The 132383-nt window shown below is 49.3% G+C and overlaps 2 protein-coding genes across 2 annotated transcripts in view; one reads left to right on the forward strand and one right to left on the reverse strand.

Annotated features, from left to right (window-relative positions):
• Positions 1-5586, reverse strand: part of LOC137437481 (protein Smaug homolog 1) — a 101645-nt gene extending 96059 nt beyond the window's left edge. Inside the window, exon 1 of the mRNA XM_068131840.2 lies at positions 5180-5586. The gene's annotated coding sequence lies outside the window, so the exon portion shown is untranslated. The remainder of the gene's footprint in view (positions 1-5179) is intronic.
• A 54564-nt stretch (positions 5587-60150) lies between these two features.
• LOC144888545 (putative transcription factor p65 homolog) lies at positions 60151-121502 on the forward strand. The gene is made up of 9 exons (XM_078766900.1): positions 60151-60243; positions 76398-76534; positions 86226-86380; positions 88437-88528; positions 90552-90683; positions 91905-92009; positions 96839-97054; positions 99199-99333; positions 112144-121502. The coding sequence occupies exons 1-9, from the start codon at positions 60237-60239 to the stop codon at positions 112632-112634; spliced, it is 1470 nt and encodes a 489-aa protein (XP_078623026.1). The 5' UTR covers positions 60151-60236; the 3' UTR covers positions 112635-121502.
• The last annotated feature ends 10881 nt before the right edge of the window (positions 121503-132383 follow it).

Raw genomic sequence — 132383 nt, forward strand, 5'->3', positions numbered from 1 at the left:
GAAGACAACAACAATCATCTCATCCTCATGATCAGGACAAATTTAGAGCCAAAGTACTGCTAAACTGCAGGTTCGTGCTCAAAATATAACATTCAATTTAAATAAGGTTGCTCCTCAATCATAAACAGACATTTGTAGACAGAGACAGACACACAGACAAAGTGAACGAATCGTCTAACCCCGCTTTTCACTTTGCGTGTGGTGCGGGGTAGCAACAACAATACAACACCATGGGTTCCAACTATAATAGCACAGCAACAAACCAACTTGGGAAAACCTGGAGCACGAGATATTCACCCTATTTAGACACATCCTTGGGAACAGTGGACTTCAGGCGAGAGTGAGAACGAGAACGACAACGAAAACAAAAAACAAACATCCATTGTTATTCCCTGTGATCTCTTCCAAAACGAAGGAAAATTTGAAGAAAGCTTTCACGTTTACCAGTGCCTACATTCATTTGCATATTCACCTGGATATCCCAGCATTCATTTACATATTCACCTGGATGTCCCAGCATTCATTTATATATTCACCTGGATGTCCCAGCATTCAATTATATATTCACCTGGATGTCCCAGCATTCATTTACATATTCACCTGGATGTCCCAGCATTCATGTACGTTTTCCTGCATGTCTCAGCATTCCTTTACATGTACACCTGCCACCTGGATCTCTCAGCGTTCCTTCACATGTACACCTGGGTCTCTCAGCATTCCTTTACATGTACACCTGGATCTCTCAGCATTACTTTACATGTACACCTGGATCTCTCAGCATTCCTTTACATGTATACCTGGATCTCTCAGCATTAGTTTAAATGTACACCTGCATGTCTCAATTCCTTTACATGTACACCTGCATGTATCAGAATTCCTTTGCATGTACACCTGCATGTCTCAGAATTACTTTACATGTACACCTGCATTTCTCAGAATTACTTTACATGTACACCTGCATTTCTCAGAATTCCTTTACATGTACACCTGCATGTCTCAGCATTAATTTACATGTACACCTGGCTGTCTCAGCATTTACATGTACACCTGGCTGTCTCAGCATTTACATGTACACCTGGCTGTCTCAGCATTTACATGTACACCTGGCTGTCTCAGCATTTACATGTACACCTGGCTGTCTCAGCATTTACATGTACACCTGGCTGTCTCAGCATTTACATGTACACCTGGCTGTCTCAGCATTTACATGTGCACCTCAATGTCTCAGCATTTACATGCACACCTGGCTGTCTCAGCATTTACATGTACACCTGGCTGTCTCAGCATTTACATGTACACCTGGCTGTCTCAGCATTTATATGTACACCTGGCTGTCTCAGCATTTACATGTACACCTGGCTGTCTCAGCATTTACATGTACACCTGGCTGTCTCAGCATTTACATGTACACCTGGCTGTCTCAGCATTTACAAGTACACCTGGCTGTCTCAACATTTACTGACATGTACATACACCTGGATGTCTCCACATTCATTTCCATGTATACCTGTATGTCCCAGGATTCATTGGAATAGACAACCAGAAGGGGAATTAAAATACACCTCTAATTAAACACCTTAGTAAAGCAGAATTGGGGCGCCAGCAGTAAAATGAACCAATCCATGAGCGGACTCGAGTAAGGCATGAATGACTTCAAAACCCACTCTGGTAAGCAATGAATGACTTTTAACCCACTCTGGTAAGCAATGAATGACTTTTCACCCACTCTGGTAAGCCAAGAATGACTTCAAAACCCACTCTGGTAAGCAATGAATGACTTTTAACCCACTCTGCTAAGCAATGAATGACTTTTAACCCACTCTGGTAAGCCATGAACGACTTCAAAACCCACTCTGGTAAGCCATGAACGACTTCAAAACCCACTCTAGTAAGCCATGAATGACTTCAAACCCACTCTAGTAAGCCATGAATGATTTCAAACCCACTCGAGCAGGCCATGAATGACTTCAAACCCACTCTGGTAAGCAATGAATGACTTTTAACCCACTCTGGTAAGCCATGAATGACTTCAAAACCCACTCTGGTAAGCAATGAATGACTTTTAACCCACTCTGGTAAGCAATGAATGACTTTTCACCCACTCTGGTAAGCCAAGAATGACTTCAAAACCCACTCTGGTAAGCAATGAATGACTTCAAAACCCACTCTGGTAAGCCATGAATGACTTTTAACCCACTCTGGTAAGCCATGAATGACTTCAAAACCCACTCTGGTAAGCCATGAATGACTTCAAACCCACTCTAGTAAGCCATGAATGACTTCAAACCCACTCTAGTAAGCCATGAATGATTTCAAACCCACTCTAGCAAGCCATGAATGACTTCAAACCCACTCTAGTAAGCCATGAATGACTTCAAACCCACGAGTAAGCCATGAATGACTTCAAACCCACTCGAGCAGGCCATGAATGACTTCAAACCCACTCTAGCAAGCCATGAATGACTTCAAACCCACTCAAGTAAGCAATGAATGACTTCAAACCCACTCAAGTAAGCAATGAATGACTTCAAACCTACTCTAGTAAGCCATGAATGATTTCAAACCCACTCTAGTAAGCCATGAATGATTTCAAACCCACTCTAGCAAGCCATGAATGACTTCAAAACCCACTCTAGCAAGCCATAAATTACTTCAAACCCACTCTAGTAAGCCATGAATGACTTCAAACCCCCTCTAGTAAGCCATGAATGACTTCAAACCCACTCTAGTAAGCCATGAATGACTTCAAACCCACTCTAGCAAGCCATGAATGACTTCAAACCCACTCTAGTAAGCAATGAATGACTTCAAACCCCCTCTAGTAGGCAATGAATGACTTCAAACCCACTCTAGTAAGCAATGAATGACTTCAAACCCCCTCTAGTAGGCAATTAATGATTTCAAACCCACTCTAGTAAGCCATGATGTTGGGTGAAGCCTGGTGTTGGGCTAGCGGCTAGGGTGCCAGCTTAGGATCCTAGGATCCTGGGTTCGAATCCCGGTCGATCGCTGAATTAACGCCAGGGGGGTTGACTCAGCCTGTCATCCTTCCGAGGTCGGCAAATTGAGTACCAGTTCACTGGTAATTCTCTGTTTGTCGTAAAAAGGCGACAAAAAGGGTTGGCGGCAGGAAGGGCATCCGGCCGTAAAACATTGCTTCAAAAAGGGGACCAACAAAAACAACAACCACGGTGCCCGAAAAAGGCCAACCCCCGCTTGCGGGGAAAAATGGCCTCTAAAGGTTTTTTTTCTTTTTTTTTCCTAGTAAGCCATGAATGATTTCAAACCCACTCTAGTAAGCCATGAATGATTTTAAACCCACTCTCGTAAGCCATGAATGATTTCAAACCCACTCTAGTAAGCCATGAATGATTTCAAACCCACTCTAGTAAGCCATGAATGATTTCAAACCCACTCTAGTAAGCCATGAATGATTTCAAACCCACTCTAGTAAGCCATGAATGATTTCAAACCCACTCTAGTAAGCCATTAATGATTTCAAACCCACTCTAGTAGGCAATGGATGATTTCAAACCCACTCTAGTAAGCCATGAATGATTTCAAAACCACTCTAGTAAGCCATGAATGATTTCAAAACCACTCTAGTAAGCCATTATTTCAAACCCACTCGAGTAAGCCATGAATGATTTGAAACCCACTCTAGTAGGCAATGAATGATTTCAAACCCACTCTAGTAAGCCATGAATGATTTCAAAACCACTCTAGTAAGCCATGAATGATTTCAAACCCACTCTAGTAAGCCATGAATGATTTCAAAACCACTCTAGTAGGCAATGAATGATTTCAAACCCACTCTAGTAAGCCATGAATGATTTCAAAACCACTCTAGTAAGCCATGAATGATTTCAAAACCACTCTAGTAAGCCATGAATGATTTCAAACCCACTCTAGTAGGCAATGAATGATTTCAAACCCACTCTAGTAAGCCATGAATGATTTCAAACCCACTCTAGTAAGCCATGAATGATTTCAAAACCACTAGTAAGCCATGAATGATTTCAAACCCACTCTAGTAAGCCATGAATGATTTCAAACCCACTCTAGTAAGCCATGAATGATTTCAAAACCACTCTAGTAAGCCATGAATGATTTCAAACCCACTCTAGTAGGCAATGAATGATTTCAAACCCACTCTAGTAAGCCATGAATGATTTCAAAACCACTCTAGTAAGCCATGAATGATTTCAAAACCACTCTAGTAAGCCATGAATGATTTCAAAACCACTAGTAAGCCACGAATGATTTCAAACCCACTGTAGGAAGCAATGAATGATTTCAAACCCACTCTAGTAGGCAATGAATGATTTCAAACCCACTCTAGTAGGCAATGAATGATTTCAAAACCACTCTAGTAGGCAATGAATGATTTCAAACCCACTCTAGCAAGCCATGAATGATTTCAAAACCACTCTAGTAAGCCATGAATTATTTCAAAACCACTCTAGTAAGCCATGAATGATTTCAAAACCACTCTAGTAAGCCATGAATGATTTCAAACCCACTCTAGTAAGCCATGAATGATTTCAAAACCACTCTAGTAGGCAATGAATGATTTCAAACCCACTCTAGTAAGCCATGAATGATTTCAAAACCACTCTAGTAAGCCATGAATTATTTCAAAACCACTCTAGTAAGCCATGAATGATTTCAAAACCACTCTAGTAAGCCATGAATGATTTCAAACCCACTCTAGTAAGCAATGAATGATTTCAAAACCACTCTAGTAAGCAATGAATGATTTCAAAACCACTCTAGTAAGCAATGAATGATTTCAAACCCCCCCCCATACGAAGCTCAAATACATCGAACCGCTTGTGCAAGGAAGGAATGAGGAAAATCGTCACAATAAGCAATCTCCAGTCACGAATAACGTGACTACGTTACATGATACACGATGCGTTCACAATAAGCAAGCTACAGTCACGAATAACGTGACTACGATACATTACACACGACGGGTTGGACAAGGGGACAGTCCGGCCAGGACAGGGCGGGGCGCGTAGGCCCGAGGCTTTTCCCGGCTTTCCTAGCACAGGCGTCCGTACCGCCCGCACCACGGCCCGTCCCAGTGTACGTCACCAACTCTATCCCCTTCCGACCCAAGGCGAACGAAGCGCCGTTCACAAATCCCTCATCCGCCGCTCCCACTAATATTTACCGAGGCCGAAGAGCCGCCTGGCGATGGAGGTTATCCAGGAAATGGATCATAACCGCGAACAGGAGAGACGCGGGGCAGACAGAGACACGGCCTCGTCGTCTTGAAGCTCGGCTGCAAGAGGCCACGCCCCTAACCACCTCCTGGTCACGCCCACAAAATATCCTCGGCAGACGTTTGAAGAAAAGCTCGAGAATAGGTTTGCGAGTCGGTCTATCGATCTTGTCTTTGTTGTCGTCGGTATCCAATAACCATTTGATCCTTGGAGTCATATGTAGACAGTTATCGATTACTTGTACTTTACACTGTGCATCCTGCACGACTGAAACTGAAAGTGAAATACCTCGAATTAAATAGGAATCCAGGTGAATACCAAATAGTTTCTGTCATTTTTAATGCTCTAATTATGGTTCCAGCCCTTAACGCGTGATGTCACCACCTCAAAGCGCTCGTTTTACAATAATAGCGACATACTTGGTGGAGGCGTTTTCAAAACTCGCCAACGAGCAATACAACAGCCACGTGGCATTAATAACGTCGCATAACACAAATTTCGAATCGCTTTCAGTCCTCCTCCTCCTCTACCTCCACATAATCCCCTTCCTCTTCCTCTTCCTCTTCCACTCCCACTCCCTCTTCCTACTCCTCTTCTTTCACTTCTTCCTCTTCCACTCCCTCTTCCTCCTCCTCCTCCTCTTCCTCTTCCTCCTCCTCCTTCCTCTTCCGCTTCCTCTTCCTCTTCCTCCTCTTCCTCTTCCTCTGCCTCCTCCTCTTCCACTCCCTCTTCCTACTCCTCCTCTTTCACTTCCTCCTCCTCTTCATATTTATCTTCCTCCTCATCCTCTTCCACTTCCTCTTCCTCCTCCTCCTCCCCCGCCTCTTTCACTTCCTCCTCCTCTTCTACTTTCTCTTCATCTTCCTCTTCCCCCTCCTCTACCACTTCCTCCTCCTCTTCCTCTTACACTTCCACTTCTTCCTCCTCCTCCTCTTCCACTTCCACCTCCTCTTCATATTCACTTCCTCCTCTTCCACTTCCTCCTCTTCATATTCTCTTCCACCTCTTCCTCTACCACTCCCTCTTCCTCCTTCTCCTCCTCTTCCCCTTCCTGCTCCTCTTCATATTCTCTTCCTCCTCTTCCTCTTCCACTCCCTCTTCCGCCTCCTCTTCCACTCCCTCCTCCTCTTCATATTCTCTTCCTCCTCTTCCTCTTCCACGTCCTCTTCATCCTCCTCCTCCTCTTCCACTTCCTCCTCTTCATATTCTCTTCCACCTCTTCCTCTACCACTCCCTCTTCCTCCTTCTCCTCCTCTTCCCCTTCCTGCTCCTCTTCATATTCTCTTCCTCCTCTTCCTCTTCCACTCCCTCTTCCTCCTCCTCTTCCACTCCCTCCTCCTCTTCATATTCTCTTCCTCCTCCTCCTCTTCCTCTTACACTCCCTCTTCCTCCTCCTCTTCATATTATCTTCCTCTTCCACTCCCTCTTCCTCCTCTTCCTCTTCATAATTCATCTTCCACCTCTTCCTCTTACACTTCCTCTCCTCTTCCTTTTACTCCTCGTCTTCTTCCTCCTCTGTGTTGGTGTGTGTGTGTGTGTGTGTGTGTGTGTGTGTGTGTGTGTGTGTGTGTGTGTGTGTGTGTGTTTGTGTCTGTATGCCTCCTCTCCTCTTCTTCCTCCTCTTTTTCCTCTTCCACCTCCTCAATATCCACTCATTATAATACACCAACACTCCCAACAGCATTGGAAAAGCCGTGCAACACGACGAGGTTATGAAGTGCGAGACGTAGTTATAAAAGAGGGAAGCTCCATTCATAAAAATCCATGAGATTTCATCCCACCGTATTCTCCATTCATAAAATCAATCCTTCGCTCCGATGGAACGCATATCGTACCGCGTGTCAAATGTCAGTTTGGCTTCCTGGTTGCATCACTTCAGGTATGCGATCACATTGCTGATGCAGTGCCCCCTATAGGTTAGAACAATCACTTGTCATTTGTTCAGTGCCGGCGATAATTCGCCGACTCTTCAGCAAGGACACCACAGGATGATTAACATCCACAAACAAATGCTGGCAGACGGGACGCCGTGTGTAACGCCCTGTGTAACGCCCTGTGTAACGCCCTGTGTAACGCCCTGTGTAACGCCCTGTGCAACGCCCTGTGTAACGCGGTGTGTAACACCCTGTGTAACGCCGTGTGTACCGCCCTGTGAAACGCCCTGTGTAACGCCGTGTGTAATGCCGTGTAACGTCCATCCGATGATCCCAGGGACTGTATACTCCGATACATCGCTGAGATTGCGAAGCACACACCAATCGGAAAGTTTATCGAACCGAGCCAGACACGAATGAGCCAGACACGAACCGAGCCATACACGAACCGAGCCATACACAAACCGAGCCAAACACGAACCGAGCCATACACGACCCCAGCCAGACACGAACTAAGCCAGACACAAACCGAGTCATACACGAACCGAGCCATACACGAACCGAGCCATACACGAACCGTGCCATACACTAACCGAGCCAAACACGAACCGAGCCATACACGAACCGTGCCATACACTAACCGAGCCAAACACTAACCGAGCCAAACACGAACCGAGCCAGACACGAACCGTGCCATACACTAACCGAGCCAAACACGAACCGAGCCATACACGAACCGAGCCAGACACGAACCGCGCCAAACACGAACCGAGCCATACACAAACCGAGCCAAACACGAACCGAGCCAGACACGAACCGAGCCAGACACGAACCGAGTCAGACACGAACCGAGCCATACACGAACCGAGCCAGACACGAACCGCGCCAAACACGAACCGAGCCAAACACAAACCGAGCCAAACACGAACCGAGCCAGACACGAACCGAGCCAGAGACGAAACGAGTCAGACACGAACCGAGCCAAACACGAACCGAGCCAGACACGAACCGAGTCAGACACGAACCGAGCCATACACGAACCGAGCCAGACACGAACCGAGCCAGACACGAACCGAGCCAGACACGAACCGAGCCAGACACGAACCGACCCATACTCGAACCGAGCCATACACGAACCGAGCCATAATCGAACCAAGTCAGACACGAAATGAGAACGACTCGAACCGAGTGAGACACGATCCGATCCAGATTCGAACCGAGCCAGATTCAAACCGAGCTAGACTTGACAGCTCAACAGTAAATGTACTCAATACCTCTGCATCACACTGTCAGAACAATAACACAATCATGAATATAATTAACATACAGACTAAGACAGCTGCAGAAAGATGTCATGCACACATAAGAGCAAACAAAGTAAACATGATAACATGCAGTTGTTTGGTTTAGAAAAATGAGCTTTTAAACGCAAGTTTAACCACAACATCGGTAATCGGTTGAAATTTTAATGGGTTTAAGAACAACGTGGGTGCCAATATATTGTAATTATGTGAAGTATGATTTAATATTCTGTACCGTCCCAATTTGTCATGATTATGACTGCTTATGTACTGAATTACACAAGTCCAATAAAATGAATGAATCACACCAGTCGTATCAATCACCAGAACTTGGGTGAAATTATATTTAAAATTAAGTTATTGTGCTGAAACACATCTTTGCTTGACGTTTTCAAAGTTTGATATACAACTAGCTGGTGTACCAGGCATTGCACAGGTGAAAAAGAACATTAACAAATATATGTCAACTAACTTTTCCCAGGTGTAGGAGTTGAGAACTACATAAAAAGAAACATCATGAAAATTAAAAGTCCAATAAATCTCAAAAGTTGCAAAAATGTGAAGGATAGCAGCGACTCGCGGAACATCCGGGAAATTTAAAATGTGACTTCAAAAAGTCCTCAACCCCCCCCCCCCCCCACCCTCCCTCCCCACCCCTCCTCTGACTATGAAAAATATGGCGGCACACAGACAAACATGTCTCTTAGTTTGGACTTATAAATGTCTACAGCTGAAAAGAAACTCAGGAAGAGTTTCAAGAGGCAAACTATCTGGTGTTGCTCAGGAAAATTCAAGGAAAAATATGTATTCAAGTATTTCCGACGTGACAATCATAAAACATATTACTTGATCGCTCCTGGGAAAAAAAAACCCACACAGTGTATAAGCAACATACCCACACGAGGCCTGAACACAGAGGTGTTATAATAAACCTCTTTAAAGCAATCTTTTTAATAACAGGAGCATGTGTAAAAAGAAGACCATGTGGTGGGCACAAAGATCAATAATTCCGTGCACCAGTGGGTGGCGCGAGCGTCCGGGCGTGGAACTGAGATACATGCCCCGCCTTTCGGCCGATCGGCCACGCCCGGGGGCAAGGCGTGGCCTTGGGACATATATGCGGGCCCAGTGCTGATGTGCGAGCTTGTAATAAAGTGCTTTCGTTTGTATCCACGCGTTGTGGCCTACCTTTTTGGCAATCGAGTCGTGTGTGCACAGCACCACACTGGTGACCCCGACTGGTTCACCGTTGCTGACCCCCGAACGCGCCATGGCTATCAACGCCGTCGCCATCAAACTCCCGGATTTCTGGGAAGCGCAAGCCGACGTTTGGTTTGTGCAGGCCGAAGCTCAATTCCAACTCCGGGGCATCACGGCGGACGAGACCAGGTACTGCCACGTGGTCGCCGCCCTCGGGCCCGGCACTGCCGCCCGCGTCGTGTCCATCCTTCGGCGCCCGCCGGGCGACCACAAGTACGCGGCACTCAAACGTCTCCTCCGCGCCACGTTCGGGCTCACGGAGGTCGAACGCGCCGACCGCCTCCTGGACCTTCCCGCCCTCGGCGACACACGACCGTCCGTCCGGATGGATTTTATGCTGTCCCTTCTCGGAGACCAGCGCCCGGATTTCCTCTTCCGAACACTTTTCCTCCGCCAGCTACCTGTACAGGTGCGCCTCGCACTGGCCGGTTCCAAAATACAGGAACCCCGTGCCCTGGCCGGAGAGGCCGACAAATTTTTCGCGGCCTGCGACACGCGGTCGGTGTACGGTGCTGCCGTAGTGGATACCGGTGCGGAGGCTCCAGCGCCCCCTGCTTCCCTCGTGGCCGCTGCTACGCCCCGCCCATTACCGCCGCCGCCACCACCACCGCCGCCGGCATGGCCGACGCGGCCGCCACCGCCGCAAACCTGATGCTACTACCGTGCCAGGTTCGGCCGCAAGGCTAGAACGTGCCGCCCGCCGTGCTCTTTTGACGGGTCGGGATACGACCGGGCCGGCGCTCACTTGCGGCCATGAGCGTCGGCCATTCTGGCAGCCTCCTGTTCATCACGGACACCTCGTCTGGTCGTCGTTTTCTGTGCGACACGGGAGCGCAGGTAAGCGTCCTCCCTGCCTTCGCTTCCGACAAGCAAGCCGCGGGCCGGGGCCCCGCTTTGCTTGCCGCCAACGGAACACCCATCCGCACATTCGGGAAGCGTTGCCTCTCACTGCGGTTCGGAGGGCAGCATTTCCAATGGTCGTTCGTCACCGCCAGCATGCCAATGGCCCTGCTCGGTGCGGACTTCCTTTGTGTGAATGGGCTGTTAGTGGACGTTAAGCGTCGACGTCTCATCCAGGCCGAAACCTTCAGCTCGCTCCCTTGTTCACTGAGTGGCTCGTTGAGCAGCTCGCTGAGTGGCTCACCGAGCGGCTTGTCAAGCGGCTTGCTGAGTGGTTCCGTCCCGGCGAGATTAGTTTGTACGCTTCCGGCAGCGGACGAGTTTACCCGCCTCCTCGCCAGTTTCCCGGCACTCACGCGGCCCACCTTTTCAGCGGTGGCTGTCAAGCACGGGGTGGAGCACCGTATCCCCACCGTCAGCCCACCGGTCTACGCCAGGGCACGCCGCCTCGACCCCACGAAGCTCGCCGTGGCGAAAGCGGAGTTCACCACACTGGAACGGCTGGGCATCGTACGGCGCTCCAACAGTGCTTGGGCCTCTCCTCTGCACATTGTGCCAAAGCCCGGCGGTGAATGGCGGCCGTGCGGTAACTACCGCTGGCTCAACGATGCCACCACCCCCGACCGCTACCCGGTCCCGCATATTCAAGACTTTTCCGCCCGGTTGGCAAACACGACTGTTTTCTCCAAGGTGGACCTCATCCGGGACTACCACCAGGTCCCCGTACAACCGGACGATGTCCCAAAGACGGCCGTCATCACCCCTTTCGGCCTCTTTGAGTTCCTGCGGATGCCTTTTGGGTTGAAGAATGCGGCCCAGGCATTCCAGCGGCTCATGGACAGCGTCTTGCGCGACCTACCTTTCATCTACGTCTACCTGGATGACATCCTAGTCGCGAGCGGCTGAGCGCGTCCCGGGAGGAGCACCTGCTCCACCTCCGCACGCTCTTCGAACGCCTGGGCCAGCATGGCCTGATCATCAACCCCGCGAAGTGCCGTTTCGGCATCACCGCCATCGACTTCTTGGGGCACCGCATCACCAGGCACAGGGCCATCCCTTTACCGGCCAAGGTGGAGGCCGTCAAGAGTTTCCCGCGCCCCCGCACGATCAAGGGGCTCCAGGAATTCCTGGGCATGGTCATTGTTTACCACCACTTCGTGCCCCGCGTCGCCCAGCTCCTGCGCCCCCTGCACAAGGCCATCCGAGGGAAGCCGGGCAAAGGTGACATCGCCTGGTCGGAGCCGATGGCCGTGGCGTTTGTGGTCGCAAAGCTGGCCTTGGCCAATGCCACCATGCTGGCGCACCCGGCGCCCGATGCACCAATCGCCCTCACCACCGACGCGTCGGACTATGCGGTGGGCACGGTGCACGAGCAGTGGGTGCGTGGTGCTTGGCAGCCACTGGCGTTTTTTAGCTGGCAGCTCCGCCCGCACGAACGCCGCTACAGCACCTTCGACCGCGAGCTGCTCGGACTCCATCTGGCGGTCCGACACTTCCGCCATCTGCTCGAGGGCCGCCCGTTCACGGCTTTCGTCGATCACAAGCCCCTTGTGTTCACGATGGCCAAGGTCGCCGAGCCATGGTCGGCCCGGTAGCAACGTCACCTCTCTGCCCTGTCCAAGTACACGACGGACATCCGTCACGTCGCGGGTAAAGCCAACCCGGTGGCGGATTGCCTTTCCCGGTCCGTTGCACACGTGGTCCACCTCGGGATCGACTATGCCCGGATGGCGGAAGACCAGACCGCCGACCCCGGCGTCCAGGCCTTGCGGACTGCCGTCATGGGCCTCCGCGTCACCGAGATGCCGTTCGACGTCGCGGGCACGGCCCTCTTGTGCGACGTCTCCCTCGGCCGGCCTCGCCTCATCGTGCCCGCTGGCTGGCAGCGCCCGGTTTTCGACGCCATCCACGGCCTGTCCCACCCGGGCACGAAGGCCTCCCAGAAGCCCGTCGTGGCGAAGTTCGTCTGGCATGGCCTCAGGAAGAACGTCCGCGACTGGGCCAGGACGTGCCTCGCGTGCCAGCGCGCAAAGGTCCACCGCCACACCCAGGCCCCGTTGGCCCCGTTTACGGTGCCCGAGCGTCGGTTCGACCACGTCCACGTCGACTTGGTGGGACCTCTGCCCCCCTCGCGGGGGTTCACCCACCTCCTCACCATGGTGGACCGCACCACCCGGTGGCCGGAGGCCATGCCATTGGTGGCGACGGTTGCGGCTGACGTCGCGCAAGCCTTCATCGCCATGTGGGTTGCCCGGTTCAGTGCCCCCTCGGATATCTCGTCCGACCGCGGCCCCCAGTTCACCTCGGAGCTCTGGGGAGTGGTGGCGCAAGGGCTCGGCGTCAAACTGCACCGCACCACGGCCTACCACCCCCAGGCCAATGGCCTGTGCGAGCGCTTTCATCGCTCCATGAAGGCCGCGCCCCGGGCCAGCCTCCGCGACGGCAGCCGGGCCGACAGGTTCCCCATGGTCCTGCTGGGCCTCAGGACAACGCCCAAGGACGACCTGTGCGCGTCCTCGACGGAGCTGGTCTTCGGACAACCGCTGCGGGTGCCGGGCGAATTTATCCCCGACTCCACAGCTCCTTGGTCCGCGGCGCAACAGCGCTCCACCCTGCAGGAGACCGCCAGGCGGTTCGCCCCTGTGCCGACGGCACACCACGGTTGCCCGTCCTCCCACGTCGCCCCGGAGCTTCGCACGGCAGAGTACGTTTTCGTCCGGCACGACGCCCACCGGGCACCGCTGTGGCCCCCGTACGACGGGCCCTTCCGTGTGCTGGAGACCGGGGACAAACATTTCATCGTGAACATCGGCGGCGCTCCGGATCGTATCTCTGTGGACAGTCTCAAGCCGGCCCACCTCGATCTGGACCACCCCCCTCAAGCCGCTCTGCCTCCGCGTCAAGGCCGCCCCCTGGCGGTCATACCCCCGGCACCCCCCAGCCCTTCCGTCCCGCTACCCCCCAGGCCTGCACGCATCGCCAGAGGGCGTTTCGGCCGGGTCATCCGGCTTCCCCGCAAGCTCACCCTTCAGGTGCGCGGGAATTCTGGGGGGGGGCGCGTGTGGCGGGCACAAGGATCAATAATTCCGCGCACCAGTGGGTGGCGCGAGCGTCCAGGCGTGGAACTGAGATACATGCCCCGCCTTTCGGCCGATCGGCCACGCCCAGGGGCAAGGTGTGGCCTCGGGACATATATGCGGGCTCGAAGGTCGAGCCCGCCCAGTGCTGATGTGCGAGCTTGTAATAAAGTGCTTTCGTTTGTATCCACGTGTTGTGGCCTACCTTTTTGGCAATCGAGTCGTGTGTGCACAGCACCACAACCACTCCTTTTTCTTCACTTCTCCACTTCATCAGATACATCAGAAGACCACATACATTCATCAGAAGACCACTCCACTTCATCAGATACATAGGGCAGCCGAAGCAGTTTTAGAGGCTTTGGACACAACACTAGGCAGGTTGCTCCGACGCAGGGTACTCGATTGGCTCATTCTTCCAGGTAAGCTCGTACTGTAGGAGCTGTTCTCCCACGTAATCGGAAGAATGGACGCGACAAAAAGCTGGAATTCGTCCGAGTTTCTTTATTGAAACAAAACAACTCGGGTACTCTGAAAAGCCCGTTTATCGGGCAGCAATATATATACACATTATCCCGGAGCGTTTGCCCGGGAAAGGCGAGGGGGGGCATGCCCGGGCGTCCCGGACGAGGCCTGGAAAGTTGAGAGCGGGCCTGCCCGGGCGTCCTGGACGAGCCCGGCATGGTGATCGCTCCGCGTCCTTGGTAGGTGCAAGGCGATTGTGTAAACCCAGCGGTAGCCGCTACACACGTCCCCCCAGAATCGACTTGCACCGGCAGGGTCAATTTAAGGGGGGTCCTGATGACCCGGCCGAAGCGACCCCTGGTGGGTCGTGGGGGGGGGGGTGCGGTGTGGTGGTGGGCGGTCGAGTGGGGGGCACCGTAGACGGGGGGCGGCCTCGCCGTGGCAGAAGGGCCAACCGTGGCGGTTGGTCGATGTCCACGTGCGCCGGCTTGAGGCGGTCCACCGCAATCCGGTCCGACCTGCCGCCGATGTCGATGACGAACGACTTGTCGTCCCGTCACAGGACCCGGAAGGGCCCGTCGTACGGCGGCCGGAGTGGCCCCCAATGTGCGTCATGACGCACAAAAACGTACTCCGCTGTGCGAAGCGCTGGGGGGACGTAGGACTGGGGGTCACCGTGGTGGGACGTTGGCACGGGGGCAAACCGTCGGGCGGCCTCCTGGAGGTCCGAGCGCTGGTGAGCTGCGGACCAGGGCCTGGTAGCGTCGGGCACGAATTCGCCCGGGATGCGTAGCGCCTGGCCGTAGACAAGCTCGGCGGTGGATGCCCGGAGGTCCTCCTTGGGGGCCGTGCGGAGGCCCAAAAGGACCCACGGCAGCCGGTCGGCCCAACCGCCGTCCTGAAGGCCGGCCATGAGCGCGGCCTTCATGGAGCGGTGGAATCGCTCGCACAACACGTTGGCTTGGGGGTGGTAGGCCGTAGTACGCTGGAGCTTGACCCCCAGGTTGCGGGCGACCGCGCCCCACAGCTCGGTGGTGAACTGCGGTCCGCAGTCCGACGAGATGTCCGCCGGTGCCCCGAAGCGGGCGACCCAGGTGGCGATGAAAGCCTGCGCCACGTCGGCGGTGGTGGTGGAGACGAGGGGGATGGCCTCCGGCCACCTGGTGGTCCTGTCCACCATGGTGAGCAGGTGTGTGAACCCCCGTGATGGGGGGAGGGGGCCCACCAGGTCCACGTTGACGTGGTCGAAACGTCGTTCGGGCACGGTGAAAGGTGCCAGCGGGGCCTAGGGTGTGTCGGTGGACCTTGGCCTGTTGGCAGGCTGTGCAGGTGCTGGTCCAATCGCGGACGTCCCGTCGAAGGCCGTGCCAGACGAATCGCGCCGACACCAGCTTCTGGGAAGCTTTCCGGCCCGGGTGGGAAAGGCCGTGGAGGGAGGCGAAGATGTGGCGTTGCCAGGTAATGGGCACGATGGGGTGAGGCTGGCCTTGGGAGACGTCGCAGAGCAGGACAGTGTCCGCGAAGGGGATGTCGGCCAGGCGGAGGCCCGTGTCCGCCACCCGGAGGGCTTGCACCGTGGTGTCGGTGGTTTGGTCCGCCGCCATAAGCGTGAAGTCCACGCCGAGGTGGACCGCGTTCGCGCTGGCCCGAGAAAGACAGTCGGCCACGGCGTTGTCTTTGCCGGCGACGTGCCGGATGTCCGTGGTAAACTCCGACACGGCGGAGAGGTGGCGCTGTTGGCGGGCCGACCACGGCTCCGTGACCTTGGCCATTGCGTAAACCAAGGGCTTGTGGTCGACGAACGCCGTGAAGGGTCGGCCCTCCAGGAGGTGGCGGAAATGGCGAATGGCCAGGTGTAGACCGAGGAGCTCACGATCAAACGTGCTATATTTGAGCTCGTTCGGCCGTAGCTGCCGGCTGAAAAAAGCGAGTGGCTGCCAAACCCCGTTCACCCATTGCTCATGTACGGCACCCACCGCGTAGTCGGAGGCATCCGTGGTGAGGGCGATGGGAGCGTTGAGCACCGGGTGAGCGAGCAGTGTTGTGTCGGCGAGGGCCCGCTTTGAGCTTTTGAAGGCCGCGTCCATTGCTGCGGACCAGACGATGTCGTGCTTGGCCGGCTTGCCCCGGAGGGCTTCGTAGAGGGGCCGCATGAGTTGAGCAGCACGGGGCACAAAGCGGTGATAGAAATTCACCATGCCCAGGAATTCCTGCAGGGCCTTTATGGAGCGGGGACGCGGAAACGTGGTGATGGCCTCGACCTTGGTTGGCAGCAGCACGGTCCCGTTCTTGGTGATGTGGTGGCCCAAAAAATCAACGGCCGTCGTGCCGAAGTGGCATTTGGCCGGGTTGACGATGAGGCCGTGCTCGCTGAGGCGTCCGAACAGTGTTCGGAGGTGGAGGAGGTGCTCGGCCCGGGACGTGCTGGCGACGAGGATGTCGTCCAGGCAAACGAAGAGGAACGGCAGGTCACGCAGCACGCCGTCCATCAAGCGCTGGAACGCCTGAGCCGTGTTCTTGAGGCCAAACGGCATCTGCAGGAATTCGAACAAGCCGAACGGCGTGATGACGGCCGTTTTAGGGATGTCGGCCGCCCTGACAGGTACCTGGTGATATCCCCGTATGAGATCGATTTTTGAAAAAATGACCCGTCCTGCCAGACGGGCGGAGAAGTCTTGGATGTGCGGGATTGGATACCTGTCGGGGATGGTAGCGTCATTAAGGCGGCTGTAGTCGCCACATGGGCGCCAGCCGCCCCCTGGTTTTGGGACGATGTGTAGTGGCGAAGCCCACGCGCTATCGGAGCGCCGCACGATGCCGAGGTGTTCCAAAGCGTCGAACTCGGCTTTGGCCACGGCGAGCTTGGCTGGGTCGAGGCGGCGGGCTCTGGCGTAGACCGGTGGGCCCGTGGTTGGTATGTGGTGCTCGATCCCATGTCGTACTGCGACGGCCGAAAACGTTGGCCGCGTGAGGGCCGGGAACTCCGTGAGCAGGCGAGCAAACTCGTTCGCCGCCGGGAGGGCGCATGCCAGCTCGGTCGGAGCGGAGCTGCTCAATGTGCATACCAGGGAGCTGAAGGTCTCGGCGTTGATGAGGCGACGCCGTTGGACGTCCACCAGCAGTCCGTGTGCGCAGAGGAAGTCGGCGCCTAGCAGAGCCATGGGCACGCTTGCGGTTACAAAAGTCCAAGTAAAGCGTTGGCCGCCGAAGCAGAGGGTGACGTTGCGCGGGCCGAAGGTGCAGATGGCCGATCCGTTGGCCGCAACCAAGGAGGGGCCGCAAACCGCGGACTGCCTGTCCTGATTGGAGGCGGGTATGACGCTCAGTTGGGCGCCGGTGTCGCACAGGAAGCGCCGTCCGGACGCTTTGTCCGTGATGAAAAGTAAGTTGCCCGTGTGACCGGCGCTCATGGCTGGTAATGAACGCCGGCCCGGCCGTTTCCCGGCCTGCCGAAGGTGCACGGGGGTCGGCATGTCCGGGCCTTCTGTCCGAACCTAGCATGATAGTAACACCACGCTTGGTCAGGTGGAGGCCCCGGTCGTCGTGCTGGAGGTGGTCGGCTCGGCGTAGCGGCCGCCAATTGCGTCGGCAGTTCGGTTGTCGACCGTGCCGGGTGCTCGGGCGCCATGGGCGTTGCGTCGGACGGCGGTGGGCCCCAGGTCGCTGCTGCAATGCGTTGGCCTGCCGCGGAGATCTTGTCGGCTTCCCTGGCGAGGGCGCGGGGATCCGTGATCGTCGTGCTCGCCAGGGCGAGGCGTACCGGGCTAGGCAGCTGACGGAGGAACAGCTCCCGGAACAGGAATGCCGGAGAGTGCTCGCCGAGCAGCGAAAGCATGTAGTCCATTCGCTCGGACGGGCGTGTGTCGCCGAGCTCGGGCAGGTCGAGCAGGCGCCGTGTGCGTTCCACCGATGAGAGGGCGAAAGCGTCGAGGAGGAGCATTTTAATCGCGCCGTATTTGTCAGTGGCTGGCGGGCTCTCGAGGAGGCTCAGGGCGCGGGCCGCGGTGGCTGAGCCGAGCGCTGCTACCACATGGTGGAAGCGGGTGTCGTCGGCCGTGATGCCTCGCAGGGCGAACAGGGAGTCCGCCTGGGCGAACCAAACCGCTGCGTGAGCCTCCCAGAAGGTAGGCAGTTTGAGGGCCACTGCCGTGTCCATGTCGGTAGGTCACCAATGTAGGAGCTGTGCTCCCACGTAATCGGAAGAATGGACGCGACAAAAAGCTGGAATTCGTCCGAGTTTCTTTATTGAAACAAAACAACTCGGGTACTCTGAAAAGCCCGTTTATCGGGCAGCAATATATATACACATTATCCCGGAGCGTTTGCCCGGGAAAGGCGAGAGGGGGCGTGGCCGGGCGTCCCGGACGCAGCCTGGCAAGTCGAGAGCGGGCATGGCCGGGCGTGCCCGGGCATGCCCGGGCATCCCGGACGAGGCCTGGCAAGTTGAGAGCGGGCCTGCCCGGGCGTCCTGGACGAGCCCGGCATGGTGATCACTCCGCGTCCTTGGTAGGTGCAAGGCGATTGTGTAAACCCAGCGGTAGCCGCTACAGTACTTATTTTTGAAGGATGACAGGCTGAGTCAACCCACCTGGTATGAATTCAACGGCATGACAGGGGCTTGAACTCAAGACCCTGATTTCTCAAGCCAGCCACCTTAACCGAGGTGGGAAAAATCCAGGCAGTGTACACGAGCGAGGCCTGAAGGACAATTATCTGGTTTTATCTGCGGTAATTTGTTTTATCAAAAAATGGCCCAACCGTCCTCTGGATGAAAGAGAAGGCCATGCAAAGTTTGGCTGCACTGGTTCCTGCAAGGTGAGAATGCATGAATTTATTTATATATACGTAAGACATCGGCCATTATAAAGCTCGCAGTGTTAGTGTGAGAAATCTCTGAGGATATCCCAGAGACTCAATAGCTCAGTGGGCTGTCACCGCATAAGTGATGAGGTTCCTGGGTTTGAGGCCCGGGTTGAGTTAGAATTCTTTTCACACTAGCCCCATGCAGGAATTTACTTCCTGTTTCTTAAATTGTTAGATGAGTTCATCTTCAATGCACTTACATACACATACAAACACTCGCAACCGGGGTCTTCCTAGCAGGCATGCAAGACATCGGCCATTATAAAGCTTGCAGTGTTGGTGTGACAAATCTCTGTGGATATCCCGGAGACTCAATAGCTCAGTGGGCTGTCACCGCTTAAGTGATGAGGTTCCTGGGTTCAGGTCCCAGGTTGAGTCAGAATTTTTTCACACTAGGAATTTACTTCCTGTTTCTTAAAAAAAAAAAAAAAAAAATATTGTTGGGGTTTTGAGAACCCTGCACTGTGTAAATTGTGTAAATATGCCCTTTGTAGATAATTCTTTTTGTAAATACCTCCATTCATTGTAAAGGTCAAAGGTCGTCCCCTAGTTAGTCCACATTGCAACACGTAGCGAACCATAGGCCCTCTTCATAGTTATTTCATTATTATGTGTTTCAGGTAAGGCTGTGTTTCCAATAGTTTGACTATACGTTGCATTAATCAAATAAGATAGGTCCCCTTTCAATTTCCCCAATCATCTCCGCTCACCAAAGTTCCCTTCAAAAGCGGTGCGAGTGGTTTTCTATCCCGCAAGCCGCCATTACCCATGTGCTCACCTCGGAGAAGAAGGGGGGAGGAGCCGCCAAATCACGGGCGTGGCACCAACTCGTCATCAAAGGTGGAGTCAGCCAGCCCGAACCAGCCAACCAGCGCCGAGGTGAGCCAACTGGTAGGCGTGTCATCGGAGCTGGCGGCTTGATTTGGGAGAGGGCAATAAAAGACGAGTGAGGGACTGCTTATGCAGATGAGTGAGGGAGCACGAACAGAGTTGGTGAGAAGGCACGAGAGGGAGAGGAGTGAGGGAGCACGAACCGAGAAGTTGAGTGGAGTTGGAGGAGAGTCGGTGAGAAGGCAGAGAGAGACCAAGCTGCGCAGAGCTCTGACAAGCTGCTTCAAACAGCCCCACCGCGTGAAACGGATACGTGTACCTGCCGCCGGCTGCTCGCTTCCAGCGTGGATTTGCAGCGGACCTCCTCGCGGTGCCTTTTCCTACAAACCTTCCTCCAGCCATTCCTGCCTGCAATTTCCCCTTTGTCGTGTAAGTCCATGGTCTGTCCTCTGTGTTGTCTGGGATTCCATAATTAAGCTTGTTTTAAGGTTTGCTCTGTGTCTTCTTCTTCTTCTGTATATTACTTTCGTTCCTACTCTTCCTTTGGTTTGTTGTAAATAATTAATAAATACCTGTTCCTCCTTACTTTGGTTTCCCTTGTCCGATTGTCTTCGTGTTTTCCCTATTGAATACCTGTGGCACGATTTGGCCAACGCTTTATAATCGGGTTTAGTCTGCTGATAACGGCTCGAACCGCGGATTGCTAAACCGCTCGGCAAATACAATCTTGTCCGTGGTTCGAGCGGTACTTGTCTCCCTGTTCTGCGGAGGGATTGATAAAGGTATTCGGGATAAACCCTGGACCAATAACCCTGATCAATCCCACCCCGCAAAAGAGCGTTACAGGTACCAGGACCGGTCGGACGGCCAGCTTAACAGGACAAGGGGATTAACCCTCCCCCCCCCCCCCCTTGCTAACAGGAGTGCCGTCACCGGATCCGCAACATTATATATATGTATATATTATATATATATATATATATATATATATATATATATATATATATATATATATATATATATATACAGACTTGGCATTTAATATGGAATTATTTTTTTTCTTGACTTGGGTTTACTTTCTGAATTCAGTATATCAATCTGGTGAGTTTCTTTTACCCTTCGGTGATCTATATATATATATATATATATATATATATATATACAGACTTGGCATTTAATATGGAATATTTTTTTTTTTCTTGACTTGGGTTTACTTTCTGAACTCAGTATATCAATCTGGTGAGTTTCTTTTACCCTTCGGTGATGTCTTTGTTGAAAGAACCATGTCACTGATTGTCTTTCGCAGCAAAAAGTCAATAACAGGATTATATCACAGGTGGCGTGACAAAATGTAAGGACATGTACATTTGACGATTGGCTTCACAATCGGGTATATAAGGGTTGTTGCATTCTGTATTACTGGAAAACAACTGCTGCACGTCTACAAAAGTTATTGCCGCTTCCTCTGGAGATGGTCCGTCAACTTGACAATGCTGTTTGTCATGGAGTGGTGGCTTTACGAAATTCTGGCATGAAACAGCGTGCTATTGCTCGGCAGTATGGCATCACTCAAGGTCAGGTGTCAAAGATCCTGAAACAAAATGCTCAGAGGGGTGTCCCTACTCCAATACCGAGGCCAGGACGTCCACGCAGAACCACAAGGAGAGATGATCGCCAGCTGCACCGGTTAGTCTGCAATGGCCGTACCAAGTCAGCTAATCGGCTTAGGGCTGAGTGGCAGCAACTGACAAATGTGCCTGTATCCAGAAGGCTAGTCAACCAACGACTGGTTCAAGCAGGCTATCGTGCCAGGCATCCCCTGAGAAAGCCACCCCTGACCAGACAACACAGCCAGCGCCAATTGCAGTGGGCCAGAGAGCACCGTCAATGGCAGCCAGGACACTGGAATCACGTGACCTTCAGTGACGAGTCTAGATTTCTGGTCTATCGTCAAGATGGCCGCGTCCGAGTGCGCAGACAAGTGCATGAAGCCCACAACGAAGATTGTATAGTGCCAAGAGTCCAAGCTGGAGGTGGTGGGGTGACCGTTTGGGCTGCTTTTCATGCAGGGGGCAAAACTGACCTGGTTGTTCTGAATGGAAACCTGAACCAGTTCAAGTACAGGGTCATTCTGGAAGAAACATTGCTTCCATTTGCTCGTGCAGCCTTTCGAGGAACCTTTGTCTTCCAAGATGACAATGCACGGCCTCATCGTGCTCACATGATCCAACACTTTCTTGCTGACCGTGGTGTAGAGCATATGGAGTGGCCTGCCATGTCCCCGGATATGAATCCGATAGAGAACTTGTGGGCAGAATTAACGCGTCAAATCGACAACTTGGACCAGCAGCCTACCTCTGTGCGTGAATTGCAGCAGACTATTGTCACCATGGCAAGCGATTCCTGTCCAAACCTTGGCAAATCTCGTGAACAGCATGCCTCGACGTGTACGTGCTCTCCTGAATGCTCGTGGGGGTTACACGAAATACTGAACTGTCATTTTACTGTCCGTAATCCCAGTCATAATTTAGCTTTTGTCTTTGTTGAAATTTTTTTTGGCTAATGTGAAAAATAAAGAGATACTTCTGGAAAACGTACAGAAGTTTAACACAGTACTGTCCGTGAATTGAGTTCGATATCTGTTTACATCACTTTCAAGGATCAATTTATTTGCTTCGAAATGTCAAATGAGGTTTTTGTTTCTTTTAATGGTCACACTAACAAAATCTAGAATAATTTCAACATAATTCCAATGAACTTTTGCTTCTAAGTCATCTTGAAAAGTAAGTTCACCCCCACGAAAAAAATATTCCATATTAAATGCCAAGTCTGTATATACTGTGATTTTGTAAATAAAGGCAACCCCCCTATAATTAGTTGCACCACAACATGTAGCCTCGCTTCGTCAGTTATTTCTTATTAAATGTGAAGTATAGTCTCCTTAGTTGAGCTTAGTGGTTGTTAAGAAAAAGGGTGTGCATAGTTTAAAGGGACGACGAGGGATGCACGAGCTTTAGGGGAAATTAGTGAGGTAGATGATGCTGTGTGAGTGAGAATAAATGGAATTGTGTAATGGTGTGTGAAAGTAGTGGAGTGAGAATAAAAGGTGTGAGAATAAAAGGTGTGGAATGCATGGTGTGGAATAATTGGTGTGGAATGCATAATGCGAAGGATTGAATGGGGGGAGTGGAACCCATTCATGAAAGCCCGGTGGGGGGGGGGGGGGGGGTTTAAAGCCAGGTAGAGGGCATAGGTAAATTGCTTGGATATTGACACCTGTGGTGCTGATGGTAGAAATAAGTGTTTTGTGAGGTGCAGGAGACAGTGAAATGGCTGGGCGTGTAGCTTAATTGGTGATTATGGTTATTGAGGCACTCCGTCGCTGGTAGCTTGTCGGCCAGTTAAGGCCGCAGGTAGGCTCTGGGAGCCGGTTAGGTTAGCGAGTGAGTGGGGACCGAGGATCCAAAGGAAGGACCCAGGTTGCCCAATGCCGAGGTGGGCATCGAGGGGGTAAGTGCCAGGGAAGGCCTTCCCTAGTTAGGGTAGTTGTGAGGAGCAGGCAAGCTCGGGAGGTGGCTTCAGTGATGGAGGAGTGCAGGTAGGTAGATCTGCTGGTAGAGCCACACGACCCAGCCCCGAAATTGTGCGAGGGCACAGGGAGAAAATTTGCTGGGTGAGACCAAAATTCAGGAGGGCACCACAGTGTGGGCAATGGGAATTCGGGTTCTTAAAACCACATAGTTTTAAAAAGGCCGATTGGCAGGGTACGACCCCGGATAGTTTAGATGTGTAATGCTATTAGTATAGTTAGGATGTGAGATCCCTTCGCACCATCCACAACCATTCACTGAGGAGGACGAACTTCACACCGTAAGGCTCTGTAAGCTGTTTGGAAGTAAGATGCATCATGGCGTGAGTGAGACATTGTTTTGTTCCATCCCTTCCTTCCTGGGAGAACCTGGGAGGGATTTGGGGACGAATTTGGCGTTAGAGGGGGATATGGGAGACAAGACGTAGAGACGAATTGTAAATACAAGGGACCACGTGACGAGTTGCCCTGCTTGCGAATAAAAAAAAAAGTGTATGCAATTGTGAAGATGTGAAGATGTGAAGATTTAGATGGCCCTGATGTTCAAATGGCCTGTATGCCGGTCAGGGCCAGCCGGTGTTTGTTAGCCCGCAAACAAGACAAGAAGATGATGCAAGATACAAGCAGCAAGTGCCTTCATTTCCCTTCCTCCATTTCTTTCCCCAAGTGCAGGTCCTGGGTTGTTGTATTGTAAATAAAGGTTAAGTTCTGTGCTTGTACATATAAGAATGTGCCCACCGGCTATGTGTTTAGTTTAAAAATTCCGGAAATGCGCGGATAGTTGTGGGTGTGAGTCTGTTAGATTAGCTGCTCAATGCATTAGGAGGGACATATCTAGTGCAAAGAATGTTTCACACATGGGTTAGAATAAATGTTAGGGGGATTACATCAATGCGTCACATTAATGGTAAATGTAAATTGCATGCCAGACTCTACCGGTCGTTCCGACAGAGGTCGACTCAGGCCGAGTCTGGTCAGAGAGGGGGGTTGTATTGTGGTTTTGTAAATAAAGGCAACCCCCCTATAGTTAGTTGCACCACAACATGTAGCCTCGCTTCGTCAGTTATTTCTTATTAAATGTGAAGTATAGTCTCCTTCCCAGTGTTAGTATGCATTGAGGCAGGTAGAGAAAGGGTAGGCCTCGTTGAAGCCTGGAATGCCATGTCATGGGCCAAGGGCAAGTCTAACAGGCCCGAGGGAGGAGCTGGAGGGTGTGGCAGGTAAGCAGCAAACAGCCAATGGGAGCTAAAGGGAGTGGCCAGGAAATAACAGCCAATGGGAACTAAAAGGGAGTGGCCAATAACGGCGGCCAATGAGAGCTATGGGGAGTGAATGGTGAGTGGCTGTCGCGACAGGTGGCCCCCGGCGGCCAGTGGTGGCCCGTGGAACAATCTAGTGGGGGCTCCGGGAGTTATAAAACCCGGCCCGGACCCCCGGACACTCTCTCTGTCCCGGGATTCTGAACGCGCTCTCTGCCCTGACGACCACTGCCTGGACTCCCTGCATGTGCGCTTTGCCTCGCTGACTTTGGGACGCGCTCCGTGGATTCCCGTTACGTGCACGACTGAGATCGACGTCCCTGCCGCAAACATCCTCGGGGGGAAACGCCAAACGAGCCGTCCAGGCGAACTGCACCAAGCGGCCGCGCTTTGTGCGAGTCCCCCTCTTCCTCCCCTTTCCGGAACGGGTCTGAGGGCCCTTGTCTGGGAAATGTAAGTAAGGCTGTTAAGGTTCTCCTCTGTGTCCCTTTCCTATCACCATTGTAAATTTGTGAATAAATCCTGTGGTTTGTTTCCAACTTGGCCGTTTTCGTCCCTTCACTATTGGCCTCGCATTGCACGAGTTAAAACCGCTCGATCGGGTTCATAGTGATTAACGCCTCGAGTCACACGACGCACAAACCGCTCGGGCGTACCATTACCAGCGTGACTCGTGTGAGGTTCAGCCCCCGTTCTCGCAGCTGCGTGTGTCGAAGGTACTCGGGTTGTGACCGTTAACCCTTCCACTCGTTAGCTGTGGGTTTGGCGGCTGGAATTGCCGAGCAATCCGCCCCCACGAGTGTAGAGTGGGTAGTGGCCTCGTGGACTCGAAGCTCGAGGGGGAGCAGGGCTTAACCCCCCACTCTGCCCCCCCCCCCCAGTACATCGACGAGCTCGAGATCCGCAACAATGTATATATCTATATATATATACAGACTTGGCATTTAATATGGAATATTTTTTTTTTCTTGACTTGGGTTTACTTTCTTAACTCAGTATATCAATCTAGTGAGTTTCTGTTACACTTTGGTGATTTATTTGTTAAAAGAACCATGTCACTGATTGTCTGTCACAGCAAGAAGTCAACAACAGGATTATATCACAGGTGGCGTGGCAAAATGTACGGACAGGTGCATTTGATGATTGGCTTCACAGTCGTAGTCAGGGCCCTGAGGGATATTTTGGTTCAAATTCTTCCAAAAGCATCAAATTTGGCGCAGATGTTGCCCATGCCATACTCTTTCGATTTTTGACGGGCGCCAAGGGCGGTATGATCCGGGGACCATACCGGTCCATCCCGCCATGTGACCTGACCTATGACGTCATAATTAGGATATGCATCCAATCACATGGCGTACTATAAGTGGTCAAAGTTCAAAATGAATCGATCGAAAAATGAAGGCAGGGATCCATTTTTAAGGTTTTCATAAAATCCAATATGGCCGCCAGGTCACATGACCTATGACGTCATATTTATGACATGTATACAATCATGTATACATGAACCCGGATCATGATCGCACAAAAATTAAACACAAGGATATGGCATGCAGTTCATAAAACATCAAAATCCGTACCTTTGTAATTAGACTGATGAACTGCATATGCGTGAAAATTAGGAAATAGACATGTAAATATTTCCTCTAATTGTCAAAAAAAAGGTCAGAGTTCGATTACCCAACCCAGAAACATAAAATGGTGAACCTCGCGTAAATCTTGACAAAAAACTCAAAAACCGACATGTTTGACTCAAAAATGACTTTTAGGATGACCTTGAGGGTTGACCTTGACCTCGAATCATCAAAATAACATCATAATTGGATTCCTCGACCTCGAAAACCCCTGAAAAGTGGTATCATACATGATTCCAACCCTTTTGGTTATTTAACTGATTTTCCTCTAATCCGGGTGGCGGCCATTTAGTATTTCGCCAATATGGGGCCCGCGGGGGGGGGGGGGGGGGCGCCCGTCAAAAATCGAAAGAGTATGGCATGGGCAACATCTGGGCCAAATTTGGTGCTTTTGGAAGAATTTGAACCAAACGGCCCCAAAATATCCCTAGGGGGCCCTGACTATCGGGTATACAAGGGTTGTTGCGTTCTGTATTCGTGGAAAACAACTGCTGCACGTCTCCAAAAGTTATTGCCGCTTCCTCTGGAGATGGTCCGTCAACTCGACAATGCTGTTTGTCATGGAGTGGTGGCTTTACGAAATTACGGCATGAAACAGCATGCTATTGCTCGGCAGTATGGCATCACTCAAGGTCAGGTGTCAAAGATCCTGAAACGAAATGCTCAGAGGGGTGTCCCTACTCCAATACCGAGGCCAGGACGTCCCCGCAGAACCACAAGGAGGGATGATCGCCAGCTGCACTGGTTAGTCCGCAATGGCCATACCAAGTCAGCTAATCGGCTTAGGGCTGAGTGGCAGCAACTGACAAATGTGCCTGTATCCAGAAGGCTATCCAGAAGGCCAGAAGGCAACCAACGACTGGTTCAAGCAGGCTATAGTGCCAGGCGTCCCCTGAGAAAGCCACGCCTGACCAGACAACACCGCCAGCGCCGATTGCAGTGGGCCAGAGAGCACCGTCAATGGCAGCCAGGACACTGGAATCACGTGATCTTCAGTGACGAGTCTAGATTTCTGGTCTATCGTCAAGATGGCCGCGTCCGAGTGTGCAGACAAGTGCAGGATGCCTACAACAAAGATTGTATAGTGCCAAGAGTCGAAGCTGGAGGTGGTGGGGTGACCGTTTGGGCTGCTTTTCATGCAGGGGGCAAAACTGACCTGGTTGTTCTGAATGGAAACCTGAACCAGTTCAATTACAGGGCCATTCTGAAAGAAACATTGCTTCCATTTGCTCGTTCAGCCTTTCGAGGAAACTTTGTCTTCCAAGATGACAATGCACGGCCTCATCGTGCTCGCCTGATCCAACACTTTTTTGCTGACCATGGTGTAGAGCATATGGAGTGGCCTGCCATGTCCCCAGATATGAATCCGATAGAGAACTTGTGGGCAGAATTAACGCGTCAAATCGACCACTTGGACCAGCAGCCGACCTCTGTGCGTGAATTGCAGCAGGCTATTGTCACTGCATGGCAAGCGATTCCTGTCCAAACCTTGGCAAATCTCGTGATCAGCATGCCTCAACGTGTACCTGCTCTCCTGAATGCTCGTGGGGGTTACACGAAGTACTGAACTGTAATTTCACTGTCCGTAATCCCAGTCGTAATTTAACTTTTGTTTTTGTTAAAAAAATTTTTGGCTAATGTGCAAAATAAAGAGATACTTCTGGAAAACGTACAGAAGTTTAATATAGTACTGTCCATGAATTTAGTTCGTTATCAGTTTACATCACTTTCAAGGATCAATTTATTTGTTTCGAAATGTCAAATGTGGTTTTTGTTTCTTTTAAAGGTCACATTAACAAAATCTAGAATAATTTCAACATAATTCCAATGAACTTTTGGTTCTAAGACATCTTGAAAAGTAGGTTCACCCCCACAAAAAAAATATTCCATATTAAATGCCAAGTCTGTATATATATTGTTACGTGTTCCTCCCCAACCACGGTCACGGTGTACCTCCGAGCCCCGAGAGGAGTCACGGCAGAAAGTTGTGTTATTCTGTGTCAAAGATCAATAGTGAAACCACACCAATTGTTACCAACAAACAAATATTGTATTAAGGTCACTCAAGAATAATAACACAAAAACAATGGTAATCAATTGTGCAACCAATATATATTTCCTATGATGGTACCATCAGTTTCGTAATCGATAACTCACTGTGCTCCAAGTGAGCGAAAAGAACATCCCCAATGTCTCTCTCCCGGCTTCAAGCCAAAGTTGACTCCGGCTTCAAGCCAAAGTCGATCCACTCCAGTGATCGTCCGTACGATGTCGTATCGAGACCAGAATCCCATTGAGTTGGCAGTTACCCTGCCAAAGATGGGCGAAGGTGTCCTCGAGAAGCGACGGGGAAATCACACCTTCAGGTATGGACGCCCGACGGCTGCAAATTGGCGAACCGCAGACCTCCCACTCAAAAGCCACGTTACACACACACACCAGATCCACGTCTGAATGCGGTGACAATGATTAAAGCGAGACGAAAAACCTTGAGCGACACGCAAAGCGCGCGAGTCAAAATGGCCGATGGCCCGTTCTCGAGGAGTAACGGCACTACGATAATTCTCCTTGGAATCAACCGCAAAACCTGACACGCAGGTTGATCTGTCACAGAGATAACAACTCTGTCACAGGAATCCCTTTCCTGGGAAACCCAAAGTTCACTCATGACTTTCGTTCGCCAATCGTTCGCTCCAGACCTCAAAGCAACTAGGCTTCTTGTCTGACTCACTCGCTCCGCCTTCTCCTCCTCCTCTTCCTCTTCATCGTCGTCCGGTTCCGGTTTCATTAAAATCATTAACTTTTTTAACTTTTGAAAATAGTAACCTCTATTTCCCTCAAATGACAACAATAATAGTACATGGAATCAAAAATGTTTACAGTTGATGAAAACCACAACAATGGAAGTGACAAATCCGTAACACTTCCCCGCCTCAAGAAAGAAAGTTTGAACATCGTGAAAACTTTCTTTGCAGGCAAAAAACTCTTTTAACAAACGAAAGTAAAACTCACACCCAAATTATCAATTCACGTGAGCAACAATAATTAATATTCCCAAAAATAAAGCAACAAAACTTCCAAACCACCTACAGGAATTTCCAACGTTAGTTCACTCTGGACAAAGCATCGGCAACGACATTGTCCCTGCCCTTTACCTGCTCAATTTCCAAGTTGAACTCCTGCAAAGCCAAACTCCATCTCATCAACCTCTGATTTTTATTTTTATTTTTGGGGATCAAAAATCCAAAGCAAAGCAAATCTATAGCACTTTTTGAAGGAGGCCGAGCTGAAGGCCAGGTTTCATGGTGGTTGGGTGGTGAGGCCTGGAAGTATTCACTGCATGGACGCATTTAGGAACGTGGAGTTCACGGGTTAATCCATGTAGGAATCTTGGCTCGGCTGCTCCTGAGCACTCAGTGCTTCCATCTCTTCTCTTGATCATAAAAATCATAATCACGGTTGTAGAGTCGGGTGCTGTAGTCACGTAAGTAGCGGTCCCCATCTCGGCTACCACCGTAATAGTCATCCCGTCGAGAGTTGCCAAAACTGCGCTGCTGCTGCTGGGAGCCTCCATAGTAATCACGACTGCGGCCGCCACCAAAACTACTACTCCCACCCCGGGAGCCATAGCCACCCCTGAAACTACCTCCACGTTTTCCTCCTCTGTAGCCTCCTCGACGCCCATGGCCTGCCTTCTCTGCTGTTATGGTCCGACCATCCAAATCCTTGCCATTCAAATCCTGTTTTGCATCTTTGGCATCCTTTGTGTTTTCAAACGTGACAAAGCCAAACCCTCTCGACTTTTGCGTTTTCCTGTCTTTTATCAGCAGCACTTCCAAGAGTGGTCCATATTTGCCAAAGATAGAGTCCAGAACATCTTCACTTGTGTCAAAGTTCAGTCCACCTACAAAGAGCTTGCCAACATTGCCTCCATCCATGATTTGTGTGTGCTGACACTTAGTTTCAGGGTACTCGACAAGAAGTGCCTGTGCAAAGCGTGACGTCAGTACCTTCTCCTTCTCTTCAGAGCGCTTCCTACCCATAGCACGAGTCGCAGCACATGATGGAAAGATACCCGGAATCTCCTGCTCTAACTGTGCGGTGTTATTTTCCATACTAGGCTTTTCAACAAACATCGGATTACCAGAAACTCGACCACTGGCCAAATCATTCCCGATAACAAAAGAGATTCCCTTTGCAGGAAGAGAGGCTTGTAAACCTACGGTGACCGGTCCTGACACCAAATCAGACTTCAAATGGATGACATGAAGAGGAGCTTTAACATAGCCACCAACCCCCTGTAAAAGAACACTAACACCAGTTGCCGTTTTCTCTGACAATGGCAAAATGCCCTCAATCATCAAAGATTGATGTGCTCCTGTGTCCCTCAATACCCTAACAGGTCTCTGGTTCGTTAAGACTCCATCCAGTGACACAAACCCCTCTGAAATAAAAGGTTTGTAACCCTCTTGAACAAGGTCGTTCTGTGATGCCGTAACTTTGGCATGGGAACCTTCACAAGGCACTGTCCTCCAAGGACGATTTCTCGCATTTGCCAATGCATTCGGAGTTGTACTAGTCTGACTCCGCTCCTGATTTTTCCTTTTCAGGGCGTAACATTGGGACATCAAATGCCCAGGTTTCTTGCAAAAAGCGCAAGTAGGCCCGGAGGAAAAACTCGAGGTCTGCCTCGGGCCCCCCGGAAGATAAGTCTGTCTTGGAACTGTAGTCTTCTGATCCCTAAAAGTCGTGGTATCAGATTTGTCCCCATAGTCATCTCTCGGCTGCCTCCAGCCGTGCAAAGGAAATCTGCAGGTGGCGTGACAAAATGTAAGGACAGGCACATTTGACGATTGGCTTCACAATCAGGTATATAAGGGTTGTTGCGTTCTGTATTAGTGGAAAACAACTGCTGCACATCTACAAAAGTTATTGCCGCTTCCTCTGGAGATGGTCTGTCAACTTGACAATGCTGTTTGTCATGGAGTGGTGGCTTTACGAAATTCTGGCATGAAACAGCATGCTATTGCTCGGCAGTATGGCATCACTCAAGGACGATTTCTCGCATTTGCCAATGCATTCGGAGTTGTACTAGTCTGACTCCGCTCCTGATTTTTCTTTTTCAGGGCGTAACATTGGGACATCAAATGCCCAGGTTTCTTGCAAAAAGCGCAAGTAGGCCCGGAGGAAAAACTCGAGGTCTGCCTCGGGCCCCCCGGAAGATAAGTCTGTCTTGGAACTGTAGTCTTCTGATCCCTAAAAGTCGTGGTATCAGATTTGTCCCCATAGTCATCTCTCGGCTGCCTCCATGAATATTTGTTCTCTGCCCCTGATTTACCATAACTCCCCTGGCTAACTCTAGGCGGGAAGTTAGGTTTGTGGAACCCCAACCTGTGTGTCAAGGCATAGTCATCTGCCACGGTTGCTGCCTCATACAACTCTGGTACTTTCTTTTCATCCAGATGTACTTTAATGTCCGCGTGGACACACTGTTTGAATTCCTCCACCAAGATCAATTGTCGCAACAGGTTGAAGTCTTTCCCAATCCCCTTCGAGTCACACCACCGATCAAACATGGTTTCCTTCATTCTGGCAAACTCCACATGGGTCTCACTCTCCCTCTTCCTGGCATTCCTGAATTTTTGCCGGTAAGCTTCAGGGACCAATTCATAGGCTTTGAGAATGGTTTTCTTCACTATCTCATAATCTGCACATTGGTCAATCGGTAAAGCCGAATAGATATCTTGAGCTTTACCCACCAGACCACTTTGCACTAACATAGTCCAGGACCCCACAGGCCATTTTAGCATTTGAGCCACTTTCTCAAAGTGTAAAAAAAACTTGGCTACCTCCTTTTCATTGAAGGGTGGAACCAGCCTCACATGCCTACCAACATCCCAAGTGTTCTGACTAGTTGTCGAACAAGCCGGCATGGATGCTACTTCTCTCCGTTCTCCCATTAATTCCAGCTCCTTGAGTTTAAGTTCCTTCTGATACTCCATGTCACGTTCCTTTAACTCCCTTTCGTCTCTCCTTTCCTCTGCTCTTCTTTCTTCTTCAGCTCTCCTTTCCTCTGCTCTTCTTTCCTCGAGTTCTCGTTCCTGTTCTGCTCTTCTTTCCTCGAGTTCTCATTCCTGTTCTGCTCTTTCCTTTTCTGCTTTCCTTTCCTCTGCTTTTAACCTTTCCTGGCTCTGCAGTTGCATCTCTATTTTCCGGAGCTCCACATTTTCTTTTTCCTCGGGTAACCAATCCAAGGCTACCTCTTTCCATGTTTCTTGTCCCACCAGAGATTCTACCACCAATGTCTGCATCTCTGCTTTCTTCATATTAACTCGGACCTCCAAGTTAAAATATTTAGCCAATATCAAGAGTTCCGATCTTTTCAACGCTTGGAACTATGCCTCATTAGGGGACGCCACAAACCTTTCTGCGTCAAACACCATGGTGGCTATTAGTTAGCACCTATTAACCTTCACACAAAAATTTCCAATTTTTTTTTTTGAAAAATTTGGGAATGTTAGAAAAATTCCAAATTTGGGAATTTTGGGAATGTTCAGGAATTATATCCCAGACGAGCGTTAGGGAATTTAATCCCGGACAAGGATGTTAGGGAATTCTATCCCGGATGAGGATGTTAGGGTATTTAATCAGCAAAGACGAGCCCCCAATTTCAATTTGGGCTAATTTTGGACGAGCCCCCAATTTCTGTTATGTGCTCCTCCCCAAACCCCGGTCACGGTGTACCTCCGAGCCCCGAGAGGGGTCACGGCAGAAAGTTGTGTTATTCTGTGTCAAAGATCAATGGATCAACATCCCCAATGTCTCTCTTCCGGCTTCAGGCCAAAGTTGATTCCGGCTTCAATCCAAAGTCGATCCACTCCAGTGATCGTCCGTACGATGTCGTATCGAGACCAGAATCCCGTTGAGTTGGCAGTTACCCTGCCAAAGATGGGCGAAGGTGTCCTCGAGAAGCGACGGGGAAATCACACCTTCAGGTATGGATGCCCGACGGCTCCCAATCGGCGAACCGCAGACCTCCCACTCAAAAGCCACGTTACACACACACACACCAGATCCACGTCTGAATGCGGTGACAATGATTAAAGCGAGGTGAAAAACCTTGAGCGACGTGCAAAGCGCGTGAGTCAAGATGGATGATCGCCCGTTCTCGAGGCGTAACAGCACTATGATGATTCTCCTCGGAATCAACCGCAAAACCTGACACGCAGGTTGATCTGTCACAGCGATAACAACTCTGTCGCAGGAATCCCTTTCCTCGGAAACCCAAAGTTCACTCGTGACTCTCATTCGCCAATCGTTCGCTCCAGACCTCAAAGCAACTAGGCTTCTTGTCCGATTCACTCGCTCCGCATTCTCCTCCTCCTCTTCCTCTTCGTCGTCGTCCGGTTCTGGTTTCATTTAAAACATTAACTTTTTTACCTTTTGAAAATAGTAACCTCTATTTCCCTCAAATGACAACAACAACAATATATATATATATATATATATATATATATATATATATATATATATATATATATATATATATATATATATATATATATACAAATAAATAATTATATATATATATACAGACTTGGCATTTAATATGGAATTTTTTTTTTTTCTTGACTTGGGTTTACTTTCTGAACTCAGTATATCAATCTGGTGAGTTTCTTTTACCCTTCTGTGATGTCTTTGCTGAAAGAACCATGTCACTGATTGTCTTTCGCAGCAAGAAGTCAATAACAGGATTATATCACAGGTGGCGTGACAAAATGTAAGGACAGGCACATTTGACGATTGGCTTCACAATCGGGTATATAAGGGTTGTTGCGTTCTGTATTAGTGGAAAACAACTGCTGCACATCTACAAAAGTTATTGCCGCTTCCTCTGGAGATGGTCTGTCAACTTGACAATGCTGTTTGTCATGGAGTGGTGGCTTTACGAAATTCTGGCATGAAACAGCATGCTATTGCTCGGCAGTATGGCATCACTCAAGGACAGGTGTCAAAGATCCTGAAACGAAATGCTCAGAGGGGTGTCCCTACTCCAATACCGAGGCCAGGACGTCCATGCAGAACCACAAGGAGAGATGATCGCCAGCTGCACCGGTTAGTCTGCAATGGCCATACAAAGTCAGCTAATCGGCTTCGGGCTGAGTGGCGGAAACTGACAAATGTGCCTGTATCCAGAAGGCTATTCAACCAACGACTGGTTCAAGCAGGCTATCGGGCCAGGCGTCCCCTGAGAAAGCCACGCCTGACCAGACAACACAGCCAGTGCTGATTGCAGTGCGCCAGAGAGCGCCGTCAATGGCAGCCAGGACACTGGAATCACGTGACCTTCAGTGACGAGTCTAGATTTCTGGTCTATCGTCAAGATGGCCGCGTCCGAGTGCGCAGACAAGTGCATGAAGCCCACAACGAAGATTGTATAGTGCCAAGAGTCCAAGCTGGAGGTGGTGGGGTGACCGTTTGGGCTGCTTTTCATGCAGGGGGCAAAACTGACCTGGTTGTTCTGAATGGAACCCTGAACCAGTTCAAGTACAGGGTCATTCTGGAAGAAACATTGCTTCCATTTGCTCGTGCAGCCTTTCGAGGAAACTTTGTCTTCCAAGATGACAATGCACGGCCTCATCTTGCTCACATGATCCAACACTTTCTTGCTGACCATGGTGTAGAGCATATGGAGTGGACTGCCATGTCCCCGGATATGAATCCGATAGAGAACTTGTGGGCAGAATTAACCCGTCAAATCGACAACTTGGACCAGCAGCCTACCTCTGTGCGTGAATTGCAGCAGACTATTGTCACTGCATGGCAAGCGATTTCTGTCCAAACCTTGGGAAATCTCGTGAACAGCATGCCTCGACGTGTACGTGCTCTCCTGAATGCTCGTGGGGGTTACACGAAGTACTGAACTGTAATTTTAGTGTCCGTAATCCCAGTCATAATTTAGCTTTTGTTTTTGTTGAAATTTTTTTTGGCTAATGTGCAAAATAAAGAGATACTTCTGGAAAACGGACAGAAGTTTAACACAGTACTGTCCGTGAATTGAGTTCGATATAAGTTTACATCACTTTCAAGGATCAATTTATTTGCTTCAAAATGTCAAATGTGGTTTTTGTTTCTTTTAAAGGTCACATTAACAAAATCTAGAAGAATTTCAACATAATTCTAATGAACTTTTGGTTCTAAGTCATCTTGAAAAGTAAGTTCACCCCCACAAAAAAAAAATTCCATATTAAATGCCAAGTCTGTATATATTGTTACGTTTGTAGGGGGTAATGATACCCCAGTGCATGTAGAATGTATAGGTAGGTGCTGCGAATGTCGTGTAGAAACCTTGATGTAAATAAGTCAGCTCCGTGTGTTCAGATTAAGTGTATCTTCGTCCCCATCGGAGGAGTGGGGTATGTTAATTAGCTCAGGGATTATGGATAATTTATCCCCTGTATGTCGTTACCTCTGTACTTTATTCCTATGTCCCTTTTGGCACCACACCATAGACACATAACCAAGCCACGCAATCGACTCCCCATTAAGCTTACTAATTAAAAAGCAACCGGAAACCCAGATGAAGCACTCTTGCTGATTACTCCGACTGGAAAGAGACACAAAACAGGACGAAATATCCGTGAGGCCACGCCCCGAGGAGCCGTGTTTGGGCGGGATTTAATTGGCACAGGCCCGGGGTGGGATGGGGCTTGCTGATGGGAGCAGAGATGGACTGCAGGGGGGTGGCGCATGCTGATTGGTGAAGCACGACAGATGACGTCAGAGCGGAATGTACAAAATAGTTTGAGCGGCGGACATTTTCCCTCTCGTGCTGGAGACCATCATGAATGGTCATGAGTCTCTCTTGCTTCTTGCTCATTCTGGTTGCCATAGCCAATGGTTGTGCACTGACACTTCTCTGCTTTCTTCCCGTTCTGGACCTCGTTATGAACGGCAGTGTTCCTAGACCTTGCTGGTGGTTGGGAGGCGGAAGAGCTGCGAACAGAGAGCTGCGGTTTTCCAAGCGAGAACAACGAGTGCTGCTTGCTCGCTGCAGTGTGACGAGGCCAGGAGTGAACGGACGTGCGGTGAGGCCTAGCAGCGTGCGAGCGAGCACATTCCCCGCCAATACCAGAGCCACGTCCGGACTGCACGCTCGGGTGGGGGGCCTGGACGATCCTGACAAGATTTCGGACACCATCAGAGTTAGGTGCATATAGACACGTATTTATTTTCAGTTATCCTTCCCTTTCGTGTGTCTTTGCGTCTGTTTGTGGGGACGTCCCATTTAGGAATTTAGTTAACATCGCATTTTCTTTGTACCGGCATTTTATAAAATAAAGCTGTTATTTTTGTACATTTTAAACCCGTTTTCGTTTTCGTTTATTTATTACAGGTTTGAGGGTTCCAGTTTTGTGAAGGTAACCTCTGGTTTCCCACCTCCCTCTTGCTCCCCCACGTGTATTCTCCGCTGTATTTTTGGTTGAATGCCTCAAAGTAACAGCTTATTTGGCTATCCATTCCTTGGAAAGATTTTAATTACCAGGAACGCGGCAACTGGTGTCAGGAGTGGGATTCGAACCTAGCGGCCACTCTGTGTTCGGGGGTTGCGAGTTCAACGCCCGCTGGGTGCAAATTGCGCCCAGCATTCAGATGAAAAAATTTTCATAGTATTGGAGTGTCCAAATTCTAGAGTAAATTGGTCTACGAAGTGCAACATCGCGTTCTCGAGAAATTTAAATTGATTTTTTTCCTCTGAGGTAAAAATACGTGCGCAGGAGAACTGCTTTCTCACTGCAGATGGCGGAAGCGAGTGAGATGGCTGAGCGGGTTGGGAAGCACAGAGAATGGAAGTGAGCCGGAGATTGGGGGATTAGAGGTTAGGAGTGAAACCTCCCCCGTCCCGAGTATTGGCCCACCCTCCTCCCCCTTGGGCGAGCCGGGAACGTTGGGAACAGCCACGATGCCTGACCAGGTCTGGGTTCAAATATTAAAGGACATGTTAAGGGGAGAAATGAAGGGAATGAGTGATAATATGGATGCCCGGAGTGGACAAATGAGTGAACGATTGGAAAACAAAATTGATGGGTTGAAGGGAGAATTCAAGGGACAAATTAAGGAAATGGAAAATAAAATTGATGGATTGGAATGAAAGACAGAAGGAATGAATGAACGAATGAGTAAACAGGGGAATAAAATAAGAGAGATGAATGAACAATTGGAAGAAAAAATTGAGGGAAAAATAAAAGACATTACTGATCAAATGAACAAAATTAAGGAGGGAATAACCCAGGAGCTGGGGGAACTAATTGATAACATCGAGGGGAGAGTACAGAATCAAATTACGGACAGACTGGGCGAATTTGAGGTCAAATTGGAGACTAAATACAGGGCACAGGAGAAGCCATGGGTGGCAGAATTTGAATCAAAATGGGGGGGAATTAACATTGCGAATGGGAGAGTGTGCAGCTCAAGCCGATACACTTGGGGCACAGGAGGGGTGTTTTGGCTCTGAGCTGGATTTGGCACTGAGAGTTCTGGAGGCATATACCACCGGTTCTTTGGATCCATCTTCTAGTTGGTGACTTAATATCGCCCCCAACCCCTGGGAACTAGCATCGACACTTAACACCAGTGCTTTCTTAGGGTCATAATGTAGCAAAAGTTTTTCACCTGTGGGAATGTTTTTCGTGTCCACAAACACCTCCTCACACTTTGCAGACCACGCACACTTTGTGTGCTGGTTCAATAGGTCAGAGAGAGGGTGCAGCTTGGAAGACAAGTTTGGGATAAACATTCCATAATAATTCAGCATTCCCAAAAATTACTTTAGTTCTGAAACATTTTCATGTCTGGGGGTTTTCTGGATAGCTTACACTTTGGTTTGCAAGGGGCAGATGCCATCTGCACTCAACAAATTATCTAAATACTCAAGTTCAACTTCAAAAAATTTGCATTTTCCCCCATTTAGACGGACATTGTGTTTGTTAAATTTACCAAACACTTTCTCAAGAACTCTATGTTCTTCTAGTGTCTCGGTAGCTACGATGATATCATCATTGTAACAAAGTACATGATCTATCCCTGCCAAATCTTGAAACCGAGATGGTGCAGTTGTCACACCAAAACACAAACGTTTAGTTACCAATAAACACTTCTGTGTGTTCAACACCATCAACTTTGCGGAATCTTCATCCAGAAATAACTGGTTAAATGCACCTGTTAAATCTTATTTAGAGAATACCTTGGGATATGTACAATTCTGTGTCTTTGGCAAACATATCCTATATGTTGGGGAGTTTGTACCCATCATCCTCAATAGCCTCATGAACCACTTTATAATCACCACAAATCCTCACCTTATCTTTGGTGTGGGTACATAACTACTGGTGATGTCCAATCACCACGGTCTAGAGCAGGAGTTCCAAACTTTTTTTGTGTTATGGCCCCCTTGGCTCCCAGAGCACATCCCCAGCACTCCCCTCCCTTTCGCGAGGGTCGAGCGGTGGAGCGCGTGTAAGCAGGTTCTGGAGGCATGCCCCCCAGAAAAATTTTGATTTCTAGATGCTCTGTGGTGCATTCTGAGAGGTGTTTTATCCTTTAATTGGCTATTTTGTTTGTATGAGAATTGGTAAATTATTACACAGAAAATGAGGAATTCCAAGTAGCCAACATGAACATTTACTTCCATAGTTTTTTTCTGTTCCTTACTGGCTCCCACCTACATCGTTTTTTGAAGAAGCAAACAAAGCAACGTCGCTCGAATGATGCATGCTTGATATGAGATTTTAATATCATCAGCAACACTCAACATTTTAAATATTATCAGCAACACTATGGACAGCGTAAAATAGAACTGTCACACAAGAAAACAGTATGAAAAGGTTCCAAGTCAAGAATATGTGAAAACTAAAAACCTCTGTTGTGTCTGTATTTAACGCAGTGTTATAATCTCACAAAAATAAACTCAATTCGACAACAACTCAGGTAATCAAAACTAGGGACGCGTGGTGCATGCGCCGTAAAAGTGAATTAAAAACTCAGTGGGATGGCTGAAATTGCATTTCAGCTACCAATTGGGGTATCTGTGGTTGAGTCACAGTCAGGGCACAGCGGAGGTCATCTTCCACGTGGAGCCGATTACGCTGTTTTGATTTGATATTCAACAGCGTGGAAAACCCCGCTTTGCAGAGATAGGTAGACGAGAATGGCAGAAGCATGTTGGGGAGTCGGGTGATATTAGTCGGGAGATAGCTATCTGGCTGATATTAGGGTAGTGACCCATTCCCACCCAAAACTCCGTCAAGCTCTTCTATTCGAATGTGTCTTTGTCAAATGAATCGTTTCGGAGATCCAGGAATTCATCTTGCATTGCCTCCGGCATGCTCTCCACGGAAAGATCCACCTTTAGAGGCTATTTTTCCCCGCAGAGCAGGGGTTGGCCTTTTTCGGGCACCTTGGTCCCCTTTTTGAAGCAATGTTTTATGGCCAGATGCCCTTCCTGCCGCCAACCCTGTTAGTCGCCTCTTGCGACACACAGGGAATTACCAGTGAACTGGCTCTCCACGCAAAGGTTGATGGAAAAAGGATTCCTCACAATTTTTGCCTCATTGCCATCTAAATCAGGAAAATACTTATGAAATTCTAGCTCCAGTGACTGCAGATGCTCAAGAATGTCATTTTTCAGTACGGGATCAAGCTCTTTTCCCATGCTGTCTTGCAATTCAGACATTCTTTCGAACATAGCAATGTTTCCTGTGTTCACTTTCCTGTGCCAGTTTTGAAGATTGGCAACAAATCCTCTGAGATGATCGTGGAAAAGAATAATATTAGTCGCTCTTCCATAGTGTGGAGGTTCAAAGAGGTGACAGCAAGGGTGGCATTAAAAGAGAGGCTGAGTAGGGTAGAGGATGATGTGGTTGAGCTTGAAAGTGGTTGGATGTCAATGAAAGATGGTCTGTTGGGAGCCGTTGGTGAGGTATGTGGATGGACAAAAGGACCACAGAGGCACTCGGAAACATGGTGGTGGGATGATGAAGTTGGAAAGAGGATTGACGAGAAGAGGAAGAAGTTCAAGGAGTGCCAGAAGGCGAAGGGTACGGGAGCAGAAAAAGCAGAGCATGAAAGTTATAAGGCAGCCAAGAAGGCTGCAAAGAAAGAGGAAGCAAAGGCGCAGGAGGCATGTAGGAAAATGTTCGGAGAACGCTTGGATTTGGCAGAGGGTCAGAGAGCAGTATTCAGGATTGCAAAGCAGATAGCGAAAGAGAGGTGTGATGTGATGGGGGTGAGTTGCTTGAAGGATGAAGTGGGACAAATCGTTGTGGACCCAGATGGAATTAAAGGAAGATGGAAAGGATATATGGAAATGCTGTTGAATACAGAGAATGAATGGGATGGAAACATAGAGAGTAACCCAGTTTTAGGTCCGGCAGAGAAGATAACTGAGAAGGAAGTTGAGGAAGCGATAAATGCAATGAAAAACCCCTCGCGGTCCCCATGTACTGTCTTTGTCTTTCCCTCATGGTCCCCCTGTACTGTCTTTGTCTTTCCCTCGCGGTCCCCCTGTACTGTCTTTGTCTTTCCCTCGTGGTCCCCCTGTACTGTCTTTGTCTTTCCCTCGTGGTCCCCATGTGCTGTCTTTGTCTTTCCCTCGTGGTCCCCATGTGCTGTCTTTCCCTCGCGGTCCCCATGTGCTGTCTTTGTCTTTCCCTCGTGGTCCCCATGTGCTGTCTTTCCCTCGCGGTCCCCATGTGCTGTCTTTGTCTTTCCCTCGTGGTCCCCATGTGCTGTCTTTCCCTCGCGGTCCCCATGTGCTGTCTTTGACTTTCCCTCGTGGTCCCCCTGTACTGTCTTTCCCTCGCGGTCCCCATGTGCTGTCTTTGTCTTTCCCTCGCGGTCCCCATGTGCTGTCTTTGTCTTTCCCTCGCGGGCCCCATGTGCTGTCTTTTTCTTTCCCTCGTGGTCCCCCTGTGCTGTCTTTGTCTTTCCCTCGCGGGCCCCATGTGCTGTCTTTGTCTTTCCCTCGTGGTCCCCATGTGCTGTCTTTGTCTTTCCCTCGTGGTCCCCCTGTGCTGTCTTTGTCTTTCCCTCGCGGGCCCCATGTGCTGTCTTTGTCTTTCCCTCGTGGTCCCCCTGTGCTGTCTTTCCCTCGCGGTTGTCAGCTCTTTCACGAGCCTCGATTCAGTATAGAAAAAAGAAAAAAAAGAAAAAAATGGGAGGGCCGACGGGAGTTGTGGGAGATATGTTGAAGGCAGCAGGAAGTTGGGGTGTGAAGAGAATGACAGAGATCTGTAATCTGGTGGTGAAAGAAGGCCGCATTCCAGTGAATTGGGAGCTGAGTACCCTCGCCCCTCTATACAAGTGGAAAGGTGACCCTCTGGAGTGTGGCTCGTACCGAGCGATAAAGTTATTGGAGCATGGAATGAAGGTATTGAAGGAACTGCGCTCCAACGCGAGTCGAAAGAATTGACGCGACCAAAGACGGAATTCGTCCGAGTTGCTTTATTGAAACAAAACAGCTCAGGTATTCTGACAAGCCCGTTTATCGGGCAGCAATATATATACACATTTATGTCGGGAAGTTTGCCCGGCAAAAGCTATACCGGGCATGCCCGGGTGTCAAGGGCGAGCCTTGGAAAGGCGAGTCTGGACCTGCCCGGGCGTGTTTGGCTGCGGCCTGGCAAGTCGAGGCTGGGCGTGCCCGGGCGCTCTGGGCGAGCCCTGGAAAGGCGATAGCGGGCATGCCCGGACGCTCTGGGCGAGCCCTGGAAAGGCGATAGCGGGCATGCCCGGACGCTCTGGGCGAGCCCTGAAAAGGCGATAGCGGGCATGCCCGGATGCTCTGGGCGAGCCCTGGAAAGGCGAGAGCGGGCATGCCCGGGAAAGACGAGACCGGGCGTGCCCGGGAGGTTCGGGCGTGCCCGGGAACAGTGAGTCCGGGCATGCCCGGGAGAGGCGCACCTGGCCGTGTTCTGGCCGGTGCAAGGCGATTGTGTGCATCCAGCGGTAACCGCTACACACGCCCCTCCAGAATCGACCTGCACTGGCAGGGTCAATTTAAGGGGGGTCCGGATGACCCGGCCGAAGCGACCCCTGGAGGGTCGTGGGGAGGGGTCCGACATGGTGGTGGGTGGTCGAGCGGGGGGAACTGTGTACGGGGGGCGGCCTCGCCGCGGAGGAAGGGCCAACCGTGGTGGTCGGTCGATGTCCATGTGCGCCGGTTTGAGGCGGTCCACAGAAATCCGGTCCGGCCGGCCGCCGAAGTCGACGATGAAAGACTTGTCGCCCCGTCGCAGGACCCGGAAGGGCCCGTCGTACGGCGGCCGGAGTGGCCCCCGGTGCGCGTCATGACGCACAAAGACGTACTCCGCTGTGCGAAGCGCCGGGGGGACGTAGGACTGGGGGCCACCGTGGCGGGACGTCGGCACGGGGGCAAATCGTCGGGCGGCCTCCTGGAGGTCCGAGCGCTGGCGAGCGGCGGTCCAGGGACTGGTAGCGTCGGGCACGAATTCGCCCGGGACGCGGAGCGGCTGGCCGTAGACGAGCTCGGCGGCGGACGCCTGGAGGTCTTCCTTGGGGGCCGTGCGAAGGCCCAAAAGGACCCACGGCAGCCGGTCGGCCCAACCATCGTCCTGAAGGCCGGCCATGAGTGCGGCCTTCATGGAGCGGTGAAACCGCTCGCACAACCCGTTGGCTTGGGGGTGGTATGCCGTGGTGCGGTGCAGCGTGACCCCCAACGAACGGGCGACCGCGCCCCAAAGCTCAGACGTGAACTGTGGGCCGCGGTCGGACGAGATGTCCGCTGGTGCGCCGAAGCGCGCGACCCAGGTGGCGATGAACGCCTGCGCCACGTCGGCGGTGGTGGTGGAGGCGAGGGGCACAGCCTCCGGCCACCCGGTGGTCCTGTCCACCATGGTGAGCAGGTGGGTGAACCCCCGCGAGGGGGGCAGGGGACCCACCAGGTCCACGTGGACGTGGTCGAAACGCCGTTCAGGCACGGCGCAAGGTGCCAGCGGGGTCTGGGTGTGGCGGTGGACCTTGACCCGCTGGCAGGCCGTGCAGGCGTTGGCCCAGTCGCGGATGTTTCGTCGAAGGCCGTGCCAGACGAAATGCGCCGACACCAGCTTCTGAGAAGCTTTCCGGCCCGGGTGAGAAAGGCCGTGGATGGAGGCGAAGATGCGGCGCTGCCAGGAAACGGGCACGATGGGGCGAGGCTGGCCCTGGGAGACGTCGCAGAGCAGGACGGTGCCCGCGAAGGGAATGTCGGCCAGGCGGAGGCCCGTGTCCACCGCACGGAGTGCCTGCACCGAGGCGTCGGTGGTCTGGTCGGCCGCCATGAGCGCGAAGTCCACGCCGAGGTGGACCGCGTTCGCGCTGGCCCGAGAAAGACAGTCGGCCACGGCGTTGTCTTTGCCGGCGACGTGCCGGATGTCCGTGGTGAACTCCGACACGGCGGAGAGGTGGCGCTGCTGGCGGGCCGACCACGGCTCCGTGACCTTAGCCATTGCGTAGACCAACGGCTTGTGGTCGACGAAAGCCGTGAACGGGCGGCCCTCCAGGAGGTGTCGGAAATGGCGAACGGCCAGGAATAGCCCGAGCAGCCCGCGGTCGAACGTGCTGTAGTTTAACTCGTTCGGCCGGAGTTGCCGGCTGAAAAAAGCGAGTGGCTGCCAAACCCCGTCCACCCATTGCTCATGGACGGCGCCCACCGCGTAGTTGGAGGCGTCCGTAGTGAGGGCGATGGGCGCGTTGAGCACCGGGTGAGCCAGCAGCGTTGCGTCGGCGAGGGCCCGTTTGGCGCTGGTGAAGGCCGCGTCCATGGCCACGGACCAAACAATGTCATGCTTGGCCGGCTTGCCCCGGAGGGCCTCGTAAAGGGGCCGCATGAGCTGAGCAGCGCGGGGCACGAATCGGTGATAAAAATTCACCATGCCGAGGAACTCTTGGAGGGCCTTGATGGAACGGGGACGCGGGAACGTGGTGATGGCCTCGACCTTGGTCGGCAGCAGCACGGCCCCGGTCTTGGTGATGCGGTGGCCCAAAAAGTCAATGGTCGTCGCGCCGAAGTGGCATTTGACCGGGTTGACAATTAAGCCGTACTCGCTGAGGCGACCGAACAGTGTTCGGAGGTGGAGGAGGTGCTCGGCGCGGGACGTGCTGGTGACGAGGATATCGTCCAGATAGACGAAAAGAAACGGCAGGTCGCGCAGCACGCCGTCCATCAAGCGCTGGAACGCCTGGGCCGCGTTCTTGAGGCCAAACGGCATCCGCAAAAATTCGAACAGGCCGTACGGCGTGATGACGGCCGTCTTCGGGACGTCGGCCGCCCAGACAGGTACCTGGTGGTAGCCCTGTATCAGGTCAATTTTCGAAAAGATGACCCGTCCCGCCAAATGGGCGGAAAAGTCCTGAATATGCGGGATCGGGTACCTGTCGGGGGTGGTAGCGTCGTTGAGACGGCGGTAGTCACCACACGGGCGCCATCCACCCCCCGGCTTTGGCACGATGTGCAGTGGCGAGGCCCACGCGCTATCGGAGCGCCGCACGATGCCGAGGTGCTCCAACGCGTCGAACTCGGCCTTCGCCACGGCGAGCTTGGCCGGGTCGAGGCGGCGGGCCCTGGCGTAGACCGGCGGGCCCATAGTGGGTATGTGGTGCTCGATCCCGTGCCGCACCGCGACGGCCGAAAACGTCGGCCGCGTGAGGGCCGGGAATTCCGCGAGCAGGCGAGCGAACTCGTTCGCTGCCGGGAGGGCGCACGCCAGTTCGGTCGGCACGGAGCTGCTCATTGTGCACGCCAGGGAGCTGAAGGTCTCGGCGTTGACAAGGCGACGACGTTTGACGTCGACCAGCAGCCCGTGCGCGCAGAGGAAGTCGGCGCCCAGCAAAGCCATGGGGACGCAGGCGGTCACAAAAGTCCATTGAAAACGCTGGCTGCCGAAGCAGAGGGTGACGACGCGTGGGCCGAAAGTGCGTATGGCCGAGCCATTAGCAGCGACCAAAGAGGGGCCGCAAACGGCGTCCCGCCTGTCCTGCTCGGAGGCGGGTATGACGCTCAGTTGGGCGCCGGTGTCACACAGGAAATGCCACCCAGACGCTTTGTCCCGAATAAACAGCAAGTTGCCCGAGTGGCCGGCGCTCATGGCTGGGAATGAACGCCGGCCCGGCCGTTTCCCGACCTGCCGAAAGTGCATGGGGGCCGGCACGTCCGAGCCTTGTGTCCGAACCTGGCGTGGTAATAACACCACACCCGGTCAGGTGGAGGCCCCGGCCGTCGTGTCGGAAGCGGGCGGTGTGGCGTGGCGGCCGCCAGTTGCACCGGCAGTTCGGCCTCCAACCGCGCAGGGCGCTCGGGCGTCGTGGGCGTCGCCTCGGACGGCGGCGGGCTCCAGGTAACCGCGCCGATGTGCTGGCCCGCCGAGGAGATCTTATCGGCTTCCCTGGCGAGGGCGCGGGAATCCGTGATCAACGTGCCAGCCAGGGCGAGGCGTACCGGGTGAGGCAGCTGACGAAGGAACAGCTCGCGGAACAGAAAATCCGGAGAGTGCTCACCGAGCAACGAGAGCATATAGTCCATGCGCTCTGACGGGCGCGTGTCGCCGAGCTCGGGCAGAGCGAGCAGGCGCCGTGCGCGTGCTGCCGATGAGAGGGTGAAAGCGTCGAGGAGGAGTGTCTTCAGCGTGTCGTATTTGTCAGCAGCCGGCGGGTGCTCGAGGAGGCTCAAGGCGCGGGCCGCAGTGGCGGAACCGAGCGCCGCCACAACATGGTGGAAGCGGGTGTCGTCCGCGGTGATGCCTCGCAGGGCGAACTGAGAGTCCGCCTGAGCGAACCAAACAGCCGTGTGAGCCTCCCAGAAGGTAGGCAGTTTAAGCGTCACTGCCGTATCCATGTCGGTAGGTCACCAATGAAGGAACTGCGCTCCAACGCGAGTCGAAAGAATTGACGCGACCAAAGACGGAATTCGTCCGAGTTGCTTTATTGAAACAAAACAGCTCAGGTATTCTGACAAGCCCGTTTATCGGGCAGCAATATATATACACATTCATGTCGGGAAGTTTGCCCGGCAAAAGCTATACCGGGCATGCCCGGGTGTCAAGGGCGAGCCTTGGAAAGGCGAGTCTGGACCTGCCCGGGCGTGTTTGGCTGCGGCCTGGCAAGTCGAGGCTGGGCGTGCCCGGGCGCTCTGGGCGAGCCCTGGAAAGGCGATAGCGGGCATGCCCGGACGCTCTGGGCGAGCCCTGGAAAGGCGATAGCGGGCATGCCCGGACGCTCTGGGCGAGCCCTGAAAAGGCGATAGCGGGCATGCCCGGACGCTCTGGGCGAGCCCTGGAAAGGCGAGAGCGGGCATGCCCGGGAAAGACGAGACCGGGCGTGCCCGGGAGGTTCGGGCGTGCCCGGGAACAGTGAGTCCGGGCATGCCCGGGAGAGGCGCGTCTGGCCGTGTTCTGGCCGGTGCAAGGCGATTGTGTGCATCCAGCGGTAACCGCTACAGTATTGGAAAGGGTGTTGGAGAGGAGGATAAGGAAGAATGTTAAGATCGACGAAATGCAGTTTGGATTTATGCCAGGAAGAGGAACGACAGATGCGCTTTTCATTGTGAGGCAGTTGCAGGAGAAGTACATGGAGAAGAGGAAGAAGTTGTTTCTTGGGTTTGTTGATGTGGAGAAAGCATTCGATAGGGTTCCACGCAAAGTATTGACATGGGCATTGAGGAAGTTAGGAGTGGAGGAATGGTTGATCAGGGTAGTGATGGCAATGTACAAAAGAGCGCACACATCTGTAAGGACGAAGGACGGGAACAGTGGTGAGTTTGAGGTGAAGGTGGGAGTGCATCAGGGGTCGGTACTAAGTCCACTACTATTTGTAGCTGTGATGGAGGTGCTGGCTCAGAACGTAAAGGAGGGTTTTCCGTGGGAGTTGTTGTTTGCAGATGATCTGGTGTTGATTGCGGAAAGTATGGATGGACTGAAGGAAAAGATGAACAAGTGGAAGGAATGTATGGAGACAAAAGGTCTGAATGTGAATATAGGAAAGACGAAGGTGATGGCAAGTGGTAAAGCATGTGGTGAGGTGGAAAGAACTGGGAAGTGGCCTTGTGCTGTTTGCAGGAAGGGTGTCGGAGTGAACTCCATTCAATGTACAATGTGCACTGAGTGGGTTCATCAAAAATGTAGTGGTCACAGAGGGTCATTAACCAGTGTGGCAGCTACATTCAAATGTAAGGTGTGCACAGAGGGAGCTGCAGATGGAGGAAATGTTGAGTTGGATCTTGTAGACGGCGTGAAGCTGGAAGGTGTGAAAACATTTTGCTACCTCGGAGACATGCTGAATGGAGAAGGTGGATCAGACTCGGCAACGGTTGCTCAAGTGAGATGTGCATGGAAGAAGTTTCGGGAACTGAGTGGCGTGCTGATGAGGAGGGGAGTGTCGTTGAAGCTGAAGGGAAAGGTGTATGCTGCATGTGTGAGAAGTGTTATGATTTTTGGGAGCGAGACATGGGTAATGAACGTAGAGCAGCAACGAAGGCTGGAAAGGGTGGAAATGCGAATGGTTCCGTCGATGTGTGGAGTATCGTTGAGAGAGAGGAAGACAAATGATGAATTGCGAAAGATGATGGGAATAGAGCCTGTGATCGATGCTGTGAAGAGGAACAGGTTGAGATGGTTTGGTCATGTGTTGAGGAAGGATGAAAGTGACTGGTTGAGAAGAGCAATGGAAATGAATGTAGAAGGAAGTAGAGGACGGGGAAGACCGAGAAAGACTTGGCTAAAGATGGTGGAAGAAGAAATGCGGGCAAGGGGGTTAACAAGGAGAGATGCAGAAAATAGGGCAAAATGGAGAAGATTGTCATGGGGACCGCAAGGCTAACCCCCGCTCTAGCAAGGAAAATGGCCTTAAAATGCATGTTGTTGTTGTTGTTGTTGCTCTTCCTTGGAGCTTGAGGTTCAGCTGGTTCTGCTGCTCGAAAATGTCAGCAAGATAAGCAAGTCGTTCATTCCACAATTCTTTGTCATAATGCTGTAGGAGGTCATGCTTCCCTTGAAGATTCAAGAAATGTTTGACTTCTGCACGAAGTTCAAAGACTCGGTTCAGAACATTCCCTTTCGAAAGGCAGCGTACAGCAGTATAGTACAGCAACGTTTCATGGTCCGCGTTCATGTCTTTGCACAGCTCCTTGAACATTCGGGTGTTGAGAGCCCCTGCCTTCATGTAGTTAACAATCTTGATTACGACTTCAAAAACTTTCTTCAATGAGAGAGGGAGAGTCTTACAAGGCAGGGCATAGCGATGAATCATACAGTGGGTTCCTTTCGTTTGTGGTGCCAGCATCTTCACTTTTGCTTGGAATCCAGATTTGGAACCAAGCATGGCAGGAGCACCGTCAGTACAGACACCGCATACATTCTCCCACTGAATTTTTTTTGCATCCCACTGAACATTCTCCCACTGAATTCCTCCCGCATCAAAGAACAACTTCATTTTTTCCATGACGTCATTAGCTTTTGTCGTTGTTTCCAGGGCACTGCAGAACAAGAATTCTTCCTTGATATCATCTCCCTTGACATAGCGAACGTATGCCAGTAGCTTGGAGCAGGAACTAACATCGGTCGATTTATCAAGTTGAAAAGAAAACAAGCCGAAAGGCGCCGCCTTAATCTCATTGATGATCTGTTGTTTGACATCTTCCTACATGTCACGGATACGAAGCTGTACTGTGTTATTGGATAAAGACACCTGTCCAACTTTGCGGGCCTCTGTCTTGCCGAGAACCCGTTCGACAATGAGGAGGGTACAAGGCTTGATGAGTGTCTCCCCAATCGAGTGGGGTTTTCTCTTCTTTGCAATTTCAAGAGAAACTTCATAAGAAGCCTGGACAGTTGCTACATCTTGTTGTTGAAAAGCTCCTCCCTCATCCAACTTCTGTCGCTTTACATTTCTTTCATGCCGCTTGAAAAATTCGGGATCCTGCTTTGCATGTTGTGCGTCATTCGTCTCAAGGTGCAACTTCAACTTGAATAGCCACATGGATTCAGTACTCAAAACCTTGTGACACAGCACACATTGTGGTTTCTCTTGGCCAGACACGGTAATGGACATGAATCCAAGCTTTATGTATTCGTCAAGATACTTTCTTTTTTTACTCCCAGAAGCCATAACGTCAAATCTGCAATAGGAAAAAAACAAAACACTATCAAAGTCAAAAAAAAAAAAAAAAAAAACTTTTTATTTATTTTTAGTATGGTTCTAATTACCCCATGGCCCCCCGAGAAATACACCATGGTTCCCCAGGGGGCCATGGCCCCCAGGTTGGGAACCATGGGTCTAGAGGGTACAAAATATCTTCCTTAATTAGCCTGTCGTACTCATTCTTTTAGGGTTTCTACAATTGAATATCTATGGTATTGGTCTAGCTTCCTGAAATACTGGCTTTGACGTTTTAGCCCTGAGAGATGCAGTAAACCATTTTATGCCCACACCTTCACTCGGGAAGAATGAGCTATCCCGATTTAAGAGCTTGTCAAACTCTGGTGGGAATTGACTTGATTGAGGGGCAGAAACATTGGGCTTCACAACCCTTGTAACCGAGAAGATACTTTCCCAATCTAACTATCTTACTCAGCCAAATCCTCCCAAACAAGGATGGACGATTCTCTTTCACAACAACAAGTTCTATCATGAACTCTTGGTTATCCCCATACCTTACCGGTACCTTGGTACATCCAACAATAGGAACCAATTTCCTCGTATAGCTACATAAAGTGATGTTGTTGGACAATGGAAACTCAGACAAATTATAATATAGTCTCTGAAACAGTTGAGCAAGACGCACGCGTATCAAGGTCCATAACAATGTCTGTTCTGGCTTCACCTTACCGGTTGTTGCACTGAAACCGTACAGACCCAATGCTTCATGGTCGTTTTCCTGAACACTGTCCAAATTGGTGTCGTTCACCGACAAATTCACATATCTGGTGAAACTGTTCATGGGCACATTTTCTGTCCGTGTCCCATTTTATGGCACGCGTACCAGGTCACATCTCAAAACAGACACTTCTTAGGGCAATGAATCTCTCCACGGCACTTGCACAGACATCCCGACGATCCACAGCTCCTGCATGTAGGTCCAGACGATCCATAAAATGGCTTGGCCACCATTCTCCCTACTGTCATGCAAAATGGCGCTCTCGCTGCTCGCTCGGCTGGCGAAGATCTCCTCCCCCACTGAAGTCGGTTCGCCACTTCCAGAGCCATAGAATAAGAGAGTATGGCAACCTTAACGATAGGCGCCATGTTGTTACTCAACTGTTCACGTACAGGAAGCGTTAATTACATGCTATTGGAATGTAACTTTTAGACCTTTAAGATCTCTTAGACCTTTATACAGACCTTTAACATTAGACCCTCAGACCTTAAACATTTTAGACCCTTCCTGAAAGACCCCTTTCGACCCATTAACCCCTCAATTACACAGTTAGACACTTTACACCATTTAACTATCACGAACCTAAAGACACTTTAGACACTCAAGACCCCATTAGACCCTGACGACACTTTAGACCCTTTGCTATGAGCATAGCCTTTTAATAACTTCAGGAGAACTTTCATGCATGTAATGTTTGATCCACTCATGATTATGTGTGGTCCCATATATGTAATTTCAGCATAAAATTACCGAACTGTTTGGATGGGAAGTCTGGCTAGGCAAGCCTGTCAAGGCTTGACAACTCTCCCTCCCTCACTCCCTCAAACTCCCTCACTCTCTTCAATCCCACTCCTCCATCCTAGTCTTTAAAACAGCTGTTCACCACCATCTCTTGTCTTCCCCCATCCAAAACCTTGATATTTTCTAACCCCGTTAATTCACCCTAGATCCACTTTTTTGAAATACCGACTCTTTTCCTGGAAATGCTAGCAGTGTCCATGTGTTTTATACCTCCCCACCCCCACCCCCCATTCCCATGCCCCTCCCCAAGCACTCTACCTCCCACAGATCTCCCGATGTCCCTGTTCTCTGCTGTTGTACTTGTGTGCTTCCCTCTCTCTCCCCATATTGTCTCCCACTCCCTTTATTATATGTTTTATGTCTCCGTTTATGGTTTTTGTGATGAATGTTGGCTCTTACATGAGCCTCGATCCTTTATCCAATTTTTTTTTTGTTAAATAAAAGGAGAACCCTGGGGTTGGAGGTCGCCTTGGAATATAAAAGGAAAAGGGCATATTCCCAATGGGTCATCAAGCGACCCAAAATGGCTTTGCTCTTCTATTAATCCAGATACCCCTCTAAAGGTTATATGGAAAAGGGTCAAAAGTATGTAGGGAATCAAATCTACGTGGAAGTCGATTCCGGCTCTCGTTTTCCAGAACAAAACTCTTTGCTCAAATGGGCACAAGGCGGAGGCCTTAGGCCAGCATTTCTCTGGAAGTACTGGTGAAAATAACAGGGAGTTGAAAGGGCAAATGATCCAAATTGCAGAGCATCATCTGGACATCATCAATGCCAAGTGGCCTCCAAATTCCTCTCTTGACCTGGATTTTACTCTTTGGGAGCTGAAGCAGGTTGTGCAGAAGGCTAAGAATAGTGCACCTGGTCCAGATCGTTTGACATACCTTATGGTGAAGCATTTGGATGATAGGGATTTGAGAGTCCTCCTTTCGCTATTTAATAAGAGTTGGGAGTTAGAGAAACTTCCCTGTGATCGGAAGCACTCTATTGTAGTTCCTATTCTTAAAGATGGGAAAGATCGTGCAGCCCCATCCTCATACCATCCGATCTCCTTCACTTCGGTTGTGTCCAAATTAATGGAGAAAATGGTACATATTCGCTTGGTTTACCTCTTCGAAAAGAACAACCTCTTCTACAAAGGTCAGTGTGGGTTTAGAAAGGGATGGTCAGCTCTTGACCACATCACTACACTAGCTAATGAGGCCAGGACATCTTTGAATAATCAGGAGTCACTTCTGGCGGTTTTTCTTGATATCCACAAGGCTTATGACTTCGTTGGGAAAGATGGCCTCCTCCATAATATTCATAACCTTGGGGTTAACGGCAGAATGTTTAGGTGGATTAGGGATTTTCTGTCTCATAGATCCTTCCAGGTTAGAGTCGGTCTTAGCCTCTCCTCAGGTTTTCACACGGATAAGCGGATTCCCTGGGGCAGCAGCCTGAGCCCAACACTCTTTAATATCATGATTAATGATGTAGCTTCCCATCCTAGGCCCCATCGCAAGATCCGTTTGTTTGTGGACGACTTTGCCATGTGGACCCATGGGAAGAATGTGGCCCATGCCGGGAAAAAACTTCAGACTGATATTGGTTTGGTGGAGCAATGGGCCCAAGTCTGGGGGTTCAAGCTGTCTGGAGATAAGTCCAAATTTATCATTTTTTCCCATAAAAGAAGGTTGGGGGACATATTGATGGTAGTGAACGGCATTTCCCTTAAAGCGTCGTCTGAGGTGTCCTTTTTAGGAATTGATTTCAATAAGGGATTAACATGGACCCCTCTTGTTAAGAAGTTGGTTGTTAAATATGCCAAGGGCCTAAACTTATTGCGGTGCATATCCGGTACTGACGGGGAAGTGCACAGGGAGAGCCTTCTCCTTTTATATAAGGCTTTTATTCGCTCCCATCTGGATTATGGCCGTCAGACTTTTGGAGATATGTCCATGACCAACCGCCTTGAACTGGAGAGCATCCAGTCTGAAGCTCTCCGGGTCTGTTTAGGGGCTTTCATAAGCTCCCCAGTGACAGTGCTTCGGGTGGAGGCAGGAGAGATGCCCTTGGCCCTTCGTTGGGAATTGGCCAGAATGAAATACTGGGGTAGAACCATTTCATCTGGAGATAATCATCCTGGTAAAGCCATATTTTCAGATTGTTGGGAATATCAATGGCCTAGTAAGAACTCCACTTCTCCTCGCCTAGGGCTAGCCTATATGAAGGTTGCCAAGGACATGGGGCTGGACTCTCCTTCTATTAACCCCCTTCATAAAATTCCAATCTGGCCTCCCTCTGGGGGAAAATGGCCAGGATTAATCCCGTGGCATCTTGCAACCAGGCCATTGAATTTATGAATCGGAATTGGAGTCAATCCCTGCATGTTTATATGGATGGGTCTAAAGAACCTTCTCTAGGAAGAACAGCCCCTGCAGTATGTATCCCTGACCTGAGGGTAGTCAGATCAGTTCGGTTAACCGACCACCTCTCAGTGTTCGCAACTGAACGTTTAGCCATAGTTATGGCCCTCGAATGGGTAATTGACCTCTCAGTGCGGTCATCCTCTCTGATTCGCTTTGTGCGCTAAAGGCTTTGGAATCCTTGCAGAATGGTGGCAGATATGACCTGGTCCTTGAAGTGCTTCACTTGGTGAACATTGCGAGGTGGAGGGGGTCAGTGATCGACCTGTGTTGGATCCCGGCTCATGTGGGCATTGGTGGGAATGAGGCTTGTGATCGGGCTGCCAAGCAAGGCCTTGGGAGTGATAAAGTTACTGTAATCCTTCAGGGCCCATCGGAAATTGTCAGTCTAGTTAAGGACCAGGTCGTGCGAACATGGCAAGTCCAGTGGGACTCAGGCACGAAGGTGAGATTTTGTCACAAGGTGCACCCGGATGTGATGCCTCCAGTAGCTCCCCCGGCTTGTCCGAAGAGATCAGGTGGCTTTGAAGGAGCTGCGCTCCAACGCGAGTCGAAAGAATTGACGCGACCAAAGACGGAATTCGTCCGAATTGCTTTATTAAAACAAAACAGCTCAGGTATTCTGACAAGCCCGTTTATCGGGCAGCAATATATATACACATTTATGCCGGGGCGTTTGCCCGGGAAAACCGAGACCGGGCATGCCCGGGTGTCAAGGGCGAGTCCTGGAAAGGCGAGTCTGGACATGCCCGGGCGTCCTGGACGCGGCCTGGCAAGTCGAGGCTGGGCGTGCCCGAGCGCTCTGGGCGAGCCCTGGAAAGGCGAGAGCGGGCATGCCCGGACGCTCTGGGCGAGCCCTGGAAAGGCGAGTCTGGACATGCCCGGGCGTCCTGGACGCGGCCTGGCAAGTCGAGGCTGGGCGTGCCCGGGCGCTCTGGGCGAGCCCTGGAAAGGCGAGAGCGGGCATGCCCGGGAAAGACGAGACCGGGCGTGCCCGGGAGGTTCGGGCGTGCCCGGGAACAGCGAGTCCGGGCATGCCCAGGAGAGGCGCGTCTGGGCCCGTCCGGACGAGCCCGGCATGGCGATCGCGCCCTGGCCGCGTCCTGGCAGGTGCAAGGCGATTGTGTACATTCAGCGGGAACCGCTACACACGCCCCTCCAGAATCGACCTGGCACCGGCAGGGTCAATTTAAGGGGGGTCTGGATGACCCGGCCGAAGCGACCCCTGGAGGGTCGTGGGGGGGGGGGGGGTCCGATCTGGTGGTGGGTGGTCGAGCGGGGGGAACTGTGGACGGGGGGGCGGCCTCGCCGCGGAGGAGGGGCCAGCCATGGTGGTCGGTCGACGTCCACGTGCGCCGGTTTGAGGCGGTCCACAGAGATCCGGTCCGACCGGCCGCCGACGTCGACGACGACGGACTTGTCGCCCCGTCGCAGGACCCGGAAGGGCCCGTCGTACGGCGGCCGGAGTGGCCCCCGGTGCGCGTCATGACGCACAAAGACGTACTCCGCTGTGCGAACGCCGGGGGGACGTAGGACTGGGGGCCACCGTGGCGGGACGTTGGCACGGGGGCAAATCATCGGGCGGCCTCCTGGAGGTCCGAGCGCTGGTGTGCGGCGGACCAGGGACTGGTAGCGTCGGGCACGAACTCGCCCGGGACGCGGAGCGGCTGGCCGTAGACGAGCTCGGCGGCGGACGCCCGGAGGTCCTCCTTGGGGGCCATGCGGAGGCCCAAAAGGACCCACGGCAGCCGGTCGGTCCAACCGTCGTCCTGAAGGCCGGCCATGAGTGCGGCTTTCATGGAGCGGTGAAACCGCTCGCACAACCCGTTGGCTTTGGGGTGGTAGGCCGTGGTGCGGTGCAGCGTGACCCCCAACGAGCGGGCGACCGCGCCCCAAAGTTCGGACGTGAACTGTGGGCCGCGGTCGGACGAGATGTCCGCCGGTGCGCCGAAGCGCGCGACCCAGGTGGCGATGAACGCCTGCGCCACGTCGGCGGTGGTGGTGGAGGTGAGGGGCACGGCCTCCGGCCACCTGGTGGTCCTGTCCACCATGGTGAGCAGGTGGGTGAACCCCCGCGATGGGAGCAGGGGACCCACCAAGTCCACGTGGACATGGTCGAAACGCCGTGCAGGCACGGTGAAAGGTGCCAGCGGGGCCTGGGTGTGGCGGTGGACGTTGGCCCGCTGGCAGGCCGTGCAGGCGTTGGCCCAGTCATGGACGTTCCGTCGAAGGCCGTGCCAGACGAAACGCGCCGACACCAGCTTCTGAGAAGCTTTCCGGCCCGGGTGAGAAAGGCCGTGGATGGAGGCGAAGATGCGGCGCTGCCAGGAAACGGGCACGATGGGGCGAGGCTGGCCCTGGGAGACGTCGCAGAGCAGGACGGTGCCCGCGAAGGGGATGCGGCCAGGCGGAGGCCCGTGTCCACTGCCCGGAGGGCCTGCACCGAGGTGTCGGTGGTCTGGTCGGCCGCCATGAGCGCGAAGTCCACGCCGAGGTGGACCGCGTTCGCGCTGGCCCGAGAAAGACAGTCGGCCACGGCGTTGTCTTTGCCGGCGATGTGCCGGATGTCCGTGGTGAATTCCGACACGGCGGAGAGGTGGCGCTGCTGGCGGGCCGACCACGGCTCCGTGACTTTGGCCATTGCGTAGACCAACGGCTTGTGGTCGACGAAAGCCGTGAACGGGCGGCCCTCCAGGAGGTGTCGGAAATGGCGAACGGCCAGGAATAGACCAAGCAGCTCGCGGTCGAACGTGCTGTATTTTAACTCGTTCGGCCGGAGTTGCCGGCTGAAAAAAGCGAGTGGCTGCCAAACCCCGTCCACCCATTGTTCATGGACGGCGCCCACCGCGTAGTTGGAGGCGTCCGTAGTGAGGGCGATGGGCGCGTTGAGCACCGGGTGAGCCAGCAGCGTTGCGTCGGCGAGGGCCCGTTTTGCGCTCGCAAAGGCCGCGTCCATGGCCGCGGACCAAACGATGTCATGCTTGGCCGGCTTGCCCCGGAGGGCCTCGTAAAGGGGCCGCATGAGCTGAGCAGCGCGGGGCACGAATCGGTGATAAAAATTCACCATGCCGAGGAACTCTTGTAGGGCCTTGATGGAACGGGGACGCGGGAACGTGGTGATGGCCTCGACCTTGGTCGGCAGCGGCATGGCCCCGGTCTTGGTGATGCGGTGGCCCAAAAAGTCAACGGTCGTCGTGCCGAAGTGGCATTTGGCCGGGTTGACAATTAAGCCGTGCTCGCTGAGGCGACCGAACAGTGTTCGGAGGTGGAGGAGGTGCTCGGCGCTGGACGTGCTGGCGACGAGGATGTCGTCCAGATAGAGGAAAAGAAATGGCAGGTCGCGCAGCACGCCGTCCATTAAGCGCTGGAACGTCTGGGCCGCGTTCTTGAGGCCAAACGGCATCCTCAAAAATTCGAACAGGCCGAACGGCGTGATGACGGCCGTCTTCGGGACGTCGGCCGCCCGGACAGGTACCTGGTGGTATCCCCGTATCAGGTCAATTTTGGAAAATATGACCCGTCCCGCCAAACGGGCGGAAAAGTCCTGGATGTGCGGGATCGGGTACCTGTCGGGGGTGGTAGCGTCGTTGAGGCGGCGGTAGTCGCCACACGGGCGCCATCCGCCCCCCGGCTTTGGCACGATGTGCAGTGGTGAGGCCCACGCGCTATTGGAGCGCCGCACGATGCCGAGGTGCTCCAACGCGTCGAACTCGGCCTTTGCCACGGCGAGCTTGGCCGGGTCGAGGTGGCGGGCCCTGGCGTAGACCGGCGGGCCCGTAGTGGGTATGTGGTGCTCGATCCCATGCCGCACTGCGACGGCCGAAAACGTCGGCCGCGTGAGGGCCGGGAATTCCGCGAGCAGGCGAGCGAACTCGTTCGCCGTCGGGAGGGCGCACGCCAGTTCGGTCGGCGCGGAGCTGCTCATCGTGCACGCCAGGGAGCTGAAGGTCTCGGCGTTGACAAGGCGACGTCGTTTGACGTCGACCAGCAGCCCGTGCGCGCAGAGGAAGTCGGCGCCCAGCAAAGCCATGGGGACGCAGGCGGTCACAAAGGTCCACTGAACGCGCTGGCTGCCGAAGCAGAGGGTGACGTCGCGCGGGCCGAAAGTGCGTATGGCCGAGCCATTAGCAGCGACCAAAGAGGGGCCGCAAACGGCGTCCCGCCTGTCCTGCTCGGAGGCGGGTATGACGCTCAGTTGGGCGCCGGTGTCACAAAGGAAACGCCGCCCGGACGCTTTGTCCCGAATAAAAAGCAAGTTGCCCGAGTGGCCGGCGCTCATGGCTGGGAATGAACGCCGGCCCGGCCGTTTCCCGACTTGCCGAAAGTGCACGGGGGTCGGCACGTCCGAGCCTTGTGTCCGAACCTGGCGTGGTAATAACACCACGCCTGGTCAGGTGGAGGCCCCGGCCGTCGTGTCGGAAGCGGTCGCCGCGGCGTGGCGGCCGCCAGTTGCACCGGCAGTTCGGCCTCCAACCGCGCAGGGCGCTCGGGTGTCGCCTCGGACGGCGGCAGGCTCCAGGTAGCCGCGCCGATGTGTTGGCCCGCCGAGGAGATCTTTTCGGCTTCCCTGGCGAGGGCGCGGGGATCGGTGATCGACGTGCCAGCCAGGGCGAGGCGTACCGGGTGAGGCAGCTGGCGAAGGAACAGCTGGCGGAACAGAAATCCGGAGAGTGCTCACCGAGCAACGAGAGCATATAGTCCATGCGCTCGGACGGGCGCGTGTCGCCGAGCTCGGGCAGGTCGAGCAGGCGCCGTGCGCGTGCCGCCGGTGAGAGGGCGAAAGCGTCGAGGAGGAGTGTCTTCAGCGCGTCATACTTGTCAGCAGCCGGCGGGTGCTCGAGGAGGCTCAGGGCGCGGGCCGCGGTGGCGGAACCGAGCGCTGCCACGACGTGGTGGAAGCGGGTGTTGTCCGCGGTGATGCCTCGCAGGGCAAACTGGGAGTCCGCTTGGGCGAACCAAACAGCCGCGTGAGCCTCCCAGAAGGTAGGCAGTTTAAGAGTCACTGCCGTGTCCATGTCGGTAGGTCACCAGTGAAGGAGCTGCGCTCCAACGCGAGTCGAAAGAATTGACGCGACCAAAGACGGAATTCGTCCGAGTTGCTTTATTAAAACAAAACAGCTCAGGTATTCTGACAAGCCCGTTTATCGGGCAGCAATATATATACACATTTATGCCGGGGCGTTTGCCCGGGAAAACCGAGACCGGGCATGCCCAAGTGTCAAGGGCGAGTCCTGGAAAGGCGAGTCTGGACATGCCCGGGCGTCCTGGACGCGGCGTGGCAAGTCGAGGCTGGGCGTGCCCGAGCGCTCTGGGCGAGCCCTGGAAAGGCGAGAGCGGGCATGCCGGACGCTCTGGGCGAGCCCTGGAAAGGCGAGTCTGGACATGCCCGGGCGTCCTGGACGCGGCCTGGCAAGTGGAGGCTGGGCGCGCCCGAGCGCTCTGGGCGAGCCCTGGAAAGGCGAGAGTGGGCATGCCGGGACGCTCTGGGCGAGCCCTGGAAAGGCGAGTCTGGACATGCCCGGGCGTCCTGGACGCGGCCTGGCAAGTCGAGGCTGGGCGTGCCCGGGCGCTCTGGGCGAGCCCTGGAAAGGCGAGAGTGGGCATGCCGGGACGCTCTGGGCGAGCCCTGGAAAGGCGAGTCTGGACATGCCCGGGCGTCCTGGACGCGGCCTGGCAAGTGGAGGCTGGGCGCGCCCGAGCGCTCTGGGCGAGCCCTGGAAAGGCGAGAGTGGGCATGCCGGGACGCTCTGGGCGAGCCCTGGAAAGGCGAGTCTGGACATGCCCGGGCGTCCTGGACGCGGCCTGGCAAGTCGAGGCTGGGCGTGCCCGGGCGCTCTGGGCGAGCCCTGGAAAGGCGAGAGCGGGCATGCCCGGGAAAGACGAGACCGGGCGTGCCCGGGAGGTTCGGGCGTGCCCGGGAACAGCGAGTCCGGGCATGCCCAGGAGAGGCGCGTCTGGGCCCGTCCGGACGAGCCCGGCATGGCGATCGCGCCCTGGCCGCGTCCTGGCAGGTGCAAGGCGATTGTGTACATTCAGCGGGAACCGCTACAGCTTTATGTAGGTTGAGAATCGGACACTAAATTCTTACCTTCATAGAATAGGATGTCATTGCACAGGGCATTGTGAGAATTGTAGGAAACTTGAAGGTTTGGTGGACCTATTTGTTAAATTCCTACTTTATGAGGAAGGTAGACAGCGGTTTATCCACAAAATCACGATTAGAGAGATGGAGGTCAAAGTGTCAGAACTGCCGGAAATGATAGGCATGTTGAACCAGAAGCACCCTCGACTCTGTAAAGCCGTGCTACGATTTGTAAAGGAGAGTGGGAAAGCCCTATACATTTTAGGGGAATTTTACAGCTTCTCTCTTGATTAGGACGTCAAAGTTTTGATGCGTGGCGTATTTAGAGCCTCGCAGGTCTGAAAGCGTCGTAAACCAAAAAAAATGAAGAAGAAGAAGAATTTAGAGCGGTGTATGGTCTTGATAAAAAATTATGTACTGGTTGGTGGGCATGCGCTTTACCTCAGTTTTTAAATAAATAGGGTTGAAATGTTTTTAATTAAAACGTAAAGCATATTGTGTGAAGTTAAAGCCAAATGATAGCCGCCTGCATGAGGGAACAGCATAGACCATTGGCATTAATAACATTAGAACCACGACTTGGGGGATCTCCGCCAGTTTAGGAAATGACGTAAGGGAATTTCTGCGCTTCAGTCGGTATTTATGTGCGTTGTGTGCAGACAGCGGTCTTAGCCTGGCTGTCCCATACCATAGGTACGCCGGTGTCGGACTCGGAGCCATCGTCGTGTTCAAACGGCGGCCATGAACGGTAAGACTGCCCGGCCTGGTGGTCATCGATAAGCTCGGACCTCATTTCCGGGTTGTGCTGCGACTCTCACCATATGATGGTTCAGGGCGTTCGAAAAACAATTTGTCTTCTCCAGATACATTTAATTTAAACGACGTAAACGTACAATGACGCCGGCTTTTTGTTCTTTTATTCACAATAATTTTCCGAGTTTTGATGAAGCTTCGATATGGAACAAAAGTCACACTGTACACGTAGCCGGACGACGTTTGGGTTCCGTTGCCTTTTGGCCACTCTGCTGCATCGACTTACAGTTACAGTTACACTAGGCCGACATGTAACACCAACAGAGATTCTGTCCGTCCTTAGTATTATGTGGACATTCACATTGCGATTGTTTGTCCCGGGAAGCTCAAGAGTGTGGAAAGAAAATAGGCTATGCGCCAAAGGGGGTTGGTCGGTACCATACAGATGGAGTAAGGCTCATTGTGATTTTTAGCAAGATATATGTCCCTAGATATGAAAAAGAAGTGATAGCGGTGTATAACTCTCGGCCATCTCTGTGTTATCACCCGAAATATTATTATACGCCCGCTTCGCTTCGCCAAAAAATGTGATATTTGCTAACATTGGAATAAATATGTTTTTAAGGACCACAGAGTGCCGATAATTTGCATACTGGATGCCAACTAATATAGTAATAGAAATATAGAACATTTGTGGGGGTTATTTATCAAAATATTGATATAATGACAAAACATATGTTAAATTTAGTGAAAAAGTGGTCGAAATCGCTTCGAGTTCAGAATCCACATTGTACATTTTTGTCAATATTTCAAAAATGAAAACTCCCAGAGTAACATTTGACCCCTCAATCTTCGCAAGGAACCACTGCATTGGAATATATCATTACTTTGTAATATGGTGGTTGTTTGGGGCACATATTTTGGCAAAGTTCAAAATATGTTCAACCATAGCCCCTAATTTTGATATTGTGGAACGAAACAGCTTTTGAACATTTTAGGTTTATTCGTCTCCTACTTTTGGTATCTGTGTAATTTTTGGTATTAGCTAGTATCCTAAAGTGGGTTTGTAACATCAGCTACATTATATTTCACAATGCATGCAAACTTGCTCCACACTCTGGGTTTATCATTATCTCTCGAACAAATACGATCTCGATCTCGATCTCGGCACTCTGTGGTCCTTAAAAACATATTTATTCCAATTTTAGCAAATATCACATTTTTTGGCGAAGCGAAGCGGGCGTATAATAATATTTCGGGTGATAACACAGAGATGGCCGAGAGTTATACACCGCTATCACTTCTTTTTCATATCTAGGGACATATATCTTGCTAAAAATCACAATGAGCCTCACTCCATCTGTATGGTACCGACCGGTCAATTTGGGGGGTCTGGCTCATAGCCTAGAATGCATCATTCATGGTGTCGTGGAGAATCCTTAAACAAAATGCCGACATCGCAGTTTCACAATGTGAGCCGTTTTTAAAGTGAAATACTTGTTGATAATGAGACTGACTAGCCAGTATAGACAAGTATAGACAAGGCAATATAGACAGGCCAGTATAGACAAGCCAATATAGACAGGCCAGTATAGACAAGTATAGACAAGCCAGTATAGACAAGCCAATATAGACAAGCCAATATAGACAGGCCAATATAGACAAGCCATATAGACAAGCCATATAGACAATCCATATAGACACGGCAATATAGACAAGCCAATATAGACAGGCCAATATAGACAAGCCAATATAGACAAGTATAGACAGGCCAATATAGACAAAGTATAGACAAATATAGACAAGTATAGACAAGCCAATATAGACAAGCCATATAGATAAGCCAATATAGACAAGCCAATATAGACAAGGCAATATAGACAGGCCAGTATAGACAAGCCAATATAGACAAGCCAGTATAAACAAGTATAGACAAGCCAATATAGACAAGCCAATATAGACAAGTATAAACAAGCCAATATAGACAAGCCAGTATAAACAAGTATAGACAAGCCAATATAGACAAGCCAATATAGACAAGTATAGACAAGCCAATATAGACAAGCCAATATAGACAAGTATAGACAAGCCAATATAGACAAGCCAATATAGACAAGCCAATATAGACAAGTATAGACAAGCCAATATAGACAAGCCAATATAGACAAGTATAGACAAGCCAGTATAGACAAGCCAGTATAGACAAGCCATATAGACAAGCCAATATAGACAAGTATAAACAAGCCAATATAGACAAGGCAGTATAGACAAGCCAATATAGACCAGCCATATCGACCAGTGTATAGACATGCCATATAGACGTGACGTATAGACGAGCCATATCAACGAATCATATCGACCACCCATATACACGTGCCGTACAGACCAGCTATATCGACCAGCCATATACACGTGCCATATAGACCAGCTATATCGACCAGCCATATACACGTGCCATACAGACCAGCTATATCGACCACCCATATACACGTGCCGTACAGACCAGCTATATCGACCAGCCATATACACGTGCCATATAGACCAGCTATATCGACCACCCATATACACGTGCCGTACAGACCAGCTATATCGACCAGCCATATACACGTGCCGTACAGACCAGCTATATCGACCACCCATATACACGTGCCATACAGACCAGCTATGTCGACCAGCCATATACACGTGCCGTACAGACCAGCTATATCGACCACCCATATACACGTGCCGTACAGACCAGCTATATCGACCAGCCATATACACGTGCCGTACAGACCAGCTATATCGACCAGCCATATACACGTGCCGTACAGACCAGCTATATCGACCACCCATATACACGTGCCGTACAGACCAGCTATATCGACCAGCCGTATCGACGAGCCGTATAGATGAGCCGTATCGACGAGCCGTATCGACGAGCCATATGAACAGGCCATATCGACTATATACAAGCACCTGATTGCAAAGATATATATATATATCGTAGTTGAATTTTCCAGATGTCTTGCTTGTGGAATGGACTGAAAATTTGTGGGATCGGAGGACAGCGAAGTTATAAAAGACCGATTGGTTGACTGATGGTGCATTAAAGGGTTGATGTTTGTGACGATGTGACCTGTAATTGAAGTGATGTCTCAATTGTCACATTTTGAGCTGGCTAGGCAAGTCTGGGAAACGATTGGCTTATTATTGGCGAGGCCAATTCTTCTCCTGCTGATGATTACTTCAATTCTTATGTTTTTCTATTTGATGTCAAATTAGTGATTTGTTTATATATTTATAACTTTAGTTTATATTCACACAAGTGGATAAATTTTCATTAAAACTTGGATTCTCACCTTTTCAATCAATCAATCAATGAATTCGGTTTTATTGGAAAAAAAAGAAAAAATGTACATGACTGTAGTCCAAGGACTAATAATGTCAAGTTTACAATATCAATAATTTCACACAGTAACAAATATATTATACAGACAGGAAAAGAAATCAATTATCTATTTGCATTGGTGAATCAATCAAAACAGAAGAAATTCTTCTTTTTTTCTTCTTTTTTTTCTTTTTTTTTGTATACAAGGTCGAGGCTCGTGAAAGAGCGAACATTAATCACACACGAAGACAAACCGACACATAAAACATACAACATCGGGAGCGGTAGACAAGATGGGGAGAGAGGGGGAAGGACACAAACACAACATTTGAGAGCAGGGACCGAGAGACATGGAGACATCGAGAGATCTGTGAGAGGGAGAGGGCTTTGGGGGGGGCATGGGAAGGGGGGGGGGGGGGGTTTAGAAGGTTGAAATGCTTCGGTCAATATATGGATGTCGATAATTACATTCAAAATATCTAAATATTTGTATTAAATGGTCTACCTGACTTTAAAATAGTATAATATATTGTTGCGAATATGGAATTTGGCCTCCATATCCGCTTGTAAATATTCCCCTATTTTCTCCAATACTCCCCAACTTTCCCCAATCCCCCATTCCCTAGTCCCATTGCATGTAAATAACAATCAGTAGAGCCGACCTTCCCCTTATTCCCCCATTAAATGTCGTGCCCAGGTCCACCGCACCACACGTAGACAACTTTCGGACATCTTCCTAGTTATTCTTAATCTATGTCAGTTAAGGCCTCGTTTCCATTAATTATGACTCTTCGTTGCACCAGAATGTGATTATATGGCATCAGTAGTGAGTTTAGGACCTTTCCCATACCTCCTCCCATCCTCTTCCCCAAACAACAACTACAACAACAATTACAACTACAACTACGACTACAACAACAGAGGGGCGGGGAGTGTGCGTCCTCACACCGGCTCGGTTACCCGCCATGACCATGCGCTCCACGGCGTTACCCCGAAGGGGCTGGCTGTCAGCTCCTCGTCAGGGGCGGAGCCAGTAACCCCCCCACGCACCCAATGAGAAGCAACGTGCCGATTCCATCTGGGGAGGAGCTAACGAGCCGAGGGCGTGTCACTCCCCGCCGGATATACGCGGCCCCGCGCCGGATGTGACGTCAGATGCGCCTCAGCTTGGAGAGAGAAGCCACCGCCACCCCCAGCGCGACGATACCTCCCCGCATCTTTGGACCGGACCGGACCGTACTGTACCCTGCCCCGAGCCCAGGAGGACCTGGAGCCATCGATACCCGCTTTCCTGTCATCAACCCCCGTGTGAGTCAGCCGTTGTCCCGTTTGTCTGTCGTCTGTCCGGGGTTAATATAAGAGTGTGTCTAAGTGCCTGTCTTTCTGTGATTATACCTCTAGCCCCTGTAATCTGACCTTTCCGTACGAATATAATCTCCTCCGGAGGTCTTGAGAATTGAAACATTGGTGTCGTATTGTGTTATTGTAATCCAGCCGGGTGTCTTCTTTTTCTTATTGAGCCAGCATCGCGCGACTAGTCAACGTTCGGGCACAATCGGGTAACTTGTGCAGACGTGGTCATACCATAAAACCGCTCGGTAAATAACATCCAAGCCACGTCTGTAACAATTGGTGTCAGGAGTGTGATTCGAGGCCCGACCAAATTTTGAAAAAAAAAAAAAACGAATAGAGGAAAAAAAAAATTTGGTCAAAATTTGGAGCGGCCGAAATTTGTTTTGTTTTACAAAACCCGAATTTTGAAAGTCGCGCTATGGCGGATCAAGACGGCTGGGGTCCGGTAGGGGAGAGTGAAGCAGGGTCGGTCCAGGACCAAATTGAGACACGTGAGGAGAGCGAAACAGCGGGGGTAGCAAACGCACAAAATGGCGCCTCGCTGGTCACCGCGCCCGCGACCGTAGCAGCGCCGCCGATGGATTGGGGCCTATTTATGGAACAAATAAAGGCGCTCATGGTCCAGACAAGTGAAGACCTGAGGAATGACTTGGGAAACCAAATGGGGGTAATGGGGAACCGGATGGATGCTCAGAGTGAGCAAATGGGGGTAATGAGGGACGAAGCGAGGGGTACCAGTGGGAAGTTAGACAATAATTTTGAGGGGTTAGACAACGGGATAAAAGAGGTGAAACATGGGTTAACGGGGGTAGAAAACAGAATGGCCGCTCAAGAGAATCAAATGGAAGGGATGCAAAAGGGGTTAGAGGGGGTAGAAAATAGAATGGCTGCCCAGGAGAATCAGATAGAGGGAGTGAAAAATGGGTTAGAGGGGTTAGAAAACAGTATGGAAGGCAAATTGAGGGACATGAGGGACCAAGCGGAAAGGGAAGTTAAACAAATGGAGCAGCAGATAGAGGGGGTCAGAATGGGGGTAGAAACCAAACTGGATGCTCACAGGGAGGAAATGGAGCAGATGAGGGTGGCATCTGGGCAGGAGATGCAAGTGATGGGAGAGGAGATCAGAAGAGGAGTGAGTGAGGAGGTCGGAGGAGTGCGCGAGGAGGTGAGACACTGTAAGGAGCGCATGGAGAAAGAGGTGAGAAAGGGGACTGTAAAATTGCAAGGTGGTATAGAGGAGTTGACGCTGGGAGTAGAACAACTGACAGTGGGACAAAAGGAGTTGGGGGACCAGGTAAAGAAGAACACAGCGGTAATAGAGGGTTTAAAATCGACACAGAAGGAGATGAAAAAGGACGTAGGGGTAATTAAAAAAGAGTGTCAGACGGTACATGAGGACCTGACGAGGAAAATGGACAAGGTGGTAGAGGTAATGGAGGTTAAAGAGCGGGAGGTGCGGGAGCACATAGAAAAAAATAAAGTGGAGTTAGAGGAAGAACTTAAAGGGGCGCACGAAGAGATGAAGGAAATGAAGCAAAAATTAGAAGAAGTGGAAGAAGGGGTGAGCGAAATTAAAAAGCGACGGAGAGAGGATAAGAAAGAGATAAAAGAGGAGGTAAAAGAATTGGTCCAGAGTCTGTGTTCGGATCGTGATGATGTGCTCATTAACCGGATGAGGGATTCGCAGGTGATGGAGGAGAAGCGAAGAGAAAGAGGACCCGGTGTAAGTGGTGACCAATATGGTCGTGCGTATGATGCGCCAGGTGATTTAATAAGCTTGGGGGTCGAGATAGACCCGGATGTTCGTGAGAGGCCAAGAGTGAGGTGTATGGCTGGTCCGGAGGGTATGGAACGAGAGGTGCGAGGTGTGGGTGAGCAAGGTTGTGGTGGTGGTGGTATGGAATGGGTAGCGGGTTGCGGAGGTGTGACCCATGCATCGACACCAACAGGGGTAGTTGTTGGAGGGACCGGGGAGGCACGAGAGCCCCTTGGGGGTAGTGTACTGTGGGGGCCCGGCCGGTTCGGCCCCGCGCTGACCCCGCAAGGGGCGACGCACGGGGTCCGGCAGGCGGGCAACGACTCACATACGAGGTGGTCCCACAAGGTCCCACTCGCGCCGTATGACGGCAAGAGTGATCTACGCGCGTACCTGGCGCAGTTCGACTGTGTGTGTAAGGGCAACGGTTGGGGTGAGGACGAAGGTGGAGTACACCTGGTGGCCGCATTGCGCGGCGCGGCGGCGGAGGTGCTGACGGCATTACCAGCAGGTGCTCTCACCCTGCCAGCCCTCCGCGACGCCCTAATTAATCGATTCGGCATAGAACAGCAGAGCGAGCTTGTTAAAGCTCAGCTCGCGCTGCGAAAACGCAAGCCCCAGGAAGCCATCGGGGAACTTGCCCACGACATTCGCCGCGCAGTGGGGATCGCACATGCTAGCATGGCAGCGGATTCCCGGGAAAGCCTGGCGCTGGACCATTTTATCCAGGCCCTCCCGGATATTGAGCTCCGGCAACAGCTCGCCATGTGGCGCCCGCAGACTCTGAGCCAGGCGGCTGACGCTGCGGCCCGTTGGGAAGCAGCGAGGCCCCTAGCCCGAGGGGGCGAGCGTCTCGCAATGGCGGTCCGCCAGGTGGGACCCCCGATGGAGGGTGGACCCCTTAGGGGACCCGCCCCCGACGTGGGTCCTGACCTGGCGGGCATGGTCCGGAGGCTGGTGGACCAGCGCCTGGCGGGACCTGGACCATGGCAGGCGGCCCCGGAGGTGGCCCGCGGTGGACCACGAGCGGGTAATCCAATTCGGACCTACAGGGGGGGGAATTTGGAATTCCGGAGGCAAGCACCTTATCAGGTGAGGTGCTATACCTGCAACCGCCTGGGTCACCTGGCGCGGCACTGTCGAAGCGCGCGCCGGGATGATCTCCGGCAGTTGAGGTCCTCAACTCCGCCCAGGGGGGAGCGGGTTAGCCGACCCCAGACACCCCCCCCGCCAGACCCCGGGAAACTAGAAGGTGTCGGGCACGTAGGGCGGTGTTCGGCAGCAGAGGATGGAGGAGAGCCCTCATTGACGCGACAGGTCATTTATTGTGGCCAAATTGGAACCGGTAGCCTGACAATTAGATGCAAAATTGCCGGCGTGGGGGTAGACGCCGTAGTGGACACAGGAGCTAGCGCCACGATCATCAGCCCTGTGGTCCTTGATTCGAGCGCAGGTGGCTGGGATAAGATCCAGCGCCTGCAAAATTATAGTTTGCAGCTTGCTACCGGGGTAACGGCCCCGATCATAGGGCGTGGTTCTGTGACCCTCAAGTTAGGGTCGGTAAGGAGGGAGATAGATGTTTGGGTGGCGGAGGTGTGCGACCCATGTTTAATAGGGTTGGACCTGTTGACTGCCAGCGGTTGTAAAATCGACTTGTGCCGGGGGATCCTGCAGGTGGGAGTAGAAGAGCTGCCGTTAGGGGGAGTGAGCACGGCCGAGAGAGCGGAGCTGGAGGCTTCCGAGGCCGTGACCATCCCCCCAAGGGCCGAGGCGATAGTGCCGGCCCGGTGGGCAGCTCGCCCAACATGGCAGGAGTCCTGCGGCCTGGTCGAACCGGTGGCAGCGCAGTCCATACCGGGTTTAATCGTGGGCCGCACCCTTGTAAAAACGGACGGACCGGTAGTGGCCGTCCGAGTAGTAAATGTGAGTACAGAACCACGCACAATAGTAAGGGGCACGAGGGTAGCTGGCTGCACCCCAGTTGAGGAAGTCGCGACAGTGAGGGGCGAGAACGTCCAGCCGAGCCGACCCCGGGGGGAGCCTTCAATAACAAGTAGGAATTGGCCCGATCCCATTTGCGAGATGGTAAATCGTAGTAGCGTAGAGTTGGGAGGTACCCAGAGGGAGGCCTTACACAAACTGGTTGGGTCCCATTTGGACCTCTTCTCCCTGTCCACCGAGGATATTGGACGTACGGGCCTGGTGAAACATCAGATCCACACCGGTGAGGCCCGGCCTATTCGTCAGGCCGCCCGACGGCTCCCTTGGAGCAAGAGGGCGGAAGCTGACGAGCAGGTTGCAAAAATGCTCGACGCAGGTGTGATCGAGCCCTCGGGAAGTCCTTGGATGTCACCTGTTGTGCTGGTCAAAAAGAAGGATGGGACCACGCGGTTCTGCGTGGACTATCGCCAGCTAAACAACGTGACACTCAAGGACTCATATCCCCTGCCAAGGATTGATGACACCCTCGATGCCGTTGCAGGCTCAAATTGGTTCACAACTTTGGACCTCAAGAGTGGGTATTGGCAGGTGGAGATGGATAGGGCAGGGAAGGAGAAAACGGCATTTTCCACAGGTAAGGGGCTGTATCAGTTTACTGTGATGCCGTTTGGTTTGTGTAACGCCCCCGCCACCTTTGAGAGATTGATGGAGCATGTACTAGGCGGCATGCCATGGCAATCATGCCTGGTGTACCTGGATGACGTCCTGGTACATGCCCAAACGTTCCCCCAGGCACTAGCTAATTTGGACCAGGTGTTCGGGTGCCTCAGACAGGCGGGGTTGAAGCTGAACCCGAGTAAGTGCACTTTGTTTGCAAGAGAGGTGGCCTATCTAGGTCACGTGATCGGCCGCGAGGGGGTAAAAACGGACCCAGACAAAATTAAAGCGGTAGAGGAGTGGCCCGCACCACGTACCATCAAAGAGGTGCGGGGATTTTTGGGACTCTGCTCCTACTACCGGCGCTTTGTGGCGAAATTTGCGGAGTTGGCCCGTCCCCTCCACCGGCTTACGGAGAAGGGGACGCGATTTAATTGGACACGGGAGTGCCACGAGGCCTTCCAAAAATTGAAGGGGTGTCTGACATCCGCACCCCTTCTAGCTTACCCCACTAGCGATGGGGCATTTACCCTGGACACGGATGCGAGCCAGGAAGGATTGGGCGCAGTTTTGTCTCAGACACAGGAGGGCGTGGAGAGAGTGATTGGTTACTATAGTCGGGCCTTAAGTAGGCCCGAGCGAAATTATTGTGTCACTCGCAAAGAGTTATTGGCGATGCTGGCTGCCATGAACCATTTCCACCCGTACTTGTACGGGCGGAAATTTTTGGTTAGAACTGACCATTCCTCCTTGCAATGGCTCCTTCGGTTCAAGGAACCGGAGGGCCAAATTGCAAGGTGGTTGGAAAAGTTGCAACAGTACGATTTTGATGTGGCCCATAGGGCCGGGAAGGCCCATGGTAATGCGGACGCACTCTCTCGGCGTCCTTGTCTGGGGGAAAACTGTAAATTTTGTGCGAGACACGAGGAGAGGGAGCAATTGGGCGATTCCGCCCCGATTCTCGTCGTCCGGGCAACCCGGGTGAGAGGGCCAATTTTGCCACTAACCGCAGATGAGGAATTCGGAACTTTGGCCTGGAGCACGGCCCAGCAGGAGGATCCTGTCCTGGGGCCAGTGTTCAATTGGGTCAAATTGGGGCAAAGACCAAAGGGGGAAGAGGTCACCCCCCTCGGGGCGCAGACAAAGGCATATTGGGCTCAGTGGCAGACCCTGGAATTGAAAGGCAACATCTTGTATCGCAAGTGGGTGGAGGTTCCCTCTGATAGAACTTCCTGGCTGGTGATAGTCCCTGACAAATTCAAGAACGTCATATTGCAACAGGTGCATGGTACCCGCTCCGGCGGCCATTTGGGCAGGACAAAGACAATATCTCGGGTCCGCCGGAGGTTCTATTGGGTGAATATGGGGCGCGACATACAGGACTGGTGTCGGAGATGCGACGCCTGTTCTGCCAAAAAGGGACCAGCACGGAGGATGAGGGCCCCCCTTCAATTACATCAGGTGGGGGCCCCCCTTGAGCGGGTGGCTATGGATATTCTAGGACCGCTGCCCCGCACCCGCCAAGGTAATAAGTATATCCTCGTGGTAATGGACTATTTCACCAAGTGGCCGGAGGCCTACGCCCTCCCCAACCAAGAAGCAGGGGTGGTAGCGCAGGCCTTCGTGGAAGGATTTGTGTGCCGGCATGGGATTCCACAGGAGTTGCACACCGACCAGGGACGAAATTTTGAGAGCAAATTGCTAAAAGATGTGTGCAGTCTCCTGTCAATTCGGAAAACCAGGACAACGCCTTTAAGACCTCAATCTGACGGGATGGTGGAAAGGTTTAACCGAACTTTAATCCAACAACTGGCACTGTTCACCACCACCCGTCAGGATGACTGGGACGAACATCTCCCTTATTTGCTTATGGCCTACCGAACCAGCCAGCACGGGGCCACCGCATGCAGTCCAGCGTTGCTTATGTATGGGCGGGAGTTACGGGCTCCCGCCGACTTGCTATGCGGTCCCGTGCCAGACACAGTGGTTAACCCGCCGAGGGAGGGGTACGCACGTCACCTAGAGGAAGGCATGGAGCTAGTCCATGCCTTCGCCCGCCGCCAACTCCATCTGGCGGGGGAAAAGATGAAGCGCAGGTACGACGACCGGAGCCAGGGGAGTCAATACGCTCCGGGGATGAAGATTTGGTTCTTTAATCCCCGGAGGCGGAAGGGAAGGTGCCCAAAACTCACCTCCCCCTGGCAAGGCCCAGGAGTCGTCCTGTCGCAAATCTGTGACGTGGTCTTTAAGATCAAAATGGGGCCACGAGCCCTCCCTCGGATCGTCCACGCCGACCGGATAAGACCTTACACCGGCGAGCAGGCGCCCCCGTGGATTGCCTCGGCTTTAGATGCCGAGGCGGGACCCAGTACCTCTGAATAAGGGGGGCTTATTAGTGCCAGAGGACTGGGGGATTGAGGAGCGATAGGCCCGGTGGGTAAGGGTGGCATCCCTGCCACCTTTCCCATATGTGGGGGCAAAGGAGCAATAGTTTATGGGGTGTATGGCGGTGAAAACTAGCCCGGGTGGGTTAGGATATTGTGTGTAGGGATCTAGAAGATGACCTTAGGTGACGTTAAGTTTAGTTAGTGACTGATACCTGTAGTAGGGACGCAGGTAGATTAGTATGGATGATAATGACGAGGGAGCGCAATAGTTTAAAGGGACGACTGGGAAGCGCAAGTTTCAGAAGGGAGTAGTTAGCTGAGATGATGCCGTGTGTGTGAGGATGGAACAGGTGTGATTGCACAGGTGTGCAACTGGACAGGTGTGTGGAGCAGTGTGTGAGTAGTGAGTGTGTGGATCAGCGCGAATGCGCTTGGGGAGAGAAGGGTGCAGGTGGCACCAGGTGTGAGAGCACAGGTGTGCAAGTACAGGTGTGTGGAGAGAGTTGGAGTAAGTGGTACGGAGTGGTGTGCATGGTGCGAAGGAGTGGATGGGGGAAGAGTGGACCCCTTTCACGAGTACCCGGGGCGGGTAGTGTAAGTGTTAGGTAGAGGGTATAGGTAAATTGTGGTTGGATATTGGCATTTGTGGTGCGGTTGCAGAATGGTGTTGTGGATGGGTGCATTAGTGTGGTGGAAATGGCTGGGCGTGTAGCCTGTTAGTGCGTGTAGTTGGTTGGGCACTCCACCACTGTGAGGATGTCGGCCAGGTGAGGCCGCAGGTGGGCTCTGGGAGCCGGTAGAGTTGTGGATGGGGCCCGAGGATCCGGAGGACGGACCCGGGTAGCCCAGTGCCAGAGAGGGCACCGAGTGGGGAGAGTGCCAGAGGGCCTTCCCCAAGTAGTTAGGTTAGGGCAAGGAGCAGGTAAGCTCGGAGGCAACTGCAGTGGTGGAGGTGTGCAGGTGGGTAGACCCACTGGGAGAGGTACACGCCGCAGCCCAGAAATTGTGCGAGGGCACCGGGAGATGAATCGGGGGAGTGAGACCCCAAATTGAAAAGCACCACAGTCTGGCCAATGGGAATTGGTTTTTAGAACCAATAGTGTAAGAGGGCCAATGGTTTGGCCGGAGAAAGACCCCGGGTAGTGTAAAGTTGTAAAGTCATTTAGGAAATAGTTAGGATTGATGAACCTGTCGCACCATACGCAGCCACTTACCTGTGGTGATGATGATGACTCCACACCTGTGTTTTCTTTGTTTTGTTGCAGGAGATGAATCGCTGTGTGGATTTGTGAGACGCATCACGACGTGGATGAGACATTGGGGTGATTCCATCTCTCCCTCCCTAGGAGGGACTGATGATGAATTGGTAATGGCAAATTATGATGTTGAGTTGGAGATGGCAAATTTTGATGAGAGTTGAAAATGGCAAATTTGATTGGTTAGGAGGGAGAGAAGACGAATTTGGTATATGGGAGGAACGGGGAAGACAGTAGGGATGTTTGTTGATTTGTAAAGTAGATGTTTATGGGTAGTGTTGTGTTTTGTGGATACAGTAAGGGGTAAGGGAGGGGCCATGTAGGTTACCTGGTGGGGGGGGGGGGGGCGTACGATAGGAACGTACCTGTCTCACCTGGTTCCCATGTGCCCCCAGTGTGCATCACCTTACATTGCGTGCACTTTTGCGCCCTTACCACCTTACTCACTTGTCTGCTTCTTTTGTCTCCCACCTCCGAGGATCTGGCTTTGGGGTAGAGAGAGAGGAGAGAGAGGTGCTGGCTGCGCAGTTGTGGGCCTGCACTTTCGCTGTTTGCTGCCGGGATCGATACACCATACGGACCGCAATGTTTGTGGCCACCCACAATGGACCGCAGTTCGTTTGCGGCCAAGCACCACCCGGGGATGGACCTATGGGTCAACGTGGCACCTATGCCATACAGGTGAACCACTTTTAGTTAACACCAAGTGCACCACAAGAAGAGCAAGAGACACCTGCAGGGTTAGGGGTTGTCGAATTTATTTTTATTCCAATGAACAATGGTGACTGCACCGATTGGTGGTGGGGTGGTGCTTTTGATGCTGGGAAAGGGTGCTCTGCACGTTATTAAAGGCCGTCGGCCACAGAGCACTCGTGGGTTGGTGTATCGATGCTGGCAAGCGCGCTCTCTCTATGCATAACATCTGCATGTGTTCCTCCAAAAACAGGTCCTGGATCGTAGTGTAGATATCAGCGTAATCTTGTAAATAATGCTCCCTACCGGCTGTATGTGTAGTTTGAGAATTCTTTCCGGATTCGGTTATCCTGTGGGTGTGTTTCTGTGAGGAGAAGGGTGCAACGTCGCAGGGGGACATATTTACTCATTTGTGAACATCTGTAAAACTGTCGCACTCAGGGTAGAGTTAATAGTAGAGGGAACTACATTGCGTGCCACACTAAAGTAGGTAAAAATTTATCGGGTCGGGACGCCCCGAGGGTAGAGAAGGGTGCAATGTTGCGAATATGGAATTTGGCCTCCATATCCGCTTGTAAATATTCCCCTATTTTCTCCAATACTCCCCAACTTTCCCCAATCCCCCATTCCCTAGTCCCATTGCATGTAAATAACAATCAGTAGAGCCGACCTTCCCCTTATTCCCCCATTAAATGTCGTGCCCAGGTCCACCGCACCACACGTAGACAACTTTCGGACATCTTCCTAGTTATTCTTAATCTATGTCAGTTAAGGCCTCGTTTCCATTAATTATGACTCTTCGTTGCACCAGAATGTGATTATATGGCATCAGTAGTGAGTTTAGGACCTTTCCCATACCTCCTCCCATCTTCTTCCCCAAACAACAACTACAACAACAATTACAACTACAACTACGACTACAACAACAGAGGGGCGGGGAGTGTGCGTCCTCACACCGGCTCGGTTACCCGCCATGACCATGCGCTCCACGGCGTTACCCCGAAGGGGCTGGCTGTCAGCTCCTCGTCAGGGGCGGAGCCAGTAACCCCCCCACGCACCCAATGAGAAGCAACGTGCCGATTCCATCTGGGGCGGAGCTAACGAGCCGAGGGCGTGTCACTCCCCGCCGGATATACGCGGCCCCGCGCCGGATGTGACGTCAGATGCGCCTCAGCTTGGAGAGAGAAGCCACCGCCACCCCCAGCGCGACGATACCTCCCCGCATCTTTGGACCGGACCGGACCGTACTGTACCCTGCCCCGAGCCCAGGAGGACCTGGAGCCATCGATACCCGCTTTCCTGTCATCAACCCCCGTGTGAGTCAGCCGTTGTCCCGTTTGTCTGTCGTCTGTCCGGGGTTAATATAAGAGTGTGTCTAAGTGCCTGTCTTTCTGTGATTATACCTCTAGCCCCTGTAATCTGACCTTTCCGTACGAATATAATCTCCTCCGGAGGTCTTGAGAATTGAAACATTGGTGTCGTATTGTGTTATTGTAATCCAGCCGGGTGTCTTCTTTTTCTTATTGAGCCAGCATCGCGCGACTAGTCAACGTTCGGGCACAATCGGGTAACTTGTGCAGACGTGGTCATACCATAAAACCGCTCGGTAAATAACATCCAAGCCACGTCTGTAACAATATATATATATATATATAGAACATTACAAAAATTAAATATTTAATCAATTAATCAAAGTATTTCAAATTATGCGTCTTATTTCAGTTATACAGGTAATCCAGCAGGTTTCAGGCAGGCAGGCAGGTTTCAGGTCGGTAGTTCACTGGTAATTCCCTGTTTGTCGTTAAAGGCGGCAAAAAGGGTTGGCGTCAGGAAGGGCATCCGGCCGTAAAACATTGCTTCAAAAAGGGGACCGAAAAACAACAACAACCACGGTTCCCGAAAAAGGCCAACCCCGGCTCCGGCGGCGGCGGTCCCCGCTTCCGCGGCGGCGGCGGCGCGGCGGCGGTGGCGGCGGCGGTCCGCTTTGCGGGGAAAAATGGCCTCTAAAGGTGGTATTTCAGTTATACAGGAAAAATGTATTTACTTTGTGTCGAATAACACCTGAGTTGTTAATAAAAAATTAAATCTTTCGAGAATATTACAGAAATTTGGAAAATCAACAAAACAAAATAAATAAATTTAAAAAGTTAAAATACATCTCACACACACACACACACACACACACACACACACACACACACACACACACACACACACACACACAATTAATCAATAAAATACAAAATACATGAATTAAATCATTTTTGATGGTTGTAATGATAATTTGGTACAACATTAACCACAAAAGCATTAAAAACTTGTGTTGGTCATGATAAACCGACGAGGAAGACACGTGAGGAATAGGAATCCCTTTTATCACTGCACTTGTCTGTTCTTTTATTTATTTTATTCCTCTTATTTTATTTATTTATTTTCTGAAAGCAATCATGTCAAATCAGAGGATGATGTGTTCGTAAGGGCCATTTATCCAGGGAGCATGGAATTAAGGATTACAACGTTTTAAGAAAAAAGAAGGGACTAGGTGGTAGAAGATGGGGGAGAGGGCCGAAGATGGGGCAAAGGTGCATGGTGGAGTTAAGGGTTAAAATAAGAAATGTTTATTTTTGTAAATGTTCTATGCACCGCATCCTTATAATTTTCATATCAGGCCTGAGAGTGTGTTTGATGGATGTTTTTTCCTTTCCTTTTTTGTTTGCCTCCTGCATACATTTATAGACCATATGTTGGTGGTTTTTGCTGAGCAACCACAACGAAGAGGAATGCGCTTCCGATACCCGTGTGAGGGGCATTCTGCAGGAAGTTTGTTTGGTGAAAACTCTACGGATGCAAACCGTACATATCCAACCTTAAAGGTACTCTCTCTCTCTCACCCTCTCTCTGTCCCTCACTCTCTCACCCTCTCTCTTGCCCCTCTCTCTGTCCCTCACTCTCTCATCCTCTCTCACCCTCTCTTACCCTCACTCTCTCACCCTCTCTCTGTCCCTCACTCTCACTCTCTCTCACTCTCTCTCACTCTCTCTGTCCCTCAATCTCTCTCACTCTCTCTCACTCTCACCCTCTCTCACCCTCTCTCTCTCTCTCTCTCACCCTCTCATCCTCTCTCATCCTCTCTCATCGTCTCTCATCCTCTCTCATCCTCTCTCACCCTCTCTCATCCTCTCTCATCCTCTCTCACCCTCTCTCACCCGCTCTCATCCTCTCTCATCCTCTCTCACCCTCTCTCACCCTCTCTCACCCTCACTCTCTCATCCTCTCTCACCCTCTCTCACCCTCACTCTCTCATCCTCTCTCACCCTCTCTCACCCTCACTCTCTCACCCTCTCTCTGTCCCTCACTCTCACTCTCTCTCACTCTCTCTCACTCTCTCTGTCCCTCAATCTCTCTCACTCTCTCTCACTCTCACCCTCTCTCACCCTCTCTCTCTCTCTCTCTCTCACCCTCTCATCCTCTCTCATCCTCTCTCATCCTCTCTCATCCTCTCTCATCCTCTCTCACCCTCTCTCATCCTCTCTCATCCTCTCTCACCCTCTCTCACCCGCTCTCATCCTCTCTCATCCTCTCTCATCCTCTCTCATCCTCTCTCATCCTCTCTCACCCTCTCTCACCCTCTCTCACCCTCTCTCACCCTCTCTCACCCTCTCTCACCCTCTCACTCACAAACACTCACTCTCACACTCAGACGCTCTCACACTCACCTCTGCCAGACTGAACAGTTTACGGTTTGTATCCACTGATAGGTCAGATCTGCATCCGGAGCGGAACCAAAATCTAATCGGCTCGTTCTTATCACCTACCCAAATCGTCCACCTAGTATTGTCCGAATCCGTCCATAACTGTATGACATATCGTGCTATTGGTCGAGGATCAAGACTTGTGAAACAAACCGGTCTCGCTCAACCCAGACCACATGCAAGGTTCGACGGCGTATTCGACTCTTCTGGAACATTTGTAGAGTGGGTGTCGATCCAGATTGTGGTACAACCTTTGTTCTACAAACCAATGTCTGTGGTGGGGGTCGACTCTCAAAAAGTGTCTGAAATGGGGGTAACGATGTCATCCTGGTGTTATTTAATACAATATTTTTGGCAATCCAACATAACGGAAGTGCAAATGGAACAGAACACAATGCTATATGATGCTGGTATTGGTCATAAATGCATTAGGGTATTCTGGGGGCATTTATCTTCTTATGGGCTTGAGGTTGGGGATTTTGCTCCAGCCTTCGGTTTTATTGTTACACTTACTTTATCCATGTATAATACTTTGAGCATTACATATCTGATTGTTAACGTCGAATAATTTAGTTGGAAAAAGCCTGCAAAGAGGCCGTGCCAGGAACATCGGACTGCCAAATTGGCCTCGTTATGACGACAGTAATGGCATGTGTCGTGTGTTTTCCACCGAAAGTCTCCTCATTGGTATCGTTATTGTCACGAGCATTTTGAAGAAATCAATTTGGTTTATTTTTTTTCTATTCTTTTTGTGGGTGCTTAAAACACTTCCCGACACCCACTAAGGGGAAATTATGCTTAATATTCTGGTAACACACACACACACACACACACACACACACACACACACACACACACACACACACACACACACACACACACACACACAATGAATGAATGATCGTTTTAAGGCCATTTTCCCCCGCTTAGTCGCCTCTTACTATGCGCAGGGATACGGTGTACCTATTCTAAACCCGGGTACACACTGGGATCATCCATCCCAGCAAGCTGGTACTCAATTTGCCGACCTCGGAAGGATGACAGGTTGAGTCAACCCCCCTGGCGTTAATTCAGCGATCGACCGGGATTCAAACCCAGGATCCGAGGATCCCAAGCCGGCACCCTAACCGCTAAGCCAACACCAAGCTACACACATACACACTAATCCGGGATAATTAAATATTACCTTTCACATTAGCTACAAAGGCTCAGGCACCATGGAGTGATTTTTTAATTATTATTTATTTATTTATTTTATGTTCTTTTTTTAATCCAAAAAAATGGAACATTTTTTAAAAAATTTATATATATTAATTTTTTTTTTTTTTTTTTTGGAATGGTGACACAGACAGACAAACGGCTCTCTTATATAGATTTCCAGGTACAATAGCCGGCGGGGACCTTAGTAGGTGCACTTAAACCACAAGCCTTTTCGGAGAGCTGCGCTGAGGTGTTTCGTGCATTGATGAATTTTGAAGTATTTGACTTGAATAGCACGGAGAAGGTTTCAGTTCTGCACGTAATGCTCTCAGGAGTTTCCGGTGTCACGACTTCTCGCTGAAGGTAGCAATGACGCTGGATTACGTCACAATTGCTGCTAATTTAGTGTCGTACTCTTGTATGACTATTGTCTGACAAAATGGTGCAGAGGGAGTGAACATACCTTTTAGCCTTCTATCCTGGGTTTAAGTCCCGACCCGGCTGTATATGACCTTTCAGATTGGTGGTTCTGAAGTGCGGAGCTGCATCGCAAAGTGTGCTGTCCTACGGATGGATGTTAAGCCGGGCATCTCCCGGCTGTTAGTTTTACCCGGTGGATGTTAAAGATTGCAATGTTTTTCGCAGAGAAGGTGAGTTATCTCCGGCACCCTGAAGAATCGGCAAATTCCTCCCCACGTTACCTTCAGTCGAACGTCCGGCCTGGCCAACCAGTTCATGAAATACCTGGGCCTATTATTTTTTTTTCCATCCGACCCCACAAGAAGGTGGGAACAGTTGAGCCGTTGAAGAAGAATTAGTTCGTTGAAGAACTTAGAACAAGAACAATGAAGAGCAATTCTTTCTTTCCTCGAAGTTCTAGCAGTGTCATTGTGTTGTATACCTTTCCCACCCCCCTTCATCCCCCCCCCTGCCTTTCCACGCCTCCTCCCCCCCAAGCCCTCTCCCTCCCACAGATCTCCCGATGTCCCTGTTCTCTGCTGTTGTACTTGTGTGCTTCCCTCTCTCCCCCCATCTTGTCTCCCGCTCCCTTTATTGTATGTTTCGTGTGTCCGTTTTTTTTTTTTTTTGTGATTGATGTTAACTCTTACACGAGCCTCGATGTTGTGCACAAAAAATAATAATAAATAAGTGGTATTAGACGCCTCGTCATGTAATGAATGTGGGATGTTAATGTAAATTGTCCCTCCTGTTGTTTGTTCTTTTAGCTTTCCTTCCTCTTTCTCCTTTTGGATCGCGGTTTGTAATGGAAGGCAACGACGTGCATTTGTTGGTCGCAGCTTTTGTGAAGAACGACCACAAAAGGCTCAACTCGGAAGCATGCGTCATGTGTGTTGATATCGCCAACTGTAACTGCAAACGGTGTTTTTCCTTAGTTTATCTGCATTTGTTATCATGTAAATCCCATAATTAAAGAGCTGAACAAGGCAGCGCTGGAGTATCAGGAGGAATGCGAAAAGGAAAAGATGGAGTCATCAGGAGGAACCGCTCAAGTTTGTTTTTTTTCCTCCGCTGATTTCAATTTTTATTTATTTATTAATTTCTGTTGCACCATTTTCCCATCGTGCGGTCGCATTACCTGCGAGTTCTGAATACCATGGTAAACAATTCGAAGGTGGTCTCTTCCGTGTCTGTTTCGCTTTTTTCTCGATCACCAAAGTATCGTCCCTCGAGAATCTCAACAGCAACATCATGTGACGAGAAGTGGAACCATGTTCGAGAAGTTTCCTTTTACCTGAAGCTCCTATTTACAGGCTTACCCAGGTTCAAATCCCATGTACAAGGTGCTTGTCCATTGTCTACTTATGTCCTTGTAATTCATGTAGTAGTACACTGAGGTTTACTAAAGTGTTTGGTACCTTTGCCACCATCGGTGGACAAAGGTTGTGTTTTCACCCCTGTTTATCTATCTGTCTGTCTGTCTGTGAGCAGGACATCAAGTTATGGACGGATTTGGATGAAACTTGGTGGATGATATGCGTAGTTAACAATAAAAACGCCATTACATTTTGATTGAGGTCCACATGCAGATCCGGCCTATCAGTGGGATACAAAATGTAAACTGTTGAAACTGGTGGGGGTGTGCGCCATCCCGAGCGCCGTTTTTGTTCTCGGTGTGTAAATGTACACACTCCTCCATTAGTCACTGAGCGGAGGGGACAATTATTATTTTTTCCTTGTGTACTCAAAGACAAAAACTGAATGGACTGCATCACAGTCATGGAATGCTTGTAGAAACAGGTGCTTATTGCTCTCTGGGGCTGCAAGGTAGAGTAATAAGGAGTTTGTGTAAACATTATCTGAGGATATTACAATACAGTGGGGAGTTTTGAATACGCAGTGGGGAGTTTTGAATACGCAGTGGGGAGTTTTGAATACGCAGTGGGGAGTTTTGAATACGCAGTGGGGAGCTTTGAATACACAGTGGGGAGTTTTCATTACGCAGTGGGGAGTTTTGAATACTCAGTGGGGAGTTTTCAATACGCAGTGGGGAGCTTTGAATACGCAGTGGGGAGTTTTGAATACGCAGTGGGGAGTTTTGAATACGCAGTGGGGAGTTTTGAATACACAGTGGGGAGCTTTGAATACACAGTGTGGAGTTTTCATTACGCAGTGGGGAGTTTTGAATACGCAGTGGGGAGTTTTGAATACACAGTGGGGAGCTTTGAATACACAGTGTGGAGTTTTCATTACCCAGTGGGGAGTTTTGAATACGCAGTGGGGAGTTTTGAATACGCAGTGGGGAGTTTTCAATACGCAGTGGGGAGCTTTGAATACGCAGTGGGGAGTTTTGAATACGCAGTGGGGAGTTTTGAATACGCAGTGGGGAGTTTTGAATACGCAGTGGGGAGTTTTGAATACGCAGTGGGGAGTTTTGAATACGCAGTGGGGAGTTTTGAATACGCAGTGGGGAGTTTTGAATACGCAGTGGGGAGTTTTGAATACGCAGTGGGGAGTTTTGAATACGCAGTGGGGAGCTTTGAATACGCAGTGGGGAGTTTTGAATACGCAGTGGGGAGTTTTGAATACGCAGTGGGGAGTTTTGAATACGCATTGGGGAGTTTTGAATACGCAGTGGGGAGTTTTGAATACGCAGTGGGGAGTTTTGAATACGCAGTGGGGAGTTTTGAATACGCAGTGGGGAGTTTTGAATACGCAGTGGGGAGTTTTGAATACGCAGTGGGGAGTTTTGAATACGCAGTGGGGAGTTTTGAATACGCAGTGGGGAGTTTTGAATACGCAGTGGGGAGTTTTGAATACGCAGTGGGGAGTTTTGAATACGCAGTGGGGAGTTTTGAATACGCAGTGGGGAGTTTTGAATACGCAGTGGGGAGTTTTGAATACGCAGTGGGGAGTTTTGAATACGCAGTGGGGAGTTTTGAATACGCAGTGGGGAGTTTTGAATACGCAGTGGGGAGTTTTGAATACGCAGTGGGGAGTTTTGAATACGCAGTGGGGAGTTTTGAATACGCAGTGGGGAGTTTTGAATACGCAGTGGGGAGTTTTGAATACGCAGTGGGGAGTTTTGAATACGCAGTGGGGAGTTTTGAATACGCAGTGGGGAGCTTTGAATACGCAGTGGGGAGTTTTGAATACGCAGTGGGGAGTTTTGAATACGCAGTGGGGAGTTTTGAATACGCAGTGGGGAGTTTTGAATACGCAGTGGGGAGTTTTGAATACGCAGTGGGGAGTTTTGAATACGCAGTGGGGAGTTTTGAATACGCAGTGGGGAGTTTTGAATACGCAGTGGGGAGTTTTGAATACGCAGTGGGGAGTTTTGAATACGCAGTGGGGAGTTTTGAATACGCAGTGGGGAGTTTTGAATACGCAGTGGGGAGTTTTGAATACGCAGTGGGGAGTTTTGAATACGCAGTGGGGAGTTTTGAATACGCAGTGGGGAGTTTTGAATACGCAGTGGGGAGTTTTGAATATGCAGTGGGGAGTTTTGAATACGCAGTGGGGAGTTTTGAATACGCAGTGGGGAGTTTTGAATACGCAGTGGGGAGTTTTGAATACGCAGTGGGGAGTTTTGAATACGCAGTGGGGAGTTTTGAATACGCAGTGGGGAGTTTTGAATACGCAGTGGGGAGTTTTGAATACGCAGTGGGGAGTTTTGAATACGCAGTGGGGAGTTTTGAATACGCAGTGGGGAGTTTTGAATACGCAGTGGGGAGTTTTGAATACGCAGTGGGGAGTTTTGAATACGCAGTGGGGAGTTTTGAATACGCAGTGGGGAGTTTTGAATACGCAGTGGGGAGTTTTGAATACGCAGTGGGGAGTATTGAATACGCAGTGGGGAGTTTTGAATACGCAGTGGGGAGTTTTGAATACGCAGTGGGGAGTTTTGAATACGCAGTGGGGAGTTTTGAATACGCAGTGGGGAGTTTTGAATACGCAGTGGGGAGTTTTGAATACGCAGTGGGGAGTTTTGAATACGCAGTGGGGAGTTTTGAATACGCAGTGGGGAGTTTTGAATACGCAGTGGGGAGTTTTGAATACGCAGTGGGGAGTTTTGAATACGCAGTGGGGAGTTTTGAATACGCAGTGGGGAGTTTTGAATACGCAGTGGGGAGTTTTGAATACGCAGTGGGGAGTTTTGAATACGCAGTGGGGAGTTTTGAATACGCAGTGGGGAGTTTTGAATACGCAGTGGGGAGTTTTGAATACGCAGTGGGGAGTTTTGAATACGCAGTGGGGAGTTTTGAATACGCAGTGGGGAGTTTTGAATACGCAGTGGGGAGTTTTGAATACGCAGTGGGGAGTTTTGAATACGCAGTGGGGAGTTTTGAATACGCAGTGGGGAGTTTTGAATACGCAGTGGGGAGTTTTGAATACGCAGTGGGGAGTTTTGAATACGCAGTGGGGAGTTTTGAATACGCAGTGGGGAGTTTTGAATACGCAGTGGGGAGTTTTGAATACGCAGTGGGGAGTTTTGAATACGCAGTGGGGCGTTTTGAATACGCAGTGGGGAGTTTTGAATACGCAGTGGGGAGTTTTGAATACGCAGTGGGGAGTTTTGAATACGCAGTGGGGAGTTTTGAATACGCAGTGGGGAGTTTTGAATACGCAGTGGGGAGTTTTGAATACGCAGTGGGGAGTTTTGAATACGCAGTGGGGAGTTTTGAATACGCAGTGGGGAGTTTTGAATACGCAGTGGGGAGTTTTGAATACGCAGTGGGGCGTTTTGAATACGCAGTGGGGAGTTTTGAATACGCAGTGGGGAGTTTTGAATACGCAGTGGGGCGTTTTGAATACGCAGTGGGGCGTTTTGAATACGCAGTGGGGCGTTTTGAATACGCAGTGGGGCGTTTTGAATACGCAGTGGGGCGTTTTGAATACGCAGTGGGGAGTTTTGAATACGCAGTGGGGAGTTTTGAATACGCAGTGGGGAGTTTTGAATACGCAGTGGGGAGTTTTGAATACGCAGTGGGGAGTTTTGAATACGCAGTGGGGAGTTTTGAATACGCAGTGGGGAGTTTTGAATACGCAGCGGGGAGTTTTGAATACGCAGCGGGGAGTTTTGAATACGCAGCGGGGAGTTTTGAATACGCAGCGGGGAGTTTTGAATACGCAGCGGGGAGTTTTGAATACGCAGCGGGGAGTTTTGAATACGCAGCGGGGAGTTTTGAATACGCAGCGGGGAGTTTTGAATACGCAGCGGGGAGTTTTGAATACGCAGCGGGGAGTTTTGAATACGCAGCGGGGAGTTTTGAATACGCAGCGGGGAGTTTTGAATACGCAGCGGGGAGTTTTGAATACGCAGCGGGGAGCTTTGAATATACATTATTAGGGACTGCAGACTGAGATGAAATTGCTTTTTGTCCAGCAATTATTACTAATGATTGTATTTGTACAACACTTTTTGCCGAGGGATACAAGAGAGAGTACACATAGTTCTGGGCCCTGTGCTTTTTCTGGTCTTCATCAATGATCTCTCCGACTCTCTTGAAAATCCTCTCTATCTCTTTGCTGATGACTCCACTCTCTGCCGCTCCATTCCTCATCCCTCAGATCGGCAGTCTGCAGCCTCCTCACTCTCTGCAGACCTGGACAAAATGACAGACTGGGCAAACAAGTGGAACATGTCTTTCAATCCTGACAAATCTCACACTCTTACGATGTCTCTCTGAAAAGACCGACTGGACAACCCTCCCATCTACTTTCTGAATAATCCTCTCCAAGAAGTTCTGTCACTCAAACTTTTGGGTCTCACTATCTGCCATGATCTTTCCTGGGAAAACCACATTTCAAATCTGGCCTCCAAAGCCAGTCGCCGACTGGGCATCCTCCGTCGTGCGAAGTCCTTCCTCGGCACACCTGAGCTCCTCACCACGTACAAGGCTTTCATCTGCAGCTCAATGGAATACTGCTCTCCCCTCTGGGCTGGTGCTCCTGCCTCACACCTAGCTCGTCTTCACGCTGTTGAAAGCAAAGCATTCAGAATCATTGGAATCTCCCGCGATGAAGCTAACTCCAAGGGCCTCTCACTCACTCACCGCAAGCAGGTTGGTGGTCTTTCCGTCTTCTACCGACTCCTCTCTGGCCTTGCCCCCCCAGCTCTCTCTGGGCTCTGTCCCGCAAATATTCCTACAGGTCGCACAAGATCTGCCTGCAACCCTCTTATGGTTAAACTGCCAAAATCAAGACTCTCTGCTCACCTTCACTCCTTCATTCCTCTTTTCTCCCGCCTCTGGAACAAACTCCCTCACTCTCTTCAATCCCACTCCACCCTCCAGGTCTTTAAAACAGCTGTTCACCACCATCTCTTATCTTCCCCCATACAAAACCTTGATCTTTTCTATCCCCGATAATTTCACCCCAATTCCACTTTTTGAAATACCAACTTCTGTCCTGGAAGTCCTTGGTGTCCTTGTGTTTTATACTTCTCCCACCCCCCCCCCCCCCTTCCCACGCCTCCCTCCCCCAAGCCCTCTCCCTCCCACACATCTCCCTATCTCCCTGCTCTTAAATGTTGTGTGCTCTCAAGTGTGTTTGTGTGCTTCCCATTCTCTTGTCGTCCGCTCCCTCTTTTTATATATTTTGTTTGTCTGGTTGATTTGTTTGTGAAGTAAATGTCACCTCTTTCACGAGCCTCGATTCAGTATACAAAAAAAAAAAAAAAATTGTGCATGTGGGCCTCTTGTGTGACTAATTTTATTTAACAAAATAGAATAAACTATTTATCGGGACCTGTCAAAATGATAATCCTTATGACTTGCTAATGTCTTCACACTCTCTACTGTGTGTTTCATTCTATTTCTGGGATGAACAAATAATCAGCTTATCATAATGTGATGATTTTCATGTGCAGTCTGTGTCTTCTGGTTGCATCATTTTCTGGGGGCGTAGCTGTCGTGGATGCAATGCCTCTCTCTATCCAGTCATCTGGTACTCATTTTGCCGACCTCGGAAGGATGGCAGGCTGAGTCAACTCACCTGGTGTTATTTCAATGGCATGACAGGGGCTCAAACTCAAGATCCTAAGATCTCAAGCCAGCCATCTTAACCGTTAAGCCAACACGAGACTTGTAGTATAAAGTAAAAGTTAAGAAAAACAAATTGGCCACTAATTTCGTGGCCTTTCTGTTTCCAGCTGCTGAAATACACAGTTCCAGTCCCTGTGGAGCTGTTGATCAGTCTCGTGACCGCTGACCAACCGTACAAACCTCATCCCCATAACCTGGTAGGGAGGAATTGCAAGGATGGAATCTACAGGGTTGAACTGCCTCCAGGAACTCTTGAGCACATGTGAGAACGCTGCTTTTGTCCGCCCCGTTACTCCTCGTTTGTTTAACTGACTTCACATGTGCAATGCTACAGAGCCATCCTGTTCTCTTCCTCTTCTCAATTTCCCTCTCCCCTTTCCTGAGTACACGTTATTTATTTCTCCTCGTGATTAACTTTTGTGTCTCTAAATAGATTTTTGTATTCAAATGTATTTTGTTCCTCCATCAAGGTCATCTCTACTCTGGACATCTTTTGTTCCTCCATCTTTTGCTCAAGGTCATCTTCCATCTGCTTGGAAATCAGCCAACATCACCGCTTTGCACAAAAAGGTGCAAAAACAGATCCTAGCAACTACAGACCAATCAGCCTTCTCCCAATTATTATCAGCAAAGTCATGGAATCCATCGTTGCTTCAGATATGAAATATTTCCTCTTCTCCAATGGCTTGATCTCTGATCATCAATTTGGTTTCAGACCTGGTCACCCTACTCTGGACATGCTGCTTCTGCTTTCTCAACAATGGATGGAGGTCCTCAATGCCAAACAGGAAATTAGAGCTGTCTCCCTTGACATATCACGTGCCTACGATACGGTCTGGCACCCCGCTCTGCTCACCAAACTCTCCTCCTTTGGTATCCATGGAAATCTCCACGCATCGCTGGCGGACTTCCTCTCTAGTCGTAGTCAACATGTGGCCCTGAATGGGTTTCTCTCATCTCATCTTCCTGTTCAGGCTGGAGTTCCCCAAGGCAGTGTTCTGGGCCCTGTGCTTTTTCTGGTCTTCATCAATGATCTCTCTGACTCTCTTGAAAATCCTCTCTATCTCTTTGCTGATGACTCTACTCTCTGTCTTTCCATTCCTCATCCCTCAGATTGGCAGTCTGCAGCCTCCTCACTCTCTGCAGACCTGGACAAAATCACAGACTGGGCAAACAAGTGGAACATGTCTTTCAATCCTGACAAATCTCACACTCTTACGATGTCTCTCCGAAAAGACCAACTGGCCAACCCTCCCATCCACTTTCTGAATAATCCTCTCCAAGAAGTTCTGTCACTCAAGCTTTTGGGTCTCACTATCTGCCATGATCTTTCCTGGGAAAACCACATTTCAAATCTGGCCTCCAAAGCCAGTCGCCGACTGGGCATCCTCCGTCGTGCGAAGTCCTTCCGTGGCACACCTGAGCTCCTCACCACATACAAGGCTTTCATCCGCAGCTCAATGGAATACTGCTCTCCCCTCTGGGCTGGTGCTCCTGCCTCACACCTAGCTCGTCTTCACGCTGTTCAAACCAAAGCGTTTATAATAATTGGAATCTCCCGCGATGAAGCTAACTCCAAGGGCCTTTCACTCACTCACCGCAGGCAGGTTGGTGGTCTTTCCGTCTTCTACCGACTCCTCTCCGGCCTTGCCCCCCCCCCCCCCAGCTCTCTCTGGGCTCTGTCTCCCAAATATTCCTACAGGTCGCACAAGATCTGCCTGCAACCCTCTTATGGTTAAACTGCCAAAATCAAGACTCTCTGCTCACCTTCACTCCTTCATTCCTCTTTTCTCCCGCCTCTGGAACAAACTCCCTCACTCTCTTCAATCCCACTCCACCCTCCAGGTCTTTAAAATAGCTGTTCACCACCATCTCTTACCTTCCCCCATTCAAAACCTTGATTTTTTCTACCCCTGCTAATTTCACCCCAAATCCACTTTTTTGAAATACCAACTTCTTTCCTGGAAGTCCTTGGTGTCCTTGTGTTTTATACTTCTCCCACCCCACCCCCCCCCCCCCTTCCCACGCCTCCTCCCCCCAAGCCCTCTCCCTCCCACACATCTCCCTGCTCTCAAATGTTGTGTGCTCTCAAGTGTTTGTGTGCTTCCCCTCTCTCCCCATCTTGTCTTCCGCTCCCTCTTTTTATATATTTTCTTTGTCTGTTTGATTTGTTTGTGAAATAAATGTTAACTCTTTCACGAGCCTCGATTCTGCATACAAAAAAAAAAAAAAAAATCATTCTTCAAATCTGTTGCTTTGATGACTGGTCTATGAATCCATGTTTTTATTTATTTTTCACATTTATTTTCCTTCCTCAGGTTTTCAAGTGTAGGCATTCAATGTTGCAAGAAGAACGATGTCAGAAAAATTATCCTGAAAAGGCTTAGCGATGGTATCGACCCTTTTGATGGCAAGTGACCTTTTCTTTTTACGTGCACTTCATGTGAAATGGTCAGAACTGCAAACCCAATTACATCTCGGAACAGTTGCTCTGTCATGCCTTATGAATGTTCATGTTTGTGAAGTTAAATCATCTTCTGGACAATAATTATGAGTAATAATAATAATAATAATAATAATCTTAATCTTCTATATATATAAAAGAAAGTTTTTGTTTGTTTGTTTGTCTGCACGCGCTAATTTCCTGAACGGTGAAAGATAGGAGGAAACCTCTGATACAAAAAATGTCGGGACGGGCCCTGGGAAGGTTATAGGCTTGGTGGTGAGGCCGGTCGAGGCCGAGCTCGGCCCATTTCGCAATTAAAAGCTGAGCTGAATTATAATTGTCGATCTTCTACGGCCGCAAATAAAAGCTGAATTATAGTAGTAAATTCATTCAAAAAGAACTAAAAATGTCGGGACGGGCCCCGGGAAGGTTATAGTCTAGGTGGCGAGGCCGGTCGAGGCCGCTTCGGCCGGGCTGTGCCCATTTCACAATTAAAAGCTGATATGAATTATAGTAGTCGATCTTCTACGGCCGCGAGTAAAAGCTGAATTATAGTAGTAAATTCATTCAAAAAGAACCTGGGCAACGCCGGGTGCTTTCGGCTAGTAATATATAATTATTAATTGTAATAATAATAATTTCATGTAATTTATGAGTGTAATCCTAAGACAGCATCTTCTGGGAGGAAATTATATTGGGCTTCTTAATTAGGATAGATCTTACTTAATCGACTGATTTCACAGATGCTTCTGGCTATCTTCTATGTTTGCATGGAGAGGCCGGTTTGGGCTCTTGTGCAGGTGACGGAGGAAGATGGGGGTCAGGTAGGGGTGGTAAGGGGTGGGGGTCGTGGATATAAGGATCACAATTATCCACAAATATGGTATTAATAAGCAACTTCCAGCTTAGTCAGTCTGTGAAAAACACATCGAATCACCACCAACGTTAGCCGCTACAATGCTCGTGCTACACCGACACTTGCTGCAAGGGTCGTGCACAAACATTCCAATTGCAAAGTTTCTCCAATATTTTTCCATTAATTTTAAGTGTTTATTTCAAAAGAATGTTTAGTACAGGACTTGAGAAGTTGTCACTTTTTATTTTGAGCCTTATCCAATTAATTTGATCTATCAGTTTACATACCGTAGGGTTCTGTTTTATAATCGATAAAAGTTTGTTGTGCCATGAACATTATTTTTGCTGGATGAACAGATTTGATTTTAGTTTTGTACAAAAATTTTTTCCTTCACATCAGTAAGTCCTTCATCAGTAAGAAGTGTTATGATTTATGGGAGCGAGACATGAGTAATGAACGTAGAGCAGCAACGAAGGCTGGAAAGGGTGGAAATGCGAATGGCTCGGTGGATGTGCGGAGTATCGTTGAGAGAGAGGAAGACAAATGATGAATTGCGAAACATGATGGGAATAGAGCCTGTGATTGATGCTGTGAAGAGAAACAGTTTGAGATGGTTTGGTCATGTGTTGAGGAAGGATGAAAGTGACTGGTTGAGAAGAGTGATGGAAATGAATGTAGAAGGAAGTAGAGGACGGGGAAGACCGAGAAAGACTTGGCTAAAGATGGTCGAAGAAGAAATGCGGGCAAGAAGGTTAACAAGGGGAGATGCAGAAAATAGGGCAAAATGGAGAAGATTGTCATGGGGACCGCAAGGCTAACCCCCGCTCTAGCAGGGAAAATGGCCTTGAAATGCCTGTTGTTGTTGTTGTTGTTGTTGTTGTTGTTGTCGTAAGACCTTCCCCCCATCAAATGAAAATGAACTCACCATTATACCCTATACGGCCATATATGATGCCATTGGTACCTCATTGTGAATGAGAGGTTACATTGAACATCAGTCACCCACAACCTTGGTACTTTGAGGGACTTTTCATGCAAACAGGAACAGCGCAAAGTTAAAAAAAAAAATTATTTTGCTCTTTTCCCCCCACCCTCCCCTCGTCTATTTTCTCAACCCTTGTTCCTCATCAGTGAAGGAGCAGGCCCTCCAAACAGAATGCATCAACCTGAATTCAGTGAGGCTGTGCGTCCAGCCAGCGCTGCTGTACTCGTATGGTCGACAAGCGATGCCACCCATCGTCTCAGACATCATTTACGACAAAAGTTTGAATTTATTTATTGATTTGCTTTTGTGTTTATTTTTGCAACATGGGCACAGAATTAGTACAGTACTCGTGTTTTTGGAGTGTTTTGTATACAGAGTCGAGGCTCATCTAAAGGCCAGAACATAGAACGTATCAGGATGTAACAGAACAAAATAAACAGTAGATGGAGAGGGAGGAAACACCCAACAACAGGGACTAGGGATAAAATAGAGGGAGACTTTAACTAATGAGGTGTAGAGGAGGTCACACACGGTGGACAAGATGGATACAGAAGCAAACTCCCAGGAAGGAAAAACTGGAAATTTGGAAAGGGGTGCATCACAAGAGAAGTATTTTGTTTGTTAGAAATTATAAGCATTATTGCCAATCTGTGGACCGAGGGTGGTCTCTGGAGAGTGGTGAGATGGGTTAGGTGGGGAAAGAAATTCCCAAAATCCAGGATCACTGCTCACCTCCCCTCATTCGTTCCTCTTTTTCCCACCAGTGGAACCAATTTCCTCAGTCTCTTCAATCCCATTCTTACCTCCATCCATCTTGTTCACCCCCTTTGTCCACCCCTAACGCACATTCTTCCCAACATCCCTTATTTCTCCCAAGTATCCTTCCATTCTATTGTGTCCCTCCACCCTGCAGTTGGTGAGTTCCCTCCTTCTTGTTCTGCTGTTCCTTGTGTTCTGTTACATCCATGATCCATCCGTTCTATGTCCAAGCCTCACCACGAACCTCAATATTGAATACAAAAACAAACAAACAGTAAACATGCTCGGTTAGAATGATTGCTCAGACAAATGATTTGATATTGTTGGAGGCAATGGGATGATCTTTCATCAAATGGCTTCCGAGCGCTGCTCCACAAGCTTACTCATTCCATAATATTCCGTTTGGCGGATCGGACTATTTGGCATTCCGATCTGAACTTGTCGATCATGATGCTGGGGGCTGCAGATTAAACTCCATACCGAGTCGATTGTTCACTGTTGATACAAATTTCTTTGCGATTGATGTGCTGCTCTTCAAAATATTTAACTTTTTTTTTTTTGCAAGTTTTCTGATTGGGGGGAAAATCTGCTTGTCACATTGTTTTGAATGAATGACAAAAAGAATAGATTTGTTTTTTGTTAAACTCTTGCTTTGTATACAAGGCTTATTGTTTCACCTATAAATTGTAATTTATGGGTACATAAATCACCTACCTTACACAATGCCCCATTTTGTGCAGAGAACACTTGTGCTTCGATCCTGAAGATATTCCGTTTTAACAAAACTGCTGGAGGTGTCTTGGGAGACGATGAAGTAATTCTTCTCTGCGACAAAGTGCAAAAAGGTGTTGTCCAAGGAATGGCCTGTCAGCCTTGGTTTGAATATAGCAACATGTAAATAAGTGGTGTTTGTATGCAAGAGTGTGTTGCTGGAAGGGCAAATGCAGGAAGGTGCGGGATAAGGGGGCAGAATAAGAGAGGTTGCCAGAGAGGGGTGCAATGGGTGGATGGAGGTTGTTGAGAGCTGGAATTGGTGGGGGGAGTTCGCCAGAGAGGGGTATGGTGAATCAGGAAGATTGTCAGAAAGGTGGGACGAGTGAAGTCACTGGAGAGTGATGGGACGGGTTGGGTGGATGAGGGAGGCCACTGTAGAGTTGAGGGACAGGATGAGTTGAAAGTTCTCTGGAGAAGTGGGGAAGGGGGGGGGGGGGGTGAAGGGAGTAGAGGGAGGGTGTTGACGTTACAGAATGGGGATGGGGCAGTGGGTACTGAGGTTGTTGGATGGGGTTGGGTGGTGGTGGGGGGGAGGGGGGGTGGGTGGGTAAGGTCTCTGGAGAGGATTTGAGTTGGGGGTGGGGACTGATGTTATGGGAGAGGGCTATGGGTGGGTGGAATAGCTTGGTCGCTGTAGAGGATTGGATTGAGGACCAAGAGAAGTCAACGAAGAGGGTGGATTGAGCAGAATGAGGTAGGTTGCTGTAGATGGGCAGAATAAGGGAGGTTGCTGTAGATGGGCAGAATGAGGGAGGTTGCTGTAGATGGGCAGAATGAGGGAGGTTGCTGTAGATGGGCAGAATGAGGGAGGTTGGTGTAGATGGGCAGAATAAGAGAGGTTGCTGTAGATGGGCAGAATGAGGGAGTTTGCTGTAGATGGGCAGAATGAGGGAGGTTGCTGTAGATGGGCAGAATAAGGGAGGTTGCTGTAGATGGACAGAATAAGGGAAGTTGCTGCAGATGGGCAGAATAAGGGAGGTTGCTGTAGATGGGCAGAATGAGGGAGGTTGCTGTAGATGGGCAGAATGAGGGAGGTTGCTGTAGATGGGCAGAATAAGGGAAGTTGCTGTAGATGGGCAGAATAAGGGAGGTTGCTGGAGATGGGCAGAATAAGGGAGGCTGTTGTAGATGGGCAGAATGAGGGAGGTTGCTGTAGATGGGCAGAATAAGGGAAGTTGCTGTAGATGGGCAGAATAAGGGAGGTTGCTGTAGATGGGCAGAATAAGGGAGGTTGCTGTAGATGGGCAGAATAAGGGAGGTTGCTGTAGATGGGCAGAATGAGGGAGGTTGCTGTAGATGGGCAGAATAAGGGAGGTTGCTGCAGATGGGCAGAATGAGGGAGGTTGCTGTAGATGGGCAGAATGAGGGAGGTTGCTGTAGATGGGCAGAATGAGGGAGGTTGCTGTAGATGGGCAGAATAAGGGAAGTTGCTGTAGATGGGCAGAATAAAGGAGGTTGCTGTAGATGGGCAGAATAAGGGAGGCTGTTGTAGATGGGCAGAATAAGGGAGGTTGCTGTAGATGGGCAGAATAAGGGAGGCTGCTTTAGATGGGCAGAATAAGGGAGGTTGCTGTAGATGGGCAGAATGAGGGAGGTTGCTGTAGATGGGCAGAATGAGGGAGGTTGCTGTAGATGGGCAGAATAAGGGAGGTTGCTGTAGATGGGCAGAATAAGGGAGGTTGCTGTAGATGGGCAGAATAAGGGAGGTTGCTGTAGATGGGCAGAATAAGGGAGGTTGCTGTAGGGCAGAATAAGGGAGGTTGCTGTAGATGGGCAGAATAAGGGAGGTTGCTGTAGATGGGCAGAATAAGGGAGGCTGCTTTAGATGGGCAGAATGAGGGAGGTTGCTGTAAATGGGCAGAATGAGGGAAGTTGCTGTAGATGGGCAGAATGAGGGAGGTTGCTGTAGATGGGCAGAATGAGGGAGGTTGCTGTAGATGGGCAGAATAAGGGAGGTTGCTGTAGATGGGCAGAATAAGGGAGGTTGCTGTAGATGGGCAGAATAAGGGAGGTTGCTGTAGATGGGCAGAATAAGGGAGGTTGCTGTAGATGGGCAGAATAAGGGAGGTTGCTGTAGATGGGCAGAATAAGGGAGGTTGCTGTAGATGGGCAGAATGAGGGAGGTTGCTGTAGATGGGCAGAATGAGGGAGGTTGCTGTAGATGGGCAGAATAAGGGAGGTTTCTGTAGATGGGCAGAATAAGGGAGGTTGCTGTAGATGGGCAGAATAAGGGAGGTTTCTGTAGATGGGCAGAATAAGGGAGGTTGCTGTAGATGGGCAGAATGAGGGAGGTTGCTGTAGATGGGCAGAATGAGGGAGGTTGCTGTAGATGGGCAGAATAAGGGAGGTTGCTGTAGATGGGCAGAATGAGGGAGGTTGCTGTAGATGGGCAGAATGAGGGAGGTTGCTATAGATGGGCAGAATAAGGGAGGTTGCTGTAGATGGGCAGAATGAGGGAGGTTGCTGTAGATGGGCAGAATGAGGGAGGTTGCTGTAGATGGGCAGAATGAGGGAGGTTGCTGTAGATGGGCAGAATGAGGGAGGTTGCTGTAGATGGGCAGAATAAGGGAGGTTGCTGTAGATGGGCAGAATGAGGGAGGTTGCTGTAGATGGGCAGAATGAGGGAGGTTGCTGTAGATGGGCAGAATAAGGGAGGTTTCTGTAGATGGGCAGAATAAGGGAGGTTGCTGTAGATGGGCAGAATAAGGGAGGTTTCTGTAGATGGGCAGAATAAGGGAGGTTGCTGTAGGGCAGAATAAGGGAGGTTTCTGTAGATGGGCAGAATAAGGGAGGTTGCTGTAGGGCAGAATAAGGGAGGTTGCTGTAGATGGGCAGAATGAGGGAGGTTGCTGTAGATGGGCAGAATGAGGGAAGTTGCTGTAGATGGGCAGAATGAGGGAGGTTGCTGTAGATGGGCAGAATAAGGGAGGTTGCTGTAGATGGGCAGAATGAGGGAGGTTGCTGTAGATGGGCAGAATAAGGGAGGTTTCTGTAGATGGGCAGAATAAGGGAGGTTGCTGTAGATGGGCAGAATAAGGGAGGTTTCTGTAGATGGGCAGAATAAGGGAGGTTGCTGTAGATGGGCAGAATGAGGGAGGTTGCTGTAGATGGGCAGAATAAGGGAGGTTGCTGTAGATGGGCAGAATGAGGGAGGTTGCTGTAGATGGGCAGAATGAGGGAGGTTGCTGTAGATGGGCAGAATGAGGGAGGCTGCTTTAGATGGGCAGAGTAAGGGAGGTTGCTTTAAATGGGCAGAATGAGGGAGGTTGCTGGATAGAGGTGGAATGGCTGGGAAGAAGGTTTCTGGAGAGGTGTGGCACAGGTGGAGGAAAGTTTGACAGAGAGCAAGAGGGATGGGTGGGTGGGTGAAGGAGGAAGGAGGTTGAGGAAAATGGGAAAGGGGTGGTTGGCTCCAGAGAGGGATGGGTGAGGGTGGGAGGTTACTGGAGAGGTGTGGGTGACCGGAGCTTGTCGGAGACGAAGAGGACGAGGAGTGGGATGGGTTGGGGCAGGTTTCTGGAGAGGCAGAGTGGTTTAAAGGGAGGTGATCTCAATGTGGATTGTTGATGTTGCAAAGCTAAAGGATGAAGAGCATGATTTGAACACTGATTAAACATTAATATTGGGGTTGGCCTTGAAGTACGCACACAGGCCTTTTAGCTGTCTTGCCTGGGTTTGCATCTCACACCAGCTACAACTTGTCATCTTAGTGCTTCGCAGGCATGGCAATGCATCAATGGGTGTGTCGTCTATTGGATGGACATTAAACTAGGAATATTTTCTGCCTGCTTGAGTTGGTGGGTGTTAAAGACCCCACCAGGCCCTCTGCGAAGAGTAGACGAGCTATTGCTGGCACACTGAACAAATTACAAATTCCTTCTCTGACTGACTGCTGAGAAGGCAAAGGAAACCACCCAGCATATCCATTGCCAAGAAACTGATTTGGCAGCACCAACGCTGTACAAAGATTGATGCTGTTTGTCACCAGAATCTGTGCCGTAATCGTTAGAAACGTCCATTCTCAGTCTGGGGGTTTGGCGGTTCGAACCCTGGCCACATCATACCAAGGACTTTTAAAATGGTTCGTGCTGTTTCCTTGCTTGACGTTCAGCATTTTAAAAGGATAGAGCATGGATAAACAACCATACGTTGGCAATCATAGCACAGATTCGATGGGCCTAATTGCAGCCTCATGCATTGAAGTTCCTTGTAAGGGAACTCGTATTATTATATAGATTATTGGCCCCCGTTGTACTTCGTCCGAAACAGGGGCTTGTGGATTGGGTCTCGTCCGTGCATGCGTGCGCCTCCGCTACCATATCTCAGACATGTATGGATCGATTTTGTTCATACTTGGCACAAAGACAACAGATGATGGTATACATATGCACCTCATATTGTTTCGCGATGCGATCAAAGATGGCCGTCTGGTGGCCGATTTAGTTGTAAAAAAAAACCCAGTGTTGAACATGTCCTCAACCATTTCTCACACATGCATTCACCGATGTTGTTAAAATTTGGCACACAGAAAATGATGGGTTACATGTGCACGCCATTTTCTTTTGAGATCAGATCCAAGATGGCCGACTGGCGGCCATTTTGTTATTTAAACGTGTCCTCAACCATTTCTCGACATGCATGGACCGATTTTGTTCAAACTTGGCACAAAGGCAACACATGAGAGTATACATATGCAGAAGATTTTGTTTTGTAATCTGACCAAAAATGGCCGACTGACAGCCTTTAAGTCCGTACAACAAAATTACTAAAACCACAGAGGCTATGACATTTTATGTCTTTTTCTTCTTGTTATTACTTATTATTATTGTTATTCATTATTATAGTATGATACTGCACATAATCAATAATCTAGGAATAATATCTCTGTTGCCTTTTGCAGACAATATAAAAATCAGGTTCTTCTTGGACACCTGGGAGGCTTGGGGCATTTTTTCTGCAAATGACGTTCACCGGCAAATCGCCATTACATTCAAGACCCCGCCATATAAAGACCCACACATCTCCAGTGCCGTGAAGGTCAACCTGCAGCTCTTCAGACCTTCAGACTGCGAGACTAGTGAGACTAAGCCATATTACTTCATCCCCCAATGCAACGGTAAGTTAAATATATAAACTGAGATTGTTTTGTGGGGGGGGGGGGGGGGGGGGCGGGGAGGGAGGGGGTGGGGAGGGGGGGGATTACACAATCTGCTTGTGGGCAAAGTTGATCGTTGTGGTTGATGTTTTTTGTGTCCATTGTCGAGACTCATGCAGAGGCAAGAACACAGAAAGGAGAAAAATACTTGACCTCAAAATACAAAATACAAATACAAATATATAAAAAATACAAACCTCCTCAATTGTTACGGATCTCAGAGACGGCACTCCCCTTAGCAAGGAGGGATTAATCCCCTTGGCCTGTTAAGCTGGCCGTCTCTGGTCCTGGTACTTGTGACGCTCTTTTGCGGGGTGGGACTGATCAGGGTTATTGGTCCAGGTGTTCTCCCGAATACCTTTACCAATCCCTCCGCAAAACAGGGAGACAAGTACCGCTCGAACCACGGACAAGATGGTATTTGCCGAGCGGTTTAGCAATCCGCGGTTCGAGCCGTTATCAAGGGACTAAACCCGATTCCGAGCGTTGGCCGAATCGTGCCACAGGTACTCAATTGAAAGAAGGGACTAAAGCGATCGGGGGAGAATGAAACCAAAGAATAAGAAGGAACAGGTGGGATTTATTAATTATGTACAAAACCAAAGAAGAGGAGGAGCACAAGTAATATACAGAAGAAAAAGCAGATACACAGGGCAAGCCTTAAAACAGTCTTAATTATCAACGCCCAGACAGAACAAACACAGACTTACACGAAAGGGGAATAGCAGGCAGGAATCACTGGAAGAAGGAGAAGGTCCAGGTGGGACAACAGGGCTGGAAGGTTCGGCAACACAACAGGAAGGAAATAGTGGATAGGGAGGGGAGGGGGGGGGGGGGAAATCACCAACAGTAAGGTGGAGGAATAAAGGAGGGATAATTTGAGGCAGAAGTTTCATTGGGGAGGGTGAGGAAGACAAGCAGAGGTTGGAGGGTGGACATCCTGGATGGAAACTCAAACGAAGCAAGAAGAGGAAAGGAAAAGCTCGGGATGAAATAGAAATGGAACAAAGAACGAACAAGAGGGTGAGGGATTGGGTGGGTGGCACAATAACGTGGAGAGGAAGAGCTGTGCTTGGGAAGGGGTAATGAGGGTAGATAAGATGAGTATGAAAATGAGGGTGACCTGATGTGGTGATGAACAGCCATCTTGAAACCTTGGAGGGATTGGTGGGATTGAACAGATTGAGTAAGTTGGTTCCACAGGTGAGAAAGAGGATGCCCAGAATGAATTTGATATGAGAGGGTCAGGGAAGGTAAAGGGAGCAAGGGATTGGGAATACAATATTTGGAAGCAAATACAGAATTGAGGCATTTGGCCTTCTCACGAGTGGAGTCGGCTGTGATGCCATTTGAAGTGAGGGAGGGAATAGAGGGAAGGGAGCGTACTCCAGAGAAAGATTTAACAAGGGATCATCAAGTATTTGTGGAAGGTATTTGTATTTGTGCATTCCCTCTTAACCGAGTGTTGCGCTGTGCATTCCCTCTCAACCGAGTGTTGTGCTGAGCATTCCCTCTTAACCGAGTGTTGCGCTGTGCATTCCCTCTTAACCGAGTATTGCGCTGTGCATTCCCTCTTAACTGAGTGTTATGCTGTGCATTCCCTCTTAACCGAGTGTTGCGCTGTGCATTCCCTCTTAACCGAGTATTGTGCTGAGCATTCCCTCTTAACCGAGTGTTGCGCTGTGCATTCCCTCTTAACCGAGTATTGTGCTGTGCATTCCCTCTTAACCGAGTATTGCGCTGTGCATTCCCTCTTAACTGAGTGTTATGCTGTGCATTCCCTCTTAACCGAGTGTTGCGCTGTGCATTCCCTCTTAACCGAGTGTTGTGCTGTGCTTTCCCTCTTAACCGAGTGTTGCGCTGTGCATTCCCTCTTAACCGAGTATTGTGCTGAGCATTCCCTCTTAACCGAGTGTTGCGCTGTGCATTCCCTCTTAACCGAGTATTGCGCTGTGCATTCCCTCTTAACTGAGTGTTATGCTGTGCATTCCCTCTTAAGCGAGTGTTACGCTGTGCATTATCTCAAGGCAGTAAAGGTTTAAAAAAGCTTGTTGATGGCTTTTTGAGACGACTGGTCACTTTGTTTTCTCTTCTTGTCACTGAAGATCCACACGGCCTAATTCGAAAAAGACGGATGATCAACACTGCTCATTGTTTCCCACAAGATGCATCTTTGGCTTTACCATCGCGGCCTCTTGATGAATCACCATCTTCAAGCATTGAGCACATCGGGGAAGACGGTAAGCTTTCATTGGTTTGGACTTTGAAGAGTATCTCGGCCCACTTGCTGCTAGCATGTGCTCGGCTTTCCTTCTTTCCTTTTACTTCTGCAGTGATAGCTCCAACATGGATTACCATTACCAAGGTGCATGGTAATATAGTGTAAACCATTGATCTCATACACACCACCGGAGCATACATGCTTGGAGCACTCGTCTTACGATCCTTAAAGGTTCTTGATATATATTTCAATGCGGGTCAGATTTTATTACCATATAAAGTTAAACACACACACATACATTATTATATATACAGACTTGGCATTTAATATGGAATATTTTTTTTGTGGGTGTGAACTTACTTTTCAAGATGACTTAGAACCAAAAGTTCATTGGAATTATGTTGAAATTATTCTAGATTTTGTTAATGTGACCTTTAAAAGAAACAAAAACCACATTTGACATTTTGAAGGAAATAAATTGATCCTTGAAAGTGATGTAAACTGATATCGAACTCAATTCACAGACAATACTGTGTTAAACTTCTGTACGTTTTCCAGAAGTATTTATTTATTTTGCACATTACCCAAATTTTTTTTTAACAAAAACAAAAGTTAAATTACAATTGGGAATACGGACAGTAAAATTACAGTTCAGTACGTCGTGTAACCCCCACGAGCATTCAGGAGAGCACGTACACGTTGAGGCATGCTGTTCACGAGATTTGCCAAGGTTTGGACAGGAATCGCTTGCCATGCAGTTACAATAGTCTGCTGCAATTCACGCACAGAGGCAGGCTGCTGGTCCAAGTTGTCGATTTGACGCATTAATTCTGCCCACAAGTTCTCGATCGGATTCATATCCGGGGACATGCCAGGCCACTCCATATGCTCTACACCATGGTCAGCAAGAAAGTGTTGGATCATGCGAGCATGATGAGGCAGTGCATTGTCATCTTGGAAGACAATGTTTCCTCGAAAGGCTGCACGAACAAATGGAAGCAATGTTTCTTCCAGAATGGCCCTGTGCTTGAACTGGTTCAGGTTTCCATTCAGAACAACCAGGTCAGTTTTGCCCCCTGCATGAAAAGCAGCCCAAACGGTCACCCCACCACCTCCAGCTTGGACTCTTGGCACTACACAATCTTCGTTGTAGGCTTCATGCACTTGTCTGCGCACTCAGACGTGGCCATCTTGACTATAGACCAGAAATCTAGACTCGTCACTGAAGATCGCGTGATTCCAGTGTCCTGGCTGCCATTGACGGTGCTCTCTGGCCCACTGCAATCGGCGCTGGCGGTGTTGTCTGGTCAGACGTGGCTTTCTCAGGGGACGCCTGGCACGATAGCCTGCTTGAACCAGTCGTTGGTCGACTAGCCTTCTGGATACAGGCACATTTGTCAGTTGCTGCCACTCAGCCCTAAGCCGATTAGCTGACTTGGTACGGCCATTGCGGACTAACCGGTGCAGCTGGCGATCATCCCTCCTTGTGGTTCTGTGGGGACGTCCTGGCCTCGGTATTGGAGTAGGGAGACCCCTCTGAGCATTTCGTTTCAGGATCTTTGACACCTGACCTTGAGTGATGCCATACTGTCAAGCAATAGCATGCTGTTTCATGCCGGAATTTCGGAAAGCAACCACTAAATGACAAACAGCATAGTCGAGTTGACGGACCATCTCCAGGGGAAGCGGCAATAACTTTTGTAGACGTGCAGCAGTTGTTTTCCAGTAATACAGAACGCAACAACCCTTATATACCCGATTGTGAAGCCAATCGTCAAATATACCTGTCCGTACATTTTGTCACGCCACCTGTGATATAATCCTGTTATTGACTTCTTGCTGCGACAGACAATCAGTGACATGGTTCTTTTAACAAAGAAATCACCGAAGCGTAAAAGAAACTCACCAGATTGATATACCGAGTTCAGAAATTAAACCCAAGTCAAGAAAAAAAAAAATTCCATATTAAATGCCAAGTCTGTATATATATATCCCACCTGCAAAGGTAGAATAAATTGTGAAGTTTGTCATGATAAGCTTTTCCTTTATCTCATTAGCCAGTCTGCTCATGCAGCAGGAGACCGGTTCTTCAATGTGTGTGTGTGTGTGTGTGTGTGTGTGTGTGTGTGTGTGTGTGTGTGTGTGTGTGTGTGTGTGTGTGTGTGTGTGTGTGTGTGTGTGTGTGTGTGTGTGTGTGTGTGTGTGTGTGTGTGTGTGTGTGTGTGTGTGTGTGTGTGTGTGTGTGTGTGTCCAGGCCATAACTTTCCAATCATTTGAGCTTTTGTCATCAAATTTTCGACAAACCTCTATTATGACAATATGGAGAACACTAATTAATAAATCTAACTTTTTTTCAAGTTGTTGTTTCCGTCAAGTGTAGTTTGAGTACAAAGCTCTCAGCTCTTTCACGAGCCTCGATTCAGTATACAAAAAAAAAAAAAAAAAAAAAAAACAATGGCTTTTTCAAAACGGTTAGCAGCCAATTGTGACATCAAAAAGATCGATGAGAGAATCATGTTTCCTCTGGTCTCTGATAGCAGCCGCAGTTTGCACACTTGTGGGGTCACGAGTTTCTTCATGTTGTCAGAGCTCAGTCTTGTTCCGCTTTCCTGTCTGCTTCTGATGGCTGGATTTTTTGGAATAATTAATTTTTTTAGCTCACCTGAAGCATAGTTCCGGGGAGCTTATGCATCCGGCCGTCAGTACTGAAACACTTGCAACTTCTCCGAAACTGCTAATGGGATTGTGACAAAACTTGGCACAAATGATACTTCGTATGTTGCAACTCAAGTTTGTTCACGGCATGAAAAAAAATCGGGGTATAAGGGTGTATACCGGGGATCATAGTGCATCCAGGTTTGACCCTCGCAAAATAGGAATTTGATTTTTCCTCTGAAAGTACATACACTATTTCTACCTGTGATGCACCAACGTTTGTTCAGGACATTAAAAATGTCGAAGTCTGGGGGGGAGGGAGGGTGGGCGTTGCCCCGCAAAATATGTATTTGTTCTCTCCTCCGAAACTACACACACAAAATTGATGAAACCAGTCTGTGATTTTGTCCAGGTCTGCAGAGAGTGATGAGGCTGCAGACTGCTGATCTGAGGGATGAGGTATGGAGCGGCAGAGAGTGGTCATCAGCAAAGAGACAGAGAGGATGTTCCAGAGAGTCGGAAAGATCATTAATGAAGACCAGAAAAAGCACAGGGCCTAGAACACTGCCTTGGGGAACTCCAGCCTGGAGAGGAAGGGGAGATGAGAGAAACCCATTCAGGGCCGCACGTTGACTATGACCAGAGAGGAAGTCCGCAAGCCATGCGTGGAGATTTCCATGGATACCATAGGAGGAGAGTTTGGTAAGCAGAGCGGGGTGCCACACCGTATCGAAGGCACGTGATATGTCGAGGGAGACAGCTCTAATGTCCTGTTTGGCATTGAGGACCTCCATCCATTGTTGAGACAGCAGAAGCAACATGTCCAGACTAGAGTGACCTGGTCTGAAACCAAATTGATGATTGGAGATCAAGCCATTGGAGAAGAGGATTCCATGAAGCAATGATGGATTCCATGACTATGCTGATTATTGGGAACAGGCTGATTGGTCTGTAGTTGCAAGGATCTGTTTTTGCACCTTCTTTGTGTAAAGCGGTAATGTTGGCTGATTTCCAAGCAGATGGCAGATGACCTTGATCAAAAGAGAGGGTGAAGAGAACAGAGAGAGGGAGTGAAAGAGCGGCAGAGCAGGATTTTAGGATACGTGGGCTGATGCCCTCTAGTCCAGTTGCAGAATCAGTGTCGAGGTTTGACAGAAACTTCTTCACCTTGTCAGGAGAGAAGGACACAGAGTCCAGGAGCAGTTGGGTTTGACTGGGTACGGTGGGCACAGAGAGAGATGGGTTTGGGACACGAGTTTGAGGCAAACACAGAGTTGAGGCATTCAGCTTTTTCACGTGCGGAGTCAGCTGTGTAGCCGTTTGAGGTAAGGCAAGGGATGGAGGGGGAACAAACACCAGCAACAGATTTGACCACCAGGATTTGGAGGAAGGAGACAGGTTTGAGAGTTCAGTCTTGAGAGTAGAGATATTGTTTCCTGGCTCTCCTGAAGGTGGACACACACTTGTTTCGGGCTTTGTGAAAGGAACTGAGATTGCCTTCAGTTGGATTTGCCTTCCAGGAGGTGAAGGCAAGTTGTTTCAGGGCAACTGCCTCACCACAAGATTCAGTGTACCATGGACGGGAGGAAGGGTATGACAACTGAAGACGAGATGGGATAAATCTGTGCAGGAGAGAGAGTAATTTACTTTGGAAGAATTTCCAGGAAGAGTTGATGCCAGAGGCAGTAGAAATGGGAGACCAGTCCAGATGATTGATGGCTGCTTGAAGACCGTGCCAGTTGGCCTGAGTGAAATGCCAGACTCGTCGACGCTGAGGAGGCTCTCTGAGAATGGCTAGAGAGATGTCCACTTTAACGAGCATATGTTTGTCCAAGCATTGGAAAAATTGGGGTCTTAGGAGATACACGTGGTGGGAGAGAAGGGGGGGGGGGGGGGGGGGTTGCTTCCAAAAATAGCTATTTTTTTGTTTGTTTGTTTAAAGTCTTATGATTATGTGAGTATGATTCTACATGCTGCCCTGTCTTCCAGCAAGCATTGAAATTGTTTAAAAATACCTTTAGTTAGTGCAGTATACTGTTTGTTGTACCAGGTGATCACCAGGGGTATTGCCCCTATGTTGTTTAGTGCCATGAACAAACTTTGGTACGTCACGAGTGATGAAGGTTGTGGTGAAGTTTCATCAAAATCGTATGTGTAGTTTTTGGAAATAAAGCAAATGCTTATTTTGGGGGTCAAACCTGGATCCACTTTGACCCCCTTGTTCACCCCGTTAAACCCCGATTTTTTTTTGGATTTTTTTTTTAATGCCGTGAACAAACCAAAGTTGGAACATAACAAATATAATTTGTGCCAAGTTTGGTCACAATCCCATCAGCGGTTTCAGAGAAGAAGTTGCAAGTGTTTACGGACTGACGGACAGACAACGCACCATCGCACTAGCTCCCCGGAACTACGTTCCAGGTGAGCTATTAAAAATCGAGGTCTACTGGGGGAGTGCTCCCCAAAACATGTATTTGCTCTCTCTTTAGAAACTACACACACAATTTTGATGAAACTTGACCACAACCTTCATCATGTGTAATGTTCTTTCAATGGTGAAGAATCATAGAGAAAAAAAAAAGATCGGATATGGATCTTCACCAAAATTGAATCAAATCTTCCTTGTCACACACCCAAGGTGTCCACCAAGTTTCGTCTGAATCCGTCCTTCACTTTTTGAGATATCGTGCTCACAAAAACAAGCGGGTGAAAACATAACCTCTGTCCGCCTTCGGTGGTGGAGGTACTAAAAGGTTCATCAGTAAGTGTCATGAGGTTTTTATATGCCAATTAGCCATTACTTTATTGAGTTGCACGGGCAGGAGGGGGGTGGTACCTTACGCTGCCTGGCCAGGTGAGCGTTTCATGGCAGTGGTTTGGGGACATATTGGACATTGTAAGGCTATGGAGTTATTGGCCTCATGGTCGTTACCTTTTGCTTGTAGGTCAGCAGCAGCACTGCTTAACCCAACATCCCAATATACACTTTATAGCAGCCCTTGGTGGCCTCAAAACGACCTTCCTGGTCAACGTGTGGTTGCTTAAAACCTTGCCCACATTCTGAAGTACCTACACCTACAATTTATGGCCTCTAGGTGCTACGGGTCAGCCATGAAAGAGTGACGTACAAACACAACAACAAGAACATGCATTTTAAGGCCATTTTCCCTGCTAGAGCGGGGGTTAGCCTTGCGGTCCCCATGACAATCTTCTCCATATTGCCCTATTTTCTGCATCTCTCCTTGTTAACCCCTTGCCCGCATTTCTTCTTCCACCATCTTTAGCCAAGTCTTTCTCGGTCTTCCCCGTCCTCTACTTCCTTCTACATTCATTTCCATCACTCTTCTCAACCAGTCACTTTCATCCTTCCTCAACACATGACCAAACCATCTCAACCTGTTCCTCTTCACAGCATCAATCACAGGCTCTATTCCCATCATCTTTTGCAATTCATCATTTGTCTTCCTCTCTCTCAACGATACTCCGCACATCCACCGAACCATTCGCATTTCCACCCTTTCCAGCCTTCGTTGCTGCTCCACATTCATGACCCATGTCTCGCTCCCATAAATCATAACACTTCTCACACATGCAGCATACACCTTTCCCTTCAGCTTCAACGACACTCCCCTCCTCATCAGCATGCCACTCAGTTCCCGAAACTTCTTCCATGCACATCTCACTCGAGCAACCGTTGCCGAGTCTGATCCACCTTCTCCATTCAGCATGTCTCTGAGGTAGCAAAATGTTTTCACACCTTCCAGCTTCACGCCGTCTCCAAGATCCAACTCAACATTTCCTCCATCTGCAGCTCCCTATGTGCACACCTTACATTTGAATGTAGCTGCCACACTGGTTAATGACCCTCTCAGACCACTACATTTTTGATGAACCCACTCAGCGCACATTGTACATTGAATGGAGTTCACTCCGACACCCTTCCTGCACACAGCACATGGCCACTTCCCAGTTCTTTCCACCTCACCACATGCTTTACCACTTGCCATCACCTTCGTCTTTCCTATATTCACCTTCAGACCTTTTGTCTCCATACATTCCTTCCACTTGTTCATCTTTTCCTTCAGTCCATCCATACTTTCCGCAATCAACACCAGATCATCTGCATACAACAACTCCCACGGTAAACCTTCCTTTACGTTCTGAGCCAGCACCTCCATCACAGCTACAAATAGTAGTGGACTTAGTACCGACCCCTGATGCACTCCCACCTTCACCTCAAACTCACCACTGTTCCCGTCCTTCGTCCTTACAGCTGTGCGCGCTCTTTTGTACATTGCCATCACTACTCTGATCAACCATTCCTCCACTCCTAACTTCCTCAATGCCCATGTCAATACCGCGTGGAACCCTATCAAATGCTTTCTCCAGATCAACAAACCCAAGAAACAACTTCTTCCTCTTCTCCATGTACTTCTCCTGCAACTGCCTTACAATGAAAAGCGCGTCTGTCGTTCCTCTTCCTGGCATAAATCCAAACTGCATTTCGTCGATCTTCACCTTCTTCCTTATCCTCCTCTCCAACACCCTTTCCAAAACCTTCATTCCATGCTCCAATAACTTTATCGCTCGGTACGAGCCACACTCCAGAGGGTCACCGTTCCCCTTGTATAGAGGGACGAGGGTACTCAGTTCCCAAGCCACTGGAATGCGGCCTTCTTTCACCACCAGATTACAGATCTCTGTCATTCTCTTCACACCCCAACTTCCTGCTGCCTTCAACATATCTCCCACAACTCCCGTCGGCCCTCCCGCTTTTCTACTCTTTATTGCTTTTATCGCTTCCTCAACTTCCTTCTCAGTTATCTTCTCTGCCGGTCCTAAAACTGGGTTACTCTCTATGTTGCCATCCCATTCATTCTCTGTATTCAACAGCATTTCCATATATATTTAACATCTTCTTTTAATTCCATCTGGGTCCACAACGATTTGTCCCACTTCATCCTTCAAGCAACTCACCCCCATCACATCACACCTCTCTTTCGCTATCTGCTTTGCAATCCTAAATACCGCTCTCTGACCCTCTTCCAAATCCAAGCGTTCTCCGAACATTTTCCTACATGCCTCCTGCGCCTTTGCTACCTCTTTCTTTGCAGCCTTCTTGTCCGCCTTACAACTTTCATGCTCTGCTTTTTCTGCTTCCGTACCCTTCGCCTTCTGCCACTCCTTGAACTTCTTCCTCTTCTCGTCAATCCTCTTTCCAACTTCATCATCCCACCACCATGTTTCCGAGTGCCTCGGTGGTCCTTTTGTCCATCCACATACCTCACCAACGGCTCCCAACAGACTATCTTTCATTGACATCCAACTTTTTCAAGCTCAACCACATCATCCTCTACCCTACTCAGCCTCTCTTTTAATACCTCCCTTACTGTCACCTGTTTCAACCTCCACACCTTCATTCTCGGTTGGTACTTCACCCGCCGAGCTCTCCTCGCACCTTTCATCCTTATGTCGCAGACAACCAAGTGGTGCTGTGAAACAGCCTCCTCCCCCGGGATCACCTTTGTGTCCCGGAGGTGCCCCCTATCTCGCCTACGCACCATCAGGTAGTCAACGGTTGTCGTCGACCCACCTGACGTGTATGTAACAAGCTTATTATCCCCTTTCTGGAACTGAGTGTTACAAATCAACAAATCAGCTCCATCAGCAAACTCCAAAATCCTTTCACCTTCTCCATTTCTCACACCATATCCATAACCCCCATGAACTCCCTCAAAACCGTCCATACTCCTTCCCACATGTCCATTTAGGTCTCCTCCTACCACAACAACTTCCTCATCTTTCATGTTTTCCATCAGCTTCTCTATCGCACACCAGAACTTGTCCTTCTCTTCATCGCTGCGACCAACTGAGCATAACCCGAGATGACGTTCACCAAGAGCTTTCCAATCATCATTTTCACCATCATCAACCTATCACTCACTCTAGTCACACTCACCACACTGTCTACAAACTCCTCAGAAAACAGGGCACCAACACCATTCACGCCCTCTGGGCACCCTTGCCACACAAACTTGTATTTCTGTCCCTGCCTACCCTTCACCATTCTCACACCACTTCCCTTCCATCTCGTCTCCTGCACACAACATATGTCCACTCTTCTTCTGACCAATACTTCCACCACTTCTCCTGATCTCCCTGTCATTGTCCCTACATTCCATGTCCCAAACCTCAGAAACCGATCTCCACTTCGGGCTGTACACTGCCCATATGTAGTTGTAATTGTCATGGTTCTCTTTTTGAGGCAATGTTTTTTATGGCTGGATGCCCTTCCTGACGCCAACCCTCTTAGTCGCCTCTTACGACACGCAGGGATACGGTGTACCTATTCTAACCAGGGTACACACCGGGATAAAGCTTTGAATAAAACCAAACGGGTTTAATCCCGAACAAATAAACGGAGAATGAAATCAATAATATCTATATACAATGAAGTAAAATAATCCGATAAAAACTTCGGCGTCAAGTCACAAGCACAGACGGGGCGAGGGACACAAAATGGCGACTTATCTCTGCTCTTTCAGATGACACAAGCTTCCCAAGAGAAAGCAGCACCCAAAGCATTTTGAACAAAACCTTGTGTCCATGTTGCATTCAGTGCCGTAAGCTTGCTTTGATAGAGCTGATATTTTTGGTGACGCATTCTTGTGAGCTCAATGAACTCAACGGAAACGGAATTATGTACAAAAATAAACAGGTTTAAAACCACGGATGCCGATAATACAAAATAAAACGCGCCGGTCTAATCCCTCCAACTGGAGCGCTCCTATTACAGACACACACACATACAGATGGGGAGGATATATGAAAAATAAAAGTTGTGTGTTTTATCATGCACTTAGATCTGATCGTTCGGTGCGTCGTCTGCAATCGCCCAGGCCCTCCATTCCCGTGCGGGGAGAAGGCCGCAGTCACTGTCAAGTCACTGGAGAAGGCCGCAGTGACGTACAACAACAACACAACAACATGCATTTTAAAAGGCCATTTTCCCTGCTAGAGCGGGGGTTAGCCTTGCGGTCCCCATGACAATCTTCTCCATTTTGCCCTATTTTCTGCATCTCTCCTTGTTAACCCCCTTGCTCGCATTTCTTCTTCCACCATCTTCAGCCAAGTCTTTCTCGGTCTTCCCCGTCTTCTACTTCCTTCTACATTCATTTCCATCACTCTTCTCAACCAGTCACTTTCATCCTTCCTCAACACATGACCAAACCATCTCAACCTGTTCCTCTTCACAGCATCAATCACAGGCTCTATTCCCATCATCTTTCGCAATTCATCATTTGTCTTCCTCTCTCTCAACGATACTCCGCACATCCACCGAACCATTCGCATTTCCACCCTTTCCAGCCTTCGTTGCTGCTCCACATTCATGACCCATGTCTCGCTCCCATAAATCATAACACTTCTCACACATGCAGCATACACCTTTCCCTTCAGCTTCAACGACACTCCCCTCATCATCAGCACGCCACTCAATTACCGAAACTTCTTCCATGCACATCTCACTCGAGCAACCGTTGCCGAGTCTGATCCACCTTCTCCATTCAGCATGTCTCTGAGGTAGCAAAATGTTTTCACACCTTCCAGCTTCACGCCGTCTCCAAGATCCAACTCAACATTTCCTCCATCTGCAGCTCCCTCTGTGCACACCTTACATTTGAATGTAGCTGCCACACTGGTTAATGACCCTCTCAGACCACTACATTTTTGATGAACCCACTCAGCGCACATTGTACACTGAATGGAGTTCACTCCGACACCCTTCCTACACACAGCACAGGGCCACTTCCCAGTTCTTTCCACCTCACCACATGCTTTACCACTTGCCATCACCTTCGTCTTTCCGATATTCACCTTCAGACCTTTTGTCTCCATACATCCCTTCCACGTGTTCATCTTTTCCTTCAGTCCATCCATACTTTCCGCAATCAACACCAGATCATCTGCATACATCAACTCCCACGGTAAACCCTCCTTTACGTTCTGAGCCATCACCTCCATCACAGCTACAAATAGTAGTGGACTTAGTACCGACCCCTGATGCACTCCCACCTTCACCTCAAACTCACCACTGTTCCCGTCCTTCGTCCTTACAGCTGTGCGTGCTCTTTTGTACATTGCCATCACTACTCTGATCAACCATTCCTCCACTCCTAACTTCCTCAATGCCCATGTCAATACTTTGCGTGGAACCCGATCGAATGCTTTCTCCAGATCAACAAACCCAAGAAACAACTTCTTCCTCTTCTCCATGTACTTCTCCTGCAACTGCCTCACAATGAAAAGCGCGTCTGACGTTCCTCCTTCCTGGCATGAATCCAAACTGCATTTCGTCGATCTTCACTTTCTTCCTTATCCTCCTCTCCAACACCCTTTCCAATACCTTCATTCCATGCTCCAATAACTTTATCGCTCGGTATGAGCCACACTCCAGAGGGTCACCTTTCTCCTTGTATAGAGGGACGAGGGTACTCAGTTCCCAAGCCACTGGAATGCGGCCTTCTTTCACCACCAGATTACAGATCTCTGTCATTCTCTTCACACCCCAACTTCCTGCTGCCTTCAACATATCTCCCACAACTCCCATCGGCCCTCCCGCTTTTCTATCCTTCATTGCTTTTATCGCTTCCTCAACTTCCTTCTCAGTTATCTTCTCTGCCGGTCCTAAAACTGGGTTACTCTCTATGTTGCCATCCCATTCATTCTCTGTATTCAACAGCATTTCCATATATCTTTTCCATCTTCCTTTAATTCCATCTGGGTCGACAACGATTTGTCCCACTTCATCCTTCAAGCAACTCGCCCCCATCACATCACACCTCTCTTTCGCTATCTGCTTTGCAATCCTGAATACTGCTTTCTGACCCTCTTCCGAATCCAAGCGTTCTCCGAACATTTTCCTACATGCCTCCTGCGCCTTTGCTACCTCTTTCTTTGCAGCCTTCCTGGCTGCCTTATAACTTTCATGCTCTGCTGTTTCTGCTCCCGTACCCTTCGCCTTCTGCCACTCCTTGAACTTCTTCCTCTTCTCGTCAATCCTCTTTCCAACTTCATCATCCCACCACCATGTTTCCGAGTGCCTCGGTGGTCCTTTTGTCCATCCACATACCTCACCAACGGCTCCCAACAGACTAGCTTTCATTGACATCCAACCACTTTCAAGCTCAACCACATCAGCCTCGACCCTACTCAGCCTCTCTTTTAATGCCTCCCTTACTGTCACCTCTTTCAACCTCCACACCTTCATTCTCGGTTGGTACTTCACCCGCCGAGCTCTCCTCGCACCTTTCACCCTTACGTCGCAGACAACCAAGTGGTGCTGTGAAACAGCCTCCTCCCCTGGGATCACCTTTTTGTCCCGGAGGTGCCCCCTATCTTGCCTACGCAACATCAGGTAGTCAACGGTTGTCGTCGACCCACCTGACGTGTATGTAACAAGCTTATTATCCTCTTTCTGGAACTGAGTATTACAAATCAACAAATCAGCTCCATCAGCAAACTCCAAAATCCTTTCACCTTCTCCATTTCTCACACCATATCCGTAACCCCCATGTACTCCGTCAAAACCATCCATACTCCTTCCCACATGTCCATTTAGGTCTCCTCCTACCACAACAACTTCCTCATCTTTCACGTTTTCCATCAGCTTCTCTATCGCACACCAGAACTTGTCCTTCTCTTCATCGCTTCGACCAACCTGCGGAGCATATCCCGAGATGACGTTCACCAAGAGCTTTCCAATCATCATTTTCACCATCATCAACCTATCACTCACTCTAGTCACAATCACCACACTGTCTACAAACTCCTCAGAAAACAGTGACGTACAAACACAGTAAGTTATTTCTAAGATACACAACGCATGCATTGAAGGTGTTGTCTTGCAATTTTTTCCACCAGGTGGGTACGTGCTGTTGTTTTCCATTATTGGAAGGAACCAAATATTGCTTCCAATGATGCTGTCCTTTATTCCTGTTCTTTTTCTTTCACTTACTTTTTTGTGAGCTCCTCTCTGCACGATTGTCTTGATTCAAATGGAATAATTGTGAACGTGTGTTTGTGATCACAAAACTGTCTTCTTATTCCGCACCAAATGTTGAATTGAATATTGTTCGGCCCGTTGTGCACAATAAATATAATCTTCTCTTTGTAGTTGCCGCCACACCGATCATCGGATCTTACTTGCACCCGGGCGGTCTGCTCGTGGGTCGCGGCCTTGACCATTCGGCCACCGGCGTCGTGGCGGCCATGCTTCCCGAGGCTCCCGTCATGGAGATGGGTACGTGCTCGATGAGCAGCAGCGAACTCAGTGCACTCGGGCACCTGATCCAGCAGGAGACGACGGAAGAGGAACAAGAGAAGGTGTGCGAATTGATCAACATAAACCAGGAGGTGTTGGCCCCCTCGTGCACGCTGGAGCCGTCCATCGCTCCGCTGTTCTCGGAAAACATTGCGGAGGTGTGCTCTGCACCCTGCCACGATCCACCTGTCGTCACGACACCGAATCGTTTTAACTTGGCATCTGCCACGTGTCTTATTTCTTCCGATGTCATGCTGTCACAAGTGAGGGATCAAGACGCCCTGAATGAAGAAGAAGAAGAAGTCTTGTTTGCTCATCAGACCCACATGACAGGAGAGCTGTGATACCTGTTTACATAGTAGTATTTTGTTTAGCAATGTCAGGAGGGAGAGGGGGTGTCTGCTTTGAAAGGCTTAAACAACAACAACAACAACATCCCTTTTCTTTTCTGTCAGCATTTGCACAGTTGTTGCCATTGATCTCCTACTTTGAGTAAATCAGCAACTCTCACGGTTGTTGGTTGGTTGTTGGTCGGTCTTCGACGTGTTGATTATCTGAGTTAATTGGTCAGGAAGGGCAGATACATATGACGTTTGTAACATTGGTGGAATTATTTTTACTCGCTTTCCCCCTCGCCCCTACCCGCCTGCTCCAACCACCGCCCAGGTACGTCTCCACATTTCCTTACTTTTTGAGTTTTTGTCCCGTTCTTCCTGTCTCCTCTCATTCCTTCCCATTTTCCTCCCTATCCCGTCCCCCTTCCTCCGCTCAGTTTTACTTCTTCTTTGACTATTCTCCACTCTTCCCGCCATCTTTGGTTTTGTACATAAATCGTATTCTTCACAACAGGATGTGGAAGTGATGACTTCCAATGTATGGAGGCCTGTGTTACCAAGCACTTGGATAGTTGATTGTGGCAGCTTTTTAATCACTTTACCATATCTAGTAAGATAAGTTGTTGTTTTGTTGTTGTTGGTGTTGTTTTTGTTTTTTGTCAATGTCTAATTTTAAGGGCAAGGCACTCATCGATACCCACCACACCTTTAGGTTCGGTTTCTACTGAAACGTCACGACAATCTCGAAGCCAAAGCAACTTGAGCCGAATTTCCAAACGTTTTTAACGCCTTCTTCTTCTTCTTCTTCTTTTATATCTTTTTACATTATTTGACAGCAGGCTTCCACTCATATGGAACAGGTACGTGAGAGTGCTGAATCGTTTTTTTTTTACTTGTTTTTTTCCCCCCGTTGACCTCATCGTTGTGAGAGTGACATCGTTAACGCAACAGACAGATAAGTTCCGTGGCCTGGTATTGAAAACCTGTTATACCTGGACTCCCTGATCACCAAATCACCAAATAAATTTGTTCATTTCACCGTTCGTTAAATAGAGTTGAAATATTCCCTTTAAAACGGCAATGTCCATCAAATGTGCCATTTGTTTTAACGAGTGTGCCTTGTGACCGGACTTGTGAAGTCACCTGTTCTGTGAGCTTGGTCTGCCACTGACAGAATTGCTCAGGTGAGCACTGGCTTTTCTATCAAGGTCATGTGATCATTGTTTTCTCGATCCTTTTTACTTTTGTTTTCTCTCTCTTTGCGTTGATTTGAGTTTTTTGATACCATCGTGTGGTGTAAAATGGGAGTTTGACCAGTGGGGAGGTTGATGGAGAACCTTCTCACCAATGTCACCTTGGTAGGCCTTTGAACTTCCCTTTTTAATGACCAAGTGATGTTTGTCCCTCAAAGCGAATCCCTTCATCAGAGGGAGGGCCACCCGAGGGTAAGCGGAAGGTGGTTTATACGGTGGTGGTGGTGGTCAGGGAGCAACCTTCTCATTGTCATTTGCCGCAGCAAAGTGACACTTCCTGTCACAAGCAGGGGAAGAGTAACGTGGTTTACGCCATTTTGAATTTGGCGACGGTGGTAATCTCAGGGCCTGTTCTTTACTGAATATTCGAAGAATGTACCTACAGCCGGCTTAATTTATGCAACAACCCTACCTGTGATACACCAGGAAACATTTTATGGTTTGATCTCATCCCCTCGGGAACCCGACTTGTGTGACCTTTGTTTACAAAGCACTTCCTGTTTTGATTTGATAACCTTTGTGATTTCTTTGCTCACAACTCACCGTTGATCGGAGAGACTTTTAGAGCAATGTTATAAGGGTCGAATGTTTCACCTTTGATTGCCAATGCGCTTCAGGCCTTGCATTGTTCATTAAGGGGTAAAGTGTTTTGTTTGCCTGTGACGTCACATTATTGTTATTGTTGCGCAATGCGCTTCAGGCCTTGCATTGTTCATTAAGGGGTGAAGTGTTTTGTTTGCCTGTGACGTCACATTATTGTTATTGTTGGCAATGTGCTTCAGGCCTTGTATTGTTCATTAAGGGGTGAAGTGTTTTGTTTGCCTGTGACATCACATTATTGTTATTGTTGCACAACGCGCTTCAGGCCTTGTATTGTTCATTAAGGGATGAAGTATTTTGTTTGCCTGTGACGTCACATTATTATTATTGTTGCGCAATGTGCTTCAGGCCTTGTATTGTTCATTAAGGGGTAAAGTGTTTTGTTTGCCTGTGACGTCACATTATTGTTATTGTTGGCAATGCGCTTCAGGCCTTGTATTGTTCATTAAGGGGTGAAGTGTTTTGTTTGCCTGTGACGTCACATTATTGTTATTGTTGGCAATGCGCTTCAGGCCTTGTATTGTTCATTAAGGGATGAAGTCTTTTGTTTGCCTGTGACGTCACATTATTGTTATTGTTGGCAATGTGCTTCAGGCCTTGTATTGTTCATTAAGGGGTGAAGTCTTTTGTTTGCCTGTGACGTCACATTATTGTTATTGTTGCGCAACGCGCTTCAGGCCTTGCATTGTTCATTAAGGGATGAAGTGGTTTGTTTGCCTGTGACGTCACATCATTGTTATTGCACAACGTGCGTCAGGCCTTGCATTGTTCATTGAGGGATGAAGTCTTTTGTTTGCCTGTGACGTCACATTATTGTTATTGTTGCGCAATGCGCTTCAGGCCTTGCATTGTTCATTAAGGGGTGAAGTGTTTTGTTTGCCTGTGACGTCACATTATTGTTATTGTTGTGCAACGCACTCCAGGCCTTGCATTGTTCATTAAGGGGTGAAGTGTTTTGTTTGCCTGTGACGTCACATTATTGTTATTGTTGCGCAACGCGCTTCAGGCCTTGCATTGTTCATTAAGGGATGAAGTCTTTTGTTTGCCTGTGACGTCACATTATTGTTATTGTTGCGCAACGCGCTTCAGGCCTTGTATTGTTCATTAAGTGGTGAAATGCTTTGTTTGCCTGTGACGTCACATTATTGTTATTGTTGCGCAACGCGCTTCAGGCCTTGCATTGTTCATTAAGGGGTGAAGTGATTTGTTTGCCTGTGACGTCACATTATTGTTATTGTTGCGCAACGCGCTTCAGGCCTTGCATTGTTCATTCAGGGATGAAGTGTTTTGTTTGCCTGTGACGTCACATTATTGTTCTTGTTGCGCAACGCGCTTCAGGCGTTGCATTGTTCATTCAGGGATGAAGTGTTTTGTTTGCCTGTGACGTCACATTATTATTATTGTTGTGCAACACGCTTCAGGCCTTGTATTGTTCATTAAGGGTTGAAGTCTTTTGTTTGCCTGTGACCTCACATTATTGTTATTGTTGCGCAGCGCTTCAGGCCTTGCATTGTTTATTAAGGGATGAAGTGGTTTGTTTGCCTGTGACGTCACATTATTGTTATTGTTGCGCACCGCGCTTCAGGCCTTGCATTGTTCATTAATGGATGGTCTTTTGTTTGCGTGTGACGTCACATTATTGTTATTGTTGCACAACGCGCTTCAGGCCTTGCATTGTTCATTAAGGGATGAAGTGTTTTGTTTGCCTGTGATGTCACATTATTATTATTGTTGTGCAACGCGCTTCAGGCCTTGTATTGTTCATTAAGGGTTGAAGTCTTTTGTTTGCCTGTGACGTCACATTATTGTTATTGTTGCGCAACGCGCTTCAGGCCTTGCATTGTTCATTAAGGGGTGAAATGTTTTGTTTGCCTGTGACGTCACAATATTATTGTTGCGCAACGCACTCCAGGCCTTGCTTTGTTCATTAAGGGGTGAAGTGTTTTGTTTGCCTGTGACGTCACAATATTATTGTTGCGCAACGCACTCCAGGCCTTGCATTGCTCATTAATGGGTGAAGTGTTTTGTTTGCCTGTGATGTCACATTATTGTTATTGTTGCGCAATGCGCTTCAGGCCTTGTATTGTTCATGAAGGGGTGAAGTCTTTTGTTTGCCTGTGACGTCACATTATTGTTATTGTTGCGCAGTGCTTCAGGCCTTGCATTGTTCATTAAGGGATGAAGTGGTTTGTTTGCCTGTGACGTCACATTATTGTTATTGTTGCGCAACGCGCTTCAGGCCTTGCATTGTTCTTTCAGGGGTGAAGTGATTTGTTTGCCTGTGACGTCACATTATTGTTATTGTTGCGCAACGCGCTTCAGGCCTTGCATTGTTCATTCAGGGATGAAGTGTTTTGTTTGCCTGTGACGTCACATTATTGTTCTTGTTGCACAACGCGCTTCAGGCGTTGCATTGTTCATTCAGGGATGAAGTGTTTTGTTTGCCTGTGACGTCACATTATTATTATTGTTGTGCAACGCGCTTCAGGCCTTGTATTGTTCATTAAGGGTTGAAGTCTTTTGTTTGCCTGTGACCTCACATTATTGTTCTTGTTGCGCAACGCGCTTCAGGCCTTGTATTGTTCATTAAGGGTTGAAGTCTTTTGTTTGCCTGTGACGTCACATTATTGTTATTGTTGCGCAACGCGCTTCAGGCCTTGCATTGTTCATTAAGGGATGGTCTTTTGTTTGCCTGTGACGTCACATTATTGTTATTGTTGCACAACGCGCTTCAGGCCTTGCATTGTTCATTAAGGGATGAAGTGGTTTGTTTGCCTGTGACGTCACATTATTGTTGTTGTTGCACAACGCGCTTCAGGCCTTGCATTGTTCATTCAGGGATGAAGTGTTTTGTTTGCCTATGATGTCACATTATTGTTCTTGTTGCGCAACGCGCTTCAGGCGTTGCATTGTTCATTCAGGGATGAAGTGTTTTGTTTGCCTGTGACGTCACATTATTATTATTGTTGTGCAACGCGCTTCAGGCCTTGTATTGTTCATTAAGGGTTGAAGTCTTTTGTTTGCCTGTGACCTCACATTATTGTTCTTGTTGCGCAACGCGCTTCAGGCCTTGTATTGTTCATTAAGGGTTGAAGTCTTTTGTTTGCCTGTGACGTCACATTATTGTTATTGTTGCGCAACGCGCTTCAGGCCTTGCATTGTTCATTAAGGGATGGTCTTTTGTTTGCCTGTGACGTCACATTATTGTTATTGTTGCACAACGTGCTTCAGGCCTTGCATTGTTCATTAAGGGATGAAGTTTTTTGTTTGCCTGTGACGTCACATTATTGTTGTTGTTGCACAACGCGCTTCAGGCCTTGCATTGTTCATTAAGGGATGAAGTGTTTTGTTTGCCTGTGATGTCACATTATTATTATTGTTGTGCAACACGCTTCAGGCCTTGTATTGTTCATTAAGGGTTGAAGTCTTTTGTTTGCCTGTGACGTCACATTATTGTTATTGTTGCGCAACGCGCTTCAGGCCTTGCATTGTTCATTAAGGGGTGAAATGTTTTGTTTGCCTGTGACGTCACAATATTATTGTTGCGCAACGCACTCCAGGCCTTGCATTGTTCATTAAGGGGTGAAGTATTTTGTTTGCCTGTGACGTCACAATATTATTGTTGCGCAACGCACTCCAGGCCTTGCATTGTTCATTAATGGGTGAAGTGTTTTGTTTGCCTGTGACGTCACATTATTGTTATTGTTGCGCAATGCGCTTCAGGCCTTGTATTGTTCATTAAGGGGTGAAGTCTTTTGTTTGCCTGTGACGTCACATTATTGTTATTGTTGCGCAGCGCTTCAGGCCTTGCATTGTTCATTAAGGGATGAAGTGGTTTGTTTGCCTGTGACGTCACATTATTGTTATTGTTGCGCAACGCGCTTCAGGCCTTGCATTGTTCATTCAGGGATGAAGTGTTTTGTTTGCCTGTGACGTCACATTATTGTTCTTGTTGCGCAACGCGCTTCAGGCGTTGCATTGTTCATTCAGGGATGAAGTGTTTTGTTTGCCTGTGACGTCACATTATTATTATTGTTGTGCAACGCGCTTCAGGCCTTGTATTGTTCATTAAGGGTTGAAGTCTTTTGTTTGCCTGTGACCTCACATTATTGTTCTTGTTGCGCAACGCGCTTCAGGCCTTGTATTGTTCATTAAGGGTTGAAGTCTTTTGTTTGCCTGTGACGTCACATTATTGTTATTGTTGCGCAACGCGCTTCAGGCCTTGCATTGTTCATTAAGGGATGGTCTTTTGTTTGCCTGTGACGTCACATTATTGTTATTGTTGCACAACGCGCTTCAGGCCTTGCATTTTTCATTAAGGGATGAAGTTTTTTGTTTGCCTGTGACGTCACATTATTGTTCTTGTTGCGCAACGCGCTTCAGGCCTTGCATTGTTCATTAAGGGGTGAAATGTTTTGTTTGCCTGTGACGTCACAATATTATTGTTGCACAACGCACTCCAGGCCTTGCATTGTTCATTAAGGGGTGAAGTGTTTTGTTTGCCTGTGACGTCACAATATTATTGTTGCACAACGCACTCCAGGCCTTGCATTGTTCATTAATGGGTGAAGTGTTTTGTTTGCCTGTGACGTCACATTGTTGTTGTTGTTGCGCAATGGCTGCATCACTCATCTCGAGAGCAATTCCACTCAGAGCAAGTGTCAGGTGACACCGGTTCATGTGATCGGGCAATATAACGCAAATTGATTTTGTGCGTCTCATTATGCTGGTATTTATTGGCATAAAGAACCTTTTGATTGGTCGAAGGGAAAGTGGATGAGCATGTTGCTATGAGCAGGGGTCACGTGATGACCTTTGTGCCTCGCTCTATTGTGTTATTCATATTGGGATTTTGCTGTTACAGCTATTACATGTTTGTGTGTTTTTTTTCTCTATTTATTTTACCATTTTTATTTTAACTTATGTTTGATGACCCTAACCCACGAAACGCTCACTGGTCCACACTGCGGTAGTCGGACTCTGCTGTGATTTCACTTTCCTTAACTTGTTCATTCAATTTAGTGAATTTGTGCTCGTGATCACCATCCATATAAAATATTCCTGAAGCTTTATTGAGCTTCAATGTCGAAGCATCAAAAAGAGATTTTAAAAATAATAAAAATAATAATAATAAAAAGTTGCCCCCCCAGTAATTTTAGTATTTTATAATTTTACATCACATGACCAGTTAGGTGCCTGGCACTCGGTTTGCATAAAAAGGAAGTCGTTGTCATTATTTGATGAGTATTTCCTTTTCCGTAGGGAGCATGAATGTATCTGTATGGTCGTCAGGATGGTCTACATCCGGGGGTCCCAAACCCAGGGACACCACCTTAACTTTTTTTTTTTCTTTTTTTTCTATACTGAATCGAGGCTCGTGAAAGAGCTGGCAACCGCGAGGGAAAGACAGCACAGGGGGACCACGAGGGAAAGACAAAGACAGCACATGGGGACCGCGAGGGCAAGACAGTACAGGGGGACCACGAGGGAAAGACAAAGGCAGCACAGAGGGACCACGAGGGAAAGACAAAGACAGCACATGGGGACTGCGAGGGAAAGACAAAGACAGGACATGGGGACCGCGAGGGAAAGACAGTACAGGGGGACCACGAGGGAAAGACAAAGGCAGCACAGGGGGACCACGAGGGCAAGACAAAGACAGGACATGGGGACCGCGAGGGAAAGACAGTACAGGGGGACCACGAGGGAAAGACAAAGGCAGCACAGGGGGACCACGAGGGAAAGACAAAGGCAGCACAGGGGGACCACGAGGGAAAGACAAAGACAGCACATGGGGACTGCGAGGGAAAGACAAAGACAGGACATGGGGACCGCGAGGGAAAGACAGTACAGGGGGACCACGAGGGAAAGACAAAGGCAGCACAGGGGGACCACGAGGGAAAGACAAAGACAGCACATGGGGACCACGAGGGAACCCCCTATCTCTTGGGACCACGAACTTGAAAATCCCCCTCAATATTCCCGGCCTTTGAGGGGGGTTTCACGTCCTGCCCTGGGATAGACGTTAAGCTGGGGGTCCTGTACCTGTCTGCCGGATGGAATGTATTGATAACTCGTGTCCCTTAGTTGTGTTTATTCTATGCATTTGTCCATTCGAGTTTTTTTTCATGTATGAACGAGGTAACCGACATGATGACGTCTTTCCATGTATAAACGATGTAGCACATTTATCTTCCCATCACAACAACTTGGATTTGTGTGTTGGAACTAAAGTTGTAGAATTCCAGATTATCTCCACATTATCTTGGGAGAAAGATACCTTGTAAGTTTTAAAGATGGCTGACATCCTGAAGAGCATAAACATGATGTTGACGTGTCGTTTTGTTTTTGGGTCATACTTATATTTGTTGTTGTTGTTGTTGTTGTTGTTATTGTTAATGTTGCTGCTATTGGTTGACATGAAAGGAAGATATTGGATGTTAATGAATTGTATAATTTGAAAGGATGGTTTATGTATATTTTAATTTGATCATAAGATTTTCGTACCTCAAAGGTGACGTTATTATCTGATGTTTGTACTTTTTCTTTATGTTGAACCCCACACCCCACCCTGCCACACCCTGCCACACCCTACCATACCATACACCACCCTACGCCACCCTGCCACACCCGACCATACCATACACCACCTTACGCCACCCTACCACTCCTTACCATACCATACACCACCATGCCACACCCTACCATACCATACACCACCCTACGCCACCCTACCACACCCTACCACACCTTACCATATAATACACCACCCTACGCCACCCTACCACACCTTACCATACCATACACCACCCTACGCCACCCTACCACACCTTACCCCTCCCTACTCCTCCTCATCTCACCACTATTTGCAATATTGTACATTGAGAGCATTAATGTATATTTTCAATACAAACTTTTGTTAAAATGGATTTTTACCCATTTTTTTCATGTTAACTGATATCTCATTGACCATTGTTGTGTTTGAATGTATCTGAAAAGTAAAGTTTGCTGTTCTACTTCTTTATTTGAACATCTTGTGTCAATCACGAGCCTCGATTCAGTATACAAAAAAACCAAAAAAAAAAACCCATTTGTTCAAATGATGGACAGTTGTGCGATTCCGTGTCATCTCGATTTGTCCTTAAATAAACGTGTACACCCGTTATTATTTGGTGAACACATATTGGGCTGGGATTCAATTGTGCACTCAACCCGCTGGTTGCATCATCACTGAAGTGCGGCTGCGCCGCCAATGCAGTGCCCCTGCACTTTGGCCAAATCACAACATCCTGTCCCAGGTACCGGCACACCATGTTTTCAAACCGCCGTTGTGCAACCATCTCATGTCGTCCACATCTCTACCCACAATCTCTCTTTTTACCCCCATTGACCCTGCCAAGCACAACCCTCTTACTTGTCTAACTTGAATGGTGCTGTTTCTTCCCCTCCTCTCCTCTTTTTCTGTTTGTTCATCCCTTTGCTAAATTGTGTCCAACTGTTGCCCTACTACCAGTTCATACCCTCCATCACCTTTCTCTTGGTGTCTGCACACAATTGCCTACTCTCTGCAGAGTAGGGATCTTGAAAGGAGAATAAACTCGGCAATGTGTCGGAGCAAATCCTGCTGCTGACTATAGTCCGCTGGAGGCTGGGTCTTGCTCACGGGAAAGTATGACCAACAATCGTAATTACCCATGCTGCGTCCATCGATCTGCTTGTGTGGACCACAGACTGGGTAGTACAAGACAGGCACGGTGTGTCCATCAGATTCCATGTGGCAATAGTTCTTGGTTCCGCTCCGACGACAGTAAAGAGTTTGTATTTGGTACCAGCGGATTTTTTTTAAGGTCCACCATCAACCAAAGCTGGCAATCAGATCCCCAGGTTTATTTGCCCCCCAAAGGACTGTGCACTTCTTCTTTTTTTTTTGTATACAAGATCGAGACTCGTGTAAGAGCTAACATTGATCACAAAAAGACAAACTGACACATAAAACATATGATAAAGGGAGCGGGAGACAAGAGGAATGAAGGAGTGAAGGTGAGCAGAGAGTCTTGATTTTGGCGGTTTCACCATAACAGGGTTGCAGGCAGATCTTGTGCGACCTGTAGGAATATTTGGGGGACAGAGCCCAGAGAGAGCTGGGGGAGCAAGGCCGGAGAGGAGTCGGTCGAAGACAGAAAGACCACCAACCTGCCTGCGGTAAGTGAGTGAAAGGCCCTCGGAGTTAGCTTCATCGCAGGAGATTCCAATGATTCTGAAAGCTTTGGTTTCAACAGCGTGAAGCCGAGCTAGGAGTGAGGCAGGAGCACCAGCCCAGAGGGGAGAGCAGTATTCCATTGAGCTGCGGATGAAAGCCTTGTATGTGGTGAGGAGCTCAGGTGTGCCAAGGAAGGACTTCGCACGACGGAGGATGCCCAGTCGGTGACTGGCTTTGGAGGCCAGCTTGGAAATGTGGTTTTCCAAGGAAAGATCATGGCAGATAGTGAGACCCAAAAACTTGAGTAACAGAACTTCTTGGAGAGGATTGTTGAGAAAGTAGATCGGTTTTCCTCGATTTTAAGGGGGTGGTATCCACAGAATGTAGCTTTTACTTGTTTAAAATGTCTTGGGTTGTGGTCCACGAGTTGTCAAGAAATTTTGGTTCTTGCCCATGATCAAAAGTAGTTGAGGACCCTTGTCCGAAAGGCTCCTTCATGCAACGCTGTTATGTCTGGGTGTGTGGCGTATATAGAGCTTCGCTGCTCTGAAAACGCCATCAAACCTAAGAAGAAGAAGAAGTTATAAACGCACACCATGTTCTAAACCCACACCTTGTCCTAAACGCACACCATGTTCTAAACCCGCACCTTGTCCTAAACGCACACCATGTTCGAAACGCACACCATGTTATAAAGGCACGCCACGTCCTAAACGCACACCATGTTCTAAACGCACGCCATGTTCGAAACGCACGCCATGTTATAAACGCATGCCATGTTATAAACGCACACCATGTTCGAAACGCACGCCAGGTTATAAACGCATGCCATGTTATAAACGCACGCCATGTTATAAACGCACGCCATGTTATAAATGCACACCATGTTATAAACGCACGCCATGTTATAAACGCACGCCATGTTTTAAACGCACGTTATGTCATAAACGCACGCCATGTTATAAACGCACACCATGTTATAAACGCACGCCATGTTATAAACGCACGCCATGTTTTAAACGCACGTTATGTCATAAACGCACGCCATGTTATAAACGCACACCATGATCAAAACGCACGCCATGTTCTAAACGCACACCATGTTCTAAACGCACGCCATGTTCTAAACGCACGCCATGTTCCAAACGCACGCCATGTTCCAAACGCACGCCATGTTCCAAACGCACGCCATGTTATAAACGCACGCCATGTTATAAACGCACGCCATGTTACAAACGCACGCCATGTTATAAACGCACGCCATGTTCTAAACGCACGCCATGTTATAAACGCATGCCATGTTATAAACGCACACCACGTTATAAACGCACACGGTGTTCTAAACGCACGCCATGTTCCAAACGCACACCATGTTATAAACGCACACCATGTAATAAACGCACGCCATGTTCGAAATGCGCACCATGTTCTAAATGCGCACCATGTTCTAAATGCGCACCATGTTCCAAACGCCCACCATGTTCGAAATGCGCACCATGTTCTAAATGTGCACCATTTTCTAAATGCGTATCATGTTCTAAACGCACACCATGTTCTAAACGCACGCCATGTTATAAACGCACGCCAGGTTCTAAAGGCGCACCATGTTCTAAACGTACACCATGTTCTAAACGCACGCCATGTTATAAACGCACGCCATGTTCAAAATGTGCACCATGTTCTAAACGCACACCATGTTCTAAACGCACGCCATGTTATAAACGCACGCCAGGTTCTAAATGCGCACCATGTGCTAAATGCACACCATGTTATAAACGCACACCATGTTACAAACGCACGCCATGTTCTAAACGCACGCCATGTTCTAAACGCACGCCATGTTATAAACGCACGCCATGTTACAAACGCACGCCATGTTACAAACGCACGCCATGTTATAAACGCACACCACGTTATAAACGCACACGATGTTCCAAACGCACCCCATGTTATAAACGCACACCATGTAATAAACGCACGCCATGTTCTAAACGCACGCCATCTTAGAAATGCGCACCATGTTCTAAATGCACACCATGTTCTAAATGCGCACCATGTTCCAAACGCACACCATGTTCGAAATGCGCACCATGTTCTAAATGCGTACCATGTTCTAAACACACACCATGTTCTAAACGCACGCCATGTTATAAACGCACGCCATGTTCTAAATGCGCACCATGTTCTAAACGCACACCAAGTTCTAAACGCATGCCATGTTATAAACGCACGCCATGTTCTAAATGCGCACCATGTTCTAAACGCACGCCATGTTAGAAATGCGCGCCATGTTCTAAACGCACACCATGTTCTAAACGCACGCCATGTTCGAAATGCGCACCCTGTTCTAAATGCACACCATGTTCTAAATGCGCACCATGTTCTAAACGCGCACCATGTTCTAAACGCACGCCATGTTAGAAACGCACGCCATGTTCTAAAGGCGCACCATGTTCTAAACGCACACCATGTTCTAAACGCACGCCATGTTATAAACGCACGCCATGTTATAAACGCACGCCATGTTATAAAGGCACGCCATGTTCTAAATGCGCACCATGTTCTAAACGCACACCATGTTATAAATGCACGCCATGTTAGAAACGCACGCCATATTCTAAACGCACACCATATTCTAAACGCGCACCATGTTCTAAATGCACGCCCTGTTATAAATGCACGCCATGTTATAGACGCACGCCATGCTATAAACCCACGCCATGTTCTGAACGCACGCCATGTTATAAATGCACGCCATGTTATAAACACACGCCATGTTCTAAATGCGCCCCATGTTATAAACGCACCACATGTTCTAAACGCACGCCATGTTCTGAACGCAAGCCATGTTATAAACACACGCCATGTTCTAAATGCGCCCCATGTTATAAACGCACCACATGTTCTAAACGCACGCCATGTTCTGAACGCAAGCCATGTTATAAACTCATGCCATGTTCTAAACGCACGCCATGTCATGAATGCACACCATGTTCTAAACGCACGCCATGTTATAAACGCACGCCATGTTCTAAACGCACGCCATGTTATAAACGCACACCATGTTCTAATCTCACGCCATGTTACAAACGCACGCCATGTTATAAACGCACGCCATGTTCTCAACGCACGCCATATTATAAACGCACACCATGTTATAAACGCACGCCATGTTACAAACGCACACCATGTTACAAACGCACGCCATGTTACAAACGCACGCCATGTTATAAACGCACACCATGTTCTAAACGCACGCCATGTTATAAACGCATGCCATGTTTTGAACTCACACCATGTTATAAACGCACACCATGTTCTAAACGCACACCATGTTATAAATGCTCACCATGTTATAAACGCACGCCATGTTACAAACGCACGCCATGTTACAAACGCACGCCATGTTATAAACGCACACCATGTTCTAAACGCACGCCATGTTATAAACGCACATCATGTTCTCAACGCACGCCATGTCATAAACGCACGCCATGTCATAAACGCACGCCATGTTCTAAACGCACGCCATGTTCTAAACGCACGCCACGTTCGAAACGCACGCCACGTTCTAAACGCACACCATGTTCTAAACGCACGCCATGTTATAAAAGTACACCATGTTCTAAACGCACGCCATGTTCTAAACGCACTCCATGTTCTAAACGCACACCATGTTATAAACGCACGCCATGTTCGAAACTCACGCCATGTTATAAACGCACACCATGTTCTAAACGCACGCCATGTTCTCAACTCACTCCACGTTCCAAACTCACGCCATGTTATAAACGCACGCCATGTTCTAAACGCAGACCATGTTGTAAATGCACACCATTTTCTAAACGCACACCATGTTATAAACGCACGCCATGTTATAAATGCACACCATCTTCCAAACGCACACCATGTTATAAACGCACGCCATGTTCTAAATGCGCACCATGTTCTAAATGCACACCATGTTATAAACGCACGCCATGTTATAAACGCACGCCATCTTCTAAATGCGCACCATGTTCTAAACGCACACCATGTTATAAACGCACGCCATGTTATAAACGCACGCCATGTTCTAAATGCGCACCATGTTCTAAACGCACGCCATGTTCTAAACGCACGCCATGTTATAAACGCACGCCATGTTCTAAATGCGCACCATGTTCTAAATGCGCACCATGTTCTAAACGCACGCCATGTTCTAAACGCACGCCATGTTCTAAACGCGCACCATGTTCTAAACGCGCACCATGTTCTAAACGCGCACCATGTTCTAAATGCGCACCGTTCTAAATGCACACCATGTTCTAAACGCACGCCATGTTCTAAACACACGCCAGGTTCCAAATGCGCACCATGTTCTAAACGCACACCATGTTCTAAACGCACACCATGTTCTAAACGCACACCATGTTCTAAACGCACACCATGTTATAAACGCGCGCCATGTTCTAAATGCGCACCATGTTCTAAACGCACACCATGTTCTAAACGCACACCATGTTATAAACGCACATCATGTTATAAACGCACGCCATGTTCTAAACGCACGCCATGTTCTGAACGCACGCCATGTTATAAACGCACGCCACGTTCTAAACGCACACCATATTCTAAATGTGCACCATGGTCTCAACGCACGCCATGTTCTAAACGCACACCATAATCTAAATGCGCACCATGTTCTAAACGCACGCCATGTTCTAAACGCACACCATGTTATAAACGCACGCCATGTTCTCAACGCACGCCATGTTCTCAACGCACGCCATGTTCTCAACGCACGCCATGTTCTCAACGCACGCCATGTTCTCAACGCACGCCATATTCTAAACGCACGCCATATTCTAAACGCACGCCATATTCTAAACGCACGCCATATTCTAAACGCACGCCATATTCTAAACGCACGCCATATTCTAAACGCACGCCATATTCTAAACGCACGCCATATTCTAAACGCACGCCATATTCTAAACGCACGCCATATTCTAAACGCACGCCATATTCTAAACGCACGCCATATTCTAAACGCACGCCATATTCTAAACGCACGCCATATTCTAAACGCACGCCATATTCTAAACGCACGCCATATTCTAAACGCACGCCATATTCTAAACGCACGCCATATTCTAAACGCACGCCATATTCTAAACGCACGCCATATTCTAAACGCACGCCATATTCTAAATGCACGCCATATTCTAAATGCACGCCATATTCTAAACGCACGCCATATTCTAAACGCACGCCATGTTATAAACGCACGCCAGGTTCTAAAGGCGCACCATGTTCTAAACGTACACCATGTTCTAAACGCACGCCATGTTATAAACGCACGCCATGTTCAAAATGCGCACCATGTTCTAAACGCACACCATGTTCTAAACGCACGCCATGTTATAAACGCACGCCAGGTTCTAAATGCGCACCATGTGCTAAATGCACACCATGTTATAAACGCACACCATGTTACAAACGCACGCCATGTTCTAAACGCACGCCATGTTACAAACGCACGCCATGTTCCAAACGCACGCCATGTTATAAACGCACGCCATGTTACAAACGCACGCCATGTTACAAACGCACGCCATGTTATAAACGCACACCACGTTATAAACGCACACGATGTTCCAAACGCACCCCATGTTATAAACGCACACCATGTAATAAACGCACGCCATGTTCTAAACGCACGCCATCTTAGAAATGCGCACCATGTTCTAAATGCACACCATGTTCTAAATGCGCACCATGTTCCAAACGCACACCATGTTCGAAATGCGCACCATGTTCTAAATGCGTACCATGTTCTAAACACACACCATGTTCTAAACGCACGCCATGTTATAAACGCACGCCATGTTCTAAATGCGCACCATGTTCTAAACGCACACCAAGTTCTAAACGCATGCCATGTTATAAACGCACGCCATGTTCTAAATGCGCACCATGTTCTAAACGCACGCCATGTTAGAAATGCGCGCCATGTTCTAAACGCACACCATGTTCTAAACGCACGCCATGTTCGAAATGCGCACCCTGTTCTAAATGCACACCATGTTCTAAATGCGCACCATGTTCTAAACGCGCACCATGTTCTAAACGCACGCCATGTTAGAAACGCACGCCATGTTCTAAAGGCGCACCATGTTCTAAACGCACACCATGTTCTAAACGCACGCCATGTTATAAACGCACGCCATGTTATAAACGCACGCCATGTTATAAAGGCACGCCATGTTCTAAATGCGCACCATGTTCTAAACGCACACCATGTTATAAATGCACGCCATGTTAGAAACGCACGCCATATTCTAAACGCACACCATATTCTAAACGCGCACCATGTTCTAAATGCACGCCCTGTTATAAATGCACGCCATGTTATAGACGCACGCCATGCTATAAACCCACGCCATGTTCTGAACGCACGCCATGTTATAAATGCACGCCATGTTATAAACACACGCCATGTTCTAAATGCGCCCCATGTTATAAACGCACCACATGTTCTAAACGCACGCCATGTTCTGAACGCAAGCCATGTTATAAACACACGCCATGTTCTAAATGCGCCCCATGTTATAAACGCACCACATGTTCTAAACGCACGCCATGTTCTGAACGCAAGCCATGTTATAAACTCATGCCATGTTCTAAACGCACGCCATGTCATGAATGCACACCATGTTCTAAACGCACGCCATGTTATAAACGCACGCCATGTTCTAAACGCACGCCATGTTATAAACGCACACCATGTTCTAATCTCACGCCATGTTACAAACGCACGCCATGTAAAAAACGCACGCCATGTTCTCAACGCACGCCATATTATAAACGCACACCATGTTATAAACGCACGCCATGTTACAAACGCACACCATGTTACAAACGCACGCCATGTTACAAACGCACGCCATGTTATAAACGCACACCATGTTCTAAACGCACGCCATGTTATAAACGCATGCCATGTTCTGAACTCACACCATGTTATAAACGCACACCATGTTCTAAACGCACACCATGTTATAAATGCTCACCATGTTATAAACGCACGCCATGTTACAAACGCACGCCATGTTACAAACGCACGCCATGTTATAAACGCACACCATGTTCTAAACGCACGCCATGTTATAAACGCACATCATGTTCTCAACGCACGCCATGTCATAAACGCACGCCATGTCATAAACGCACGCCATGTTCTAAACGCACGCCATGTTCTAAACGCACGCCACGTTCGAAACGCACGCCACGTTCTAAACGCACACCATGTTCTAAACGCACGCCATGTTATAAAAGTACACCATGTTCTAAACGCACGCCATGTTCTCAACGCACTCCATGTTCTAAACGCACACCATGTTATAAACGCACGCCATGTTCGAAACTCACGCCATGTTATAAACGCACACCATGTTCTAAACGCACGCCATGTTCTCAACTCACTCCACGTTCCAAACTCACGCCATGTTATAAACGCACGCCATGTTCTAAACGCAGACCATGTTGTAAATGCACACCATTTTCTAAACGCACACCATGTTATAAACGCACGCCATGTTATAAATGCACACCATCTTCCAAACGCACACCATGTTATAAACGCACGCCATGTTCTAAATGCGCACCATGTTCTAAATGCACACCATGTTATAAACGCACGCCATGTTATAAACGCACGCCATCTTCTAAATGCGCACCATGTTCTAAACGCACACCATGTTATAAACGCACGCCATGTTATAAACGCACGCCATGTTCTAAATGCGCACCATGTTCTAAACGCACGCCATGTTCTAAACGCACGCCATGTTATAAACGCACGCCATGTTCTAAATGCGCACCATGTTCTAAATGCGCACCATGTTCTAAACGCACGCCATGTTCTAAACGCACGCCATGTTCTAAACGCGCACCATGTTCTAAACGCGCACCATGTTCTAAACGCGCACCATGTTCTAAATGCGCACCGTTCTAAATGCACACCATGTTCTAAACGCACGCCATGTTCTAAACACACGCCAGGTTCCAAATGCGCACCATGTTCTAAACGCACACCATGTTCTAAACGCACACCATGTTCTAAACGCACACCATGTTCTAAACGCACACCATGTTATAAACGCGCGCCATGTTCTAAATGCGCACCATGTTCTAAACGCACACCATGTTCTAAACGCACACCATGTTATAAACGCACATCATGTTATAAACGCACGCCATGTTCTAAACGCACGCCATGTTCTGAACGCACGCCATGTTATAAACGCACGCCACGTTCTAAACGCACACCATATTCTAAATGTGCACCATGGTCTCAACGCACGCCATGTTCTAAACGCACACCATAATCTAAATGCGCACCATGTTCTAAACGCACGCCATGTTCTAAACGCACACCATGTTATAAACGCACGCCATGTTCTCAACGCACGCCATGTTCTCAACGCACGCCATGTTCTCAACGCACGCCATGTTCTCAACGCACGCCATGTTCTCAACGCACGCCATGTTCTCAACGCACGCCATATTCTAAACGCACGCCATATTCTAAACGCACGCCATATTCTAAACGCACGCCATATTCTAAACGCACGCCATATTCTAAACGCACGCCATATTCTAAACGCACGCCATATTCTAAACGCACGCCATATTCTAAACGCACGCCATATTCTAAACGCACGCCATATTCTAAACGCACGCCATATTCTAAACGCACGCCATATTCTAAACGCACGCCATATTCTAAACGCACGCCATATTCTAAACGCACGCCATATTCTAAACGCACGCCATATTCTAAATGCACGCCATATTCTAAATGCACGCCATATTCTAAACGCACGCCATATTCTAAACGCACGCCATGTTATAAACGCACGCCAGGTTCTAAAGGCGCACCATGTTCTAAACGTACACCATGTTCTAAACGCACGCCATGTTATAAACGCACGCCATGTTCAAAATGCGCACCATGTTCTAAACGCACACCATGTTCTAAACGCACGCCATGTTATAAACGCACGCCAGGTTCTAAATGCGCACCATGTGCTAAATGCACACCATGTTATAAACGCACACCATGTTACAAACGCACGCCATGTTCTAAACGCACGCCATGTTCTAAACGCACGCCATGTTATAAACGCACGCCATGTTACAAACGCACGCCATGTTACAAACGCACGCCATGTTATAAACGCACACCACGTTATAAACGCACACGATGTTCCAAACGCACCCCATGTTATAAACGCACACCATGTAATAAACGCACGCCATATTCTAAACGCACGCCATATTCTAAACGCACGCCATATTCTAAACGCACGCCATATTCTAAACGCACGCCATATTCTAAACGCACGCCATATTCTAAACGCACGCCATATTCTAAATGCACGCCATATTCTAAACGCACGCCATATTCTAAACGCACGCCATATTCTAAACGCACGCCATATTCTAAATGCACGCCATATTCTAAACGCACGCCATATTCTAAACGCACGCCATGTTATAAACGCACGCCAGGTTCTAAAGGCGCACCATGTTCTAAACGTACACCATGTTCTAAACGCACGCCATGTTATAAACGCACGCCATGTTCAAAACGCGCACCATGTTCTAAACGCACACCATGTTCTAAACGCACGCCATGTTATAAACGCACGCCAGGTT

Source organism: Myxine glutinosa, chromosome 12, assembly GCF_964187855.1.
Source record: "Myxine glutinosa chromosome 12, kmMyxGlut1.1, whole genome shotgun sequence".
NCBI lineage: Eukaryota > Metazoa > Chordata > Myxini > Myxiniformes > Myxinidae > Myxine > Myxine glutinosa.

Bases quoted from the DNA above. Each gene is read 5' to 3' on its own strand.
- LOC144888545 (XM_078766900.1), top strand. The intron at 92,010-96,838 runs GTGTTGTCCAAG...TGCCTTTTGCAG, and splicing joins CTGCGACAAAGTGCAAAAAG to ACAATATAAAAATCAGGTTC. The intron at 97,055-99,198 runs GTAAGTTAAATA...TTGTCACTGAAG, and splicing joins CTTCATCCCCCAATGCAACG to ATCCACACGGCCTAATTCGA.